At 39.8% G+C, this 140,000-nt stretch overlaps 5 protein-coding genes and 1 long non-coding RNA gene across 6 annotated transcripts in view; 3 read left to right on the top strand and 3 right to left on the bottom strand.

The window, feature by feature from the left end:
- The window catches only part of rargb (retinoic acid receptor, gamma b), a 99,709-nt gene extending 45,601 nt beyond the window's left edge, over window positions 1-54,108 (bottom strand). The window contains exon 1 of the mRNA XM_079596688.1: window positions 53,961-54,108. The gene's annotated coding sequence lies outside the window, so the exon portion shown is untranslated. The remainder of the gene's footprint in view (window positions 1-53,960) is intronic.
- Window positions 16,735-38,180, top strand: LOC306990718 (uncharacterized protein). The gene is made up of 14 exons (XM_079597922.1): window positions 16,735-16,877; window positions 17,838-17,948; window positions 18,418-18,559; window positions 22,358-22,556; window positions 22,793-22,864; window positions 30,916-30,975; window positions 31,199-31,270; window positions 31,743-31,845; window positions 32,051-32,100; window positions 32,258-34,340; window positions 34,578-34,658; window positions 34,786-34,836; window positions 36,430-36,471; window positions 36,564-38,180. Exons 2-14 carry the CDS (start codon window positions 17,843-17,845, stop codon window positions 36,785-36,787), a joined length of 3,285 nt encoding a protein of 1,094 aa, XP_079454048.1. The 5' UTR covers window positions 16,735-16,877; window positions 17,838-17,842; the 3' UTR covers window positions 36,788-38,180.
- An 8,624-nt stretch (window positions 54,109-62,732) lies between the features above and the next one.
- LOC306990798 lies at window positions 62,733-65,423 on the bottom strand. Its single transcript, XR_013795939.1, has 3 exons — window positions 64,251-65,423; window positions 63,971-64,059; window positions 62,733-62,810 (listed from the first exon to the last, which is right to left on the bottom strand). It is a non-coding gene; the product is annotated as an uncharacterized lncRNA (long non-coding RNA).
- Window positions 65,424-79,640: 14,217 nt separating this feature from the next.
- On the top strand, window positions 79,641-92,704 carry nr1d4b (nuclear receptor subfamily 1, group D, member 4b). The gene is made up of 8 exons (XM_079597508.1): window positions 79,641-80,469; window positions 85,139-85,468; window positions 85,557-85,645; window positions 85,808-85,952; window positions 88,206-88,762; window positions 88,859-89,044; window positions 90,045-90,255; window positions 91,595-92,704. The coding sequence occupies exons 1-8, from the start codon at window positions 80,454-80,456 to the stop codon at window positions 91,789-91,791; spliced, it is 1,731 nt and encodes a 576-aa protein (XP_079453634.1). The 5' UTR covers window positions 79,641-80,453; the 3' UTR covers window positions 91,792-92,704.
- A 4,222-nt stretch (window positions 92,705-96,926) lies between these two features.
- Window positions 96,927-115,795, top strand: faim2b (Fas apoptotic inhibitory molecule 2b). Its single transcript, XM_079597628.1, has 12 exons — window positions 96,927-97,085; window positions 98,100-98,163; window positions 98,243-98,319; window positions 98,410-98,474; window positions 101,547-101,600; window positions 101,713-101,763; window positions 101,850-101,889; window positions 109,566-109,603; window positions 109,698-109,785; window positions 109,954-110,049; window positions 113,167-113,220; window positions 113,322-115,795. The coding sequence occupies exons 1-12, from the start codon at window positions 97,071-97,073 to the stop codon at window positions 113,469-113,471; spliced, it is 792 nt and encodes a 263-aa protein (XP_079453754.1). The 5' UTR covers window positions 96,927-97,070; the 3' UTR covers window positions 113,472-115,795.
- Window positions 115,796-120,978: 5,183 nt separating this feature from the next.
- rbms2a (RNA binding motif, single stranded interacting protein 2a) overlaps window positions 120,979-140,000 on the bottom strand; it is a 59,935-nt gene continuing 40,913 nt past the window's right edge. Inside the window, exons 5-14 of the mRNA XM_079597627.1 lie at window positions 130,305-130,462; window positions 128,431-128,510; window positions 128,230-128,339; window positions 128,076-128,119; window positions 127,832-127,925; window positions 124,651-124,701; window positions 124,467-124,577; window positions 122,701-122,778; window positions 122,521-122,608; window positions 120,979-121,595 (exon numbers count right to left, since the gene is read on the bottom strand). Coding sequence (XP_079453753.1) covers window positions 122,528-122,608; window positions 122,701-122,778; window positions 124,467-124,577; window positions 124,651-124,701; window positions 127,832-127,925; window positions 128,076-128,119; window positions 128,230-128,339; window positions 128,431-128,510; window positions 130,305-130,462 — 807 coding nt within the window. The 3' untranslated portion in view covers window positions 120,979-121,595; window positions 122,521-122,527. The remainder of the gene's footprint in view (window positions 121,596-122,520; window positions 122,609-122,700; window positions 122,779-124,466; window positions 124,578-124,650; window positions 124,702-127,831; window positions 127,926-128,075; window positions 128,120-128,229; window positions 128,340-128,430; window positions 128,511-130,304; window positions 130,463-140,000) is intronic.

Genomic DNA, 140,000 nt, shown 5'->3' with positions numbered 1-140,000 from the left:
GAATAATTTGTATCATTTAGATGATAAAAGAGTAGAGCAACGAAATGAAACTAGTTCTGCTGAGATTGTGAAGTGTGCGACTGATGGACACTTTATCCCATGAGGCCACGGGAGAGGATTTGTGAATGACTGTGTTTCCATCCACACGTTTTTATCCAAATTAAGTGATATCGAATGAAAAATGCCTTATGGGAATTTCATGAATATCGACTCAAATGAAATGCGTTCGGTCTCATCGGATTTTATCTTGACCGATATACGGCTTATATGCGATAAAAACTGATGGAAACGTTATTTGCCGAATAAATAATGAATCCATTTTGTCTAGCAAAACTTTGTCCGCAAATGTTGGCTTGAATATTGTGCGATTCAGTGCGAAAATGAATGGAAACACCTTAGAATGTCTCAAATCAATTCGATACCAATTTGATTGCAGAACAGCATGTGACGTCATTACACACAGGTTTTTATTCGCTTTAAAGCCGTTGGATGGAAACACACTTTCACCAGCTTTATTCGCATGAGTTTTTTTTTACTGAACTTCAGAAAATTCGATTGACAAGTGGATGGAAACTTAGCTACCCACTAAACATTGGATGTCGGATAGACGTGCAGCTCATGTCTATATTGGGTCCGTTGGTCTATGACCAATTCTGGACATCTATTCAACGTACAAACTAGGTCCACAATTTGGACGTCCAACCATGACCTAACTTGGACGTCAACATTTGACCTTTGACATTTTTTGGACGTCATTTTGACGTCTATGACAGGTGCAGGAAATTTACATGATTAATATGTAATATTTTTTATTTACAAATATCAACATTGTTGTTATCAACATGATTAATACATATGAATACAGATTATTAATAATTATTTAAGATCGTTTTCCAAAAACTCCATTTGATTGTCTCAGCATCAGGTGATAACTGGAGACACAGTTTACAGTTTTTTTCAATCGCTAACAAGCGCTTACCCATACTTCAGATATTTTTTCTAAACTCTTAACACAGACTCACACCTACAAAACACAATTGGCCAAATGGTTAATTTTCTTCTCAAAAACACATTTTGTTAAATATATACTAACTCTTCATTTCAAAATAGAACACATCTTTCTCTGCACACACTAACTTTACCAAAACACTGGAAATCTGACTCAAAATGAAATTATTCTGTCAAAGAATAACACTTGATTTCTTTTCACAAGGTACATGCAGTCAATCAAAGTACACCAGGTTTCAGAATACTGGCTATTCTTGACATTACAAAAACTGCATAGACTTTTATGTTTCAGTTTTACAGGTATTTGCATGCAAACCATGCAATCCACCGTTTTTACACTAAATGTCTTGGTTGGGAACTGTATGTCCACATGTACAGTAATGTTCTCATTCAAAAGCATTCCAGTAAAAAGCAAATCAGTTTTTTTCCTTTTACTCTTTACTACAGGAGGTACAGTAGAAACACGGTATGATAGAACAGAAAAAGTTTTACAGTATTGCTTACAGTGAACAAAATATCCATGAAACACATAAGAGCATTCTGAACAAAAAAACAACAACAGCAAAAAGCACAAAATTACTGTATCTAATCTCTGCGATCTTCAGGGTTAGGCCACATGTTTTCATCAACATCACATCTGATATTATCCAAGGCGATGCACCTGGGATAAAACCACTTGGTATGTTGGATCCACCCTTGGCAATCATGAACTGTGATGTCCCTGCACCAGCATCCATGGCTTCAAGGAGGGACATCTGGTCATGCGGTTGATGGTCATAAACCGTCCACCTCCATGCAGAAAATAACTCCTCTCTGGGGTTGAGGAAAGGTGAATAGGGTGGAAGGAAGAGACTTACCAGTCTTGGGTGGACTTCAAACCATGTTGTTATTGCTTGCGAATGATGGAAAGCCACATTGTCCCAGGTAATTACAAAGGTCCTCATGTTTTCACCCTCCTGATCCTGCTCTGGACCCAGGCGCTGGTGGAGATCATTGAGAAAGGCAAGGATGCGCTCGGTATTATAGGGTCCACTGGCTCACTGCTCCTGCACCTCTCACTGCATCTCTCACTGCATCTCTCACTGCATCTCTCACTGCATCTCTCACTGCATCTCTCACTGCATCTCTCACTGCATCTCTCACTGCATCTCTCACTGCATCTCTCACTGCACCTCTCACTGCATCTCTCACTGCATCTCTCACTGCATCTCTCACTTCATCTCTCACTGCATCTCTCACTGCATCTCTCACTGCATCTCTCACTGCATCTCTCACTGCATCTCTCACTGCATCTCTCACTTCATCTCTCACTGCATCTCTCACTGCATCTCTCACTTCATCTCTCACTGCATCTCTCACTTCATCTCTCACTTCATCTCTCACTGCATCTCTCACTGCATCTCTCACTTCATCTCTCACTGCATCTCTCACTGCATCTCTCACTGCATCTCTCACTGCATCTCTCACTGCATCTCTCACTGCATCTCTCACTGCACCTCTCACTGCATCTCTCACTGCATCTCTCACTTCATCTCTCACTGCATCTCTCACTGCATCTCTCACTGCATCTCTCACTGCATCTCTCACTGCATCTCTCACTGCATCTCTCACTGCATCTCTCACTGCATCTCTCACTGCATCTCTCACTGGGCCTGCTCTTCTCACTGGGCCCCTTGCTCTTACTCTTCCTCTTCCAGACATTACAGTGTTTGTCTTTTTCTGTTTCTGTTTCCAAACACATCACTCCTCACAGTCCTTCTTTTACTGTATAAGTGTCAATGTAATAGAAAAAAATAACCCCTGCCACTCTAAGCCAGTCTAAGCCAGACTGGAATCAGCTGTGGTTGGCCCAATTTACCCAACATAAATAAGCTCTGTGTCAATTATTCAATTGTTTGTTTGTTATCAGCTGAGATATATTGTTTTTGAACTGATCATTGCAGAAGCAGAGGTTTTTATACTGTATCTAAGGTTTGGAATATTGTTTTTGCTATTGTGGGATGTTGTGTGTTAACATTCGTAAATACTACAAAAACAATCCATAGTTTTGTTGGGAGGTATAGCTTGTCTGTTAAGAAAATGTAAGCATTATGGAAATGTGTTCACTGACTGCATATTGTTTGAAAACGACATGAAATGTGTGAATGGTATGGCCACAAAAGACCGATGCTGTGCTAATTGTGTTTAGAGTTTTGAAAATGTGACAACTGGCTGGACAAACGCTTGTTAGCGACTGAAAAAAACTGTAATATAGTTTTCCTGTAGCTCAAACAGTAGAGCATTGGTGCTTGCAACGCAAGATCACAGGTTCGATTCCCAGCGAAAGCAAGAACTGATAGGAATATAAATGTGTAATGCAATGTAAGTCACTTTGGATAAAAAGCATCTGCCTAATGCATAAATGTAAAATCAATGGTACAGAATACATGTCCTCCCCCCTTTTGAAACATGGGACTACAGTTAAAGAAGTTGTATAAAAACAACGTAAAATTTGTCTAAATTTGATGTTGAAAAGACGTCCACAAACGACCACATTTGGACTATAAATAACCCTTACACGGACGTCCCACGGATGTCAACATTAGACGTGCGGTAGATGTCGAAAAAATACGTTGTCTGGCGTCACAGTCTGCACCCTCCTGATACCGACATAGGACGGACAAGCACACCGTTGAAACTACGTCATCTGGAGGTAACTTTGCGCAGGGGGTAGTGACACGACGCAACTGACACAGTAAGTCACATGACAGAGACAACATGGTGAATGTAGTGCGTCCGAATCAATGTCATTCATACTACACACATTTATACTTAATAAAACATACTTTTTGAATGCTTCTGAAGTTAGTTTCAAACCTAATGAAGAACCTGCTATACTGTATGTGATTTCAGACGCAGTGACTCATTTGAAGAACTGCTAAACCAGTTACGACACATCACTTCTGAAACATGTTAATAAGGGTAAGAAACCACTGGTTTTTTTACTTGAAGGGATAGTTCACCCAAAAATGAAAATGATCCCATTAATTACTCCCTCAAGCCATCCTAGGTGTATATGACTTTCTTCTTTGAGCCAAACACAATCAGAGAGTTATATTAAATAATATCCTGGCTCTTCCAGGCTTTATAATGGGAGTGAATGGTACCTGAGATTTTTGAAGCCCAAAAAAGTGCATCCATCCATCATAACAGTAATCCATACGATAAATGCATTGTATGCCAAACAGCTGGACCTTTGACCGTAAACGTGATTCTTTAAAAATGCAATGCATTAGAGTCACGTACATATGTGGGTTTATGAACATTTGTGTTTGTGATCTGAAGTTCTGCCAGGACCACTAGCGTCAAATACGATTGACAATTAGCACACAGCTAGGATTGGCGGTATGGTTCTGTTCTGGGCGAGAACTCCCTGCGCATCCGTGCAGCCTAGCATAGATACGAGCAGCAATCAGTCCCTCCCGAAAAACGCGATTATGCGATCGCATGATTCAATGCAAAATCAGCCAAAGTCCGCATATTTATGCGGGGGGCGCATTTTTTCAAATACGCCGCACTTTCGCTGCATAAATTGCAGATTTTCGCTCGCAAAATATGCGGGCTTGCATGATTTCATAATCGCCGCATTTTCGTTGCAAAAAGTCACATATATCTTAGCAGAAAGTTGAAAAATGTTGCGTTTACTTCACACAAGCGCAGCCATTTGCCCTGTTGCCATGGGAACGTTATGAAGTGACGTAATTGCGCGACATCATTGAAAAGCTGCAAACCCCGTAATGCTGATGAAACCATGATGAAGCTGCCAAATCATTCTCATTTGCCGACAAACATAAGTGCAAAAGACCGCGCAAAGCAGTTTCCCAGTGTGTTACATGTAAGTGGGGCAAATTATTTTGCACTCCGTGCAACTGTGTGTTTGACCACAGGCGGAAGTCGACGCTGGACAACCACTTTGCCACTTTGTCATTTTTACAGAAGTTGTAGCATATTCATTTTGTAAAGCTACAGAACTTGTTCGACTCATCAATGTTTTGTAAGTTTGAGACATGTGTTTATTAAGGTCTGAAATAAAACAAGATGAGAACTTAAATATTCCCAGCACTTTATGTGAGGTATGCTTGCTTATCATAGGAAGTAATAAGAAATGACTCTTTACATTAAAGTAGTAGCCTAGGGAATAGGGTGTTGGGGAAAAACATTTTTCTCTCTTTTTCATCAAACCGCAGTTTTTGCAAGTTCCCGCAATTTGGCGGTACTGGTAATGGCAATTACGCACCATTAGGGTAGATAGAACAGAACCAACATGAATGTATGCAAATATAATTCAAGATTTTAATGTACAACATAGTTAGTGAATTTTAGTCTGATTCAGAGGTGATCAGAATGCCGAATCCTGACTGGCGAGAGGTGGAGCTGGGGAGGGAGGAGGGTAATCGCTCCTGAGAAACGCGATCGCTGCTGATAATACTGAAGAGCTTATATATGTATACAGTGATAGTGTCACTAGGTAGACGTGGATCAGCTGAGAGTCACTGATGCGAGTTGACTAACGTGACCTGCCAGAACAGACGCTACGTTTGAGATATGGAAAGTCGACCTCAACATTTATGGTTTGTGCTCAGGCTGAACGAGGACGCCTCTCGTGGTTCAAACATATAGAGCTGGGCAACAAACTCAAGCTCCTCAACATTTCTCTTTAAAAATTATGATTTAGACTTTAATTCGAGACCGGTGTTTTGTTTTGTTATGGTTTACGCATCACTCGTTCACTCATCATGCGTCGGGTCACTCGTCATGCGTCGGGTCACTCGTCATCAGAGGTCACTCGTCATGCGTTGGGTCAGAGGTCACTCGTCATGCGTCGGGTCAGAGGTCACTCGTCATGCGTCGGGTCAGAGGTCACTCGTCATGCGTCGAGTCAGAGGTCACTCGTCATGCGTTGAGTCAGAGGTCACTCGTCATGCGTTGAGTCAGAGGTCACTCGTCATGCGTTGAGTCAGAGGTCACTCGTCATGTGTCGAGTCAGAGGTCACTCGTCATGCGTCGGGTCAGAGGTCACTCGTCATGCGTTGAGTCAGAGGTCACTCGTCATGCGTTGAGTCAGAGGTCACTCGTCATGCGTTGAGTCAGAGGTCACTCGTCATGTGTTGAGTCAGCGGTCACTCGTCATGCGTCGTGTCAGAGGTCACTCGTCATGCGTTGAGTCAGAGAGGTCACTCGTCATGCGCCGGGTCAGAGGTCACTCGTCATGCGTCGGGTCAGAGGTCACTCGTCATGTGTCGGGTCAGAGGTCACTCGTCATGCGTTGAGTCAGAGAGGTCACTCGTCATGCGCCGGGTCAGAGGTCACTCGTCATGCGTCGGGTCAGAGGTCACTCGTCATGTGTCGGGTCAGAGGTCACTCGTCATGCGTTGAGTCAGAGAGGTCACTCGTCATGCGTCGGGTCAGAGGTCACTCGTCATGCGTCGGGTCAGAGGTCACTCGTCATGCGTTGAGTCAGAGAGGTCACTCGTCATGCGCCGGGTCAGAGGTCACTCGTCATGCGTCGGGTCAGAGGTCACTCGTCATGCGTTGAGTCAGAGGTCACTCGTCATGCGTCGTGTCAGAGGTCACTCGTCATGCGCCGGGTCAGAGGTCACTCGTCATGCGTCGGGTCAGAGGTCACTCGTCATGCGTCGGGTCAGAGGTCACTCGTCATGCGTCGGGTCAGAGGTCACTCGTCATGCGTCGGGTCAGAGGTCACTCGTCATGCGTCGGGTCAGAGGTCACTCGTCATGCGTCGGGTCAGAGGTCACTCGTCATGCGTCGGGTCAGAGGTCACTCGTCATGCGTTGAGTCAGAGGTCACTCGTCATGCGTTGAGTCAGAGGTCACTCGTCATGTGTCGGGTCAGAGGTCACTCGTCGTGCGTCGTGTCAGAGGTCACTCGTCATGCGTCCGGTCAGAGGTCACTCGTCATGCGTTGAGTCAGAGGTCACTCGTCATGCGTTGAGTCAGAGGTCACTCGTCATGCGTCGGGTCAGAGGTCACTCGTCATGCGTCGGGTCAGAGGTCACTCGTCATGCGTCGGGTCAGAGGTCACTCGTCATGCGTCGGGTCAGAGGTCACTCGTCATGCGTTGTGTAGGAAGGCCAACCAGTTGGAGTGGAAAAGGGAAATGACGTGCTGTACAAAAAGGTCGATGCAAAATCCAAAAATGGTGGTTTATTGTAAGGTGCTAAAATATTTACAGTGCATGAGAAGACAAAAATAAATAAAAACTGTACAAAAAAGAAAAGAAAACCGCAACAATGTGCTAATTTTGGCTAAACCAATTGGCCCAAGATCGCAACACTGCACAGTATGAGCTTCCTCTGAGTCCACAATCAGAACTGGTATTCTTTCAGACAGCAAGCCTATTTATAGGCTGAAGCCCCACCTATAGGGCATACCAACTACAGGTACAAACTAAAACATTTGTAACAATCAAATTAAATAATCTAAACACCCAACACAACACTTAAACCTTCCAAACAGCTAAAACAACAACCATTAACAGAGAAAGAGTTTAACAACAAATTAATTGGCAAAAACAACGGTTTCTAAATTCCCCCCTCTGACATCACACCAAAATGGCATCTTCCACAGGAAGTGATGTGGCGGTTGCTTTAAAAGACAGTTTAACCTGGATTATGGGTTTGGTTGTACAGAGTGTGAACCGGGAAGTTTAACTGCAATAAGGTTTGTGGGAAATATGTGGAAAAATAAAGGTAATTATCATATGAATTATTGTGTTTTCTGGCATTCTGTTATTATAGACAAATAATGACAACCTTTAAGAAAAACTATAAAGAGTTGAACTATAACAAAACACAGCAGTAACAAACCTTAGACTGAACAAAACAAAAACTCCATAACACCTTCCTGATGTGTACACAGATGTTGATATTGCCGGCAATGCACAGTATCAGTGAAATGGATGTATGTAAGTCCAAGTTTATAAAGTCACCAGGTTAACCTGTGACATTTCTCCCCCCTTCTTCAGACACCTGAGGTGTCCTAGAGAGGTAATCTGCTGTACAATTTTGGGACCCAGCTTTGTACAAGATCTCAAAGTCAAATGGTTGGATGGCTAAAAACCATCTGGTGATCCGGGCATTTGTATCTCTCATACGGCCCAACCAGGCCAATGCTCTGTGATCAGTCTCAAGTGTGAATTTGCGTCCCACCAGATAGTATCTTAAAGCGTCTAACGCCCATTTAATTGCCAGACACTCCTTCTCAACTGTAGAATACTTGGATTCACGGGGAAGGAGCTTTCTGCTGATGTAGGCAATCGGTTGAAGCTGCCCTTGACCTTCCTGAAGCAGTACAGCCCCAATGCCATGTTCAGAAGCATCGGTCTGTACAGTGAAGGTCTTTTCAAAGTCGGGACTCTGTAAAACAGGCTCTGTGCATAAGGAGTCCTTTAGGTCCTGGAAAGCCCTCTCACAGTCCTGAGTCCAGTTAACTTTATTTGGCCTGTCTTTTTTAGTTAAATCAGTTAGGGTAAAGGCTCGTTCAGAGAAGTTGGGGATAAAACGCCTGTACCACCCTATAAGTCCAAGGAAAGAACGGACCTGTTTCTTGGTTACTGGCCGTTCTGCATTCTTGATGGCCTCCACTTTCCCCACCTGTGGACGTATTACTCCATGACCCAGCACATACCCTAGGTATTGCGTCTCAGTCCTGGCTAGGGTGCATTTGTCTGGGCGGATGGTTAGACCAGCATTCTTAATTCTCAGTAGCACGTCCTTCAGATGAACCATATGCTCCTGCCAAGTTTGACTATAGATGATTATGTCATCTAAGTATGCAGCAGCAAACTTCTCAGTCCCCCGAAGGATGTGGTCCATCATCCTTTGGAAAGTAGCTGGAGCTCCATGAAGTCCAAAGGGAAGCACACGAAACTGAAAATGTCCAAAGGGTGTTTTAAATGCAGTGACCTCCTTGCTCTCTAAACTTAGTGGAACCTGCCAATATCCCTTGCAGAGGTCAAGTGTGGTGAGATATTTTGCTCTTCCAAGACTCTCCACTACCTCATCCACTCTTGGCATGGGATATGGGTCAAATTTACTCACATTATTGAGCTTGCGGAAATCCAGACAGAATCTGAGACTGCCATCCTTCTTAGGCACTAGGACAATGGGATTGCTCCATTCGCTGGTTGAAGGTTCTATCACACCAAGGCTCTGCATGGTCTCCAACTCCTCCTTCATAACTGGCAGAAGTCTTTCTGGGACCCGGTATACTGGCTGACGAATGGGTTTGGTATCTTTGAGAGTGATGTGATGGTGGATAACACTTGTTCTGCCAGGTATCTCCATAAAGAGTTGGGCTGGGATGCATTGTAGAAGTTCTTGCCTTTGACTATCTTCTAAGTGCTCAAAATTCAGCTGACTGTTCCCCTGACGACCAGGCAGGTATTGTTCCTCTATTTCCTCCTCTCCCTCCACGGATCTCACGAACAAAGCAGCTGCAGTTCCCGTTTCTGCCTCAGACACAGGTTCTGGTTGTGTGGAACGAGCATACCACTTCTTTAACATGTTAACATGGAAGATTTGCAAGGGCTGGGTCCTGGATGGGATCTCTATTTCATATGTCACAGGACCCACTTTCCGCTTTATTTGGTAAGGGCCCTGCCACTTAGCCAGCAGTTTATGCTCACTCGTCGGTAACAACAACAAAACCTTTTCACCTGGCTCCAATGTACGGGATCTGGCTGTTCGGTCGTACCACTCTTTTTGTCGTTTTTGAGACTGCAGCAGATTTTCTCGTGCAAGGGTTGTTGTCTTCTGCAGATGCTCTCTCATCTTTAGCACATAGGAGAGAATATTTTTCTTGTCTGGCTTATCAGTGGCCTCCCAACTCTCCCTCAGTACATCCAGAGGCCCTCTGACATGGTGAGCATACAGTAGTTCAAATGGCGAGAACCCAGTGGATGCATGAGGCACCTCCCTATATGCAAACAGAAGGAATGGAAGCCACTTGTCCCAGTCCTTGCCTGTGTCAGAAACATACTTCCTCAGCATAGTTTTCAGGGTCTGGTTGAAACGTTCAACAAGACCATCAGTCTGAGGATGGTAAGGGGTGGTTCGTACTCTCTTTATGCCCAGCAATTGATATACTTTTTGTAAGGTGTGGCTCATGAAGTTTGGACCCTGATCTGTGAGCACTTCCTGAGGTATTCCAACCTGCGAGAAAAATCGTAGGAGTACCGTGGCTATTTGCTTAGCTGTGACCTCTCGTAACGGGTATGCCTCAGGGTACCTGGTAGCGTAATCGCAAATAACCAACATAAATCGGTTCCCCCTCTGACTCTTTTCCACAGGCCCAACTACGTCAATTCCTATTCGCTTAAACGGAGTGTCAATTACAGGAAGTGGTATAAGGGGTGCGTAGGCAGGCGTACGGCCAGTAGTGAGCTGACATTCTGGACAAGATTTACAGAACTCCTTAACCTCACTGTACATCTTTGGCCAATAAAATCTTTTTGCAATTCGCATTAATGTCTTCATAAAAGCCAAGTGACCTGCCCAGGGAATAGAATGCCCAAGTTCTAACACCTCCTTCCTGTATGCCTTAGGTACTACCAGCTGCAGTCCTTCTTCCTTACTTTGTCGGTACAAAAGACTATTTTGTACAACAAAAGTCTCACCAAGCAAAGATACAACACCCTCATTTTCCTCAGCCTGTTTAAAACATTCAGTCAAGGTTGAGTCCTCACGCTGAAGTTGGGCTAAATTACCAGGGACAAGTAAGTCTGCTTCAGTGAGTTCGGGTTCTTCTTCCCCTTCCTCAGCTTCCTCTGAAGTTTCCAACAACCCCTCAACCCACTCCCTGCGTTTCTGCAGCCTTTCCTGCTCTGTAGGCCGTGACTCACCTAAACTAGTCTCAGAGCTGAAGGGCATTTCTTGCAGTGTGTCTGGTGTTATTTCTTGGGGCTGTGGGACCTGAGTAAGCTGCTTTGCTTGGGCTCTCGTGACCACGCCACACCATACAGTCTCTTGCACCAATTCAGCTAGTATAGGGAAGTCAGTACCTAACAGTACAGGATAGGGCAGCTTGGTAGCAACACCCACATTCATCAGATATGACTGATTACAGACCTCAATATAAACCTCAGCAGTAGGCAACTCTGTGCTATCCCCATGCACACAACAAACTGTTACTGCATCTCCTTCACTCCAGGAATCTCTAGGTATATACTGGGCCTGTACCAGCGTATGGGCACAACCTGTGTCCACCAACGCTGAAAGTGGTTTACCATTTAACAGTACAGTGATGACTGGCTCTCGATCAGGCTGTGTTCTCAACTGTTCTGGCCGGGGCATATAACAAAGACCAGTTGTCTTGGGCTTTTTGAGTGGACAAAGGGGCCTAGTATGACCTGGCTCACCACAGTTATAACATATAATGATCTCTCCCTTAACTGTTGTCTGGGGAATTGTGGCCGATGTTGGTTTAGAATGAATGGGCCTAAAGATTTTAGGGCCACTTTGAGAGTTTGAACCGACCCCCAACCCATCAGACTTACCCTTCGCAGAGTGGAGGATGCCAGCATATCGAGTAGTTCCAGGTCCCTTCCGTGCAGCAATGTAGGCCTCAACCAATGTTGCAGCCTCTGCGGCGGTGTCAGGATCTCTTTCCTTTACCCAAGTCCTCACCTCAGGATACAACACTCGCAGGTACTGCTCCAACACAAGGGCCTCCATAATGTCCCTCTTATTACTTTGCTCATAGTGTACCCATTTAGAGAACAAGTCCTTCAGTCGGATGTAGAGTTCCGTAGGGCTCTCATCGGCAGGGGTATTAAAGGACCGGAATCTCAACCGGTATGTCTCTGCACCGATTTCGTATTTTGTTAGAATTGCAGCTTTTACTTGGTCGTAGTCTCGGGTTTGGGAGGGGTTCATGGCCACAAAAGCACCTCGGGCCTTGCCAGTTAGCAAGGGAATAAGACGAACAGCCCAGTCACCCCTTGGCCACTGATACACCTCTGCCAGTCTTTCAAAAGTTGTAAGGTAGTGTTCAATATCATCACTGTCCTCCAGCTTGGCTATCCGAGGTTCATGGTCTATCACCCGCTTTGCAGCTCCTTCCGAACCTCCATGTCTTGTCCGCTCCATGTCTAGCTGCATTTGGGTGACCTGGTGGCTGAGGACCTTGTAATTCTGTTCGCGACGAGAAGCCTCCCTCTCCTGCCTTTCATCCCGATCCTTTTGATACTGCATGAAGGACTGGAACATTTGTGCCAGCGCTGTGACAGCAACATCTCCCCCAGTGGCTGGGATTTCCGCAGGCAGCAATCTCTCCTCGGCAGCACCTCCCACAGCACCTTGGTCCATTACTGCATCTGAGCCCTCTACAGGCTGACCCCTCGTTTTGGGTGCCATGTCAGCCGGGCATTACCTTATGCAGGCACGTCACTCACTGGTGGAAGGATCCCACTTCTGACACCATATGTAGGAAGGCCAACCAGTTGGAGTGGAAAAGGGAAATGACGTGCTGTACAAAAAGGTCGATGCAAAATCCAAAAATGGTGGTTTATTGTAAGGTGCTAAAATATTTACAGTGCATGAGAAGACAAAAATAAATAAAAACTGTACAAAAAAGAAAAGAAAACCGCAACAATGTGCTAATTTTGGCTAAACCAATTGGCCCAAGATCGCAACACTGCACAGTATGAGCTTCCTCTGAGTCCACAATCAGAACTGGTATTCTTTCAGACAGCAAGCCTATTTATAGGCTGAAGCCCCACCTATAGGGCATACCAACTACAGGTACAAACTAAAACATTTGTAACAATCAAATTAAATAATCTAAACACCCAACACAACACTTAAACCTTCCAAACAGCTAAAACAACAACCATTAACAGAGAAAGAGTTTAACAACAAATTAATTGGCAAAAACAACGGTTTCTAAATTCCCCCCTCTGACATCACACCAAAATGGCATCTTCCACAGGAAGTGATGTGGCGGTTGCTTTAAAAGACAGTTTAACCTGGATTATGGGTTTGGTTGTACAGAGTGTGAACCGGGAAGTTTAACTGCAATAAGGTTTGTGGGAAATATGTGGAAAAATAAAGGTAATTATCATATGAATTATTGTGTTTTCTGGCATTCTGTTATTATAGACAAATAATGACAACCTTTAAGAAAAACTATAAAGAGTTGAACTATAACAAAACACAGCAGTAACAAACCTTAGACTGAACAAAACAAAAACTCCATAACACCTTCCTGATGTGTACACAGATGTTGATATTGCCGGCAATGCACAGTATCAGTGAAATGGATGTATGTAAGTCCAAGTTTATAAAGTCACCAGGTTAACCTGTGACACGTTGAGTCAGAGGTCACTCGTCATGCGTTGAGTCAGAGGTCACTCGTCATGTGTCGGGTCAGAGGTCACTCGTCATGCGTTGAGTCAGAGGTCACTCGTCATGTGTCGGGTCAGAGGTCACTCGTCATGCGATGAGTCAAAGGTCACTCGTCATGCGTTGAGTCAGAGGTCACTCGTCATGTGTCGGGTCAGAGGTCACTCGTCATGCGTTGAGTCAGAGGTCACTCGTCATGCGTTGAGTCAGAGGTCACTCGTCATGTGTCGGGTCAGAGGTCACTCGTCATGCGTCGTGTCAGAGGTCACTCGTCATGCGTCGGGTCAGAGGTCACTCGTCATGCGTTGAGTCAGAGGTCACTCGTCATGCGTCGGGTCAGAGGTCACTCGTCATGCGTTGAGTCAGAGGTCACTCGTCATGCGTTGAGTCAGAGGTCACTCGTCATGCGTCGGGTCAGAGGTCACTCGTCATGTGTTGGGTCAGAGGTCACTCGTCATGCGTCGGGTCAGAGGTCACTCGTCATGTGTCGAGTCAGCGGTCACTCGTCATGCGTCGGGTCAGAGGTCACTCGTCATGCGTCGGGTCAGAGGTCACTCGTCATGCGTCGGGTCAGAGGTCACTGGACGCCAGAACTAGACTCGCGTACAGCCGTTACCGGAAGCCAGTGTTTATAGCTCATATAGATTATAGATTATAGCATCACTTCGCTTCAGAAGGCCTTCATTAGCCCCTGGAGTCGTATGGATTACTGTTATGATGGATCGATAAGCTTTTTTGGACTTCAAAATCTCAGGCACCATTCACTCCCATTATAAAGCTGGAAGAGCCAGGTTTTTTTTATTTATTTAACTCTGATTGTGTTTGGCTGAAAGAAGAAACTTAAATACACCTCGTATGACTTGAGGGTGAGTAAATACATTTTTGGCTGAACTATTTCTTTAAGTTTTGGATTTTGAACGACCGATAATAAATTTGACCTTGAAGAGATATAAAGACGAAACAGCATAATCAAACAGACATGACGCCATTTGGTTTTAGTGAGAAACACTGTGAAAGAAATCGAAAGCCAACAAACAGATGAAATGAGGAGGAGAAACAGAGCGAGTCTCTTTGGGGCATTCATCTGAACGGCCTCCAAGCCATGAAGTGATTCCAGGCGATGCCATATGATTTAAATCAGAGACACAGCTCAATAAAGCTGCCTCTGTTCGACTGCCACATGCCCAGGGTGGAGGGCACAAACCCCTCCTCCTGCCTCCATCTCCACTGATGGAAACTTACAGAGAGCCGAGCTGGCTTTCCACATCCCAAACACAAATGTTCATAAACCCACACGCATGACTGTGATGCACTGCAAGTTTCAAGATGCACGTTTACCGTCAGCATTCAATGCTTTCAGTTTGGAGTTTCCATATTGTTTTTTACTTTAAAGGTACATTACCTGGTTGCATTTTTTCGATCTAAACTAAGACACAAGTTCAATCTACTTATGAGTCGACTGTTCTCTCTCAGTCTTTCTCCCTCTCTTTGTGTCTCTCTTTTAATTGCCGTCTGTTACTTTCTGTTCATTTTGGAGCAGAGCTTCAGTAAACTGTTCCACATGTGAGGCCTGAGCAGAAGGAGCATGTTTCAGTCCTGCTCTGATCACACACACACACACACACACACACACACACACACACACACACACACACACACACACACACACACACACACACACACACACACACACACACACACACGCACTTGTACATCTATCTTTATGAGGACATTCATTGACAATGCAATCTCTATCAGTTTACCCTAACCTTACCCATCACAACTAAGTGCCTAACCCGAACCCTTACCCTAAACCTACGCTTAACCTAATTATAACCTTATCCCTAAAACCAAGTCTTGACCCTCAAACAGGGGTCTCAGAAACTTAGGACCGGCCAAAATGTCCTCACTTTACTCTTTTTGTCCTCACTCCAATGGTCTAAAACTCAAACTGGTCCACACAAAGATAGTTGTACAAGTACACACACACGTACACACTCACACTCGCACGTACACACGCACACACACACACACACACACACACACACACACACACACACACACACACACACACACACACACACGCACACACTCTCTCTCTCTCTCTCTCACACACACACCTCACCGTCTCATGTGCTCTACTGAGTGGCATATACGACCTGTTTATTATCTATTAAAGGCACAAATTCCCCCAAACTGAATTCCTTATATCTTCCCCATCACTCCCTCTTTGACTCGCTGTCCTCTGAAAATCCCCCAGCTTGACATGTTTTCGTCTTCAGCGGTTTCTTCATCTCATTCAAGATGACAGTCTTCAAGATGTTTTCAACAAAGCCATGAGAAGAACAATCATAAAAAAACAGAAGAGGATGAAAGAAAGAAACCAATGAAGATGTGTTTTCAGAAAGAGTGAAAATAAATCAAGGTTGGAGAAAGAAAGAAAGAAAGAAAGAAAGAAAGAAAGAAAGAAAGAAAGAAAGAAAGAAAGAAAGAAAGAAAGAAAGAAAGAAAGAAAGAAAGAAAGAAAGAAAGAAAGAAATAAAGAAAGAAAGAAAGAAGTTAGTTAGCATTGTGTGGAAAACTATAAAATCAAACAAATTCACAACTAAGGGCAAAAAAGTGATTAAAATGAGAATGAAAGAGTAAACGAAAGTGGAAAAAGCAAAGGCAGGAATGAAACATTCCTCTCTTGTGCAGTAGTGGCTCATTAATTAGATACACATTGGGCATAAGGAGAAGAGAAGTCTAGTGTGTGTGTGTGTGTGTGTGTGTGTGTGTGTGTGTGTGTGTGTGTGTGTGTGTGTGTGTGTGTGTGTGTGTGTGTGTGTGTGTGTGTGTGTGTGTGTGCGTTGGTGCGACCGGATTACGAGGACAAAAACCATGGATACATACCGACTCTATGAGGACATACCGTAACTACGAGGACAGCACTAATGTCCTCATAAGTCGAGCAGTGTAGAAAGGCTTATCAGGCTGCGCCTAACCACCTCCCGCTTTTTCTCAATATGTCCTTATAAATCCGTTGTACCCGTTTTTCAGTGTGTGCCAGTGTATGCTCAGAGTGTATAATCTCCCTCTATGTGAAAGTCGACGCTACTGCAGTATCATACACATTTCATACACCCAGACCACGCCCAAGCGCGATTCATTGGTGGAACGCTGGAATCCTCGTCAGTGATTGTCTATGTGAAATTCGACGCTAATACACCCAGACCACGCCCAAGCGCGATTCATTGGTGGAACGCTGGAATCCTCGTCAGTGATTGGCTGCTGGAATCCTCGTCAGTGATTGGCTGCATTTCACATCCGTCAAAGTCAGCGCGCCTGCGCCTCTGCAGACGTGTGGTGTGACGGTGTGATTAATCAGAAGATTAATCATCTTCAGGAAAGATTAATTAGCAGAATTCGAGCGAAGTTGACGAGCTATAACGTTAGTGGCGTGGGAGATTTTCACTTTATCACGAGGAAGGTAAGTGCGTTTATTTATATATTCTACCTTTATGGAGTTAACGTTAAGTGTCATGAGTCAGACCGTTTTGAATAACGTTAGTTAACGTTACATTACTTTAAACGTGGCCATTAATCGGGCTAATATAAGTCCATAAGCAGTTAAAATGGCGTCTCCAAACAACTTGAACATGCTATTCACGTTTTTTGTTTTGTTTGGTACTTAAACGAAATTCTCTTGTTGTTCATAGACACATACAAGTATTAGTATTAGTTGATGAAAGATACTTCTCCATGGATGCTTGAGAGAATTAATTTACATTTTGAAATAAATCAAATCTATGTTGTTATGTCATCATGATGACTGGTAAAGTTGAGTGGATGAATTTACAGTTTAATACAGTAAGATACAGAAATCTATTAAATAAAGAGAAACGAAACTAATGTAAAAGTATACTTGCATTAATGTAATGTTACTGTCATTAGAATGACTTGAAAAAATATTTAGTTATTTTTAGGGCTGGATATTAGCAGACATTTTATGATTCCATTCAATTTTAATTCACATGCTTTCGATTCTATTTCCAATTCGATTTTACATTTATTATTTTAATGTAAATCAGGTGTAACATGTAACATTTTCTAAAACTTTCTCTCTATAGTTAATTTTTCTAAGTAACGAGTTTAGCTTCGTTTGATCTGAGGCGCCACATTAAAGAGTGATAAAATGGTATTAAAATGGACTGAATTTGAAATCGGAGATTTTGTGAGAAAAGTAACAAGTCTCAAAACCTCACTTATCAACTATTTATGTGTAAAATGTTGTATTTATTGATATAGACTACAGTCTGACAATAATGTACTGTATATAAAGCATATATATATATATATATATATATATATATATATATATATATATATATATATATATATATTTATATTTATAAATACATACTATTTATGTTGTCTGGAATGTTTTCAGTCAACATGTTAAGAAAGAAGAGAATAAAACCTGAGCAGGATGCAAAAGAACACATATTGTCGGGCAAAGACAAAGCCTTCCTTGAGGGACGACAAATCAACACATTCAAAGGTAAATTGTGCACCACAAGGCAATCTGACTATGTTCAGACTGCAGGCAAATCAAATCATAAAGTAGGCATGCACTTGTAAGAATGAAAAGTAGGCCTATTGCTGGCAGTCTGGACATGATCTTTCACATTCACACATTTTACCCTTGGGTAAGCCGCTCATTTTCATAAAGGTTAAGAGATGGAAAAAAAACTTTAAACTAATTTTTTTTATTTTTTTTTATAAATACTTAAAACTATGTATACAGAGAATAGTGTAACCAAATTCAACTAGTAGGCTATATCACAGTGAAAACCAATGCTTTATTTTTTTATTTATTTTTTTATTTCCTGCACCTCATATTACATTACACAGGATTTTTTTTACAGGATTTAACTCTTTAAAAGGATAGGTTGGTTAGCTGTGTAACATATAGGTGCACTTGGATTCATGTTTTATTTGTATTATTATATATTATTTTGCTCTTTTAGGGAGAGGTGTGTTTGCACTTGAGCACATTGAACCATCCACCTTTGTTGTTGAATACCGTGGGATTCTCTCTCAAAGTAAACATGTTAAAGATGTTCAAGGCAACTACTTGTTTGACTTCACATGGAATGGAACACGTTATTGGTAAGCTGGCTGTTTCTTTTTTGGTTTATTTATTTATTTTTGGTTCATATTCAGAGCAAACTAGTTGCATGTCATTCTAATAAAAACAGTTATGATTATGATGATTATTATTATTACAATATAGGGCTGCACGATTTGGGGAAAATGTCATATTGCGATTGAGGTCAATATTGCAATTGGAATATGCGATTGAGATATAATAAACAAATGGTTTCATGAGTCAACTTGCTTGGATCTAAAGCAAAATGCACACACAGATTAGTGATAATTCTGAAATGTGTATTTCTCAACTCAAACTAGCAACAACTAAATGATTGATAACATCTAAGTAGGGATGCAAATTATCGATTAATTCATTAATCATTAATTGATTGACCTTATCGATTGATTAACGATTAACTGATAAGCGGCTATTTTCCTGAGAATGTACATTTCTCACGGTATCAACAGTGTCTTTAACATAAAAAGCTAAATATTGGTTATATACTGAACAAAAATGCATGTAATATTGCTCAAATTATGTTTTTTTGTAACAGTTGTATAGAATGGCATTTATGTAGTTTAACAAAATAAATGATGCACAGAAAATTTAAATACATAAAAAATAATTGTGCACTGGCTCACCTGTTGCAAACATTAAGCAACATAAAATAGCCCAAATGTTAAATAAAAATCTATATGGGTAGGCTTAGCCTAAAATATTAGCCCAAGTCTACATATAATAATCTATCTGGTAAACTACTTGAAAAACTTGAAACATAGGAGCAGCACTTATTGATGCTTGGTCTGAGAAAGTTAACAGTAAGATTACTAGACCTGGAAACTTCAAATATAGAACTGAAGGGATGTCAATTTTCACAAATTCCCATGATCGATCGTAATTTAAATTAACGATCAATTATGCGTCTGCTGCAGTGCATATGGCCAACAGCATGACAGGGTTTGTTAAAAACGCTATGTTACTCACCAACTGAATGAGAATGGCTTTTAATCCAAATAAAGGGCTAGTAGGATTGTTAAATGTTTCGATGTGAATGATAATTAAATTAAATTAATTATTTAATAAGCAAATATAACGACTAATAATTAGGGCTGAACGATACATCGAATTTTCATCGTCATCGCGATATGAACTCCCGCGATGAACACATCGCAACAGACAGCCTGACACGATGAATAATGCCTGGTTCAGATTAGCACTAATTTACACGTTTTTGACTCCTAAAATCTTGTCGTGGACAAGAAACATGTCAGACAACACGTTGCTTTCCGACCAGTCATCGCGTGCCGTCACACACACACATTCACTCGCAAACATTCACTCACTCGCACGCACAGACACACAAACACACACACTCACTGTCCCTCGCTCACTCACTCGCTCACTCACTCACGCACGCATGCACACACGCACATACACACACACACATACGCTCACACGCTCACTGGCGCGCGCACACACACACTCACTGTTGCACTCACTCACGTCTCGCCTCGCTCACAAATTCAACCCGTCGTGGAGGACCGTTAAAGAATTAAACATGCTAGTCTTTCTGTCGTGAAGCATCGCAGACGCGACATAGGTTGTCGCCCACTATGAAACGATCAAATCTTGCATCCTGACGCCCGTTGTCGTTATTACGATTCTCCACGACACCCATACGTCAAACGGATCGTGCCAAAATCGCGCTAAAATCGTGTATTCTGAACCAGGCAGGTAATAAACGTTTGACCTATCACGCAAAGAACCTATTAAAGCACTAAGACATGGGAACAGTATAGTTAACAATCACATTTATCGCAAGTCATATCGTCATCGCAATATTAAACAATGTTATCGCACATCGCAGCTTTTCCTCATATCGTGCAGCCCTACTAATAATACAACGTGTCACCAACGCCGCCTCAGATGCGTGCTTGCAGTGTGTTACGTTAGACGTGCACTGAAACGCACTGAAAACGGCAACTAAACCCAATGAATTCACAACGATTTAATAAAATAGTGTTCTGATGTTATGTAATATGACAGTCCCAAATTAATCATCGTTATTATTAGTCGTGTATTAATGCTGCTTGAGCGGCGCGCGCTGAATGAATAACCGTTGAGCACTTTGCTAGCGCGTTATTTAACTCAAAGAAGCGCAACCTATAGATTAGTCAGATATATACAAAATAAACATATTACAAATTATATCTGCACAAAATGACGTGAATGCACAAGTGAACTTGAGTTACGTGCCATTCAGAGTGACTCATGTTGTGGACGCGCTCTTCCTGGAACAACGCGACACGGTAACTAAACCCAAATACTTCACAATGTTTTATTACACTATTGTTCTCTTTATAATGTTATGTAATATGACAGTCCCAATAGACATTATTAGGCGTGCAGTGCCGTTTGAGCTGCGCGCGCTAAAGATCACGCTTCAACAATTCTTAACCAAATGCATCCAATATGAGATAAATCAGATATAGATAGGCGTACACATAATAAACTATTACAACTTACATTTGCACAAAACAAAAGGCTGCGAATGCACACGAATACTTATAGTCATGATGGTGTAAAATAGTCCCAAACATAACTCCGGCGCGATCGCTTGTGTTTCGCGGTTGAGCAGCGCACGCGCATGCGCATGAACCTGCTTAATCGATGATCGATAAGTTTGATCGATTAATGTATTATCGACAATTAATCGATCGTCGATTAATCGTTTGCATCCCTACATCTAAGCCATTGATGTCTGGATATAAATGAATCCACCCCCATTTAAAACATTAATTATAGCCATCCAACATTACAGTGATTCTATCATTACAATTGAAAGCTATAATAAAATAAAAAAACATTAATTAGACTTCAAAAAATATAACAGCTTTTAATTTAAGTGAACTTCAAATAATCCTCACATAAACCCATAATAAATGTCATATTTACCTGTGCCCTTCCTGTCTAACAGGTATACAGACATTTAATAAAGTTATCAAACATAATAAATAGACTAATCCTTATTAAAGCTACATAAGTTCTTTAGTCAAGAGCAGTGAGTCATTTTCTCTGTCCCCTTTGTTCTTTGATTAACTTTACTGACAGAAAGCTTTGGCTGCTGGCCCTTTAAGAGCAGCCGCTGCTGACAGAGACGCGGATCTCACATGCGCCTCATCCTCTTACAACTCTATACGTCCATCATAAGACTGCTCTTATGTTATGAAGATATTCGACAAACGACATTTTGGCATAATTGTGTGTGTTATTGTTCGTTCAAGCGCGAAAGAGAACTATTCTGGCGCGTGTCTTTCTGTGAGTCCCAGTCGGACATTCAGCGCGCTCTCTTTTGACTTGTCTCGCATGAATGGTTTTAAGCAATCGCATGAGAGCATTATCATGTAACACTAGCCAAAGGATGACAAAAAATAACAGATGCTGCGTTAATTGCGTACCAGCCCATTGTTTATTTTACATAAAATCGCAGCATTTTGCGTCATATAATCGCACAGGCTTGACATCGCGATTACGATTGCGATAAGATTAATCGTGCAGCACTATTACAATAGCAGATTTGCTAGGGTTCTCATAACATAAGGAACTTATTAGTTAGTGATAATCAATAACATGGTTATTTTTCAACTGGGGTATTATTTTTTTACCTTAAGTGGATCATCTGACCTATTAAATTCTTAGGAAGTCAAATAGGAAGTTAAATAGGCCAAGGTTAGCCTAACCCAAATGTTCAGTTAGAACCGTATGTTTCAGTGTGTGTCTGTTTTAAGTTTCTTACTGCACTATTTTTATCACAGCATCGATGCAACAAAAGAGGACGGTGGACATTCACTTGGACGACTGGTGAATGATGATGACAAAAATCCAAATTGCAAAGTCAAGACAATCATTGTTGACGGAAGGCCACACCTGTGTCTGTTTAGTATAAGAAATATCTTTCCAGATGAGGAGGTCACATACAACTATGGGGATTCCTCTTGGCCTTGGCGTTTAAGGGTGAGTCTCTTAAAGACTTTATCACTGAAAGTCAACCATGTTCTGTATTTCATGAATGTTAGTTTTTTATATGATGCAGATTATTTAAAAAAATTCTGCATGTCTGCTTTGTGCACGACGGAGCCATGAAAGGGACACTAGATATTTAGACTTTGGTTGATACTAGAATTAGTTGCGGTGACCAATTGGCAAACATCCTTGCCTCAGTGTTGTACCTGTCTTTCTCATAATTACAGGAATTGTGTGACGAGACATCAGTGGCTGTGACTGAATGCATTGTGAATCCTTCCTCATCAGTGAAACAGAAAGTAAGTGAGCGTATGTTCCTTCATTGTTTTCTTCTCTTTGACACAGGCAATGTTAAGTGTAGGATGGTTGGGCATCATACTAGACTGGTTGACGTGGACTGTCGTCTTAAAGACGCTGTTGTGACGTCTCAAATTCGAGTAAAATGTACCTTGCTCGGTTCATTCATTTTCATAACTCGTGCGTTGGGGGATGGGCATGACACTGACCTGAAATGTAAGGACAGTTCTCCACTACGAGGACAGTCATGTCAGGGATAGGGTTTGAGGAAAAGATGTTGCTTTGGGTATGTGTCGGCTGCTTCTTTTTTGTGGATAAGCTGTAGACTACGGGTGGGCGATATGGCAAAAATATCATATCACGATTTTTTTCAGGAAAATCACGATTCACGATTTTATCACGATTCCTTTTCATGTTGGTTTTACTATTTTGCAAGTGACTGAGCATCACAGCCAAACTAATGTCCCTATTTTAAAAACAAAGCCTTAGGTAACAAAATATAAAATAAAAAAGAATGGCAGACATTTAGGCCAAAGTGGCGAAGATAAAAAATCTTTGTCATTTTCTTTGTTATTAAAAATTAAGAACAAAGATGCACACAACTTAATATACAAATTAAATAAACAGTGCTTTATTGTTTCAGCTGCAGGTGTATTTAACAGCATTGAAGAAAGTAATTAAATGAACAAATATGAAAATAAAACACAACATCGACTTCACTATATAAATTGTACATTGATTCTTATTAAAGCTACTATTAAAGTTCTCAGTCAAGAGTGAGTGAGATGTTCTTTGTATTTTGTTGTTTTATTAACAGGGATAGTTCTCCCAAAAATGTAAATTCTCTCAAGCCGTTTTAAACCCGACTAAGTCTCCCTCTTCTGTTGAAAATAAAAGTTATTTGGAGGAATGTGGGTAACCAAACAGTTGATGTACCCCAGAGACTTCCATAATAGTTTTTTCTTACTATGGTAGTCAATGGGGACCAGCAACCGCCCGGTTAGCCACACTCCTCAAAATATCTTCTTTTGTGTTCAGCACAAGAAAGAAATTAATACAGGTTTGGAACAACATTAGAGTGAGTGAGTAAATAATGACATCATTTTTATTTTTGGGTAACTGTCTCTTTAAGGACAAGCGGCAGCATGTTTACTATTAGTCTACTGTCACTTTAAGATCTGCGCGAAACGAGTCTACACGCATTTGACGAGCAGATTTTTTCTTAATTTTTTTCTATTGTTCTTTCACTTTAGACATAACCAACTTTGTTTATGTAAACATTGTGTGTATTTGACAGTATAGCGCAATAAGACTCGAAAGATAACTTAGCCCAGTAATCAGACGCTGTTAGACAGGCTTTTAGTGCATGTGCTTGCGCTCAGAAAAGCGCCCGTTAGAACAGCGCATCAGCAGCGAATGACATGTTTAACCGGCAAGGCTTTAAAGCTCATGCAAATAATTAATTTTTATGAACTACAGTGTCCCGTTCCTCTGCATTTCACATGGATATACGTCGCGCTGTACAGTATGTTGAGACGGAGGCGCCAGAAATGCAAACTGATAAAATGCACGATACTACGATATTTCTTCAAAAGCAGATCGTGGAGACATTTTAATCGTCCACGATCAAAAATCGTAATATCGCACACCCCTACTGTAGACCTAATATGCACACTTTTCAATCTGGATATGCTTTGTGACTTTCAGTCACAGAGACGTAAACAGTTAAGGCCCATTCACACTAACCATAACTGTGATAGGGTCCAACCAGCAGACGGTAACGTTCTGTTTATTATGATCGCATCTTTGACTGCCGCTTATATACTGAAGCATGTTATAGCAGAATTGATTCCGATTGGCTGTCAATTAAGCAATGTATCGCAATACAAAAATGCAACAATATATAGAGCCATATTTTAACGATCTGAAATGCAAGTGTCAAAGCGCAAAGCGCAAGTAACTTTGTGGACGGATCCCGGCGCTGTTGCTATTTTCCCGGCGGGATAAACGACTCTTGCGCCCGACGCAAATCTAAAAGGGGTTGGTCTGAAGTAGCTTCATTATTCATAGGTGTGGTTTGGGCGTAACGTGAAATAAACCAATCAGAGCGTCCTCTCACATTCCCTTTAAGAGCCGGCGCGCTTGTTCCATGGCGGATTGCTATTATAATGGCGGATTTGCCGGCGCACGCCAGGAGCATTTCACAGCCAGGAGACCGACGTTCTCGTCAGGGCCGTAAAACACAGAGAAGTGACATTGGGGATGATGGGAGAAACGCACCCAAATTAGCTTCGGTTAAACAGGCATATAATTTGGGTAAATGTGTAGCCTAATCTAGATTTTTTTATTTTATTTTATTTTTTAATTTTTTTTAAATCTAGATAGATCTTTTTCACATCTTCACGGATACAACAATGATTGCAGTGGCGCAATTGCTTTCTAAAACTGGAAAATAACACCAGGGAACTTTTGCGCCGGAACACGCCTCCTCTTTTCGTTGAACCCCCCCCGCGAGCGCAAGTTCATTCCCTAATTTACCGACGTGCGTCTGTGGAGGGAAAAGTCCGCTGTGCGCGGGTGCAAAATAGGAATGATACATGCGTCAGTGTTCAAAGTCAATTGCGCTGGGTGCAAGATAGGGCCCATATTGTGTATAGTACACCCAAAATAAAAAATTACTGTGTGAGGGGGAACAATCAAGTTTACAGAGTTTTAGTGTCAATACCACATTAAACTACTATATATATAAAATGCAGTGGGGGAATATTTGTGGGTCCTGATAATGCCAAATGTATTTTTGTTACCAGTGAAAAGTGGCCTACATTAATTTAAATATATCTAGTTGGTGACAGAGTGCAAGCATATTTGTCTAAAACAAATCTTTAAGCCCAGGGAACTACACTAACCTTTTCCACTGGTGGCACTTGCGCTACTAACTTTTTCAGTTACTGGCGCAAAACATGATTTGGTCGCACAAATTATTTATAGTAATCCGCTCTGGATAATAATGAACAATAATGAAACTGTATTGCATAAAGATGTGCTTTTTATTTTACTTGCCATATTTTAAACCACATGCCTTCTTGTTTTCTTTAACATTGGTTGGGATAGATTTACTGCAATAGAAAATACAGTACACAATGTGCAAAATGAATTTCTTTTGGATTTCAACGTGCTATGATTGGCACAGATGGACAGACTCCTGAACTCCTGGGTTAGTTAGAATTTTTTGAAGCATCGAAAATACTTTTTGGTCCAAAAATAACACAAAATAAGACTTTATTCAGCATTGTATTCTCTCCCGGGTCTGTTGTGAATCTGCGTTCAGGACTCCGCAGTGACGCTGCTGACGTAAGACGCTGATGACGTGTTATCTGGTGCGCCCGAGCTTCGTTTACAGTCTGAGGGAGACGCACGCTATATTCAAGCTATTCTACATTGTTTGCGTGGATATCATTTTTTTAATGGTGCGTAAATGTGCATGTCGCGGATGAGACACTTTTACAGCGTGCGTTTCCCTCAGTCTATAAATGAAGCTCGGGCGCACCAGATAACACGTCATCAGCGTCTTACGCCAGCAGCGTCACTGTGAAGGATTGACAACAGACCCGGGAGAGAATACAATGCTGAATAAAGTCTTATTTTGTGTTATTTTTGGACCAAAAAGTATTTTCGATGCTTCAAAAACTTCTAACTAACCCACTGATGTCACATGGACTACTTTGATGATGTTTTTATTACCTTTCTGGACATGGACAGTATACCGTATATACAGCTTCAATGGAGGGACACAATGCTCTCGGACTAAATCTACAATATCTTAAACTGTGTTCCGAAGATGAACGGAGGTCTTACGGGCTTAGAACGACATGAGGGGGAGTCATTAATGACATTATTTTCATTTTTGGGTGAACTAACCCTTTAAGGAAAAATAAAATAAATATAATCCATAAAATAATATAATAGATTTTCAGCAGCACAGGTCTTTTGTTTGAGAGTGTCTGAGATTACTCCAATAAATTCAGCACATGATTTGTGGTTAGCGTATGTTGGATTAACGGCCACCCCGCTCTTCTTCAAAAGAATAATTTGCGATTTAAATTTGGTGAAAGGCATTTCCTCTTTGGCTATATTATAAGCTACATTGAACTTAACTATCAATTCAGATTCCTCACTTGCTCGGTTTGCTAAATCTTGACGCCGAAATGCAGTGGGGAGTGCTGCTGCGTCACGGGTTATGTATCTCTACACTTCGCGTGCTTCATACTGTCATTGTGAAGCTTCAATGATTCGTGTTTGAATTGTTTTGACGCAGTTACAAATTTGGACAGTCCTGCAATTGAAGGCCCACAGAATTTACAGTATACACAGTGCATTGCTCCGTCTTGGTACCTTAACCACTGGTATTCTTCGAGCCACTGATGTCCAAATTCATATGTCCGTATTGTTTTTCCCGCGTGTGCTTTTCCTGACGAATCCTTCGCAGCATCATCATTCTCACTCGCTCGACTTACTCGCTCCGTTTCGACATCAAGTGATGGTTCTGTTACACTTGAACTTCCCTTCTTAAAAAAGGAGTCAATTGTACGCTTCATTTCAACACGTGAAGATTGTAGGATATGTTGAGATATGCTATTGCTGTATGTGTCTTAACGAGAGGTGTTTGTTTTTAAATCAACGTTAGCCTACGCCTGCGCCTACACCATTCCGGGGGGGGGGGGGGGGGGGTGGCGAGGCTGAATCCAACTTGATGTGTTGAATGCTCAGAGCACGTTATAAAACGTATTCTTAAAATACACATTTAAGTTTTAATAAATGCCCGTAGTAAATCATAGCATATTGCCTCAAACATAAGGTAGGTAGAAAAATGTTCTAACGGATTGAGAAACATGGATCTAAATCAAGTGCTGGCCTTTTTTGAAGCCATATGGAGGATGATGGATTTTCTGGAGAAGAGAGCTTTTTGACTGATGAGGAACTAGATTACCAGGATGGTCTAGACCCTGCTGAAGAGTAAGTTCCATTTATTTATTTATTTATTTATTTATTTACTGTAAAAGTATAAAAATAAAAAAACTAATATGATAAAATATAAATTTTCTAAATATGTAAAAATAAGTTCTGTAAAAGTAGTATTTCATTTTTCTATGTTTGTTACAGAGTAGTAAGAGTTGTGGATTACACTTTGTCTCTCAGCCATTTTTGTCTGAGTTTACCTAGAGATACAAACAAAGGATAGTGGGGGGTTGGTCACACCTTTTAGCTGTGGAGAGAATGTCTCAAGGATGTTGTAGTGGGGGGTTGGTCACACCTTTTGGCTGGGGAGAGAGTGCTCATATTATAGCTGTGGTGGATTGGGGGTACAGTAGCAATCTCAGCCATTGTTATCTTATGTGAGAAATCAAATACAAAAACACTAATTTATCTGATATGTATGATCTAATATTTTGCTTTATTTGTTTTACAGTCATGATAATGAAGACACCAGCCCACCGACCCGAGCCAGACAGGAAAGCTCCCATTCTTCCGCTGAGGAGGGCCCTTCCACTTCTGCTGCAGCATCCCAGCAGCTGCCAGGAATAGGTCATGGACGGGAGGGAGAGCGCGGTCAAGATCCAGATCCAGATCCAGATCCAGATCCGGCAGCTTGAGGGGTCGACAGAGTCCTGAATCCACAAGGTCGAGATCTAGATCCCCACAGCCAGCAGCCCCAACTCAATCATGGAACAGTGAGAGTCAGCCAGACATCCCTCCAGTGCCCAAAAGGTTCGTCCCAACAAGAAAGCCAGGACATCAGCTCAGCCCCACATCCATATACACACCATTGGACCTTTTCAAACTTTTTGTCAGTGACAGTGCAGCAACCACTTTGTGTAATAAAACAAAAACAAACGCTGCAAAAAACATTGCCAATGGCAAAAAATATTCCTGGAAAAACTTCACTGTTGAAGAATTTTTCAAATATTTAGGACTGACTTTCTTTTTTGCACTGGTGAGACTGACAAATATCCGGGACTATTGGAGGACAAACACCATTTTCAGCCAACAGTTTCCCCACTCAGTGATGGCACGGCAGAACCTTTCAGTGGACGAGAGGATGGTGCCAACAAAGGCTCACACTGGCATGACCCAGTATATGAAGGCGAAGCCAACTAAGTGGGGCTTTAAACTGTTTGTGCTGGCAGACAGCAGCATTGGGTGCACTTTAGACTTTGCTGTGTACAAGGGGAAGTCTGTGTTTGCTTCTGGTGTAGGACTGGCATACGACTCGGTTATGTCCCTCATGAACAAATCATTCCTAGGGAGTGGCTACAATGTGTATGTAGACAACTTCTACACAAGTCCAAAGCTATTCATGGATCTCTACAGCATGAACTTTGGAGCATGTGGCACCTACAGGGACAACAGACGAGGATGCCCCCGCACAACCACAAATGCCATGAACAAAAAGGATCCTAGGGGCACCATCAGGTGGATCCGTGACGTCCCTCTGGTTTTTGTAAAGTGAATGGACACTCGGGAAGTCTCTGTCTGCTCCACAATTCACCTGGCCTTCTCTGGCAACACAGTTCAGGCAACAAAGTAACCATGTACCTGTGCCAACATCAGATCAAACTGAAGCAAGCAAGAAGGCCTCCTATGGTAGAAGGCAATGTGTGAACTGCAAGCAGACAAAGCAGGTCAAACAGGCCACCCCCTGGAAATGCAAAGCCTGTGATGTGGCCCTCTGTGTGATTCCTGATAGGAACTGTTTTGAGGCTTGGCATCAGTGAATTTCAGTTCTTTTGGAAAAATGTAAATAGTTTTGGTTCTGTTCAAGTTATAATGTTTATTCCTGTGCTCCAGGACTCCAAAGACATGAACAAACTGTTTTCCAGAGGAAATTTGCTTGGCTTTTATTTATTTGTGTGTGATTTCAATAAATGTTTGAGTGATTCAATTTCCGTTTTATTTTTTCATTTGTCTTTGTGGTCCCATAACTTAGAGAGCTGGCAACCCGGATGCCGCAACACTACTGACTCCGTGATTGGTAGATAGGTGGAGGGTATTTGTCCCGCCATAGTCTGATCTGTGAGTAGCCGAATGTAAACGAACTGCTGCGCGTGTGACAGGGTGCATGTTTAACTGAAGAATGAGCAGAGAGAGAGAGAGAGAGAGAGAGAGAGAGCGCGCGCCCCGGTCTCTCTCTCTCTCTCTCTCTGTCTCTGTGTGTCTGTCTGCGGAGCCAGGCGAAAAACAAGGCTTTACCGTCTCCTAAGCGCTGTCTTGCTCTTTCCCTGGCACATATTAATCAAAATAAATCGACACGATGGTAAAAGGTCGGAAGACCATAGTTTCTTGTGGAGCATTCAGATATTTTTTTTACCGCTCGGTGTGAATTGTGCTAAAACACCTTCTATGAAAAGCGTTCCGCACATTCAGCTGACATAAACCACACTTTAAATAGGCGAAAAAAACTATCCAGTGATTAAATGTTTTCTGTTTTGAGACAAATCTTGGGGGATGTCCTAGCTGCCAGGATAATCAGATTGTTCAGAGCTACAAAAATAACATGACGTGGTCAACTTCTGAACAGAGCGCCCAATCTATGAAAACTTACTCCGTGTATTTTCCTTGTGCTGGCTGAACATGCCGGTACTATGCAAGCAAGTGCACAACATTTCGAAACAAAAACGAGGAGTAATTCAATAATTAGTTCGCAAAGTAACTTCACTAGAAATTGTGTGAAATGATTTCCAGGCGGTAGCGTAAAGTGCAGCTCAACTCTAGTGTACATTGATGGGCGGAGTAGTGGGAGTGGCCTGCTGAGCATTGCAATGCCCTATGGGGATTGTTGTCTACAATCCAAAAGCACTAAAACTAAAAAGTCATTTTCTGCCTTTTATCGGCCAAGAAGGACCCAAATTAGAAATGTATGCTACTATTCTACTACATATATGACCCACTTTCAATACACATTCATGTTTCAACCGGTGGAGTGTCCCTTTAAATGTTATGCATCAGAATGAAACCATTTTATGACGACAGCATACAATGCTCTGTCTGATTTCAGATGACCACATCAAAGATGGTTGCAAAGAGAGGAGATTCAGCTTTGACTGGAAAGGAAATGGTATGTTTATTATGTAATGTGTATTTGATTTATTTGACCTTATAGACAAGATCCACATGTATCAGCTTCCTCCTTACATGTTTTATATGTCTGCTTTGTGCACGACGGAGCCATGAAAGGGACACTAGATATTTAGACTTTGGTTGATACTAGAATTAGTTGCGGTGACCAATTGGCAAACATCCTTGCCTCAGTGTTGTACCTGTCTTTCTCATAATTACAGGAATTGTGTGACGAGACATCAGTGGCTGTGACTGAATGCATTGTGAATCCTTCCTCATCAGTGAAACAGAAAGTAAGTGAGCGTATGTTCCTTCATTGTTTTCTTCTCTTTGACACAGGCAATGTTAAGTGTAGGATGGTTGGGCATCATACTAGACTGGTTGACGTGGACTGTCGTCTTAAAGACGCTGTTGTGACGTCTCAAATTCGAGTAAAATGTACCTTGCTCGGTTCATTCATTTTCATAACTCGTGCGTTGGGGGATGGGCATGACACTGACCTGAAATGTAAGGACAGTTCTCCACTACGAGGACAGTCATGTCAGGGATAGGGTTTGAGGAAAAGATGTTGCTTTGGGTATGTGTCGGCTGCTTCTTTTTTGTGGATAAGCTGTAGACCTAATATGCACACTTTTCAATCTGGATATGCTTTGTGACTTTCAGTCACAGAGACGTAAACAGTTAAGGCCCATTCACACCACACTCTGGAATGAAAGTTGTGCTATGTTCAATATATGTTGATTTAATAAATAATTGTTTTTATAGTGCCACCATGAAGTTCACAGTGCTGTTATCTCCAGTTTGGATTCTTGTGAAGATTGCAGTGGACCTGTGTCAAGTCGAAAATGGCTTGGCCTTACATGCAAATGTCAGTATCTGCATCACTCATATATGTTTGTATGTGTTTTCATTTTTGTATTGAAAACAAAATGGGCTTTTATTAAATGTTTTTTGTGCAGTTTTATTCAAATCATTATTATTTCAAAGGCATATCTATTGTTTTCGGCATTTTAAAATGAGCAGTAATCTGGTAAAAAACTAAAAGAAACATGCTTATTTTTATATTCTTTCAGTATGTTCAAGATCATGGCACAAAACCTGCTTCCTGAATAATATGACACTGGTATGTTAATTTCTTTTACATCACCTTCTTTTACATAAACATTTTCAAGTTTGTTACATCAAAACTGTGCTGGACTATAAGCAGGGTACACTATTTTTTTATTATTATTTTTATTATTGTTCTATATATATATATATATTTTTTTTTTTTTTTTTAGCAAGATGTTGAATTTTCCAGCTTTGAAGAATCTGGCTCTGATGAAGAGTATTCTCCTCACGCTGATAAACACACTGAAGAATCTTCCTCTGATGACTTTATCCCGGACTCTAGACAAAATAGCGATAGTGATGATAGTGTATCTATCAATATATGCAATCCACCATATAAGTCCTCACCAGCTTTTTCAGAGTCTTCTATGAGAGCAAAGAGTGTGCCACCACAACCCATTCCCTGTTCTTCCACTGAGCAAGAAATGGTCCGATCCAGTTATGCTCAAGACCTCACTTGTGATGATCATGATACTACTACACACAATACTGAGATGCTTCAGAGTTTTAAGAAAACACCAGCAGTGTCTTCTTGTGAACGGTCAGAGACTGACAATGTGCCAAACCCCAAAAACACTATTTCCACCCACAAAAACTACTGTTATGTCTGCAAGAAACCACAGTCTAAAATAGCCCGCCACTTTAAAAAGCATCAAGACAGTGAGACAGAAATTGCTGCTGCATTCTTGCTCCCTAAACACTCCCAGGACAGAAAAAGGTTACTTGAGAAATTACGAAACAGAGGCAACTATGAACATAATCAAGAAGTTATGGAAAGTAAAAGTGGACCACTGAAAGTTAGAAGGCGGCCAGGACGATCAGACATTGAACTGAGTGCCAAAACATATGTGCACTGTGTATACTGTAAAGGCATGTTTGTTCGCAAGGAGCTGTGGCGTCATACACGGAGATGCCCTTCAAAGATGTTTTCAGAGTCTGAAGCAACTGGTAAGGCCAAAGTCTTAGTTTTGGCTGATATTGCAGAGTCAACATTCTCCCAGGCAATATCTCCAGAGGTGTGGAAGATTTTGGGAAACATGAAGATTGATGACATTTCATCTGTGGTTCGAAATGACTTCCTCATATTGCAGTTGAGTCAGTGTCTTTACAACAAGCATGGAAGCGATCCAACAAAATCCGAATACATCAGACAGAAGGTTCGGGAAATGGGCAGACTCTTGCTAACCTTGAGAAAAAAATACTTCATATTTAGTTTTGAAGATGCTGTGAAGCCATACAATTTTTACAAAGTCATTGAGGCTGTGAAAGATGTTGCTGGCTACGATGAAAAGAGCCACTCATATAAGACACCAAGCCTTGCGCTGAAGTTAGGACACTCGCTCAACAAGATCGGTGACATCATTCTCTGCAGGGCTATCGCAGCAGAGGATGATGGTATGACAAAAGCAGCAGAGCGATTTAAACGACTGTGCTCAAGTGAATGGGCAGAACATGTCTCCCATGCTGCTCTTGCTACTTTGAACAAATCAAAGTTCAACAAACCATCAACTATACCATTCACACATGATGTGCAGCTTCTCCACCAGCACCTAGAGAAAAAATCAGCTGATGCTTTTGAAAGCCTAAAATATCATGAGTCTTCACAAACATATGCAGAACTCGCCAAAGTGACACTTGCGCAAGTTATAATCTTTAATAGACGTCGTGCAGGAGAGGTTTCAAAAATGACGCTTGAGTGTTTCAGGAAAAGAGACCAGACTGAGCTCCATGATGATATCGCCGTCAGTCTCTCTCCATTTGAGCAAAAAATGGCCAAGCATTTCAGCAGAGTGGAAATAATGGGCAAGAAAGGGAGAAAAGTTGCAATTTTGTTAAACCCTGAACTTGCCAGTGCAATAAAACTTCTTGTGGACAAGAGAGATGCATGTGAAGTAGACCGGGACAACCCCTTCCTATTTGGAAGACCGAAGTGCTCGCCCAACAGCTTCTTCAGAGGACAGGACTGCATCAGGCTTTTTGCAAGTCAGTGTGGTGCACAGCACCCAGAATATCTCCGGTCTACACAGCTCCGTAAGCAGGTGGCAACAATGTCCCAGGTTCTTAATCTTAAGGATAATGAGCTTGATCAACTAGCCAACTTTTTGGGCCACGACATTCGGGTCCATAGAGACTATTATCGGTTGCCAGATGCAACTATAGAAATTGCAAAAATTTCAAAGCTGCTCTTGGCAATGGAGAAAGGAACTCTTGTCAATTTCCAAGGAAAGTCTCTTGATGAAATTGAGATCGAAGGTATGTGCCTTATTTTATATGATAATAATAATAGTTACGGTACAGTAACAGGACAATTCTAAATTACATGTAGAGAAAAACTTTGAAGCTAATTAGGTTACTCAGAAAAGATGTTTTTGAGGTGAATGAGTTTTTTTTAGAGTACCTCTCATTTCTTTAGATAAAGGAAGTTTAGGAATTGTATATGTGCACTAATGCAGGTGTGTGGGGATGTTTGTCAAATATGTTTTTCTATAGATGAAATTGATCTGGATTTAGATGAGGAAGAAGTAAGCGATGACGACAATGAAGAGTCTGAGCCTGTCTCTGGAGTAAGCGGTATGTAATGAATTTAATTCCAGTGAGCATCAGTGGTGTAGTGTATTCACTACATCAGGTTTCTGATTATCAGAAACAAAGTATTTGGGTTGTCAAGTTTAAGTATGGTTTCATTTTCTAAATGTAGGAAGCAAAGAAGGGATGAAGTTGACCCAGGACGAGACAGAAAGTTCCAACGGTATGTTTTAATGTATATTTATATATTTACCAGGGCTTTAAAAATAAATGAAAATCCAACCTTACATTTCTGTTCATGCGTTCCTTGTGAAACATTATTGTTCAGAGAACGGCTTGATTAGAAACCATACTGGTTAATAACTAATACCAGAAACTCGAGTGCATCCTCAAACTGACGACAAAACCTCATACAGTTACGCGCACGCTTTGGAGACTGTCTTGTTTTCAATTCAAGGGTAGTAAGGAACTGGGGTCCGTTCTTCGTACGCCACTCAGTTAGTGGGATTTGATTGTGGATGATTTGGCATGATCTTGGATTGTGTGGTTCTTCAGTGCTCATCCTGGACTTGCTGTCATAGTGTTGCTATAGTGGTCCGTAACTTAAACCTGCTCTGAAGCTTATTTCATGTAAACCGGATTAGATTGCATCTTTTTAAGTGGGGTTGATACTTAAAATATGTCCCAACCACTGCTACTTTATTACAAGAGTTCCTTACTGAAACTGGGACAATAGTAATTTAAAATAATAATAATGATATAAAAATTAATTTGAAAATAATGTGTTGAACGCCTGTGTACGAGTCAAAAGAAGTATACTTTGCAAGGCTGTGGTAAAAAAAAAAAAGAGGTATACTTCTGGCTTTAGTCTGCATTGGCTATGACTAGACAACCAACACCAGACTGTGCATCGCACTTTAATAACACAAGATTTTGGCCAAATGTTTTAAACAAAAAACAAACTAAGCACCCAAAACACAAATCTAACATTCGCTGGTCCTAAACATCGTAAATCTATTTGAGCTTGATTGACACATGAAGTGTCTGGCCATACATCATTTTATTTATAATTTAACTAATTTCTTCAATGGCAGCAGTTAACCTGCAATTTTAGCTGGTTTCAAAACACCTGGATATTACCTGCCATGGTGACATTTCCTCAGATAAACTTCTCCAAAAACTTCCTCAGAGATCCAAAAGCTAATGCCAGCATATTGACATGGCGACTACCTTATCTTGACTTGACCGCTGAGCATTTGCATTTCACTCACTATGTGTCAGCGTCAGCATAGGCCATACTATTTAAATTCATGATTGGTTGAGGTTGACTGACAAATTAAAACATTAAACAGAAAAAAGAAGAAAAAAAAACTTGTCATTTCAAGTAATCGTTTCTGGTTTTTCCCCAGTTTTTGTTTTCATTCTTTGAACTGGTTCAGAGCCCTCATATTTACATAATAATAATAATTATATATATATATATATATATTATATACCTGTTTGCCGTGTAGAGAAGAGGAATAGTGTGTTGCTTTTTTTCCCCAAAAAATGGGCCTGGGTGAGGCTGACAGCTCCACAGGTATGTGTGCGCATATATTTTAGATATTTATTTGAGAAAAAGGATACATGTTGATTTTGGGTTCATGTTTTATTTTTTGCTTCCACAGTAATTCAGTGTAAATGTGGTCCTTTTCGTGTTACACAGGACCAGAGACTAGTTTTCCCTGTGTGCTTATCTGCTGATATTTCACATGGTCCGAAACTGTTTGGATTGTAGGGCTGGAATACATTTTAATTGTTGCTTTTTACCCCTCAGGAAAAAGCCAAATGAATCGGGATGAAACTGAGAACTCCAGAGGTATTTAAACATTTGGGTATATTAAAGTTATTCCATGTATATACATATAGGTGTATAGGTATACATGTGTATGTATATTGTTTGTTTTACAGAGACCAAATTGAGGAGAATTGTGAAAAGGCCATGGAGCCCAAATGAAGTGAATGCTGTCATGAAACATTTCAGAGTCCATATTTCAAAGGGACACCTTGCAACAAAGGCAGAGTGTGAGCAGTGCAAGACTGCAGAGGACCCTGTTCTGAGAGAAAGAACGGCCCAAAATATAAGGGATTTCGTGAGGAACCGAGGTTTGATGTTAAAAAAGAAATCTTCTTAGATTTCTTCGAGAGATCAGTGTTGCCTTCCATTAAAGGTTGTATCAGCGATTTCAGGCCCAAATATAAATGATCACATTCATCTAATTTTTCCTAACGATCCGCTAGCTGCCCGCCCCATAAGTATGCCGTCCAAAAAACGCGTCTCTGTAGGCAGCCTAGGCTCTGAGATCTGCACACAAAAGGTGGGGGTGTTGTGGTTTGAGATTTTGCGGTGATTGGTTGGAACTGTCTGTGATTGGTTTGAACACTGTTTATTTTGGTTTTGGTGGTTGGTGAAACCCATTGTTTTTGTGTGCAGATCTCAGAGCCTAGGCTGCCTACAGAGATGCGGTTTTTGGACGGCATACTTATGGGGCGGCCAGCTAGCGGATTGTTAGGAAAAATTAGATGAATGTGATCATTTATGTTTGGGCCTGAAATCGCTGATACAACCTTTAATGTCTGTGGGTTTTGTTCTCTAAAGTGTTTTTGGGCCAGAAGAGTGTTCAAGACATCCTTTTATTTACTTTTATTAAAACACTGTTTTGAAAGAAATGTACAAATACATGCATTTACTGGAAGGCAATTTAATTTGGTTTTATTTCCAGTGTGTTGCTGAGGTCATTTTGAGGCACACTCCCTCATGCACTTTAGTCCCATAATGGTTAGAGATGCACCGATTACAGTTTTCTAGGCCGATTCCGATTTTTCCGAGGTTGACCTGCCGATACCGATTTTAGCCGATTCCGATTTCATTTTTAACCACTTTACAGCACACACATTTATTATTTTATTTTTTTATAAAACACCATATACTTCTACCCAAACTGAATAATAAAAACAAGTTTAAATGGGTGAATTTTCTATAAATATTGTTGAGTGTTCTTCATTTTCTTTTCTGACATAGCCTATTCCAGTTCTTGTTAAAACACACTAGACATGCAAATTCAGTGCATTTTTGGCACTTTTTGTGTGAAATCATATTTATTTTGCCCATCAAAAAAAGTGTGGTTTCACTTTAATTGAGTGTGAGCAGCGCAGCAAAAATAGACTCTGCGCTTCACTGCTGCTCACGCGACGCTCCTGCTTGACGCTCACGCTCTGCTTCTGCTCCCGGTGTGATGCACTCATTGATTAACATGCACGCCGAAAAAAATACGCGCCTCTCACGCTTGCGGTGTGAAACTGACGTAATTCATGAGGTTTTCTACATGTGCGTTCCGTGTGCTGATTTTGCGCAATGTTTGACCGGTATAAAATCGCATATGTCAGACTGACCGGCCGATCACGTGAAAATCGGCCAATTCCGGTCCCAAGCCGATCAATCGGTGCATCTCTAATAATGGCCTTATTAGATCTGTTGTTGAGCCTTTTTTTTACCATTTGCAAAATAAAAATTGCCCTTTCAGTTTAATTTTGTTAGTTTTTATTGGCTGTCTATTTGCATTTCTTCATCTAATTGTCCTTTAACTAGTCTTCTATGAAGTGTAAAACTTGCTGATCTTTGATCACTGAATTTTCTCCAACCAGGTTCATTTTGCACCACGTGTATATGTTGGTTGATATAGCAACAGCACATTGTAGCACTATTTCCTTAGGTGTGCGTATTACTTTTACAGGTTTAGTGGCAACAAAAAGGGGCACAATCAATTGTGAATTCACTCTTTAATGTAGAATAGTTGATTCTGCTATGTGTGGAGTTAATTGTGATGTCCATTTAAACCCAGTTTGTCCTCATAATCAAGGGTTAGTCAGGTGTTTGTGTGTGTTTGAGAGTGTGTGAGTGAGGTCCAGTTAAACCCAAAATGTCCTCATAATCTAGGGTTAGTTAGGTGTTTGTGTGTTTGAGAGTGTGTGTGAGTGAGGTCCAGTTAAACCCAAAATGTCCTCATAATCAAGGGTTAGTCAGGTGTTTGTGTGTGAGTGAGGTCCAGTTAAACCCAAAATGTCCTCATAATCAAGGGTTAGTCAGGTGTTTGTGTGTTTAAGAGTGTGTGTGAGTGAGGTCCTGTTAAACCCAAAATGTCCTCATAATCAAGGGTTAGTCAGGGTTGTGTGTGTTTGAGAGTGTTTGAGTGAGAGGTCCAGTTAAACCCAGAATGTCCTCATAATCAAGGGTTAGTCAGGTGTTTGAGAGTGTGTGTGTGAGAGGTCCAGTTAAACCCAAAATGTCCTCATAATCAAGGGTTAGTCAGGTGTTTGTGTGTTTAAGAGTGTGTGTGAGTGAGGTCCTGTTAAACCCAAAATGTCCTCATAATCAAGGGTTAGTCAGGGTTGTGTGTGTTTGAGAGTGTTTGAGTGAGAGGTCCAGTTAAACCCAGAATGTCCTCATAATCAAGGGTTAGTCAGGTGTTTGAGAGTGTGTGTGTGAGAGGTCCAGTTAAACCCAAAATGTCCTCATAATCAAGGGTTAGTCAGGTGTTTGAGAGTGTGTGTGTGAGAGGTCCAGTTAAACCCAAAATGTCCTCATAATCAAGGGTTAGTCAGGGTTGTGTGTGTTTGAGAGTGTGTGTGTGAGAGGTCCAGTTAAACCCAAAATGTCCTCATAATCAAGGGTTAGTCAGGGTTGTGTGTGTTTGAGAGTGTGTGTGTGTGAGAGGTCCAGTTAAACCCAAAATGTCCTCATAATCAAGGGTTAGTTAGGGTTGTGTGTATGCATGATTCATATGGTTACTGATGCCCAGTTAAACCCAAATGGTCAGCAATGTTCATTAAGATACTAATACCAAGTCTTGAACAATCTTCTCTTTTCACATTAACAAAACCCAAACCCAATCAATTGGAAATATTTAGCTTTATTCAAAACTATCTTTAGACAAAACTTCTTAAAATCTAATGAATAAATTAAGACTGACATTCAAGGTTGAATTATGAAAAATACTTGTGGGTGAATGCATTTGTCAGTGATGGTTAAATAGTAAACTCTCCTTTTGGTTTTTTATTTTCTTAATTTTTAAAGCTACAATATTTCCGTATTTCACTTTCCCTCTTCTCTCTTTGCTCTTCACTCACTTCACACCTGCTAAATCTCACATTACAAACTCAGGTTAGTTTTCTGAAATCTCTCTTAAAGTTTAAGCCAGGGTGAACAATTGCTGATAATTTCTTGTTTTGTTTTTCTATATGCTGGTATTGAAACAAACTTAAGTGATGTGGCACTCTCATGGGTAAAGTTAGTCCAGGTTATACCAGGTTAGTCCTCATAATTAATGGTCAGATGTGTATGTGAGTGATGTCCAGATAAACCAGGGTAGTCCTCATAAATCATAATTGAATCAGGAAACGCCCACTCCTGCCCTGTCCTTACAGTGCTTTAGTTTGTCAGGTCTTCATATTACCAGACTGTTTCATTAGAATTAAATTCTGAGCAGTCAGATTTTTACCCCATGCCATAAGGAGCAGTTTAATATTTCTTATTAATCTCTATGACAAAGGGAAAGGTGGGTCCCCATAAACCAGGATGGATCTTTTTAGGGGAAAAAGTCCTTATAAAGCACCCGTACCAGTATGTGTGTGTGTGTGTGTGTGTGTGACTGTGTGCGTGCGTGTGTGTGTGTGTGTGTGACTCTGCGCGCGCGCGTGTGTGTGTGTGTGTGTGTGTGTGTGTGTGTGACTCTGCGCGCGCGTGTGTGTGTGTGGGGTGAATGAGCCTCTGCAGCATATAAAATGCAAAGGTTTCATTTCCAGCAGTAAAATGTAAAAATAACGAGCAGCGATGCAGGAGAACTGCCTATACGGGTTAATGACTCGTCAGCAGAATGAACCCAGTATTAGCACACAGTCTACCATACATCACTTCTGTTACCGTAACCCAACACAACCCCTACAACTAACCCTTATAAAAACCTGGGTAGCATTTTTTTAATAAGGCATTATTTCATCTATTATGCAATTATATGTATACACATGTTTGTTTTTATATTACGGAAGGACTTTTGTTAATCCTAACCCTATCCGGACAGCCGAATCCCTGACAATACTCAAGAAACAGCTGAAAATGCTGAAAGCTCACTTCTGCATCCTGCGACAATAATCACAAAATGGCTGCTAGGTGTATTCCACATTTGAAAGTCGCTTTGGAGAAAAGCGTCTGCAAAATGGATACATATAAATGTATATTGTTAGCCAATCCTAAACCCATATCAATCATGACAACTCTCTGAATAGTTTTAGCATGTTATTGAATATGCCAATGTTCATGTATTTGGTCTTGGTGGACTAGATCTGCTATACGCTGCTGCCGCATAAATACATATAGAAATCATAGCAGGACTAGGCAGGTGGAGCTGGGGGAGGGGGAGGTGGAGGGGTTCAGATTAACTCTCTCATAGCAGGACTAGGCAGGTGGAGCTGGGGGAGGTGGAGGGGTTCAGATTAACTCTCTCATAGCAGGACTAGGCAGGTGGAGCTGGGGGAGGTGGAGGGGTTCAGATTAACTCTCTCATAGCAGGACTAGGCAGGTGGAGCTGGGGGAGGTGGAGGGGTTCAGATTAACTCTCTCATAGCAGGACTAGGCAGGTGGAGCTGGGGGAGGTGGAGGAGTTCAGATTAACTCTCTCATAGCAGGACTAGCTTAAAGCAAAGCATTACCCAGACTATTTAAATGTTGAGCAAGCAATCATATTGGCTGCAGGATCAGCAGAGGCCAATCAGCTTGTGCCCTGCGCTAATGATGTGATTACATGAAAGGCCTATCAGTCTGCGCAATCTAGTTTCATGACTGGATATATATTTTACAAAACATTTTTTTTAGCCCCTTTATGAACTCTGAACCCGCCATCGATGGAAATTTCCATAATTTATGAGACAATGTTTGACGGAAATCTGTCTTCTGAGTCTTCTGTACAGAATCTCCTGATCAAAACACAGGCGAAGAAGAAGCAGAAACAAGCAATAGCATAAGCAGATCGATATGTAAAATAACACAATCATCAACATTAAACATAAATATAAAGGACTCGATCTACTTCATCGCGCAAATAGTTTTTTTCATTAAACTTACCCACATTCAAGTTGGCAGTTGCATAATAGACATACATAACATTAAGCATAAGATACATAAACTCAATTAGGCAGTTTATATAAAAAAGACTGCATGAAGTTAGAATAAAGCAAGTTTTTTTGTTTAAAACCGGAGGCTCTGTTCTTTCTTTTGATATAATGCATGTTCAGATATCCATACAACAAAATACCCGGGGGTCATGACATTTTTGTGAAAATTATCAAAAATGCTGGCGGTGGCAGGACACTAAAAAAATGCTGGCTAAGACATTTTCCACACACATACACTTATTCTACATCAGCTTCTAGTTTCTGTGCTCTTTTCATCTACGCCTCCAGACGGACTGTAGGGTCTGTGTCTGCTGTGGCCCTCGGTAGGGTGCACACCTTTACACTGTCAACAGAAGAGCCTGTGTGTGTCCCGGCTCAGTGTGCCTTCATGGACAGTGTGTGCTCTCGTTTACCAGCGTCAACAGAGGCTAACTTTCTGTGATGGAAATATTTATCTTGTGTGGGTCACACATCTACGGAAGCCCTGAAGCTCAACGTAAAAAAACTCAATTATATGAACTTTATTTTTTGAAATATTTCGACTTTATTCTCGAAATATTTAAACTTTATTCTCGAAATATTACTTTACTTCATTCTCGAAATATTTCTACTTTATTCTCGAAATATTACTTTACTTCATCCTCAAAAAATTTCTACTTTATTCTCGAAATTATTTCTACTTTATTCTCGAAATGATACTTTACATTATTCTCAAAATATTGAAACTTTATTCTCGAAATATTGAAACTTTATTCTCGAAATGATACTTTACTTTATTCTCAAAATATTGAAACTTTATTCTCAAATAAATTACTTTCCTTTATTCTTGAAATATTTAAACTTTATTCTCAAAATATTACTTTCCTTTATTCTCGAAATATTTAAACTTTATTCTCGAAATATTTAAACTTTATTCTCGAAATATTTAAACTTTATTCTCGAAATATTTAAACTTTATTCTCATTTCGACTTTATTCTCGAAATATTTTTATTTTATTCTCGAATTAGACTTTATTGTTGAATAATCTACTTTATTCTCTTTTTTTTTTTTGACGCCACATTTCCTGCAATTCATCAATTAATGTTACTTACTTATTCATGTTAGGAAAATCTGCCTCGGTTTTAAAAAATAAAGGTACTTCAAATTCCCTTTGCGCCACTGCATGACCAGGACAAAAACAGTCTAAAGACAGTGGCGCGTTGCGCGTTAGTGATATGGTATTTTAAGGGCGAGTGCTTGGCCATAATGTAGCGTGTTAACGCGCATCCACTTTGATTCTCTAATATAAAAAGATGCAGCAGTTTTCATTTTTGCAAATCATACATTATTACAAGGAAAAATATTAACACACGAGGGAAATCATTGTTGTGTCCGTGAAGATGTGAAAAAGATCTATCTAGAATTAAAAAAAAAATCTAGATTAGGCTACACATTTACCCAAATTATATATAATTAAAAATGTTAACCCAACGGTTGGGTTCGTCCATATTTGACCCAAATTTGGGTTAAACCAACCCAACATTTTTGTACAGAGTGTACTCTTCTTTATACCTTGTGTACAACTATTCCTGAAACTCGGCACTGCCGTATGCAAATATTGTTGGCATGAGAATTACTGTAAACCACTTTGAATAAAAGTGTCTGCTCAATGACCAATTGTAAGTGTTTGTGTTTGACTGCGTGCGTGCGTGTGTGTGTGTGTGTGTGTGTGTGTGTGTGTGTGTGTGTGTGTGTGTGTGTGTGCGTATGCGTATGCGTGTGTGTGTGTGTGTGTGTGTGTGTGTGTGTCTAAGAAGATAAACCCTCCTTACCTAAAATCTGAATTGTGCTTTGGATTTACAGTATACAGTACCACACTCCATGAAACATAATTTTTTGAATATTCCAAACTTTTTAGTAACATTTTTAAAATGTTATATCAAAATATCTGGGGAAATTAAGTGTCTGGTAGTTAACACGTTGTCTTTGGTCAACAGCATGGGTGCATTTCGCAGCAGCTCGAGTTCTTACCAGAACCAGGAAGTATGACCATAATAGCCCGGTTCTGTCAACACTGCATTGGCTCCCTATTAAACATCGTATACATTTTAAAATATTGCTGATTACTTACAAAGCGCTAAATGGTTTAGCTCCCCAATACTTGAGCGAGCTCTTAACGCATTATAGTCCTTCACGTCTACTGCGATCTCAAAATCCCGGCCAGTTAATAATACCTAGAATATCAAAATCGACTGCTGGCGGTAGATCCTTTTCCTATTTAGCACCAAAACTTTGGAACAGTCTTCCTCCCATTGTCCGGGAAGCAGACACACTCTGTCAGTTCAAAGCTAGATTAAAGACACATCTCTTCGGCCTAGCATTCACATAATGCATTATAGACTTCTATAACTCAATGTTAGGCTGCATAGATTAGGTCAGCCGGAACTGGGAACACTTCCCTTAAATCCTGATGTACTCGTTACATCATAAGAAGAATGGCATCTACGCTAATTTTAGTGTCTTTGTTTATCCAAGGTTTTCCCGCAGCCTGCCGTATCCAGGCCGTATCCAGATCTGACGAAGAAGGACCTTCGCCTGGACCCGATGACAACGCAGTGCTGAAGTGCCAACTAGTCTCTCCCTATGGAGGATCCCTTTACCACTCGGTTTCGCGTATCTACCCCGAAGTGATACAATTTGAAGGCCAGACAAGTAGTTTGTTAAGGCTTGGTTCGTAGGGAATTACAAACCTGCGCACATATATTCAATTGCGCATAACTAGAGGAATAATTCTTGATGCGCATGTGAGCGCCATCAGCGTTTCTCACAGGTTCGCGTTTAAAGTGTGTGTAGAGAGAACGGTGTCTTTTAGCAGTCTCTAATTTAATAACTAATGATCGTTGCGACGGAAGTGAATCAATCAAAACTAACTTTAGCTGGAAAATATCTTTATTCAAGAACCGCTATATAAAGCCAAAACAAGCTGTTACCTTAAGTTATCCGTTTACTACTGTGAAGCAGCTTTGAAACAATCTACATTGTTAAAAGCGCTATATAAATGAAGATTACTTGACTTGACTTGCATTTGTAGGCTGCCATCCTGAAAACTGTAAAGATATTACGGTTATATCAAAATTGGTCTGTTTTTTCAGCATCCTGACCAGCCCAATACAGCAAAACTGGCTCATGCGTGAATTCTAGGAGCTTCTGTTTGTCCGACCAATTGAAGACATTGGCAGTGCCGGAAACTTGCGTGAAAAGTCATTCTTTTTGCATTTTGTGATGCACAGAAATCACACACGCCAAGGTCTACTAAACAATGTCTTGAGCCGAATGAGGTTTAAATGTGTGTTGTTGTTTTTTAACATAGATGCACTCTTTAAATGCAAACCAAAAGCCACACAACACACAGCCAATTTTACAGACTGTTAATTGCTCTGAAGTCCGCCTTAATTTATGACTTTGTGTAGGAACGTCCAATTAGCTGTAAAAATGGTGCTTTGGATTCGGCCAGCCACGTCTAGTGCATAATAAAAGAGTGAGGAGAACATTTTAATAGCTTTACTCGCCAACAAAATACGCAATTGCCTTAGACACATAAACTGCATGTGTTAATTTAACTTCTGTGGAATATTTTCAAAGAAATGACATCATAACACACTCTATGTAATACCCTGGCACAGAACGGGTGAATTCATCCGAGCAACCTTCTCAGTAAATGAACTCATGAAGAAATGTACTGTGTTTATGAAATGCTCTCTTTGGGTTTGAGCAGTGCTTCTTGCGTACAACACTTCGAGATGAAATGATTCGTTCACATTAAACAAGGTCTTCATGTCACTTTGAACGTGGGTTTTACAAAGGTCCACCTCAGCTGGCCGTGGCCATGTGTGACACACGCTGACATTGCTCCAGGTTGGAGACGGCGTGTGTTTGATGTGTGCTAATGAATGGCGTTTGGCACCTCGACCAGAGCCCTGCAGTTCCCCGAAGAAACCATGAACAGCCACTAAGGCAAAACATGTCTGGAAAAACATGGACTAAGAGGGAATAATTACGTTGCTGAAATATGAGCCATAAATCAAGGTGCCTTGAGGGAGGTTGTGAACTTCAAACCAAAGGATGTGGTGCATTAAAACACAGACATATTAACACACATATGCAAGGCTGGGATTTTCACATGGGCTCACCAAATACAGATGGCCATTATTGTACACAAGTGTGCATGTGTCAAAACTGAGACTCTGAGTCACATATTTCACAAAAGCGGAATTTTTAAATGCCAATGCATGCAGGTGTGAGACGGCTCATGAATGTTTTTATACTCTATTCACAGCATGTGTACTCTTTGAGGCTTTAAATTTTACACTCACCGCTTCAAACGTAAAGCAGAAACGTACATGTGCAGGTAATGGCTTAGATTTCCATCCTTTAATAAATTGGAACGCAAGACTTTCCTCCCTCTAAAATATTTTTATGCGTGTGGTCACTGTTGGTGCACAATAACTTCAATTTATGAACGTCATTATGTCGTTGGCTGCGTTGTAAAAAAAAAAAAGTGGTCAGAATATGCATAAATATTCTTAATGGCCTCAATATTGTATAGAGTTAGTAGACACTAGTACAGAGCTCTTATTATATGTCCTGGTACAGCGAACAGGGTAAACCACAACATAGTTCACCCAAAAATTATGAGCACAAAATTCTGTCATCATTTACTATTTTTTCAAGTTAATGAGTTCCAAATGAATGGGGGTGTTTTGGACCCCATTAACTTTCATTGTATTTTCAAAAGCTTAAACAATCTTCAATCTGATCAACTACTATCCATCAAAGTTTTTTATATTTTCTTTTTATTTTAATGTACATTTATATCACTATACTTTACGTTATATTTCCTTGGCATTAAATGACATAAAAATGGTTAATGCTGCTGTGGGGGTTTCTAATACAGCGGCCGAGGGATTGACGGCAAATTTTACATTGTTCTCTCTTCTGACCAATGTAATCAGTCTCTCTATTTCCCCTCTTTTGTAAAGTCATCGAAACTTTTTTCTTTTGCTATTGGAGCAAATGGGAATGTATTTTCCATTCACTAGAAGTTTACCAAACTATGACGACTTCCACTTCTGAGAACCACAGAAATGTAAAAAAGGGTCCAATGCGAAGCAACAGTTTGAAGAGGAACTAGTTAAGTGAGTAAAAACATAAACATGTTAATATAGTTGGATATTTAATAACAGAGTCATTTGTAAATAACTATATTGTCCCCTTTGAGTTCTTGGATGCATGATTTATCGGCCACCATATCGGTATCGACCGATATATGTTCATTTTTAATGTTATCGTTATCGGCCCAATGAGAAAATCTGGCCGATATATTAAAGCTTTATTATTTATTATTTCCTTCAGCTGAGACACTTCAGATGCGAGTTGTTTGCCGTGATGGTTTTGAATTGCTTGAAATATGATTGGAATCACTTCAAAAAAGAAAAATACAGTCAAATGCAACATGCACAAACAAGTCTGTCATATAGGCTACAAGTATAATGAGAATATCATAATTGTGTGCTTGGTCCAGTGATTTTAAGGGTGAGACTTGTTTTTGTAATCACACTCGTAATCAAAATTTGGATTTATAGGCCAATATATCGGTTGTCGGCTTTCAAATATAACGAATTATCGGTTATCGTATCGGCCAAGATCTTGATATCAATGCATCCTTAGTACTTACTTCACATCTGCATTTGAGTTCTTACATAAAAAGTATGTCTGACATCGACTGCCCAGCCAACAGTGAATGTTCGCAGAAATGAAGCTCTAGCGGAAGTTCTGCCGGGAAGACTCAATTGTTACGTAACTTATTACCTTCTCATCTTTCCAATCATATCCTAATACTTGTGCTATAAAAGGTCGGTACTTACACACGTCTGAGTTCGCAGATGCTGTCGCTCCATTCACCTCCACCCTCCCCAACACCACCAAGATTAGACCTTCCCTTCATCCCCCCCAACACCACCAAGACGGGTCCTTCCCTCCAACCTCCACATAACACCAACATGTCTTTCTCCTCCATCCACCCCTCCACCACCAGATGGCCCCTTCCCTTACTTCGCAGGGGGTCGGCTGCGCTATATAGTCCGGACCCTCGGATTGCAAGCTTGCTGAGCTCTTAATAAATGTTAATTGTCTCATTTATTCTCCCGAGTCTTTCTGGTAGAACTATAGCTAACGTTCTCTCAAGGTTCTCTCAAAATTTTTCCAGTAAGGTTAATAGAACGTTCATTCCGAGTTATCTGGTCTTTAATAATGTTCTAAAAACATCAGCACAAAAATGGAATTCTTACATCATTTATGGAACTTTTTCTTAAATGTTTTAGTTGAACATTTGTCTAATTGTTTAAAATGTTACTTCTTGTTTCAGAACTTTCAGAGAACATTCAAAAGTAACAATGCCATAACTTTTGATGAATAATATGTTTCCTATGTACCGGTAATACATTTGCAATGGCATTTTTGAATGGTGAGAGAACATTGTTCATGCTCTTGGACTAGCTGGGATTAATTAATTAATTAAAACTCCCAAGAGCTTTAGTTCATGCTCTTGGACGTTAGCTGGGTATTCTTATAATCAAATTTCTCACTTTAGATCAGAATTTTCTAGAGGCTTAATTTCAATTTTGGAAATGATTAAACCCAAAACCAGGGCTTTGAATGATCACTTTGCATTCATAAAGAGTTAAATTGTTGGTATTATATAAGTGCCGACACACATGACAACTGCTTTGAATATGAACCAGACAATGGTGCCGTTATATTGAGCAGATTCTGTTGGTTGACCCGAGAAGTGGAAAGGTCACGGCTGTAGTCACCTTTTAGTGCCTGAGGCAACGAGTGTGGGTCAGAGGTCACGTCTAATTGAGATTGTGGCCAGGTACTCACACACACTCAACACACAGCGGGCTAAATTACATCTTTGTTTACTACTGTGTGGATTGTGTTTGAGTTAGACGTATTAAGCGCATGCTCTTTTCTTTAAAATGTTTAACTGCTTTATAGAACAAAACAGAACTGCTCAGATTTTCACTCCTGAGAATTGTTTTGAATAATCATACATGTTAAAATTTTAACTTATAAATATGTCATATAAACTAGTGCTGTCGAATCGATTAATCGTGATTAATCACAACTAAAAGTTTGTATACGTATACACACACATACAGTACATATCCTGTATACACACACACACACACACACACATATATACATACATACATACATACATACATTTATATACTTACAAACATTTGTTATATGTGATTAATCGCGATTAATCGATTTGACAGCACTAATATAACCATACAATATATTTTTTTATAGAAATACTTAATTCTGCTTGAAGTAAACGAGATTGTCTGGACAGTTTTTAACTCATAAGCATGTCATCTGTTATGTCTTAACCCAACATATTTCTCTAATAAGCCGGATGTAAACAGTTTTTAAAACTCCAAATGGTCCGGGTCACTTTCTTTGTTCTTTCTGGCATCTCCACCAACTGTTGTGCGTTTCCTTTTCTCTATTTCTCACCATCTTTCTCACAAATAATCAATCCAAATGCACTGCGGATGTGGCAGCCGTAATATATTAACACCGGCCCGTACAGCCTGCCAGCGCATATGGAGAACACTTCTACACAACCTCTGCATGAATTATGAATGTCCTCTCCATGAATTATGCCAGCTACAGTGAGCTTCACTATTGTATTACCGGCTCAGTCTCCTATATCAGGTGATCATGTTTGATGTGCTGTGTGGGGAAATGGCTCCAGAAGTTAGACAAAAATCTTCATAATTTACTTCATGGATAAAAATGTTTTTGTTTTATTAATCCAAAAATGATGAAATGCTTTCTTCTTCGGATACACTCTTAAAAAGGGTGTTTTTTCCCACACTGACGCCGTAGAAGTAGTTTTTTTCTTATTCCCCAAAGAACCTTCCAGTGAACAGTTTGTATTTATTTCTCAGTGTGAAGAACATTTTAATAAACTTTTGTGCATTGAAAAGTTTCCATGCACGTTGAAGGTTCTTCATGGAAGCATAAATGCCAATTAAGAAGCTTTATTTGTCAGAGTGTTGGGTTAGGTTTGTGCTTATGGTAAGGTTAGGGTAATTATATGTGTGTTCTCAGTATATGTTGACGGACAAGCAGAGACAGTGAGAAGTCGAGAGACAGACAGCGTTCTCTGCCTGAAGGAACTATCATTCACAAAAAGCTGAGAACAATGAGAAACGGAGGGAGGTGCGGTTAAAGTATTTAAATACAGAGTGCTCTCTCTCTCTCTCTCTCTCTCTCTGTCAATCACACACAAACACTGCAATGTGTTTAAATGAGCTAGAGACCAACTACGCTAGCCTGACAGGTGAGACGAGCAGAGCTCAAGACATTGCGCCGACAGATTGACTGATGATCTATGAAACACACACACTTACGTGCTAATTATTGTGCTCATGTTCCTCACGTACACAATTTAAAAGAAACATTCAGTTTACAAGCTAGGTGTGTTTATATAAATCACTTACAGCGAACTGTGGAACATGATGCATTACTGGTGGTGTTTATTTATGAACATGTCTACATATAAAGTCAGCTCAACTTTAATGATGAGGGGTTCAGGGAATCAATCACAACGTCAAAAATATTGTTTAGGAAATGTAGTCGTATAACCTTTGAGATAATGACGTGTGTAAGCCTGGATGAATTGTCTAATTGACCATGCATGTAAACTATAATACCATTTTTTTGTAACTATAGCATTTTGTGGACAATATGGTAAATTCTTGATGGTGTATTTCACTATTTTACTTGGATCTTTTCAGTGTGCGAGCAACACATGGCATGCACATGCCTGATTTTATATGTAAATACAACTGTGGTGACCAAAGTTTTGTTAAAGGATAATTCCGGTATTTAACACCTTGAGTCTATATTGTAGTTTGTTTTGGATGAACAAGAGTGGTGGACAACATTTTTTTGACAATGGTTCCTCTCTCGAGTTTTTGACTATAAAAGAACTGGCCATGGACCCATTTAACATTGGAGTCAATGGGCATGTCCGAAAATGTCATTAAAACAACCTTTAACATTAGTTTTCAAAACTGTGCAACTCACCGAGTGATTAGTGATGTTAGTTGATGTTCCAGAAACAAAAAGTGTTGCGAAATACAGTTTCTGTCGTGTTTTATTCGTCATTTTGTAAAATCCCATTGAATTCTGTTGAAGGACTGAGTGCTCGTTAATATAAATGCGCTACCGGGAACGGAAAGGGGGCTGTTTACATTTGGTCGATGTAGTCTTTTTGCTCGCTTCCGTTTCTCATAAGGCTAGCGAGCAGAGCAACTGTGCTCCGGGAGAGTAAGCGAAATAAACAAACAAAACCTTGAAAATATTGAAAGACGTGACCACTGACCAGTGCAATATGAAGTTGAACTCGACTGTGACCGTGAGTGTCCCGCGAGACATAAACATCGGTTATCGCCATCAAGTGGTCGGGAGTGTGCTAACGCTTCAGATTCAAATATTGAGCGGAAGTTACACGGTTGTGAAGTGTCTAAAAAAATAGTTCCACTATAGCAAAATAAACGGATTGGAATCATATATTGCGACGATATATTGTTTATAATCATCAACGAACACCACTAATCACTCGGTGAGTTTAACAGTTTTGTAAACGAACATTATTGGCTGTTTTAATGACATTTTCGGACATGCCCATTGACTCCAATGTTAAATGGGTCCATGGCCAATTTTATTATAGTCAAAAACTCGAGAGAGGAACCATTGTCAAAAAAATGTTGTCCACCACCCTTGTTCATCCAAAACAAACTACAATATAGACTCAAGGTGTTAAATACCGGAATTATCCTTTAAGTAAAAGTTGGTTTTAAGCAGGTCTAAATATACGCATATCTGGAGAGTCCCTGCACAACTTCTGAAAGTGTGTGTTAGCCAAATAAATGCTGACAAAAACCCATGAAACCAGCATAGTTGAATTTACATCACACATCGCAGCAGGCCGTGACAAGAACGAGTCTGCGAGCGAAGACCTACTTCATGCTTTTGGAGATCATTCAATATGTGGCTGGTACACATGATGACACATTGTGTAGTGCACACTCTTAAAAACAAAATGTATCCTAAAAGCACCTTTTCTTCAGGTTAGTGTTTTTTTCTGGGAAATTTAGAGCACTAGTACATGGATGATTTTCTAAAGAACTAAAGAATAAAAAGTGGAATGTACGAGGATCTCCGACGAGGCTTGAAAACCTGACTGCCATTGGATAATTGCAATCTTCATTCCTGCTTAGATGTGAAAACTTGGGAGACTTACTGGAGATCGCAATTATGTATCATTATTGTCTCCTTAAACTCCTTAGAAGAAATAAAAATAGATGCAAACAAGACAATTTGTGACATACAGTATCGACTAGAGAACAAAAATATGTTCTGAGAACGTTCCCATTATGTTACAAGAATACATTGTTTCTGAATGTTCTCTGAACGTTAACAAAATCTAAAAGTTTTAAAAATGTTTTTTTGGTTTTATGAACGTTACAAGGAACATTATATTTCAGCATTTTGCAAACTTAATGAGATTGTTACTTTTAAATGTTCTCTGAATGTTCTGAAACAATTAAAAAAATGATAAGTAAATCGATCTGAGCGTTCACGTTCCATGAACGATGCATGTGATAAATGATTACTAAAGACCAGAACTTTGAACAAATGTTTTATTAATGTTACTTGAATAATGTTTGTTTAACCTTCTGAGAACGTTCACTGTTATGTATGTTAATAGCAGAGTTGAAAAAAATGGTCTTGGAAGAATTTGATAAGAAATATTTGAGTTAATATTGGAGTTATTTTAGCAAATCTGAGAACAGTTTGAGTCGGTTTTGTAGGTCTCTTCTCAAAATGATAAACATCTGACACAAAATTATCTTCGACCTCCATTTATCTCTTTGTTGTCTAGGACAAAACTGAGATTTAATAGTGATACTATAGAGTATCTCTTTCCTGACCTCGTACAAACACATGACATATTTCCAGTAAGAAACTACAGCAATCCCAACACAAACATTTTTGCACTTGTGATATTCAAAACAGCTGATTTGAATATTTCCATTGCATTTGGATAATTACCCTTTTTAAGGTGTTTACGTATAGTTTACGTACGTTATTGACAAAGTCAATAACTGTAATATCATCAATGCATCTATCTATCAAAAAAGAACAACCCTTATACTGCGATTGACTTGTTTAAAAGGCCATCAAGCAAAGAAAGAAAGAAATGTTTCTTCTTATAACAGCCACTCAGAATAATCACACGAATCTGTCTGTGCATGTGAGACTATGATTAGGAATATTGCGTCATACAGTCAAATCGAAACACAGTGTTCATCAGAAGCCTATTGTTGTGTAGTGGATATAGTAAGTGTGTGTAAAGGTTAAACAACCATTTGACTAAATTAAAAGAGAAACAGGGCTTGCCTTGATGAGGATATACCAACACAATCGTTCATAACAAATCTTCAGATTTCTTTTCTGTGATACACCAAGTCACCTCAAACACACAAGTTAATCTCTGTGGCATAAACACACTTTGTGATATTCCTGTCCTAAAATAATGCTTTCATCAGATCGTCTGGATGGTTGAAGGCACAGACACACATTTAGCAACATGTTTGGTGTAGTGGTGAGATTCGGAGAACTTCAGTAGTCTGTCATTTCCTAGCATCAGGTTGAAGCCGTTTCTGTCTGAACTCGATGATCTTGATAAGAAGACGCCGCCAGCTCGCCTCATTGAGATGTCACATCCAGTTGAGTGACGAAAAATTACAGACTCACAACCAAAGGCAAATCCATGAAACCGGTCATTGAAAAGGACATTTTCTGCCTTGTCTCCCAATCTTGTCTTAAGTTCAAACTCGCCAGAAATATCCCAAACTATCACACACTCAAACTGTACGCAGGAATTGCACACATTTATTCCTGCTCTAACATGTCTTTCTCCTTCACTTCGCTTTAATGAGCTGTACGCTGGGGGTTACTGGTTCGAGACTGCGGTGTGTGTTGTGCTGAAGCGTGCTGGAGATCAGGCTTACCTGATGTGGTGATCCTGACGGAGGTCTGGAGTGAAGGCTTGAACTGAGCGAACGAGACTTGTGGAAGTCAGATGTGTCTCTCTCTCTGTGTGAATAAAGGAGCCTGTTGCTTTCTGCCTTTTCTCTTTCGCTCCCCCCTTTCTCTCTCTCTCTCTCTCACTCTCTCACTCACTCTACCTCCTCATTCGCTCTCTGGCATTCTTGCCCTCCCTCTTTCAATCAAACTTTCTCTGCCATGCATGTCTTCTTTACAACAGTTGTTGTCTTGCATACGGTATCTGTCTCTATTTTTCTCCCGCTCTCGGTCTTTCCCTCAGAAAATCACGATACACTTTGATTCATAAATACAGCGTTACTGGTCACGTGACGCGATACTTCAAATATACAGGGCTTTTTTTAGAAACCACAGAATGTCTTTAGGGATGGAAAATCGTGGCCAGAAAGCTTAAGTTTCCCTCTCTCTGCTCCCCCCCGGCTCTGCTGTATCCGTCTATACGTCTCCCCCTATAGCATCTTTCTCTCCACCCCTTTCTTCTGGGTGTCAGTTTCTACATCCCATTATCCTTCCATCTCCTCCTGCCTTTCCTCCACAAACTGCTTGCTCTGCTTTTCTCTTCCCCCTAATTATATCCCCCCGTCGACTCTCGTGCCATCATGGTCTCTCAAGATCCTCTTTTAGATCATATTCATACATTTCATGTTCACAACAGCTTTTCTATATACAGAAAAATCTCTTATCTCATTATTTTCACTTAAAGAATTACACTTTTAAAACTAAAGGTTTCAAAAAAACAAAAACAAAATCACAGTGATGCCACACTGTAAACCCTAACACTCAAAATAATTAAATGGTTTGAGTAGAGCCAATTAAAGGATTAGTTCACTTTTAAAAAAACTTTTGCTGATAATTTACTCACCCCGATGTCCTCCAAGATGTCCATGTCTTTCTTTCTTCAGAAGAAATGAAGGTTTTTGATGAAAACATTTCTCCATATAATGGACGTCAATGGGCCCCAAACGGTTCAAGGTCCAGATGACAGTGTCAGCGCCGCTTCAACGGGCTTTAAACGACACCAGACGATGAATACGGCTCTTATCTAGCGAAACGCTTGGTCATTTAAAAAATAAATTAAAAAGTTTAAGTTTTATAAGCACAAATGCTCGCCTTGCTCTGTTCTTGATGCACGTTCGTGACGTCACGTAATACGCAATTTTTAGATATTTGGACTGGAAACTACACTAAAATACTAAGTAAGAAAAGCATTTTTTGCAGTGCAACCCTAAAATGTACATAAGCCCCGCCCCCGGGAACACACAGTCCATGTTGAGAAGAGAAGAGTTGTTGTAGTCGAGCACATTTGTGAGTCAGCTCAAACTTTAGCATCCGTCTTTTCACATGCAATAGAAAGTCACTCTGTGTGCATCTCACAACAGTTCCTATACGAGCGATTTATAGATTAGCATGACAGAATATGCTAATTGAAGATAGTTAACTCCACATCAGCAACATAAATTCATCAACTAACCATTCAGAGACGTCCTGTTGCTTCTACATGTTGTCACTTCTTCTTGAGTCTCTCCATCTTTGTCTGACTCCGTTATAATATTAAAGGCAGAACAGTTTCTGTCATGTGTCTGCTTGAGGTAATCGCAGCTGCTAACACACACATGAGCTCTTGAAGCTCCGCCCTCTGCAGCAGCTCATTTGCATTTAAAGGGCCAGGGACAAAATGGTGCGTTTTTGCAAACCCTCAAAAAGTGACTTTAACATGCTATTTTGTGGGGTATTTTGTTCTAAAACTTCACACACACACTCTGCAGACATCAGGTGTCCGAGACCGGCTGCCTTATTATAAGAGTAAATACATTGAATGTGCTTCATTTAAATATATCCTGCTAACTTTAAGAATTAATAGTCTAGAAAATCCGAAAAAAAATTGTTGGCGAATGCTGAGCACATTTATAATTTATTATTATTTGATTGTAGCATATATAGAGGTCTATGTTTGGATGAATATTTGGCCCATATAGATGAGCCGGGGGACTGATGTATTGAATTAGCTAGTTAAAGCTAGCCAAGTTTTCACTAATAAAAATATTTAAATTGAGATAACATGACAATTTTAAGTTAAATGCATTAATTAGCTTACTCAAATTTTTTCAAGTTAAGAGCAATTAAAATGTATGAGTTCAAAATAAAAATTCTGCTTAGGCTACTAAGACTTTTCAATTTCTTAAGTTTTGCCAACTTTTTCGAAAACCAATTTTGGTTCCCAAAAGAACCTTTAGGAGAACCATTTTTTGTTTATCATTAGTGTGAAGAACCCTTTTTAAATCTAAAGAACCTTTTTTCACTATAAAAAAAAACAAACATTTTGTTAAATGAAAGTTCCAGGCATCGATGCCAATAAATAATCTTTATCTTTAAAGGAACACTCCGACTTTTTGGGACTTTCGCCTATTCACCTTATCCCCCAGTGTTAGATAAGTCCATACATACCTTTTTCATCTCCGTCCGTGCGTGCCGCTCATCAGTAATCACGCCACTGCCCTCGTGTCGTTCTCCCGCGGCCATCAGTCTCGTCCTGCGCGCCGTTCTCCCGTGGCCGCCAGTCTCGTCCTGCTCGCCGTTCTCCCGCGGCTGTCAGTCTCGTCACGCTCGCCGTTCTCCCGCGGCCGTCAGTCTCGTCCTGCTCGCCGTTCTCCCGCGTCTGTCAGTCTCGTCCTGCTCGCCGTTCTCCCGCGGCCGTCAGTCTCGTCCTGCTCGCCGTTCTCCCACGTCTGTCAGTCTCGTCACGCTCGCCGTTCTCCCGTGGCCATCAGTCTCGTCACGCTCGCCGTTCTCCCGCGGCCGTCAGTCTCGTCACGCTCGCCGTTCTCCCGTGGCCATCAGTCTCGTCACGCTCGCCGTTCTCCCGCGGCCGCCAGTCTCGTCACGCTCGCCGTTCTCCCGCGGCCGTCAGTCTCGTCACGCTCGCCGTTCTCCCGCGGCCGTCAGTCTCGTCCTGCTCGCCGTTCTCCCGCGGCCGTCAGTTTCGTCCTGCTCGCCGTTCTCCCGCGGCCGTCAGTCTCGTCCTGCTCGCCGTTCTCCCGCGTCTGTCAGTCTCGTCACGCTCGCCGTTCTCCCGTGGCCATCAGTCTCGTCACGCTCGCCGTTCTCCCGCGGCCGTCAGTCTCGTCACGCTCGCCGTTCTCCCGCGGCCGTCAGTCTCGTCACGCTCGCCGTTCTCCCGCGGCCGTCAGTCTCGTCACGCTCGCCGTTCTCCCGCGGCCGTCAGTCTCGTCCTGCTCGCCGTTCTCCCGCGGCCGTCAGTCTCGTCCCGCTCGCCGTTCTCCCGCGTCTGTCAGTCTCGTCCTGCTCGCCGTTCTCCCGCGGCCGTCAGTTTCGTCCTGCTCGCCGTTCTCCCGCAGCCGTCAGTCTCGTCACGCTCGCCGTTCTCCCGCGGCCGTCAGTCTCGTCCTGCTCGCCGTTCTCCCGCGGCCGTCAGTCTCGTCCTGCTCGCCGTTCTCCCGCGGCCGTCAGTTTCGTCCTGCTCGCCGTTCTCCCGCGGCCGTCAGTCTCGTCCCGCTCGCCGTTCTCCCGCGTCTGTCAGTCTCGTCCTCCTCGCCGTTCTCCCGCGGCCGTCAGTCTCGTCCTGCTCGCCGTTCTCCCGCGGCCGTCAGTCTCGTCCTGCTCGCCGTTCTCCCGCGGCCGTCAGTCTCGTCCTGCTCGCCGTTCTCCCGCGGCCGTCAGTCTCGTCCTGCTCGCCGTTCTCCCGCGGCCGTCAGTCTCGTCCTGCTCGGACGAGACTGACGGCCTGCTCACAGTGAACATGATGAATGGCGACTGTAGACGCAAAAGCCGAATCCTGGACATTTTTGGGCAATCTCGAAATCCCAGGCAGACTCGTCACGGAGACTCACTAGTAGCCTAGCCTTGTTGTTTAACTGCGCTCTTACCAGTAGGCGTGGCTTGGGAGTGTCCTCGTATTGCAGCGAAGCAAGTGCATTCTGGGAGTTGTTGTCTTTCATCCACATGAGCCACAAATACATTTTCTGGCTTTTCTCAGTCTAGAAGGCTCCAAATTCAAAAATAATTTCACATTTCTGCTACATAAATGACCCATTTTAAATACACATTTATCTTTCCAGAGGTGAAGTATCCCTTTAAGTTTCATTCTATACCTTACACAAAGCTTGTATGTCTTCAGAGGACTTGTAATATGGCACAGTTGTAGCCTAAGGACCATTTTTATGTTACTTTTATAGAGTTCTGCATCCTTTTTTAATCTTGAAAGTCAAACATCCATGCAAGAAACCGCAGAACAATTCTTCAGATTTTCGCCACAGAGGACATAAAGTCATGTGCTTTTGGAATGACATGAAGGAGAATAAAAGATTTTGCTGTGAACTGTTTTTTTATTCCTCGCTGTTGGATGTTTTATAAAAATCTGGTGTCCTAAACCAGCAGTGAAAGGTCATAAACATGCAATCACACACACAAACATGCATAAAAATTACCTTTATGTCATCATCACTCATACAAACACTTGCCTCCACAGATGTTTGTATATATATATATATCAGAAGACAAGCCTTGACTTGTGCTATCTGGAGAACTAGCTCTTGATTTCTGGTCTTCAGAAGGCCGCTTTGGTTGAATGTTACTGTCATTCAGCAGCATGTAGTAATGCACTGGATTTAAGGTTCTCAAATCTGATCCTAATCAGGTTTAACACAGGTTTTTCATAAGCTTACCTACTTATAACACACACATGTGGTACCGCAATTTATTCTTAATTAACACAATTACTTGTTTGCATACACATGTATGAAGTCTTTTATATTATTTAAGCATCTGGAACCTTTTCCGTTTGACAGAAGTTTCACCGAGCATTGATGACTTTCAGATTCTTGATCATGAGTTGGTGTTGTCTCCTCTTTCCTCTTCAGGCTTTAGATTGTGTGGCTGTTTAGATGATTGATTCCAGCATAGCGTTTTAAGATAGTACATTTTCTATAGAATTTTATATTTGTACTTGCTAGCATTGGTTATTAATCATCAGCTCATTAGAGGTGTCAGATAAGACATACGTTCACACTGTCAGTCCAAACATTTGTGTATCCGATTTTAATCTGATCTAAATGATTGCCTGTCCACACTGAGTCCGATTTCCGATTTCCATATTCCATTTTTCTTGTTCATAATTTTCATGATTTCTATGGCAATGACACTGTATTGCAGACCGTAGGAGGCTGAGCGGGTTTATTACCGTCTCACTGGTCTCAAGATTCACAGAGACGTGTTCGCCAAGCCGACCGGCAGTGAGTATATTGTAATTTTCCGCTCGAACTGCAACATGTTTTCTACCGCAACGTTTACATGGCATGGGAAAAGCTAAGCAAAATCCGATTAGAGCGGTTACACTAAAGAGGATTTCCAGAAATCTGATTTGAAGAATGTAGTTTGAAATAGATTTGTAAATATTGAATTTCACGTGATATTTTTGCTGTTCCCACTTGCTAAATATGGATTCTAATTGCACAAAAATCTAATTTGGACTGACTAGTCTGAACACGGCGACTGTGACCACTAACATGACCAACTACATCATGCATATAATCATAATAACATAAACCTGGGATAATGAGGAGATGCGTATACAGTAGCTTTAGATAAAACTGAAAAGTGCTGGTAAGTCTAAAAGTGTGTTGCTTGAATGAGGTGTAAGCATGAAAAAAATAAATAGGGAGAGAAAGAATAGAGTAAAATAAAAGAGTAGTGATGAAGAAACAGCGTTTGATCTTTTCCCTCAACTTTGCATATTCTGTCAGTCTAAAACATCTATTAACGTAGTTATGGTTTGCATGTGCAGATCGCTTATGTTCGATTAGAGCAGAACAAAAGGTATAGATCAAAGGAAATAGATGAAAATGAAATCATTTGTAACTGTGTATGCGTGTGTTCAGTGTTTGAGAGGTTGAGAGGTCAGAGGTCAGAGGTCAGACCTGTTAGTGTTGTGTCAAAGAAGTGTGCAGAGAAACAGAGCAGTGAGCGTAAATGTGGACGATCTTAGGTTTGTTTTTTTGCCAATGAAAGAGGAAAATATGCTGGAGTAAACTATTAGTGATTGTTCCATTATACTGTTGGGCTGTAAACAAATAATGTGTCAGTGAACCATTTTTAATCAGCATGATTTTAGATTAAAATGTACATATGATAATGTCTATACAAGGGAACATAGGCTATGTATTTGATATGCTGTGACTGAATTTCTTTCAATTTCTTAAATGTCAAATTCCATGTTGTCATTCAAACAATATATGATCTTCAAAGCTACATATATAATACTATATGTTTTAGTACATGTCAAACTCCCATTTTGTGTCAATAAATCAAATATTTCTTATTTATTTGTCATTATAACATTTTATTTGTGTTGCCTTTGAATCTTTTCTGTTTATTTCTAGGTTTAGTTTATTTTTTCAAGTGGTCTCAGAGTTTGCACCCTCTGCACAGTTCCTGCTCGTTTGCAGTGGATGAACGGAGCATGACAGAAGCTCTCCTGGACACATCAGCAGAAGTAACAAGCTTTCTTGCGGCATAACTATGAAATTAAAGAATATATATAGCTTATCAGATCTATACAGATCAGTAAAATAAATACATAAGGGCATGAGAGCAACGAAGTTAAGAAAATAACATAAAAAAGAAAGTACGGTTGAGTGAGTTTTTAGAGAACATAAAATGGGGCCCGGTTGGAAGCAAGCGGAGGAGAAACCGCAGAATGGAGAGAGCCTCAGGCTGAAGGAGTGTGTGTGTGTGTGTGTGTGTGTGTGTGTGTGTGTGTGTGTGTGTGTGTGTGTGTGTGTGTGTGTGTGTGTGTGTGTGTGTGTGTGTGTGTGTGTGTGTGTGTGTGTGTGTGTGTGTGTGACACAGTAGGCTTTAATCAACAGCAAGTTGTCTGTAATGAGATCACTGCACAGTACACACAGATTGATGTCATGTGAAGTTATGTGTGTGTACCCTTGTGAAAAAAAAGTGCACTTTAGTGTACTTTTATAAAGTGTACTTATTACACAAATAATATACTTTAAAAGTATACACTTAAGTGTGAATTAAATGCAATCTTTTGGGCGCACTTAATGCACATTAAGTATAATTAATTTCAAATTTATTACATATTAAGTTGAAATAAAATGCAATAAGTTGCCATTAAGAGTGATTTTTTGGAACAACTTAAGTGGGACTTTAATACAACTTTATATCTACTTTCATAATTGCTTCTAGTGTCTTTAAAATATACTTAAAGTGCACTACACAATATACTGACACGCAATTAATGTGAACTAAAATATACTTTAATGTCAGTTAAAAATACACTTAAGTGTGAATTAAATGTATTGTTTTGGGCGCACTCAATGCACATTAAGCGTAATTAATTTCAAATGTATCACATATTAAGTTGAAATAAAATGCAATAAGTTGCCATTAAGAGTGATTTTTTGAAACAACTTAAGTGGGACTTTAATACAACTTTATATCTACTTTCATTACTGCTTCTAATGTCTTTAAAATATACTTTAAGTGCACTACACAATATACTGACACGCAATTAATGTGAACTAAAATATACTTTAATGTCAGTTAAAAATACACTTAAGTGTGAATTAAATGTATTGTTTTGGGCGCACTCAATGCACATTAAGTGTAATTAATTTCAAATGTATCACATATTAAGTTGAAATAAAATGCAATAAGTTGCCATTAAGAGTGATTTTTTGGAACAACTTAAGTGGGACTTTAATACAACTTTATATCTACTTTCATTACTGCTTCTAATGTCTTTAAAATATACTTTAAGTGCACTACACAATATAGGCTACTGACAAGCAATTAATGTGAACTAAAATATACTTTAATGTAATATACATGTACATCGTTCGTTATATAATTAAATACATTTATAATGAAAAAAAATTATAATAAAGTTGTAATTTAGTACATTTCAAATTTTAATAATAAAAAAAATCTCTTAATAACCTAGTTACAATCAAAAGAAACACTATACATAAACACAAACAGTTACAACACTTTAACTCCTTTAGAAAGAGTCTGGAGGACAATGAAGCTTATATGCACAATCATTTTCTTCCTCAAATACCAAGGTACCTAAACATCACAGAAAACATTATGCATTTTTACATTTTCAGAAAACATTCTGTATGATATATAAAATTGTTTTTGTTTCCATGTAATTTACTGGTACTACTACTTTTGGGGGAATTTGGAATTTGGTCCCCATAAAAAAAAACACATGCACATACACATACACATACACAAACACACACACACACACACACACACACACACACACACACACACACACACACACACACACACACACACACACACACACACACACACACACACACACACACACACACACACACACACACACACACACGCACGCACGCACGCACGCACACACACCTAATATTAACAAAGATGAATAAATACAGTAAATAAATTGTTCATTGTTAGTTCATTTTGGCTAATGTATAAACTAATGTTAGCAAATGAGACTTAATATTAAAGTAAAAATATTAAAGCTCTTAAACCTTTACTAGCACCAACAGGACCAAATGGTTTCTTCTAAAATCTTACTCAATTACAGTGAATGTAAGTTTGTCTAAAAACAAAACAAAATCTGAAGAACTCCAACGGCATAAAAACAAGAAAACCAAAATCGTTTGTCACCAAATGTTTTGAAGTTGTTGGAAAGTGCTGAAATGTCTATGTCCCAGAAGCTCTCCAGAGTATATGTGAATGGAAATGTTCCAGAGAAGCAGGAAAGTCAGAAAAAATACCTTGAAGAAAGAAAACAAAAACAGAAGGAAAACAATTGTTTATAAAAACAGATCCAGTCCATTATTATATTTGGCTCAATTGAATGAAAGTGATAGATATACAGTTGCGCTTTAAAGTTATAAACCTTGCAGTATCTGCAAAATGTTAATAATTATAGTAATAAGAGGGATAACAAAAAATTGTGTTCTCTTTTTATTTAGTACTGCCCTGATGAAGCAGTTTATTCATTCCCCAATCAAATGTCAATAAATTCTCGTCATAGTTGTCGTCATTTAAAACTGGTTTTTATTTAGTTATCGTCTCGTTTTCGTCTGTGAAAAAATGTCGGTGACGAAAATAATGATACAAATTATTCGTCATTAGTAACATTGCAAGATGGCTGTGGATGAACACCAGTTGTTTGAAACAGCTTTGGCCGCTACAATGAACGAGTTAGACTTTTATCTAAAAGAGGAACAGAAGACGGTGCTCGAAACGTTCCTTTGTAAGAAGGATGTTTTTACTGTTTTGCCGGCAAGAGTCTAATCTACCAGTTAGCTCCGCTGGTAGCTAGGCGTATGGGGCTTAGTTGTGATTGGTCGTACTAGTATTATCCAATTGCGTGCATTGAGATTTTCAAATACATGCTTGGTGCCGCCCCTCGAGTTGGGTGATTTATATTACTCAATGCCAGACCCCTAATTTTTCGGATTTGGGTCTGGATTTCCAGGCTAGCAGTTCCTGGATGTTAAAGTTGAATTTACTGTCCAATTCGAACCACTGAATTTGCGAAGCGGAAATTTTTTTTTGACCGAAAATCACCGTTTAAATATTATAGGTTGTATTTTTAAACCATTTGAATATTTTTGAAGCAAAATATTAAAGGTGAATATGGATTATTGGATTTTTAATAATGAAAATGGGTTTGAAATGTTTTTAATGGAAATATTCACAGCTTAAATTTCAACCCAATGCAATCCAATTTCATTTTCCCCAATCCAATTTCAACCTAACAATACAATGCATTAAAATGCAAGCATAGTTAATGCAATGCATTTTTTTTTTCAAGTAGTGCAATTCAACAGGCTTTTTTGTTTCAAAAACATTTGCCATTATTTTACTTCCATACCCAAGACCCATGCAAACGTTTCCTCATCTTGGCTTGTAAGTTTCAGCTTACCGCGCAAATCTTCATGAAGGATGTTCCTGTATTTACTGGTACCACGGTTGACACAGCAATTCTGCGGCCCTCTTCCTTTGGTTTGATACCTGTAAAATATATGATGATTATAGGGGCATCTGTAAATGCACAGGTGGGAATTTATTACTTGCAAATGGAGAAGATTTAAAGTATTTAAAAGCTATAGGGATAGTAAGTGACTTGATAGCAGTGTTTCAGCTTGATCAGGGTGTGCTGTCTGTGCAACAATTCATGACAAATTATGTAACGTTAACATCACCTCATCAATAAAGGCCTGTGATTCCACACCGCTTGCACTGTATCTCCAATCACAAATGAACTGATCCTGCAAAATGAACGTGTAACTCCAGTTAAGCACAAAAAAATAACATATTCCAAAACAAATAGTAACTGAACAACTCACTCTTCAAATGCAAAAATAAAAAAATAATGCTACATTACAAGCATTATTTCTAGAGTGATATATTAAATATTTATGGTGGTTATAACATTGATTATATGTATTAAATGTATATAAATGTCTTCGAGTGTTACAATATTGGATCTGTATTTAGCAAATTTGTCATTTAGTAATGTTTAAATGATTTAAAAAGTCGGTTTAATTAAATTATATATTTTTTCAGCAGCCAAATTCGTCGAACACACCCACACGCGAACATAATATGATGTAAGAAATTATTAGAATGCAATCATAGATAAATTATTGAAAACCTGATTAATTCACCTCCCGAGTCTATTGCGTCTGTCTGCGATGAAAATAATGTAATGTGTTAACGTTACACTCTTAATCGCAATAACAACTGCCATGTTACGGTAAAAATTTTAAAATAAAGAAAGCATCAAGATATACTTACTTGACTCATTATTGCAGTATAACGTCTCATCTGTAATCAAACGTGGCGTGGCGTTCTCTTCCTGATTGCGCAGCTTCAGTTTCCTTTCCTCACGAATCGCGATTACAGAAACATAACAGTGCATTTTTCAAACTCTAGTGAAGTAGTGCGTCATCGTGACGTAGTATTTCTGGCGCATGCGCATTAAATAAAGTTAATATATTTCATGCATGGTTATATTTCAGCTTTTTAATTTCTGTTCAAACTCATTGTGTTGTTAGACTCTGTAAGTTCACAAAACTTGATTCATTCACCTAACTAAAAGTCAATCATTTTTATAGTGTAGTGTAGTCTAATTTAAATTAAATGTATTTTAACTGAATTTAAATGCAATTTAATTTTGTTTAGATTTGTTTAACTTTGCTCACAACTAAATGTGTTTAATTTACTTAGATCAACATAATGATATTAAAAGTATTCTCTACACAGATGTAAAGTACAATATATTAATATTACATTAAGAACTCCTCTCATAAATTACATTTTATTGTCAAATATTATGTAGAAAACTGACACTTGTGTGTTTAGAAATATTGTGATGAAAGTGTACTTACTTTAAGTTAAACTTAATTAGACATTTTAACAAAGTGCATTTGTAAAAAGTGCACTTAAGTGTGTTTAGAAATATTGTGATGAAAGTGTACTTACTTTAAGTTAAACTTAATTAGACATTATAACAAAGTGCATTTGTAAAAAGTGCACTTAAGTGTGTTTATAAATATTGTGATGAAAGTGTACTTACTTTAAGTTAAACTTAATTAGACATTATTACAAAGTGCATTTGTAAAAAGTGCACTTTAGTGTGTTAAGAAATATTGTGATGAAAGTGTACTTACTTTAAGTTACACTTAATTAGACATTATTACAAAGTGCATTTGTAAAAAGTGCACTTAAGTGTGTTTAGAAATATTGTGATGAAAGTGTACTTACTTTAAGTTAAACTTAATTAGACATTATTACAAAGTGCATTTGTAAAAAGTGCACTTAAGTGTGTTAAGAAATATTGTGATGAAAGTGTACTTACTTTAAGTTAAACTTAATTAGACATTATTGCAAAGTGCATTTGTAAAAAGTGCACTAAAGTGTGTTAAGAAATATTGTGATTAAAGTGTACTTACTTTAAGTTAAGCTTAATTAGACATTATTACAAAGTGCATTTGTAAAAAGTGCACTTAAGTGTGTTAAGAAATATTTTGATAAAAGTGTACTTACTTTAAGTTAAACTTAATTAGACATTATTACAAAGTGCATTTGTAAAAAGTGCACTTAAGTGTGTTAAGAAATATTGTCATTAAAGTGCATTCCCTTTAAGTACACTTAAGTGGTATTTAATTTGAACTATATTATATTATCTGCAAGTGCACTTTTCAAAAAGTATACTTTTATGATATTAAGCACAAAAAAAGTACGCTTTCAATACAATTAAGCACACTTCTTTTTCACAAGGGTATGTCTGTCTGTCTGAGTGTGTATGTGTGTGTGTGTGTGTGTGTGTGTGTGTGTGTGTGTGTGTGTGTGTGTGTGTGGGTGTGCACAACAACAACAACACACAAGCAGACAGACAAAGACTTTAAGCAGAATGTAAACGTGTGTCGAACTCAAAAGTCCAAAAGCACAGTCGGGGAAAACACACAAAGAGCACACTGTGCTGCGTTTAAATGGACCTGGCAAGAACAAGAGGAGAGAACGAGAGAGAGAGAGAGAGAGAGAGAGAGAGAGAGAGAGAGAGAGAGAGAGAGAGAGAGAGAGAGTTTTCAGTTATGGGTTATAAAGTTAAGCTCACATCTTAACCAATGAAAGAGTACATTCATTGTGCAGACGCCCAAATGTGAAGTCATTTATACATTTCCAGTGCCATGGAAACACACACAAATGTTAATTACTTCATGCATGCATGTTGACACAAGGCCATGTGCTCACCCACAGTCCCGTACACTAATGTAAGCGCAGGGGTGAACGGTGCACGGACTCTCTCTCGGCTTGTGTAGTCTTAGCTTAAGCCTACATCTTACGGTTGGATCCTTATCTGTAAATGTTAGAAAGTCACATGAGTATTTTACTTTTGGCATAAAGGCTCATTCTGACAGCAAGTGAGTCTCCGTTCAGGCCGGGACGACAGGGAATGTCGGGCCGTTTTTGCGACCAGTGTGTTCCGCACATTGACGGTAAAAAAACATGGACATAGTGTCCGTCACCCGCCGGTTTCTGAAGAGTGTTTTTGAAGCCCAAAGTGGGCGGAGCCGGCCGTGGCCATCTTGGCCGCGCGTCACTCCCGGATAACCAAGAAGGGGCAGCGAGGCGGATTAGCTGAGGTGACGTGACGCTAACCCCATTTTTCCACCAACTGCGGAACGGCTGCGTGTCGGCTCCGTGCTCCGCTGTCCTTCAATACCCACCCGGTCCGGATTTGTTGCGGAACGGCTGTGGCCGAGGACCCACGAGATCTCGCTAATTCACGTGTGATTGTGCGATATGTAGTTTCGATAAGCAGAACCACCAAACCAGGAACAGTTTTCCATCCATCCAGGTGTAGTGTAGGGAAATATGATCCGCCATGATCACCGCCATGAATTTTATTTTGAAAATTAAACAGATCTTTTATTTTGTTTTGGTTTGTTCTGTTTTTTGCTCGACTTCCTGTCCTGCGCGCTCTGCCCTGTAGTGCTGCGGAGCTCTCCGGCATCCGGCAAAAAACGCAAAAAAGTGAAACCACCCTCCAGAGAGGAAATCTTAAAAACGCTCCACCATCGCGTTCCCGTCTAAAGGGTAAAAACGGTAAAAACGCAAAAGTCTGCTAGACAGTGAAGGCGTCGCGTACGTGTTTACGTCACAGCCATGCGCCAGTACAGGAAAATAACAAAACATTATCAAACTAATATAGCATTAAATTCATTGACAAAATACAAAAAAAAGTTATGTCATTTTTGAGCGACACGCGAAGAGCACCGAGGGTTAAAGCAGCAGCTTTACCGTATTAAAAATTAAAAAACTTTGTTAGTGTCTCTTTCACTTTCAGTGCTCCACATCGCCACCTAGCCGCCTGGAGTGCACACTACATCCAATTTCACACACTTTTGCGTCACCATATATGCACGCAGATTTCCCCCATAACGCTCGTCTAAACGCAGAATAAAAAGTGATAACGCAACGCCACTTTTGCGTTTTCTCTTCAGATCGTTTCAGTGTAAACAGTGTCTCGTCCGGGTTTCTGCTAAGCCTGACATACCTCAACCAGCTTCACCAGAAATACCATGATGGTTGACCATCAGTTTTATCAGCAAGGTCCACCAGCTAGATTCGAAATGCATGCTTTTGTCTTTTGAGCAGAGAGCCACCTGGCAACACTCTAGCAACGTTCAAATAAATCACTCTGTCCAAGTAACCACAAATACACACAGCAACATTGGCGTCATATGGTTGAGTTTTTATGTGGGCAAACACCACTCACATTTTCTTGGACATATTTTTCAAGTCATCTCAATGGTAAAAAAAACGTTCCCAATCACCCTGAATTCCCCCTTTACAGTTCAGCATGGGTATTACATGTACATGTTTAACTACATGTGTTTGGTGAGACAAAAAACCTTTCTCAATTTAGCCAGTGATCTCATCACGAACCTGCCATGAACTCTCGTCTGTCAACTACCATTACTGTCAGATTCACGTCTGCTTAAGTTTGCAGTCATTCTTTTTCTTCTTCTTTCTTGCCATTTTCCCTCACCTAAGCCTCCACTTTCCACTCCTCTGTAATGGAACATCTATTTTTGCTCGAGTCGCCTCACAGTCGAGAGAAAGATGGTTACCGCAGTCTCTCTCTCTCTCTCTCTCTCTCTCTCTCTCTCTCTCTCTCTCTCTCTCTCTCTAACTTTGACTTTTTCTTTTTCTTTTTCTCTGTCTCTCTCACATTGATTGAATTTCCATAAGTTTGTAGCCATGCCAAAATGTGCCAGGTTGTTCTGATTAAGACAGACATCATAAAAGTTTTAAAAACTCTAAATTATTAGAAAAGAGAGAGAGAGAGAGAGAGAGAGAGAGAGGGAGAGAGAGAAAGATTCAGAGAACAAAAAAGGAGAAGGAGGAGTTTGAATAATGGAAAAGCAGTTTGATGCACATATGGAAACAATTGTACAATTTCTGCCGTTTCTGCCAGGAGCTTGAGTTCAAAATCACCACCAGAGAGACTCTGTCCTCTAATCCATTAGTCCATTAACCACTGCCTCGGGCCTTCTGACCAGAAACTCCTTTATTTGACAAACACTGCCGTTTTTATTATTATTGTTGTTTTTATTGATCAACATAATTTAAATGATCATTCGAATTATATAGAGATTAAGAAGAAAACTGAGTCGTGTTCTGTGCTTAAAAGTGTTTTGTTCATATTCCTGCTTTGTAAATATTCTGTTTCTGGAATATGTTTGCTTCAAATGAGCATGTTTGTGATGATGACTTCTGCAGACTACAGTGAAACATGTATTTGAGGTCAGCTGGTCAGGAAACCATCCAAAATACAGTATAGGGTCATATTGTGAAATAATGTTATTAAACTGCTTTATTCAGATCCATCCCAATAACAAAATAAAGTTCAGAAATATTCAATCTCTGAAGCAATCGTGGTAAGCAAATTCAGCATAATTTTGCTGTCAGTTGATCCTTTTTGAGCCTTGAAAATCTTTTGATTAAAATTATCAAAATAAAATTTGTCACAAAGGCCGTTTTGTCATGACCACTCTCAGTGTTTGTCATGGTAATGGATATGACACTGTCATATCCATTACCTATGACACACTCGAGACTAGATTACTGTAATGCTCTATTAGCTGGTTGTCCTGCTTCCTCGGTAAACAAGCTACAGTTAGTCCAAAATGCAGCCGCTAGAGTTCTTACTAGGTCAAGAAAATATGATCATATAACACCAATTTTATCATCTCTACACTGGTTACCTATTAAGTTCCGTATCAATTACAAAGTATTGTTACTGACTTATAAAGCCCTAAATGGTTTAGCTCCTGTGTATTTAAGAGATCTTCTATCGCCATATAATCCATCGCGCTCTTTAAGATCGCTAAATTCGAGGCTTCTGGTCGTACCGAGGATATCTAAGTCCACTAAAGGAGGGAGGGCGTTTTCACATCTAGCTCCTAAACTCTGGAATAGCCTTCCTGATATTGTCCGAGGCTCAGACTCGCTCTCCCAGTTTAAAACTAGATTAAAGACGCATCTCTTTAGCCAAGCATTCACATAATGCATCTCATACCTTTTATACTACAGTTAAATCAGATCAAATGCATTCATATTATGAACAGCAGCTACGCTAATTATTTCCCATCTGCCTTTTTTTTTTGTTATCTCGGGATTTAGATAACTCAAATAGAGTTCGTCAGCTCCAGTTATGTATCCAGCCTCTCATGGAGACTTCAGATGCCCCAACGCCTGTGAAGAGACGACCCAACGCCGGCGATATGTTATGTCCTAAATTTATGATTAACTAACTGTATTTTTGTATGTTCATTTTTGAAATGCATTTTCTGTAAAGCTGCTTTGAAACAATATGTATTGTGAAAAGCGCTATACAAATAAATTTGAATTGAACTGTTGATATTTTTGGTCTTAGATCTGCTGCGCTGCTGTTATTGCTTCTGGAGAGCAGGTTCAGGATTTGCTACTGCTAATACACACACGACACACTGCTGTGAGCGAGAAAGACATGCTGATGCTGTACAAAGCCTAAGTAGCAGATCTGCAGGTGGAGCTGGGGAAGAGGGAGGGTTTCTGAAAGCACACTGTAAACTGCTGCAGAAAATGTTGAGCAGCGAGCTCATTGGCTGCTGATACAGCAGGAACCAATCAGCTGTGCCCTATAGATAATGATGTGATTGCAAGCAGATTGGGTTAAAGGGTTAGTTCACCCAATGTAAACTCTGTCAGTAATTACTCACGCTCATGTTGTTCCAACCCCGTAAGACTTTCGTTCATCTTCGGAACATAAATTAAAGTTCCCGTTTTTCGTGTGTTTTTGAAGCTTTGGCTGTGTTTACAGTGTGCAATATAACATGTGTTCATGTTTCGCGTGTAAAAAAAAAACTGTATTTTTCACAAAATGTACTTATCTGTATACCCTTCAGGACCTATCAGCCTGCGCCATCTAGAGTTTCATGACAGAACTTTAAATGAATTTGCCGATCATGTCTAGCCTGAGGATTGTGGGCCTTTCCTTAAGATAACGCTCTCGGTTCACAGATGCTACTGAAGGCAAATACACCAGAGCAACAGTCTGACCGTAACCACAGACTCCAGCCTTATGTTCATGATGTTTCCGGATCAAAACATAATAATAAAATAAAAGCAGATGTAGCCTATTACATGCACACTTTAAAAAATGCAATCTTTCCTTTCATTGCATACAAGCTCGTATTCATCAACATTCAGGCAGTTCAAACCTGCTTGCATATAGGCTACATTGACTAAACATGATTTACCAATAATGCTGATTTCGTGTGTGTGTGTGTGTGTGTGTGTGTGTGTGTGTGTGTGTGTGTGTGTGTGTGTGTGTGTGTGTGTGTGTGTGTGTGTGTGTGTGTGTGTGTGTGTGTGTGTGTGTGTGTGTGAGTGCACATATGCTTGTGTTTATAAGAGTGTCGGTATGAATTAGGGCGTTGAACGCTCCAGGCTCCAGGTATTTTGCAAGTGTGTGTTGGCAGAGCTGTACGCTGAGTTTCCAAACACCACGCTCGCTCTGTAATTACCAACATGCCCATCACAACATGTCCTGACAAAAAACCTCTTTCTTCTCTGGATCCCTCTTTGTTTAATTCTCTCTTCCTTTCTGTATACAGTTTCACCTCAACACATGCAGACATATCGTAACGCATGTAGCTATTTACATTTTTGTTGCATACTGCACATCACTAGCATCATTATCCAAACAAACTAATCTTCAGGTGAATGGGGTGATCCAGAAAGCAGTTTAACTGTAGACTATGAAGAAGGACGGGAGATTCTTCTCTCTAGCGGTTTAGTGTAAAACTGCAAGTTACTCGCAGAGAATTCGGACATTTCCCGCGTAATCCGACCCGACAGCTCAAAATCATAATCATTATTATTAGCTTTACTTACTCATCTTTTCATCCGAGCAGTGAAAGGATATTTTGCAAACAGTGTTCACCTCAGTTTAAGGTTTCAAAAATCACTATATTGGTAACCATAGAAACTGACAATGAAACTAACCAGCTTCTGTATTCCAGAGTTACTTCAGGTAAATGCCTCATTTCAGGAAGATCGAGTAAGAAACAGACTCTATGCAAGATTATAATTGTTATATCACAGTGTTATACATTAGCAATACACAGAATGCTCATTAAAATGGGTTGATCGGTGTTTAATAAAAATCTCTGATAGTGCTTTAGATGAGAAATTACAATTATATTTTTAGGATTTCAATGTTATTGACTCTAGGTCTATCTATCTATCTATCTATCTATCTATCTATCTATCTATCTATCTATCTATCTATCTATCTATCTATCTATCTATCTATCTATCTATCTATCTATCTATCTATCTATTTTTCTATCTAGGCTATCTATCTATCTATCTATCTATCTATCTATCTATCTATCTATCTATCTATCTATCTATCTATCTATCTATCTATCTATCTATCTATCTATCTATCTATCTATCTATCTATCTATCATCTCTCTATCTATATATTGTATGTGTGTGTGTGTGTGTAGCTATATATATATACATACAATTTATATTTATAACTGCAAGAAATGTTTTTAATTTGAAAATGAAAGATTGTCAAGACCAACTTCAAATATTGGCTTGGCAATACCTTGTTTTTTGTTGTTGTTTAAAAAAAGTAGTTTAGGCTTTTATAGACCTTACAACAGACAGACAGATTGAATTTAATTTATGTTTCATTAGCCTATATTAAAAAATAAATAAATAAATAATAATCATATTTCTGTCATTCTAATTCAAATTCCCGTCAGGCATTTCGATTTAAATTCCAACTCATTCATTGAAATAGAGGCAATTCTGTCCTTTATTGATGTAAGAGCGCCATCTTGCGGTTCATATGAGCACAACTGCAAGTTCTAAAAAGTCAAATTAAAACAGTAACTCTGAATACAAACATCTCCAAATCCCCAATAATTACTGTATTTATATAACAGAGTAAAAACATTCTTTAAATTCAGTTTATTATTGAAATGCCATATGCAAAAAACAGCCAAAAAATATACATGTAAAATGACCCAGAACAGTAGAAGTAAAAAGCCAGAGTAGATGAGAGACAGAAAGAAGACCCGGCAGACATGATATTATGACATTACTGTATTCAAAGGCCATTGAGAAATAATAGTTGTCAGAAGTACAAAAAGCAGATTAAGCAAAATGTGGCTATTACTATAATTCTCCCCAACCATCATCATCATTATCAGATTACATTTTGATTATTGTGGTCTATAATTATATTGTAATATTTGTGTTAGTTTTACTTAATAGTTTTAATTATAATTATATATTTGAAATGACTAAGAATACATCAAAAATATGGATCGCTGTCTCAAATGCAAGTCTGTTGGTGATTCATATGATTATAGCATCAATTAATGTTTTAAGACAAACAGCAAAATAAATGGTAACACTTTACAACAAGGTCTCATTAGTTAACGTCTGGTAATAAAAACATTGACTAACAACGATACATGCATGTTTTACAGTATTTATTAATCCTTGCTAACATTATAAATAAAACAAATACGCTTTAAGAATATTAATTCAATAGCAAAAATAAATAAATACAATAAAGGGATAGTTAACCCAAAAAATACAACTTTCTTTGGCTGAACATAAGATATTTTGAAGAACGTCGACAGACAGTTGGACCCCATTGACTTCCATAGCCTAGTATTTTCCATCAACTGTCTGACTACCAACATACTTCAAAATATCTTCTTATGAAAGAAACTCAGAGGTTTGGAACAACATGAGGATGAGTAAATGACGGATATAACGGTGATAAATATAACATGACTCAGTAACACAATCTGCTGTGTTTGTGTGTGTGTGTGTGTGTGTGTGTGTGTGTGTGTGTGTGTGTGTGTGTGTGTGTGTGTGTGTGTGTGCACACCTCATGACCATCATAAATCACACATTTCAGTTATGAGATGCACAACAATGGTGAGGCCTTGACAATACAAACATCTAAACTAGAAAGAGTTCATCAAATTATTGGGCACTTCCTGTTGATGTGAATCCTCCGGCTCTTCGTTTAGGGGTCATGTGCTCCTTCGAGGTCAAAAGTGACCCAAGCCTTGAAATGTAACTTTTTTTCAGGAAAACCAATGTAATATATAATATTTTTTAATTATTATTAAGAATTTTATTTATTTAAAATTTTTGATACTATGCAATATTTATAAGCTATTTTTCCCCATTGAAAAAATAAAAAATAAAATCTAGTATATTTTTACATTCTTTTTCAATTTAAGCAATATTCCATTACAGACAAATCCAAATCCAATTTAAAATCCAAATTTTGAAGGTAAATTAGTGCCATCTAGTGGGGGTAAAAGAAGAAGAGAAAAGCCTCAATGCAATGCCATGGTGTGACCACTAGATGCCTGTAGATATCATAAAGTGGCTTATTATAAATTCTGTTATAAAAGAGAGCAGTTTTGATGTGACCTGCTCTCACTGAAACACTAACTCATTGTATCAAGTAACATTCTGTTCACCATGACCTCATGTTTTTAGCAAAATAACACAAATATATTGTAGGAAACAGTGTAATGTGGAAAATGCTTATGCAAGGCCGAACATTAGGGTGTATGTTACAGTTAAACTTGTACAACACTGATCAATGGTTTGGGTCACTGATCAATTGATAAACAATTTTATCAATATATATATTTATGTAAAAAAAAAAAAAATCACAACACTGATCAATGGTTTGGGATCAGTAAGATGTTTAATATATATATATATATAAAACATCTTACTGATCCCAAACCATTGATCAGTGTTGTGATTTTTTTTTTTTTTTTTTTTTTGACATAAACAACATTTACAATTATAACAAGACATCCAAAAATATAACAATCAAGGATAATGGGTTTACAATACATGGAGAAAAACATTAAAAAACAATTTTATAATAATAATAATTAAGGGCTATCTATTATGTACCTACAGTAATGGTTGAAGAGGGGAAAAAAATAACAAAAAATAATTGGTACTATGAAATATTATTGTTGGGAATTCTCATGGGATCACGTGAGCTGTCATGGGAGGAGCTACAGGTCACAGATGCAGGTTTTGGTTGGTGTGTGCATAGACATGTATAGAAAGGCTAGATGGCTCAAGGCGGAGTCAGCTGCATAGACAGTATATAAGAGGGGGGTCAGCTGTGTCGTCACTTGGCGGCCATCTTAGGTCAGGAGACTGCGCTGCTGCTCCCTGCTGCTGTGGACGGAAGGTGAGTGACATACGCCAACTAAAATGCTCGTAACTTGCTGAATTCTTGACGGATTTACAAACGGTTTGGTTTATTACAAACCTTATTAACGTGGCTATGATTTGTGCTGATGCCGATGTTTAAATTGTAGCTTCACGTTTTGAGAAACGCTTAACATTGCAGCGTAGCTGTGTGTTTCATGGCATCCCTGATGTTTATGACACACCAAGCCGTTTGAAAATCGGTTGAAAATTGAGCAAAATATAGTTATTTCAGCACTACATGCACAATAGACTTTAATGTTATAACTGGACGAGCGGTCCTGTCCTAAGATGGCCGCCGTGTGACGTCGTCGGGTCCCATTGGCTCTCAGCGCCGCTAAGCCATCTAGTCTTTCTATACATGTCTATGGGTGTGTGTGTGTGTGTGCTTGACTGTAAGTTCACACCTCTGTATTTTGTGTTTAGTATAATGGTTAGGTTTAACCTGCAGGTGATTCGTAATTCGTATGATGCATCAGTGTTCTTGATTGTTAAACTATTGAATCAATTGAATTATAAGATCTGTAATACATTGTTGAATTTCCATGGTTTTAATTGTTATATTTGTTTTTAAGGTTTTAATGGGTTAACGCCCCGTCTAGGGTGAGGCCGCAACACAAACTGGAATTGGCAAATCAAAGATCCTTTTTACACTTTTATTTACAGAAGAGAAAACACTGTAACTTCAGGGATGAGAAAAGGCCAAAAAGAAAAGGCACTCACAGCTTCCAAGTGTGGAAAATATATTTACTATACTTTACAAAATATACAAAAAGGAAATGAGATTTGACAGCCACTTATCAACTCAAAACCTAAAATTCACACAAGCTAGTCACACAATAGCTCATGTGCGATTAAACAACAGGGCCATGTGGCCGGTTTAGGTGATAGCCCGATATGTTTTAGTTTAGTTTGTGCCAACCCTGGGTTTTTTAGGCACCATGAAAGTGGTTTGGCTTTTAGCGTGTTCATCGCCATAGTAACTCACGCCCCACGGCTAACCTGGTCCGGGTCAGGTGATGTTCCAGGTTAGAGAGCTCAACCCGAATTTGGACCAATCAGCTGTGAGCAAAGTGTCACATGTGATGCGATAAAAACCACAAGTTTCTACTCCAAACTAAAGGTCACACATAGCAAATGATTTTTAAAGACAAAATCGTCTGTTTTTTTGTAACGCTTATTTAGAATAATAATTTAGTAGCCTATGATTTAGATACTATTTGTGTAAATATTGTACCCTTAATCGATCACACATTTACAATTTTAGTCTATCAATTATTATTACGTACAGTGAATAGGCCTACAAATATAAAGGTAATATACACTTTAGAATCAATAGATAAAGCTATAAAATGACTACATGTTGACCTTAAATGTTCAATTCTCTCAATAACTTTATCAAATGTATGAACCAATTTCACAATTTTTACTTGCACTGATATAGCAAGACTTTTCATTTTAGTTGTCCTCTTTCATAGACAGCTATTTTCTTCTTGCTGTGTACATTTGTTTCAATTCTTAATATTTTAATACTTTAATTTAACTAGTGAATCTCACTGCTTCTCTCGTGAGAAATGAGTCTGTGTCACTCTTTCTCAGCCTGTGATTGGCTGTTCGCTGCTGATGTCACACCTAAACTCCTAAACTCAGTATAAAGCCTGAGTTGACAGAGAGAGTTGATGATGAGCATCATGATTCATGGCACCAACAAAGAGTTGGATTGGTTTTGTCAACTCGAATCTAACCCCGTGGATTCGTGGTCATTTACCAGCATTAAAGCCGTTATTGATGTTTGCAGCGCTAAATTTGACTGAAAGGGCAAACTGGCGATTATTTTCATCACATACCCACTAAACATTGGACGTCGGATAGACGTGCAGATCATGTCTATATTGGGTCCGTCGGTCCATGACCAATTCTGGACATCTATTCGACGTCCAAACTAAGTCCACTATTTGGACGACCCAACTTGGACGTCATATTGATGTTCAACATTTGACCTTTGAACTGGGTAATTTCTTTTGGACGTCTATGACTGCAGGAAATTTACATGATTAATATGTAATCTTTTTTTTTTTTTTACAAGTATCAAAATTGTTTTATTTTTTAAATTGTCTTATTTTTAAAAATTGTTTTATGTAGATTATTTATAATTATTTAAGATGATTCTCCAAAAACTCCATCTGATTGTCTCAGCAGCAGGTGATAACTGGAGACTCAAACAAAGGTGTAATGCTGTGGCTCAAACTGTAGAGCGCTGGCGCTTGCAACGCAAGATCATGGGTTCGATTCCCAGGGAAAGCAAGAACTGATTGGAATGTAAATGTGTAAGTCACTTGGATAAGACTGTCTGCCAAATGTAAATACATAGTACAGAAAACATGTCCTCCCCCCTTTTGAAACATGGGACTAATAGTTATAGAAGTCTAATATTAGTCTAAATTTGATGTTGAAAAGACGTCCACATAACCCCACAGAAGTCCAGACGTCAACATTAGACGTGCGAAAGACGTCGCCTGGCGTTACAAAACAACCCCTTCCGTGGACCGAAATTGGACGTCCAAAAATTACATAGTAAAGACGTCACTCCGACGTCACATTGCTCAGTGGGTAGATAAAGTAGAGAGTTGTGTGTGTGTGTGTGTGTGTGTGCGTGTGTGTGTGTGTGTGTGTGTGTGTGTGTGTGTGTGTGTGTGTGTGTGTGTGTGTGTGTGTGTGTGTGTGTGTGTGTGTGTGTGTGTGTGTGTGTGTGTGTGTATATATATACGTGTGTGTATACGTGTGTGTGTGTGTGTGTGTGTGTGTTTCAATGAAAGCAGCGCATTAAATAATTAAACTGGCCTGATGGAACTATTTATTTTTTAAACCTTCCAGCCAATCAGAATGAAGTATTCAGACAGTCCATGGTATAATTTAAAATAACTTCTCTGTGAATATATTTAAAAATGTCATTTATTCGTGTGTGTGATCAAAGCTGAATTCAGCATTACTCCAGTCACATGATCCTTCAGAAAACAGTTGATTTTGCTGCTCAAAAAACATTTCTTGTTATTATCAGTTGAAAACAGTTGTGCTGCTTAATATTTTTGTGGAAACCATGAAATATCCTCCTGGGACAGACTTGTGTCCTCTGTAGTGGACATTATATTTGAGAGATCGTCTCTGACAGCACACGTCTCAGTCTGGATGTGAAGAGCAGATTCAGTCTTCCAGAGACAGCACATGTTGTTTCACCGTCACAACTACTTCTCTATGATCTTTAAAAATGACTGACAGTACTTTAGTGACCAAATTTAGCACTCTTATGAAATATGATACTATTCAGTAATTATCATTTAAATCTGACTCATTGTCTAATTGTTTGGCTTAAATCAACATGTCAGGAAAATGTTATAGGGTTTCTAATCAAAATATTACTTTCTGTTACAAAACAAGGCATTGATTGTAGAGACATCAGGGCATGTCATTCTGGGAGACACAAATTAAATTATTATAATATATTATAGAAAGGAATAGGATAATGTTGCCAATTATTACTCCCATTATTACACTTTTTTTTTCATGTTGGCCCAAGAACACATTAATATGCAAATTAGATATAGTGTATATATAGATACATTGTATTGCACATGGCCACTTTACCCACATATTGCATAAAGTAAAATGGTATATCAATTCATTCCATTATATCTTTCATAAAATAGTTGGGAATCGTCTTTATACAGATTTTGATCCTGAAACCTAAAAATTTATTGGTGAATGAAAAAAAAAATCCCATTGTTTTTGCCTAAACATGTAATTTCATGTATTTTTATTTTTTTAAATAACCGAGTCCTGGTGTCCTCTACATCGACATAGCAAAGCATATAAATATATGTTTTCAAAAATAAAATATATATATATTTTTCCATTTGATTCTTATGCTCTAGTAATGACATGAAAATGTTGTTTCGGGGTCTCAGGAAGATATGCAAGTATAAAAGTATTCACTGTCACTTTTGATCAATTTAATGCATCCTTTCTGGAAAAGAAGAATACATTTCTTTAAAAAAAACAAAAACCTTACCTTATTTTTTTGACGTGTAGCCTATATATGCACATTTCTTCAGTAACAGTCTTATATAGACATGCTTTTCATAGCTATAAGTATTAATACCCCGATCAATGTTTAGTTCGAGTTCTCCAAACATCATTTCATCAAATTATGTGTAGCTGTAGCTAATTTAGGCACATGACCTACATCCGAGCCAGTGCGTGATGCAGGCTAAAAACGTGAGACCCACATGACGCCTCTCCGCGCTGAGTTCAGGCCGGTTGATGCGATGTTCATTCGGGCAAACCCTCGATGGCTCGAAGCCTATCAGCAGCGCGTGTGTGGAGAGGAGGAACTCGAGCAATATAAAGCTGTGAGGGAACAAACAGCAGTCACGGTGCGCTCCTCCTCTTCTGCATGTGCTCCCCCTCGGGTCTCCTCCTCTCGGAACATTAGCATAAAATCTGTGTCAGTAGGACAGCGCTCACATGCAGCGCGCGCATGAGGCATTCCAATGTCAACCGAGTGCACGCGCATTCAGTCAGAGAGAGAGGAGGAGGAGAAGAACATCAGCTAATACAGGGAAGGACAGAGGGCGTGTGAAACGGACTCGCAGTCCTTGGCACACAATACCACAAACAATTTAAAGGGCACAGAAAGGAGGGGGGATCTAGTGGGGGGAAGCTCAGTCACATTTCTAAAGCACCTGAAAACGTGTTTGGTGTGATGCTTGTGCTCGTCTCAAACTAGTTGCACATCTCTGCCTTGATGCCAGGTCACTAGCTCGGAGTGTTCTTACTGTAATGTACACAGTGTTTCTCTCTGACACTGAGGACGGCACATTGCCCTGCTAACCCGAAGGACATCTGACTTTTGAGAATCAACTTGTTCTTTTTCCGAGACATTTACATAAAAGACTTCTTGAAGTTCTCTTCTCACCTGTGTGGACGGAATTTGAAACACGCTGAATATTATAATCGAGCATCTTCAGATTCCCGCTTTTCCTTCACCAACCACAGGAACAGACACTATGGACGGCAGTCCAGGTGAGTTAAAGCAATATATTGACTTTATTAGCTTCTAGATTTTTCTACATTAATGTAGACATTATTTTTTTTATCACCTGATTAGAGTTATATGCACTGTTTCATCTTAGCCAATGTTGATATAACATGTTGAACTTTGTAAAATAGAGACATTATAGTTTAGTAGTGCACTGCCAGATAAATTAATACACGCTCACGTTTGATATTGCCAAGGAAGGACTTGTAATTGTTTTACATCTTTTTCATTTTACAATGTCATGATGGTGTTATTTTTAGCATCTGCACGCTGCATTTTTTAAGTGAACATTTTGTACTGTTACTGTTACTGACTACCGATGTTTTGACAAATGTTTCCGGTCTCGCGTGGCGCGTAAACAAACTCACGTGCACCTGCTCGCGCGCTCTTCCAACAGACTGTGTACATCATGACACTTCATCCACACAAATCAGTCGTGAGTTGTTTTTCAGCATGACCTCAGCAACCAACGACTTGTTGCGATAACAATCGTAAAACTTCAAAGCGATCTGTGCATTCGCCGCGATTCTGTAGCGTTTTTGTTTACATGTAGCGTGATCTCCAGAGGAGAGGAGGGTGAAATCCGAATCTGGGTTATCTACTGTCAAGGTGTTTCCCTCTCGAACAGGGAACGTGTTCACACTGTGATTCATTAACCGAGTCACGCTCGTGCGCCAGTGACTGATGGCCATTATCCTCCTTTACATTCTCTCAAACACGTGCTGATCGTGCATGTCAATAACTGCCCAGGAACATGTGAGGAAATGCAGACAATAAACACTGAACATCAGGCAATACACCAGAGTTGAGTTTACTGGCATCACATGACCTTTCTTATAAGCCAATGATGTTTTTAAATGGCTAATCTGAAGTCATTTATTATAGTCATAAATAAAGTAATGTATTAGTAAGTCAGAACGGTAACGCTTTAGGTTCATTAGTTAACTACCTTAGTTAACATGAACTAAGATTGAACAATACTTATGCAGAATTGATTAATATTATTTTCAACATTTACTAATGCATTATTCAAATCAAAGGTTATATTTGTTAACATTAATGAATGTACTGTGAACTAAACAGAACAAACAATTAACAGCTGTATTTTTATTATTTTTATTAACTAACATTAACAAAGATGAACTAATATAGTAACAAATGTATTGCTCATTGTTAGGTCATATCAGTTATTAACTAATGTTCACTAATGAACCTTATTGTAGAGTGTTACGGCCAGAACGAGTGTATCCCAGTGTGATTGTGATGCTAGTTTTGGCAGTAAGTAAAATAATGATACATGGGAACTTTAAAACAGAATAGGCTCTAAATTGGAAAACTGTCAATTTATTGTACATATTATTATTAATACAGACTATGATCAGTGTGCTACTTTAGGATTGGTTGGAAATAACACTTCTAACTGACACATAAACACATATTGTCAATGTCATACCCAGTATGTTCTTCTGATTCTGGTGCGTGTGATTTCTTTGAAAGCGCTCTGTTTGCCAGCTGCACGTTTTGCATGTCATCAGACAGACTTTCACTTTCACTGTCACGAGGATCAACTCGGAACTCCACGTGCCACGCGTGATTTGATTTCCCAGGAACACACGCACACACACACACACACACACAGCCCCTCCTCGCCTGTGTTTTTGTTCCGGCAGCAGATCTCATCCGGCCTCTGAAGGGAGGGAGGCTGGTCACTGGGTCAAAGTCAAACAGGCACAGCTTTCAGCTCGGCTCGTTCTTCTCTGCCTGCGTGATCTCTGTCAGACGACACACACAGGCTTATAACAAGCACAGCCTTATGTGAGAGAAGATGCGTGGTGCATTTAAGCCTTCGACACAGACTAAGAGATTGACTCGTCTCGAAAAACAGAAAGCTCAGATATGTAGCCTAACTCGCATGTGCTTTGCCCCAGTACAACACCCGGCAGTGTTCCTTACGTCAAAAATAAAAGATATTACAAAGCGAATGATTCGTTTGTAGCACACTGAGTCTTCATTTACATAGGTTATGCTGTTTTCTCCGAAAAGATACCGTAATATTGACCTAGTTACCAGCAGCAGGCAGCGCACGTCTCTCTGAACAAACCTTTAAAGCCTCACAGCTGACCGTCTTAACGTATGCTCACCTGCCATTTACTTTATATTCATTTGACTGGTTTCAAATTTAGATCAGTCCTTTAGCGTTTATCGCTTTTCTGTTAATCATTCAACACTGCCTTTAGAAAACATTAACATGAAGAATATATAAATAATGCATAATAAATTACACATATAGGGGAAGCATTCTCTTTCATTTGTCAGCATCACACTCCAGGTGATGCAAAATATCAGTTATTATTATAGTACATTACAACAAGGTATGCAATACAGCAGTTTAATGTAATTTAAGTTGAAATGACAAACATCCAAGTTGATTGTACCTAATTTAAGGCAGCAGTTTTTTTACAGTGTACTATACAATAGTATCATATGAAGTGTAGCCTACATTTATATCCTACTAATGTTATTGAAATCTATTAAAGTCGCTAGGTGATTAAACATAAAATCTGCCTTGCATTTATTAAACAAACACAGCACTCCTCAGCATTCAGAATGTCATTCATGTGTTTTCCTGAACAGCAGGTTTCACAAATCCAATAACCCATTCATTTCTTTATTCTACCTCTCATTCTCATTCACCCTTGTGCATATGAGATACAATTCACAGGAAAGGTGATTCATGGTTGGGGAAATTATGTGTCATACAAAATGTCACTATGGACGTGGAAACAATGTTTAACTCGGATGAAATGAAATTGGGAAGGGCAGTTAATATAGTAGTCTAATATCTATTTCATCTATGCACATCATATAAACATGTGAGAAGAGGTGAAATGAGTTGCTTATTAAAAAAAAACAAGAAGGCGAAAACAAAAACAAGCTCGTATGTCGAGCAAACGTGACCGTGCACGTTCAAGCATGCACTCCAGTTTCCGGTGACTCAAGTATTACAAACACGGGCGCATAAACCTGGCCCTGGTTACTGTTTTTAAGCCCTCTTCAAACGTGAGCAGCAGGCTGGCAGTGTGTTTCTCTCTCTCTCTCTCTCTCGTACTGCGGCTGTTTTAGACACGGGACTGCGGAAAGAGGCTTGTGTTTTCGGGGCGTTCACTGTGTCAGGAGTGCATGTGAGTCGACGGTCAGGTGGCTGGCAGCTCTGGAGCGCGCAGCGCGTGAGGCGGGGGTGTGAGAGTTCTTCGAGTTTATGAATATGAATCACAAACAAATTGTTCTTTTGAGTCGGTTCTTTAAAATGATTCGGTTTAACAGACTCGGTTAGTAGAGAGGACTTTGCAACGATGGAGACAACACGACTTTTGACGCAAGAGAAACACGCTTGAGGAAAACACTTGGCAACATTAAACTGGAAGATGCAAATTGCACTTGAAAAAAAATAATATTTTTTTTTAATTTAAAAATGGTTTAAAAATATAAAAAAAAAATATATATAAAACGCAATCATATTAACAAACAGGTGTATTAATTTAACCAACACTGAACTCGTGAAAACCGGCATGCAATTCTTGGAACGCTGTGGAGAGACGAACGGATCGAATTACTGAAGTGAACCGACTCTCTCAAATAAATCCGATTCCCCAGCATTACACTTATACACGTGAGTCAGTCTGGCTCATCCTGGCAGTCTGGCACACTTCTCACATGTTTGAGCCCTCTCCTGGCGCGGTTTGAAACATGTGATTCATGATGACGGATGAGCTAGCCAGACTGAGAGTAGGCTAGTGAAGGGTTCAAACATGTGAGACATTTCCAAGTTTACATAGAAGTCAGTGGCTTGGCAGATTTTGAACTTTCTACTGTGCTGGACAAAAAATACATACATTTCCGAACAGACCACATCCACACCCACTCAGTTTACAATACCATTCAGTACATTGCTGACATTTAACTGATTCAGAGAGTAACAATGTGGCTGGTAACTAATATGTTGCACGTTTATCTTTGTTTAAGATTTGCATAAAAGCCTCCGCTAAATGACAGATTTGCTGAATCCTGCAGAATGGATTTTAACATGCAAAATGTGTAAAACTAACATGAGAAATTAGTCACATTTAATAAACTGTGTAGAGTGCAGTGGATATGTAAGCTAAAAATGAAAGCCTTCCCTTTCTGCTCATTTAGATATTTATATCATTTCAATACTCGAGTCGGGATAGTCTGGTATGTTAATGGATATGACAATGTTAATGTATATGGTCTTGGCAGACTGTTATTGGTGCTGCTGTAGAGCAAGTACGGAGAATTGCTATTGTAAATACATTCATGAGCATGTAGCCATGATATACCACACATGAAATTACCCGTAGCAGATTTAGGCAGGTGGAGCTGGGGAAGGTCAAACAAACACCACACCAGACTACTTAAATGTTGAGCATGCAAGCTCATTGGCTGCTGATGACCCAGAGACCAATCAGCTTGTAGAGCCATGTAGTGAACAATGTGATGGCTAGCACATTGCATTAAGGATCTGCTCCATCTGTTTCATGACTGAACTAGATATTTATAATAACAAGACAAACGTATCCTCATGAAATTTTTTTTTTCCCCTCTCTTTCTCTCTTCTCCTTCACACACACGCAGGTGAAGGAGTGATCCACTATGCAGGCTCAACTGGAAGTGCCAGCCCCAGTCCAGGAAGCCCATCCAGTGGGTACCAGACCCAGTCTCCATCCTCCCAACCCTCATCCCCCGAGGAGGTCTCCTTCCCTGATCTTGGTGCCCCTAAAAAATACTCAGCTGGAACCAGTGTCAATTCTGCAAGGGGCAACAAACTGGTTTTCCAATTTCCAGAAGTAAGCAGTGCTTCCTCTGTCAACACCGTTACACAGACCGTATCGTCATCAGGGCAAAACTCCTACTCTCACCCAATGGTTGGCAGGCGACCCATTGGATTCACGGGTACCTTTACTAGTGAGTATTATTGGAGTCATTTTTGATCATTTTGTCTTAAATTCTGTGACATTGACCACTGCTAACTCATTTCAAATTTGTGTTATAGAAACCGGAGGAATGGTGTTGCTCTGCAAAGTATGTGGGGATATTGCATCAGGATTTCACTATGGTGTCCATGCATGTGAAGGCTGCAAGGTAAGGACACGCAAATGCTCACTTCTCACTCTTAAAATACTCTCAAAATGCATAAGTGATATGCTTAGTGTTGGCCTCTAAACTGAGCAGAATCACTAGTCGGTTCATGTGCCTGTTGCTTTACTCACACACGCATTCGATCTGATCTTGTGTTATCCTCAGGGCTTCTTCCGCCGCAGTATCCAGCAGAACATCAATTATAAGATGTGTGTGAAGAATGAAAACTGTCTGATCATGAGGATGAATCGCAATCGCTGTCAGCACTGTCGCTTTAAGAAGTGCCTCTCAGTCGGCATGTCCAGAGATGGTAAGAGCTTAAAACATACAGTTATTAATAATAAACATTATTATTCTTGGTATGACTATATTATTTAAAGTGTTTGCTGAGGGAAACATCAGTATTACCAAACAGTGTTAGGATAGGAATCCTGTTGGTTGAGTAAACCACCACTAGCAACCCACCAGTAGACTAGTAATTGCACTTTTCTAATTTAACACTGATCTGAAGACCAGAATATAGACTGGTCGGTCTTAGTCCAGTATGAACCCACCTAACAACCACACACAACACACTAGCAGTTTGTCCATTTGCAACTGCATAGCAAGTCTAAATATCACATTTGTAATCCAGTGGTTTTAAGTACAATCTGCGTGATCTGAGGTTTCGAGTGAATGCAAAACATTTCCCCATGTAGGTTACATTTTGTTACGCAAACAGAAAGTTGCTTGGTTTGAAAGTGACCTCTGTGTGAGTGGTGTTTCACTATTGACAATGGACAATTGACTATTTTGTCAAAAATGTCACTATTGTGATCGCACCTTTCCAGCACATTTAAAACATTCTTTCAATTCTCCTCTTTTATTTCCTGAACCCAGCATCCACCATCTGTTCTGTACTGTTTGCACCCATAGCTGACAGGTTCCTTTCACCGCTGATTTATTAGTGCGGGCACGCCGAAATCCCACAAGTCATCGCTCACTGTAAAAACTGCTGCAAATCAGGTTAATTTGGGGAATTGGGGACACCGAGCTCCTAGTACACTGCAGTTTAATGTGTTTCCAGGTCTTCGTTTGCTGTATTGCAGGATTAATTAAGATCTAAACGCTCGCTGGGATTTCATAAAGTGCTTTGTCGATGTAACCCAGAAGCTAAGAGCATTTATTTCAGTTGAATGTGATGCATAAATATACTAAAATATCTTTTCGATTTGTCCTCTAGCACACTTTGCCCATACAGGACACTGCTGTCTCTGGGGAGCTTTGTAAACTGGGCTGATAATAAATCATATTTTCTGGGGCTAGTGTACATATTTAGGTGACCTAAAAAGCGGGAAAGTAAAGTGATACCGTATGCACCATCATATTTCAACGTCACATGACCTTGTTTTCCTCCCTTGTTGCAACTCACGCTGTAATTACACAAGATTTCCAATTAATTTGAAAGTTTATGAATATATAAAGAACCTTTATGGATTTAACTTTGCCCTTAAATGCACAAAAAAAAACGTAGCTAATACTGTATGTCGCTTGCTTTACAGTAGATGGTTAATCTTCCTCCATTTATTATGTCATTGAGCTTGTCACCGGAAACCTTGACTTCGCCTTTAACACTGGTCAACGCCTTCACGTGAGGCTGCTATATGACACCTCGAGACTCACAAAACCTTGTTATATTACAGGCCTAAAGATCTGGTTTTGCTTTAGTGCTTGTGTTAGCAGTTTCAACCGAACCTTGCTTGCTGAAGGCACTTCACATTGCTCAACACTCGGTGCTCCTTATCAGTCCGGTTCATCATCATATCATGTTCCTCTGCCCTACAACACTGCACCACTTATCTATTCCAACGCCTTCTTCTCTCTGCCCTATTCACCTGTAACCTGCTGACCCTTGACCTCACCTGCTGTCACTCACTCCATCACATCATCAGTGCTTCGGATGACTCACTGACCCACTTCCCAATGAGAGAGAGAGAGAGAGAGAGAGAGAGAGAGAGAGAGAGAGAGAGAGATGAACAGAAGGATGGGGGAGGTGTATTACGGTCGAGTAGGGAGACATCGGATGAGAAAGAGGAGGGGGAAGTAGAACAGAACGAAGCTTTGTAGACCAGTTATAATGTGATATGAACGATTAGTGGTCCCTGTGATGTAATCTTGTTTCATGTCTTTTATAAAATGGATCCTGAATGCTGATTTGTCAATATTAGTAAACCCGTCTGCCATATGCATGAGCTAGTAAACTGAAAGAGGAACCTATTTCTACTGTACATCAGACTGCTAACCTGAAGCCGATCGAACACTTGTCTTGCAGAATGTCTACTTGACGTCATTTTCCCCGTGTACATCCCAATTGTGCACATACACAGAAAATAGCTTACTTCAATAGTGCAAAATAAGGATAAATCAATAAAGCTCGTCCAGTGCATGTTCGGCCTAACAAATTCCCCTTTAGCCGTGACTATATTCGCAATACAGCACAGCCTCTCGTTCCTCATTGCGTTATTGTACAGTTGTAAATTCAGTGGATTATACATAGTGACATTTATTCCCTCGTTTCTCCTAGCTGTGCGATTTGGACGCATCCCGAAGCGCGAGAAACAACGTCTACTGGACGAAATGCAGAGTTACATGAACAGCCTTAATGAGTCGGCGTCCATGGACATCAGCTGTTCTTCACCCACCGAGACCCCCACCAGTCCTGGAGACGGCCAATCAGAAGAGGCCATCGGTGCGATCTCGCAAGCTTACCGAAACATCTTTGTGAACGGGGAGAAGGTGTTAGTGAAGATTGACGACGACAATAACAACGGTCCTTCTCCCTTCCGTCATAATCCGATACAAGAGTCCGGTTACACCCAGTCTCGTCCTCAGCCAAGCGTCTCGCCGCAAGAACATCCTGTACATTCCACAACAAACTGCCTCTCCCAATCCAGATGCCCGTTCGCCAGCCACGACAACAAACCAACAATCCAGGTCATGGACAACAGTCACTATAACTTCCCACAATCCTCAAGTCCCAGTCAGGGAAGTACACCGTCTCAAAGCTATCCATCGAAGCACAACAGTTATTCCACTCAGACGTCTTGTCCTTGGAGACTGAGTCCTGGTGCTAAAGTTCTGGTACGTTTTTATGATTTGTTGCACATGATCGCAAAACAACATATTTATTTTTTCGAATTCATGAGATTAATTGTGTCTCTTTCTGTGTTTCTCTAGGCATGTCCTCTCAATGCATGTCCCGTCTCCCCAGCCAGTCACTCCAGTCAACAGGTCTGGGAGAGTTTCTCCCAGTGCTTCACTCCAGCTGTTAAAGAAGTGGTTGAATTTGCCAAGAGCATTCCCGGGTTTCAGGCACTGAGTCAACACGACCAGGTCATGCTGCTGAAGGCAGGAACCTTTCAGGTGAGAAACGCCAACGACTGTCCTAGGGCTGTAAACGATTAATCGCGATTAATCGAATCCAAAATAAGTTTGTGTTTACATAATATATATGTGTGTATTGTGTATCATTATTTTGTATATATATATATATATAAATACACACACATCCATGTATATATTTGAGAAATATTTGCATTTATATACTGCATATATTTTTTTATATGATTTATATTATATATAAATAGAACTATTTTATATATAAATAACACATTTTTCTTAAATATATGCATGCATGTGTGTATTTATATATACAAAATAATTATACACAATACACATTACACACACATATATTATACAAACTTTTATTTTGGAGTCGATTAATCGCGATTAATCGTTTACAGTCCCCAGATCAGTTCCAATCACACTGTCTTTGCCTTTTTCTATGACTAGAATATGACTATGTTTTATTATTGTGGGTGAACTAAGAGTCTCAGTTGTCATTTAGCTCATACAACAGTTCTTTAGGACCAAAATATTGTTGACTCAAGGTCACGACCCAAGGATTGATTCGGTTCAGATTGATTTCGTGGTTCAATTGATTAATTGAAAAGATTTGACTCAACTGAACAATTCGATATCCCTTGCAGTTTCGGTCATATGGTGATAGCCTACTGACAACTATTTCCAGACTGTGGCTCTAGGATAATATCTTTACAGATTTGTTTTCAATTCTCAATAACTAAGGAGTGTTGCTATTGTAAAATGGATGGTACAGCAGTCCTTCTGTGCTGCATCATATAGTAAAACCGTCTGCCATATGCATAAATATAAGCTGATCCAGGAACCTCTTTCTTACCGATTGGCTGTTAGCTTAAAGCCAATCGAACACCTTTGAGATTCTGAAAGCGAAATGCATCCAGTACTTATATTTCAGTGAATAAAGTCTTTGACAGCTATTGTGATGCACTTCACACGACCCAATGTTGAACAGTTTATTTAACGTGATTGTTCTCCATTGCAGGTTCTAATGGTGAGGTTCTGCTCGCTGTTTGACGCCAAGGAACGGACTGTAACATTCCTGAATGGCCAGACCTACCCGTTGGCATCGCTGCGAGTGCTTGGCATGGGCAGTCTTCTGGACGCCATGTTTGAGTTCAGTGAGAAGCTGGGGAACATGGGTCTGGAGGCCGATGAGATGGGTCTCTTCATGGCTGTGGTGCTGGTTTCTGCAGGTACCTTGAATTCCCAATAATTATCACACGCAAGCAATGTTTCAAGTGTGTCAGTCCAACCAAGCAACATTTTTAGGCATCACAGCTGTGCTTTTCACATGGCTGTTCCGAACTGTTCGTTTTTGGGCCAATTCCAATTTTGTGGATAATGCGATACTAAAATCCAAAATGGTGGCTGTAGTCAAAGAAAATGCAGAAACATTCTATTTTGATAAACATATTATGAAGAAAATTATAGAAGCTTGTTTCCATCATGACATTTTTTTTTTTATTGCAACCTCTTTCTGGTTAGATTTTTTTGTTTTGAATTGTGGGTTATAAACTTGGAATTGTGAGATAAAAAGACACAATTATCTAATACTTTTTTATTTTTTTATTCTGTGGCGGAAACAAACTTTCATAGAAAACTGTTCTATTTGCACATTAATTATTTATTTTTTAATCGCACCATATTTTTGTGCTTAGATTAGTATACATTTCAATTGATAGCTCTATTCGTGCAGTGAAGTTGCTACCCATGAGTGTTTTAAAGAAACACTCCACCGTTTTTTGAAATAGGGCTTATTCACCGTCTTTCCTACATTTAGATAGGTGGGCAAATGCATTTTTGTCTCAGTGCATGCATTGTATATATCTGTGATATCTTGCGTGATGTCTCTGGGCCCAAGTAGCAGTGCTTCGCCTGTGCTTCACCCTAATATAGTCCCAAGTCAATATCTGCCTAGGAAATCGCCTAGTCTTAATCTGCATCGCTATTTGTACTCGTTGTGAATACGCAGGCCACAAGAAGTAATTAGGTTTTTTTGGATCACTTTTACTCAGGACATGCTAGCTGGCAACAAAGGATTCAATTCATTATGCTAAGCTAAGCTAGCGGCGACCCTGCCAAACTAAAACAATGCATGCACTGAGACAAAAATGCATTTGCCCACCTATCTAAATGTAGGAAAGACGGTGAATAAGCCCTATTTCAAAAAACGGTGGAGTGTTCCTTTAAATCCGTCAACTTCACACAGAACGCATTTTTCCATTCCACTGCGCTATTTTTGCATTGTTTTTCAAAGTAAACACGCTAGATGGACGTCTTTAACCGTTGCGCTTGCATCTTTTGCAGCGTCTCACACACGACACGCTGGTCTAAAAACGTGGCGCTCAAGCTAAAAGAAGTTCAACTTTTTAAAAAATGCGTCTCTTATTTTTGTTCCGTTAACCTGCGTTTCAAACAGCAAAACCGCGTTGTGTTTGGACCGGCCTTTAGAAGGACAGCAAGGCATATAGAGTTTGGAATAGAGTAGTAATGTCTATGTACTCCAGGTGCTCATGATTATCCCTCTCTCAGATCGCTCAGGTATAGCAGACGTGGGTGCCGTCGAGCAGCTCCAGGAGGATTTGATCGGCGCTCTTCGAGCTCTCATCACTCGCAGGAGGCCAGAAGACAGCGCTCTCTTCCCCAAACTCCTGCTGCGTCTGCCAGACCTCAGGACACTCAACAACCAGCACTCCGAGAAACTCCTGGCCTTCCACATCGACCCCTGAGACGCATGCCAGGCCCAACACACAGATTCAGGGTGCTCTTCTGTACAAACAAGCCATGCATAATTCAGGATGAACATCTGACTCGCACTTGCACAGACTCGACGCTTCACCACGGCAAACTTTTCCAATGCAACGTAAGGACTCTTTGAAAGAATGGAGCAGATGCTGGACATTTGGACTTCTCAGGAGAGTTTTCAAGAAATCCAAGAAGAGGGAATGGATGTTTCTTCCTACAATGGACATTTGACGAGATTATGAGGTGATGGATGGTTTTATAAGCAGAAAAATAATCTGGACTCGCATTGAAAGATCGGCGTCAGTATGACGTTTTGGGACATTATAAATATTCTCCTCACTCCAGATGCTATGCATTCATTATCACATTGTTCAACACATTGTACAACCTTTCAGATGCTAGCTCATAATTCAATAATTTCCTCTAACACATTCTTATATCTCGTTGTGGACCTTTATAAATATTGTTTACAGTCAAAACATTGAGTGTAAAAAACATGTATTATAATTGAAATGTATGATAGTTTCTCATAACTGTATAAGACTGTAGTATGAGTTGGCGTGTGGAAATGTCATGATAATAATGCCAGGTTGTGTCATGAAGAAAGGACTGCTCATCTCATCTTGTATTTAAACTGTTAAGCCAATGTCATTTACAACAGCTCTGCATGGATATGGTTTATTTTCTACCCTTTGCAGTTCAGAATTTTCTGAAAGTGTCTTTTGTATTGGCGAAGATGAGATAGCAGCAAAGCGGACATTAGCATTTCTACACAAACTCAATTCATTTGTTTCACGTGCATCTAAATGTATATTTCGTAAATGTATTATGTTTATCTTTTACTATAGAGATGGCAAGATTATGTGATATATTAAAAAATGACATTTAAATTTTTGCAAATCTGAGTATTTTGTATACATGCGCATAATGTATAATATCCCGAGCACTGCACGTCTCTTTGCACATGGAATGCTGATGGTGCACAATGGTATCCTAGCAACAGGCGATGGAACCAGCATGATGTATGTGATCTATGCCAAGATTTTCACCTTCATTTAAATAATGGCTCCAGGGTTCCAAATGGAATCTTTGTTTCATTTCATACATCACACGCTGCCTTCAATTACAGAATGTAGCTCAGAATAATGAGTCTAGAATATTTAATGTTGGCCATACCGAATGAAACATACCTGTGAACAACAAAAAGACAGAAATATAATATATATACATACAGTACATAAATGTATTATTTATATATATATATAAATAATACATTTATGTACTGTATGTATATCAAATATGTAAAATATACACTCTAAAAAATGCTGGGTTGTTCTAACCCAATTTTGGGTCAAATATGGACAAACCCAGCCATTGGGTTACATTTTTAAATTGCATTTTTGATCCAACGTTTCGGTTTGTCCATATTTAACCCAAAATTGGGTTAAAACAACCCAGCATTTTTTAGAGTGTATAGGTTATCAAATATAGCCTATATCAAATGTATATGAATAACTGATTCCAGATATGAACAACATTTAACATTTACATTTAATCATTTATCCAAAGCGACTTACAAATGAGGAGAGCAGTTAAACTAAAAACAGGACAACAATATTGAAGTGCTGCCTGTGACCCTTCCCAGTTTAGTGTAACGCAGTAGCCTATGTAATTTTTTATAAATAGATATAGAGTAGAGAGAAGAGAAAAGAAAGTATTAGTATTAATGGATCACATACAAATAAATACACAAATAAATAAATAAATGTTATACATGTTTGATATGGCATTTAAATGCAGTAAGTGCGCCCTCTTGAGGTTACTGTGCCATACTACATTTAAATTAACAGTGGGCTAACATTAACGACATTAGTTTGAATAAAGTCTTTATGATTTCTAAAAATATATTTTACTGTTTATTATAGGTTGCAAGCTAAGCAAGTAATAAAACAGAGACTGAACTCATCATACAAACAAATCATCAATTGCATTTGAAACTATTTTATGTTTGGCTAAAACTGAAAATCTGAATAAAGTGAAAACATAGTTAAAAATGTTAAATCTTAAAGGGAGCAAACAATTAAATATTGTTGTTATTATTATATATAATATCACAATTATAAGTATTGCACAAATTCGCATGTTACAGTCATTCTTTTTTTTAGGATTTTTTTAGGATAACTTAATTTAATGTTCTAGCTCCAGCATGTCCTACCCCAACTTCCTGTTTCAACCGGAAATGTGTGAATACATGGAGGGGAAAAACCTATGGGAAAAACCATAGACATGTATAGAAAGGCTAGAGGCTCAAGGCGGAGTCAGCTGTGTCGTCACTTGGCGGCCATCTTAGGTCAGGAGACTGCGCTGCTGCTCCCTGCTGCTGTGGGCGGAAGGTGAGTGACATCCGCCAACTAAAATGCTTGTAACCTGCTGAATTCTTGACGGATTTACAAACGGTTTGGTTTATTACAAACCTTATTAACGTGGCTATGATTTGTGCTGATGCCGATGTTTAAATTGTAGCTTCACGTTTTGAGAAACGCTTAACATTGCAGCATAGCTGTGTGTTTCATGGCATCCCTGACGTTTATGACACACCAAGCCGTTTGAAAATCGGTTGAAAATTGAGCAAAATATAGTTATTTCAGCACTACATGCACAATAGACTTTAATGTTATAACTGGACGAGCGGTCCTGTCCTAAGATGGCCGCCGTGTGACGTCGTCGGGTCCCATTGGCTCTCAGCGCCGGTAAGCTATGGAAAAACCCTCTTATATACTGTCTATGGGAAAAACCATAGACAGTATATAAGATGGACACAGCGACCAACGGAGAAAAGTGAAGCCCATTTGAAGCACTCACTTCCTGATCGCCAGGCGTACTGCGCAGGCTCAAACTGAGCTTGGTGACGTCAGCAACGTGCCTGACAGCTGTCAGTCTTCTAGTAGCTGTGCCGATGGAAATCTGAATCCTTCCCTTCCGAATCTCGCAGAGACGGAGAGCGTGAGCATTAGCTGTCCATGAGCTAGCAGCGGGAGCAACTTTATCACTCTCTATGGGCTTCTCCCTTCACTTTATCGGACTTTATGCCTCCACGTCCCCCCGATTGCTTGCGAGCTTCTCCGCCGATATATACGGTAATTTCTCTACAGTGCGACAGAGAGTCGCGTGGGTTATGACGCAATCGTTAGCCTATTTTTACAAAAACTGTTTCTACGGGGCCATAACGTAAGGTAATGGAGCCTTTTATACATTGTCGTGTTTCTTTAGAAATAAATAATGGACAAATGGAGTCTTTGGACGCCTCTGATGTAAAGTTATTTGCTGTCAAAGTGACGCCAAAATGAATGGGAGTCAATGGAATGCTAACAGCAGGTGAAGTTCTGCTACAATTTCTGTTGCTCAAACAACGGCATGGTCATGGGCTTGAATCCCAGGAAATGTATGAACTGATCAAATGTAATGTAATGTGATGTAGACCTAAGTCGCTGTGGATAAAAGCATCTGCCAAATTAAATGTAAATGAAATGTATAAAACAACTGCGATCTTTCTTTCCCTCCAGCACATATAAATAAACAGCTGTCGTACTATAGTTTGGCCAACTTACAAGCAGGCTTCTAGAAATAAACCCTTAAACCTTTAACATTCTTAGCACATGGCAGTCGTTACAGAAGCAGCTTACTAAACTAAAGCATGAAGTCACCGTTTCAAAAGACGAGTCTCATGACCTGACAGAGACCAAACGCTTAATAATAATAGTATTGTATAATAACATAACACACTGTTGCTGTGCTTCACATGTGGTCATATTGATATTGCCTATAATTGCTTTTAAGCAGTAGGCCTATATCAATATGAATCACAAAACATTTAATGAATCTGCTAAATCGAATGATCTAATTAATTATCTAAAAAATCTAATTATTGTTAGTTTACAATGACTTTATGAATGTAAATTACACGTCTATTCGTATTTGCTTTTATTTTAATGTGACAACTTGCCCCATATATTGTGCACATCCCTCATGACAAGCTGCCCGGCATGGAAATAAATGACTGCCTCTTGATAAAGCACTATATTTATCATATTTAAAATATAAAAAAATCATGGCCTTTTGTGTTCCTTGAGAATATTTGTGAACAATGAAATGAACAGGGAATTATTGACACCAGCTGTGTGCATTATTAACTTATTAATATTTCTAACTTAAAGTTATTAGCAAATATTAACATTTTGAATGAAAAAAGTTAGCATTATTATTTTAATATTTTCTTATATTTAATATTGTTAGGGTATTTTATTATCTTGAAGTTGTCTCCCCAAGTTATGTATCAATAGTATTACAATCATAACTCTATTTTACGAGAATATGTATGAAATACATATAAAAAAAGTATTTTTTTAACAAATAAACACATTTATTATGCAATAACCCATATAACACTAGAGCTATGTCTGTCAAACACTGCAAAAATGATTTTCCTCCTCAGTAAATCTGTCTGGTTTTCCAGAACGAATATATCTAGACATCCTTAAATCAATTAAGATACATTTACTTGATAAGCAAAATGACTTCAGATATTAGCCTAAGTCTTGTTTACTGATAAATGAATCAAAATGAAGTGAGTTCATGCTTAAAACAAGGACTAATATCTGCCAATGGAGTCAGAGTAAGAAACTTGTTTTCGCAGATATTTGATCTTTTTCTAAGAATTAACTTACTTCATTATGATCTTTCTTTTCTCTTCTTTTCTTTTCCTTTCTTTTCTCTTCTTTTCTTTTCAGAAAACCATAATATCAACCCATTTTGCTTCTCAAGTGGCCTAAATGTATTTTTAGATATTTCTAATACAAAACAAGACCAGACAAACCCACAGCTTTCCAGCATTTTCTACTCAAACAACATGTCATCTTCACATGTACTTATGTATCATCATCTTTCTCTTTTCAGGTTTGTCCTACATACATAACATGCTATATAACTCTAAATATAGCACAAGTGTTGCATCACATGTCCAAGGAAAGCCCAGGATCTGTTATGAAGCTTGTGTTTTCCCGCTCGATCCCATCATGCATCCTGAGACGTTGCTGGAACGAACTAAAGCCCTGCTGGAGGGATTAGCCTGGATAGATACTATAAATCTCCACTGTAGAGACACACACACACACACACACACACACTCACACTGACCGACTGAAACTCTCCGCTTTCCTCTGAGAACTACAGCGTATCCTCACATCGGTGGAAAACATCACCGACAATGACACAGAAAAAGGTAAGGTATACTTTTATCAGTTACTATAGTTACTATAGAATAGACCAGAACAAAACAGAAAGAATAGAATATAACAGAACAATAGAATAGAATAGACTAGACCAAAACAAAACGAATAGAATATAACAGAACAATAGAATAGAATAGAATGGACTAGACTAGACCAGAACAAAACAGAAAGAATAGAATATAACAGAACAATAGAATAGAATAGAATAGACCAAAACAAAACGAATAGAATATAACAGAATAATATAATAGAATAGAATAGACCAAAACAAAACGAATAGAATATAACAGAACAATAGAATAGAATAGAATAGACCAGAACAAAACAAAACAAAACGAATAGAATATAACAGAACAATAGCATAGAATATAATAGAATAGAACAACATAAGATAAGGTAACATAACAAATCATAACATAACAATAGAATACAAATCAGAAGTCTTTATGAACCCTGTAAACTGTGAAAGTAAAGTGAAGCTGAATTAATCTGCAAGTAATGATATCATAATTAAATAATAATATTATAATAATATAATATAATAAAGTTGGTTTGAAATGTAATTGACTGAATGTCATTAGAACTGATCCACAGAAGTGTGTGTAGTGCTTTACTGGCATATTTCCATAAGAAGATTATTAGCACTATTTATAGATCAAGCTTCTGTCATAGACATAACCACATTAACAGTTTTATTCGACTAAAGAATTGAAAAATGAAACCGACTGAATTACATCTTGCATTCATACACACAATCTAACTGATCTTTTTTTCACAAGACAATATGTCCTGTGTTTCATGGTTTCATTTGCACAGTCAGTTAATCTCTAAACTGTATTGGATCATATCCATAAGCTTATAAACAATAATCTAATCAAAGATTAAAGTTTACTCAGAGTGTTTTATAACCATTCTCAAAGTGAGTTAAATAATTATGATCAATGGTTATTATTTGGCAGCATGTTATTGCCTGGCATATTTTCCAAATCTGTTTGTTTGCACAGATTTCCCCGACGGTCCAGACTGTGGAAGGAAACATGCCGCCAAACTACGACGAGGCCAACGCAGGTATTATTATAGCATTCTGATAAATATTGTCAAATATATAATCCTGCTCTGATTTATTAAAGTATTCTTCCTTTTGCAGGATGTCCTGGTTACTACTGCGGTGAAGGAACGTTTTCCTGGGACGACAAGTTTATTAGACGAATCTTTATACGAAAGGTGACATTTTAAATATTAAACTTAAATATGTATTGATGATTATGGAATCAAAATGCTTGTAATAAACATGTGTCTTGTCATTTGTGTCAGGTTTACTCCATCCTGATGCTGCAGCTCTTCTCTACAGTCGCAGTCATCGCTCTCTTCACGTTCCAGTGAGTCCGAACACCGCACACTGTTCAAAGATGGAGTATTAATACTTCTACTCAGCATTAAACTGATCAAAAGATTCAACAAAAGATTTCCATCAGTTTCCACAAAAATATGAAGCAGCAAACTCTTGTCAACATTGATAATCCTTACAAACAATAAGTACTTCAAGTTCATTTTATTAAGTATACTTTTAAGTATACCTTATGTAGTAATTATCATAGATATACATAATAAAGGCTAGATGTCTTACGGCAGAGTCCCTAACGTCATCACCCGGCGGCCATCTTGTCACAGGCAAGCGTTCTGGCGAGCTCTGTGTTCCTGATGTACGGTGAGTGATCTGCACGAACACACATACTCTCATCTCGCTGAAATCTTGATGGATTTACAAACGGTTTGGTTTCTTACCAGAGATGTATAAAGTACTAGAGACCCATACTTGAGTAAAAGTACAAGTGCTCTATCAAAAAAGTGACTTCAGTAGAAGTTGAAGTGCTCTTTAAGCACCACACTTAAGTAGAAGTACTAAAGTATTCATAATTTGTTGTACTTAAGTATTGCAAGTAGTTTATTTTAAAATGTACTACTCAAGTACTGAAAGTAAAAGTACAAGTATTGTGTTATGTAGTTATTAAAGAAAGCAGTCAAAAGTTTGAACATCATATTGTTTATATGATTTCAAATGTTTAGGACACTTAATTAATTTGGCTGAAGCAGCAGTAGCTGCTGCGTTTACATGGACCCTTATAATCGGATTGAAGGCTCAATCGGATTGAAAAACCTTCATGTAAACACCTTAATTGATCCGATTGAGCTCGATCCGATTGAAATTTCGATCGGATTGAAAGGGGTGGTTTATTCCTTTTGTAATCCTATCAAGAGAACATGTAAACACTTAATCGGACTGAAAACCAAATCTGAAAGGAATGCGCATGTGCCATGTACCCCTCTACCATTGAACATAGGGTCATAAATGACTGTCGTGTCATCCTAAAATTTTCCTTCCACTCCACGTCCGTGAAGTGGTGCAAGACAACGTTGTCCCACCAGTCCTTGCTTCGGACTCTTATCCACAAACGCCTTGTTCTGGGCTCTGGCAGAGGCATTTTAATTGCTTGATAAATACAAGCAGCACGGCACAGAACATCACGCGCTCGTCGTCTCCTAATTAGCAGCTGAAGTATGTAAATGTTAAATCTGATTTTTAAAACAAACAAAAAAAGTAATGGTAAGAGGGTGGCTGTTATGCGCATCGTGGAACGGCGGCGGGAATCGTCTAGTGCACTGATTGTGCGTAACTGCGCATGTCTAAAACGATCAACTCAGATGTAATGCTTGTGACATGTAGCCTAAACGCGCACATCAACCCGATTACTTTATTTGTCGTCCATGTAAACACCTTGTTCGGATTCTTTAATCGGATTGATTTCATTCAGATTGAGCCATGTAAACGCAGCTACTTGACAGGAATGTCCAAGAGCACCTTAAAACACTGAGCTTAACTCTTTGTAAACAAAAACAGATCAAGTATGTCTATGAAATCTATCAATATTTGTCAAAATCTGTACATTTTTTAGCTAAAAGCCGTGAGGGACGTTGTTTGGTCAAGCGTTCAAATGACGACAGCACAGGAGATTTTTTTAATGGAAGCAGCTGGCGCTCATAATTCATATTAAAGGTATCGACTCATTTTTTTTATTACATAACTCCTGACACAAATTAAGACATAACTGTCACTATAAGTTTCTCAGAATAAAATAGTGGGCAAATACTGAAACTTGAGTCTTATATCTTTTTAATGATGTATAGTTTGTCAAGGTAATAACATTACATCTAATAGTAACTTTAAACTATTTAAACAAAGAACGATTCAGTGCGTCGGCGGCGTCCTCATGAAGGCTAACAGTTACACACTTCATTCTATAGGCTATGAATTGTCTTTCTCTCCGACAAATTAAAACGTGGACTCTGAGTTGGGCCAGGAGTGGTCTCCTTCCTCACCCTCACTGCCACGATCACTCGAAGTTAAAGGTGGTGGTTCTGGTTCTTCCATCTCGAAACAAAATAACAAAGCTCAAGTGCTCTCAATGGAGGCAGGCAGCAGAACGGGAGCACGCGCGGTCTTCTCGATCGCTTCATTCGCGCACTGATGAGCCAGCTTCGTGAAACCTGGTGGTTACAGAGCCATCTACCGCTCTGGCAGTGATAATGCGGGTTTGAAATGATTCGTAACATTTTTGATGCAGCACATAAAAAATGTATCGGAGTAAAAGTATTAAACTCACAGAAAATATGTAGGCTACTGAAGTAAAAGTGGAAGTATGAGAAAAAAATTATACTTTAGTAGAGTAGCTACAGATACAGCCTTTTAGTACTTAAGTACAGTAGTGAAGTAGTTCTACTTCGTTACTATACATCTCTGTTTCTTACAAACGTTATTAACGTGGCTATAATTCTGGATTCTTGAACATGTTGAAATATATAATATTATAATTATTCATAAGTATGCAGTGTCATAACTACATCTCTGACGTTTATAACAAGCCAACTCGTTTGAACAGCGGTTGAAAATTTAGCAAGTTATGGGTATTTAAAAAGTAAATGCACCATTAAAACACAATGTTACGAGTGAGCGAGCTGACTGTGACAAGATGGCCGCCAGGTGCGGACGTCGACCTCCATTGGCCAGTAGCGCGGACGAGACATCTAGCCTGTATTATGTATGTCTATGGTAATTATAATATAAATTTACTAGTAGTATACTTAAAAATGTACTATTCCAATACTATACTATATTGGCCCACTTTTAAGAAGAAATCAGCTTTGATCACAGGAATAAATTACATTTGAACTCATATTCACAGAGAGCACAGTTATTTTAAACTGCAATAATATTTCACAATATTACTGTGTTTGCTGTTTTGACTTGGTGAGAAAACAAAACTTTGAAAAACAAAGACAAAACCGACCCCAAACTTTTGAACAGTGTGTTATATGAGTTCTGTGCAAGCGTATATATTATATGAAGTATTGATTTGTAACACTCCTAAGCTCTCTTCCTCTGCTTTTCTCAGTGCTCCAACGAGGATGTACATTCAAACACATCCCATGTTATACTCCATGTCCAAGTACGTAAGATCACTCAGATATGGCCATAAATGCTTTCAAATGTTTCAATGTCAAAGGTTTTCATTTCCTGTGATCTTTAACTTAAGCAATATGTGTGTGTGTGTTTTGCAGTCTTCTGTTTCTCTTCACATATATATCATTGGTTTGCTGCGGTGATTTGAGGTCAGTCATTGAAACACTTACGATACACTTATTCTATATGAGAATATACATCATCGTAATATAATCTTATCATTTCTGTATTATAGGAGGCAGTTTCCATGGAATTTTATTCTGCTTACAATCTTTGTGAGTATCTGTTTAAAGACACGTTAAAAATGTCATCAACTTTGACTTTATTATAATTAAATACTTACATGCTAAAATAAAACAGTCCCTCACCTCAAGTACACTCTTCAAAATAAAAGTTCTTTATTGGCATCGATGGAGAACCTTTAACATCCCCTTTAACACCCATGGAGAACCTTTAACATCCCCTTTAACACCCATGGAGAACCTTTAACATCCCCTGTAACATCCATGGAGAACCTTTAACATCCCCTGTAACATCCACGGAGAACCTTTAACATCCCCTTTAACACCCATGGAGAACCTTTAACATCCCCTGTAACATCCACGGAGAACCTTTAACATCCCCTGTAACATCCACGGAGAACCTTTAACATCCCCTTTAACATCCACGGAGAACCTTTAACATCCCCTTTAACACCCATGGAGAACCTTTAACATCCCCTTTAACACCCATGGAGAACCTTTAACATCCCCTTTAACACCCATGGAGAACCTTTAACATCCCCTGTAACATCCACGGAGAACCTTTAACATCCCCTGTAACATCCACGGAGAACCTTTAACATCCCCTTTAACATCCACGGAGAACCTTTAACATCCCCTTTAACACCCATGGAGAACCTTTAACATCCCCTGTAACATCCACGGAGAACCTTTAACATCCCCTTTAACACCCATGGAGAACCTTTAACATCCCCTGTAACATCCACGGAGAACCTTTAACATCCCCTTTAACACCCATGGAGAAACTTTAACATCCCCTGTAACATCCACGGAGAACCTTTAACATCCCCTGTAACATCCACGGAGAACCTTTAACATCCCCTTTAACATCCACGGAGAACCTTTAACATCCCCTTTAACACCCACGGAGAACCTTTAACATCCCCTTTAACATCCATGGAGAACCTTTAACATCCCCTTTAACATCCACGGAGAACCTTTAACATCCCCTGTAACATCCATGGAGAACCTTTAACATCCCCTTTAACACCCATGGAGAACCTTTAACATCCCCTGTAACATCCACGGAGAACCTTTAACATCCCCTGTAACATCCACGGAGAACCTTTAACATCCCCTTTAACATCCACGGAGAACCTTTAACATCCCCTGTAACATCCATGGAGAACCTTTAACATCCCCTGTAACATCCACGGAGAACCTTTAACATCCCCTTTAACACCCATGGAGAACCTTTAACATCCCCTTTAACATCCACGGAGAACCTTTAACATCCCCTGTAACATCCACGGAGAACCTTTAACATCCCCTTTAACACCCATGGAGAACCTTTAACATCCCCTGTAACATCCACGGAGAACCTTTAACATCCCCTGTAACATCCACGGAGAACCTTTAACATCCCCTTTAACATCCACGGAGAACCTTTAACATCCCCTGTAACATCCACGGAGAACCTTTAACATCCCCTGTAACATCCATGGAGAACCTTTAACATCCCCTGTAACATCCACGGAGAACCTTTAACATCCCCTTTAACACCCATGGAGAACCTTTAACATCCCCTTTAACATCCACGGAGAACCTTTAACATCCCCTGTAACATCCACGGAGAACCTTTAACATCCCCTTTAACACCCATGGAGAACCTTTAACATCCCCTGTAACATCCACGGAGAACCTTTAACATCCCCTGTAACATCCACGGAGAACCTTTAACATCCCCTTTAACATCCACGGAGAACCTTTAACATCCCCTGTAACATCCACGGAGAACCTTTAACATCCCCTGTAACATCCACGGAGAACCTTTAACATCCCCTGTAACATCCACGGAGAACCTTTAACATCCCCTTTAACACCCATGGAGAACCTTTAACATCCCCTGTAACATCCACGGAGAACCTTTAACATCCCCTGTAACATCCACGGAGAACCTTTAACATCCCCTTTAACATCCACGGAGAACCTTTAACATCCCCTGTAACATCCACGGAGAACCTTTAACATCCCCTTTAACATCCACGGAGAACCTTTAACATCCCCTGTAACATCCACGGAGAACCTTTAACATCCCCTTTAACATCCACGGAGAACCTTTAACATCCCCTGTAACATCCACGGAGAACCTTTAACATCCCCTTTAACACCCATGGAGAACCTTTAACATCCCCTTTAACACCCATGGAGAACGTCTCGGGTTACGACTGTAACCCTTGTTCCCTGAGGAGGGAACGAGACACTGCGTCGTTGAAAACGACTCTTTGGGGACGCTCCCTAAGCGTGCGCCTCTGAAGTATGAATGAAACTAATCCAATCCTGATTGGTGTTGCGTCGTGACGTAACATGTGACGGCATAACCGGATGCATAAAAGTGTCGCCGGCGCACACACACATTAGCCTCGCGATGAAGCAAGCCGCTCCCAGGCGTTAAGGGGCGTGGCAAGACGACGCAGTGTCTCGTTCCCTCCTCAGGGAACAAGGGTTACAGTCGTAACCCGAGACGTTCCCTTTCGTAGGGAACTCGCACTGCGTCGTTGAAAACGACTCTTTGGGGAACGAATACCCACTAGGCCACGCACCGAAAAAGCCTGTCCTAGAGTGAAGTTGATCTCAGGCACTTAAGCTAGGACGAGAGCACTCGTGCGCCAGACGCACTAAGGAGGTGAAGACAATAAAACCTGATGAAAGTGTGCAGGGTAGCCCAACCGGCTGCCTCACAGATCTCCTGGAGGGGCACTCCCGAACGGAGGGCCCTAGAGGACGCCATGCCTCTGTTAAAATGAGCCCTTACGGCCAAAGGTGAAGGCAAATTGCGCACCTTGTAGGCCTACTTATGGTTTGTTTGGATGCCGGGAGCCCCTTATTAGGTGACCCAAAACACACTAACAGTAGGTCCGACCTCCTCGAAGAAGAGGACCCCTCAAGGTAAATACTCGGAACCCTGACTGGCAGAGCAAAGGAACCTCTCTTCTTCTGCCGACACATGAGGTGGAGGATGAAATGCTCGCAGGACCATGGACCTAGCCATGTTAGAATGCACTTAAGGCACATAGCCGGGTCTCGGGTGCAAGATGGCCTTAACTCTGCCGGGGGCAAAACCCCAAGCAAGCTGGCGTTAGTGCCAGGGCTTGGAGATCTCCCACTCTCTTAATAATTTTAAGAAACAGCTAAGAGAAAGGCTATCTTGAACGTGAGGTCCTAGGCGAAGCTGACTGGAGGGATTCGAAGGGAGCCAGGGATAGCCCTTCGAGAACCACCACCAGGTCCCAGGAAGGACCTGACCTCCATGTACCATGGAGAAATAGTATGACCCGTTGGTGCCTCCCCAAAGGCCCATCACTCAGTGGTGCATGGACCGCCGAACTGGCAGCCACGTACACCTTAAGTGTGGACGGGGAGAGACCCGCAGAGAAACGATCTTGAAGAAACTCCAGAACTGAAGCCACTGGGCAGTTAACTGGATCTAACTCATGTTCTCTACTCCAAGTGGAAAAACCTACCACTTGAGGCCATATAATCTCATAGTAGACGGAGCCCTAGAGCAAAGTATGGTTTTGACCATCCCAGCTGATAGACCGGCATCTAGGTACTGGACCCCCTCAGGGGCCAGACCCACAATTTCTACAGCTCCGGGCGAGGGTGGAATATTGTGCCCTCCGCCTGAGACAACAGATCCCTCCTCAGAGGAATCTGCCACGGCGGAGCTATCAGAAGTGAAAATATGTCTGAAAACCATACTTGGGCCGGCCACAACGGGGCTATCAGAAGAAGACTGATGCCCTCCTGACGGACCCTCTCCAGGACTCCCGGGAGCAGAGCGATCGGGGGAAAAGCATACAGGCGAAGCCTCAGCCAAGCCTGTACCATGGCATCCAACCCCAGTGGGGCTGGATGAGTGAGGGAAAACCAAAGTGGACAGTGGGACGTCTCTCGAGACGCAAACAGATCCACTTCCATTGGTCCAACCTCTGCCATATCAACTTCACCACCTCTGGGTGAAGTCTCCATTCCCCGGGCCTCAGCCCCTGCCTCGACAGGATGTCTGCTCCCTGATTCTGAACCCTCGGGACATATATTGCTCTAATAGATAATAATTTCCCCTGGGACCATAGATTAATCTGATGCGCCAGTCTGGATAGAGGGCGCGATCTGAGTCCCCCTTGTCGGTTCAGATAAATTGATGTCTGGGAGGGAGCTCCTCGGAGCCCTGAACACAGCCAACATCTCTAGGCAAAATATATGCCAAACATGTTGATGGTTCTGCCACAGACCCCTGGCAAAGCGGCCATCCATGACCGCGCCCACGCCAGTGAAGGAGGCGCCTGTCGAAACGGTTTTCCGGCGACATGACGCTGCTAACACTGGCCCTTGGGACAGGAACCAAGGTTTCTTCCATATTAATTAGGGAAACGAAGGCATCGGCGCGTAACCCTGATTGTTCGGAACGGATTCCCCCTTGGGGAAATCCCCTTGGCTATCAGCCACCACTGAAGGAGCCTCATGTGTAGAAGGTCCAAAAGGTATTATGTTGGACACAGCTGCCATGAGGCCCAGCAGTCTTAGAAATTGCTTTACAGTGATGGCCTGGCCTAGCTTTATCCCGGATGCCATGGCCCCGATGGACTCGATACACGCGGAAGACATATGTGCCCAGAAACGTAGTTTTCTGAGCTGGTACCAACACGCTTTTCTTCGTGTTGAGTCTCACCCCCAAGCTCGGGAATACGGCCAAGGACGACATCTCAATGCCGAACTGCCATTGCTCGAGACTGAGCCAGAATGGGCCAGTCGTCGATTCAATTAAGTGTGAGGATGTCCTGAAGTCTCAGTAGGACCAGAGCTGCATCCATACACTTGGAGCTTTTGTGAGGGGAGAGTGCTAGGCCAAACGGAAGAACCCGAATTTGGTACGCTTCGCCCCCGAAAGCGAACCTCAGGAACCTCCTGTATATTGGAAGGATGGAGCACGGAAGTATGCGTCTTTTAGACCTATCGTGATAAACCAGTCCTCGGACCTGATTTGATTCACGATGAGCATCTTGAACCTGAAGCTCCTCAGAGAACGATTTAAGTGACTCAGATCTAAAATCGGCAGGAACCCTCCATCCTTCTTTGGAACTATAAAGTACCGGCTGAGAAATCCGGACTCCCTGTCTGGAGGAGGAACCCATCATATGGCCTCTCTGACCAGTAAAGAGTATACTTTTTGTTCCATCACCCAATCCTGCTTATACGCAGGACCCATGCAGATATGTTGGGTAAGCGTTTGACACGCTTCAACAAAATCTATTACGGGAACCAGCCCCTTGAGGCTGGTTTCGGGTATTCTTTGAGCATTGTTCTCGACCCCCTGAAGCAGATGACCGGCAGGGATTAGTCGAGACCGATTTTGTAACCATAGTCAATGCCCTTTTTCAAGCTTTTTGGAGCGAACACAACAGTATGCGTTCGCTGGAAACTGATGTGGCCCGAAGCGTCTTGGACGGCGGGCAACCACATAGTTTTCCTGAGGGCTCCGCTGTGAGAACAACCTCAGTTGCTCTACAACGGGGGGGAGGGAAAGGGTCTAATTTTTATTTCAGGTAGAACCTCTTTCCTGAAGCCCTCTTGCCTGAAGGATGGCCCTCAGGTCATCCTTCTGATCAAAAGAGCGAGATAAATTTATCTGTTGCCAAACTCCAGAGGGAGGGGCTCTAGAGGAAGGAGTGGGGTTTATCCCATGACTTAGATAACTCATTATACAAGTCAGGAAAAATAAATAAATCAATAAAAATGGTAAGCTCCGGCGCTGATGTTGTGATTGTTGCAGCAGGAAGTGTTCACTTATTTCCTTTCTTAGTTATTTATTAAGCGCTTCCTGTCTAACATGTGGCCAGTTAATTTTCATCTGGCCACAGCACGGATCACAACACGCTATTAAGCCTCGATGTTGAAGATTTTTTATTTTAACATCGGGTGCTTGTCATGGGCAGAAGAAGCCGCATCGCGGGCTTAGAACCATTCGAATGAGAAAGTGCCGCAGCAGTCTCACTCTCATCAGCAAAATTCATATTTTATTATTTATTTTATTTACGAACCCCACGATCTGAGTCGCGGACCTGAACAACGGAGAACGTGAGCTGGCGAGTCTAATTCACGTTCATCCGCCTCGATGCTGAACACACCCACTCCCTCAGAAGCAGATAGTTCAAACATCAGGTTCTCATCACGGGCAGAAGAAGCCGCAGCGCGGGCTTCTGCACCATGAACGGGAGCCCCAGAACCTTTAAATAGGGAATGAGAAAGTGCCGCAGCAGTCTCATTCTCATCTGCAAGATCCTATCGCGAACCCCGCGATCTGATTCGCCGCGCGCGAGCTGTGTGAATTTAACTCACGCTCACCCGCCTTAATGCTGAACACATCCACTCCCTCAGAAGTGTATAGTTCAAACATCATGTTCTCATCACGGGCAGAAGAAGCCGCAGCGCGGGCTTCTGCACCATGAAAGGGAGCCACAGAACCTTCAAATAGGGAATGAGAATGTGCCGCAGCAGTCTCATTCTCATCTGCAAGATCCCCGTGAACCCCGCGATCTGAGTCGACGCGCCGCCTCAACGGACGCGGGACCCGAACCGCGGGGAACGCGAGCTGGTGAATTTAACTCACGCTCCTCCGGCCGCCTCGATGCTGAACACATCCACTCCCTCGGAAGCAGATAGTTCAAACATCGAGGTCTCGTCACGGGCAGAAGAAGCCGCAGCGCGGGCTTCTGCACCATGAACGAGAGCCTTAGAACCTTCAGATGAAGAATGAGAAAGTGCCGCAGCAGTCTCATCCTCATCTGCAAGATCCCTTTGCGAACCCCGCGATCTGAGTCACCGCGCCGCCTCAACGGACGCGGGACCTGAACCACGGGGAACGCGAGCGCAGTACTGATAGGGAGTGTTTCACAGAGATCACAGACAGCCCCCTCGAGAGCTGCCCGTGAGTGTGTTACACTCCAAAACAATTCACACACAACTGATGCGTGTCCCCACTCGTAATATACTTTGGGCAGGGGTGCACACATCTAATGAATTGCTCACTCGCCATAATACAGTGACTGGATCAGACAGACAACACCAAATAAGACAGACAAAAACAGAGAGCGCTTGCTGAAGAGCGAAAGCTAATGTGTGTGTGCGCCGGCGACACTTTTATGCATCCGGTTATGCCGTCACATGTTACGTCACGACGCAACACCAATCAGGATTGGATTAGTTTCATTCATACTTCAGAGGCGCACGCTTAGGGAGCGTCCCCAAAGAGTCGTTTTCAACGACGCAGTGCGAGTTCCCTACGAAAGGGAACCTTTAACATCCCCTTTAACACCCATGGAGAACCTTTAACATCCCCTTTAACACCCATGGAGAACCTTTAACATCCCCTTTAACACCCATGGAGAACCTTTCAAATGCACCATCGTTCTTTAGATTATTCAAATGTTCTTCACACTAAGAAAAAGAAAAACTTCCTCTTGGAACCTTTATTTTTAAGAGTGTAAAGTACATGTTTGCCTTTTGTCTTAACAAGGAATATCTACAGTAGCCCAAAAATAATTTTAGAGCCATACTTGAAATGTTTGCATTACACTGCATTCATATAATTAAATGTTCTTTGATTATTTTCTTCCTCTTTTCCACGCTGTCATTTATTTTGCATGCTTTTGTGAACGCTGCAAACTAAGACTCTGAGCATGGCTTCCATGTTGGGTTTTATCTCCAGGTAATGGCATTTCTGTTCGTGTAGTTCCTGTACGTGTTTGCAAACTTGTTTTTCTAAATTCCACAGGATATTAATATCTACATTTCTCCTACAGTTTCTACAACACCACGTCTGTGATGCTGTGCATTGGCATCACTGCCACCGTTCTTCTGTGCGTCACCATCTTCAGCTTTCAGAGCAAGGTGAGCAACTGATGACTTATCCTGATCATTAATATTAATACATTTACATTTTTAGTGCACATTGGTGTCTTTTATCATATTGCTTTTATAAAGCAAAGTTGCTTTAAAGTACAATAATTACAATTGTTTATACATGGAAAATACAATAATGTTGATTTGTCTCTATAGATTGACATCACCTCATACCAAGGTCTTCTCTTCATTCTGTGTATGGTCATGTTTTTCTGTGCTATTGTCATGGGATTCGTGGTTCCCTTTGGTTATGTAAGTATCAGAAAGTAAAAGTAAACTATAGTAAAACCTCACTGAGCTTGAGGACCAGTGTTGGGGAAAGTTACATTTAAATGCAATGCGTTATAATATTGCATTACTCCCTAAAAAAGTATTTAATTAGGTAACTTAGTTACTCTTCATGTAAAATAATGCATGTTACTTGTGCATTACTTTAACCTCAGCAACACAGCCTATGTAATCTACACCTTCATTTCCTGACCATACTAAGATCTCTTAACATTATGGTTGATATTACCTACTGTACCCCTGAAGGTCTTGTTTTGGGCAAATATACACACCAAGGTCCCTATTTTGTGCTAGTTTCAGCTCGACGCAATTTTCATTTTCACGTCCTGCGCTACATTGTTTAAATAGCAAATGCATTTGCGCCCATCTGTCGCCCATGGGCTGCTGGTCTGAGAACGAGTGTGTTCAGGAGCATTATTGCGTTGCTATTTTGAGGCAACAGAAATAAACGACGCAATATTTTTTTGTTATTTAAAGAGCGCATTAGTAATATGCGCCTATAGGCACCTTATGCGGGTCCACAACACGCGTACACATTATCCCATAGATGGTCTGCATGGTAGAGAAGCGTTCAGTTTCTCTACTTGCAAAATCTCCATGGCGCGAGCGCAACTGGCTTTTAAAGGGAATGGGAGAAGAGACTCTGATTGGTTTATTTCACGTTACGCCCAACACACACCCATTACTCATTAACAGAATAGAGAAAACCCTTTTAGACCATGTGCTGAGCGCGTCTTGCGCCGAGCGCTTGTGCTTAGATCATTAAAATAGGGCCCCAAACGTGAAATGAATAATCCTCAGGCAGAAGGAAATGCAAATTCACGCCTGTACAGTAGAGGGCGCCACTCAGACAAACCTTTCATGTCATGAAGGTGATGTCATTCTGTATTGCAGAAGAGTAGAACACAGAAGAAAGTTCAACACTCTTCAGCAATAGAAAAACAAAGAAAAATGAAACACAAATATGATGTTTAACTTAGTCTTTTTCTCCCCTAATTGGTTCATCAATGTTCAGCAGCAAAGACATTGGTCAATAAAGTGAGATTAAATACATACAGTATATTTGTGTAATTTAACATATTTAATTATAGGAGGTTCACATAATATTTTGAGTTTGCATTTCTCTGTTTTTATTCATTTTGAGGAATAGTGATTCTGTTTTTGTTCCAGTGAGATGAGGAAATGCTCACATTTAGTCTAGAGGTACAATAACCATCATGTTCACACACAACGCTGTTACTCACGATTATTTACTCACGATTATTTACTCACTATTATTTACTCACAATTATTTAATCACGATTATTTACTTACAATTATTTACTCACGATTATTTACTCACGATTATTTACTTACGATTATTTACTCACTATTATTTACTTACGATTATTTACTCACTATTATTTACTCACTATTATTTACTCACGATTATTTACTCACTATTATTTACACACTATTATTTACTTACGATTATTTACTCACTATTATTTACTCACTATTATTTACTCACAATTATTTACTCACTATTATTTACTTACGATTATTTACTCACTATTATTTACTCACTATTATTTACTCACGATTATTTACTCACGGTTATTTACACACTATTATTTACTTACGATTATTTACTCACTATTATTTACTCACTATTATTTACTCACAATTATTTAATCACGATTATTTACTCACGATTATTTACTCACATTTTTACTCGCGATTATTTACTCACGTTTATTTACTCACGATTATTTACTCACTATTTTTTTACTCACGATTATTTACTCACGATTATTTACTCACTATTATTTACTCACGATTATTTACTCACAATTATTTACTTACGCTTATTTACTCACGATTATTTACTCACTATGATTTACTCACGATTATTTACTCACTATTATTTACTCACGGTTATTTACTCGCGATTATTTACTCACGTTTATTTACTTAAGATAATTTACTCACGGTTATTTACTCACTATTATTTACTCACTATTATTTACTCACGATTATTTACTCACTATTATTTACTCACGGTTATTTACTCGCGATTATTTACTCACGTTTATTTACTTACGATTATTTACTCACGGTTATTTACTCACGATTATTTACTCACTATTATTTACTCACGGTTATTTACTCACGATTATTTACTCACTATTATTTACTCACGGTTATTTACTCACGATTATTTACTCACGTTTATTTACTTAAGATAATTTACTCACGATTATTTACTCACGGTTATTTACTCACTATTATTTACTCACGGTTATTTACTCACGATTATTTACTCACGTTTATTTACTTAAGATAATTTACTCACGATTATTTACTCACGGTTATTTACTCACTATTATTTTCTCACTATTATTTACTCACGGTTATTTACTCACGATTATTTACTCACGGTTATTTACTCACGATTATTTACTCACTATTATTTACTCACGGTTATTTACTCACGATTATTTACTCACGTTTATTTACTTAAGATAATTTACTCACGATTATTTACTCACTATTATTTACTCACGGTTATTTACTCACTATTATTTACTCACAATTCCACTCAACAAAACTCAGACAGGAGAGCTGTCAGTCAATACAATTAAAGGGGAAACAAAGTAACTGTGTTACTTATTTTAAAAAGTAACTAAAATTGAAAAAAAAGTGTTGCCAATTTAAAAGTAATGCATTACTTTACTGGTTAACTCATGTAATGTGTTACGCTCAACACTGGTTCCCACACGACTGCACGTCTAAGTGACTATATTACTGAGACCAGAGAGAATTTTAATTCAGTAAATTAAAAAACGTTTAAGCAAATTAATTCAACTGAAAAGTAACTTAAATATGAATGTGCTACATTTATTAAGTAATGTTTTACCTCACTCACTACATCCAAAGAAATGTGTACATAATGCATGTTGATTGTAATGTGTTACAATAATGTTCAGGACTGTAGATTCTTTTAGATTCTGGCTAATAATACCAGTCCAGATCTGTACAAAACCATGATCTGTCCTAGATTAGATGCTAGTCGCCTTCTAATCGTTTCTCTTGTCAAAGGTCCCCTGGTTACATGCGGTCTACGCCAGCATAGGAGCGGTGGTGTTTACCATGGTGAGGAGCAGATTAGTCAAGAAAGGATTATGGTTTTAAATAATGAGGATTTCAAGGTGATATAATGTGGACTGACCCGAGTCTCTTCTGTTCTGTCTCAGTTTCTAGCCTTTGATTTGCAGCTGTTGATGGGGAACAAGCAATACGCCATGAGTCCTGAAGAATATATCTTTGCCAGTCTGAGCCTCTACCTGGACGTCGTGTACTTGTTCACGTTCCTGCTGCAGTTGTTTGGTAATGGTCGAGAATGAGCCACGGTTGTGTAGCAAACCCAATGTATGTGGCCTTTTATGTCTCGTTAGGTTTAAGGAAAATCAACACTGTAAAAGTGTTTTCTCAGGTAATGTGAATGTGTGCTTTGTGTGTTAACTTATTCAAAGGTCAAAATCTAAAACATTTAACAGACTGTTTAATTTGAATTAAATTTAAATTAATAATACAAATTAAAAATGTACATCAAATGTGGGTTTGTATGTTGGCCACAAAAATGAAGAAAAAAGCTTTTTGCTTATGACAGATGATGTTAGTCTGTGTGTTAATAACAGTTTTCACTTAAGCTGGTTCAGAAAGTTCAAATGCAGAGTTTATATTAAGCTCTATTATTTAATACTGTTTAATCAGTTTTTTGTTTAAACGTTGCGTGTCAACAAACAGTGAAAAACAAACAATGACTGAACATAATTTGAAAATGTCATACAATTTTGAATTATCACAATTTGTCATTGTGTATTGCATGTAATTTTTCATAATGCATTGCATTTCTGTAACTTTCTCATATATGTTGTTCTGTATTTGACAGTTCATCATTTATGGATACCCATAATGTACTGCAGCACTTCTGCTTGCATATGACCAATCTGTCTTCAATAAGCACTTTATATTTTTGTCTATGAATGTAATTGATGAGTAGATATTAAACTGTGGCATCAGGGAGGCATGATAAACAATGATTTATTTTTGAGCTATACTAACATAAGTTTCTGATTAGAGCTTTTTAAGTCAGTAAATTGGCAAGTTGTCTTATGTTGCTGACGGGTATGAGAGAACTAGAAAGAACAGAGAAAAGAAGAAGAATGAACAGTCAGGCACTGATGTAGGACGAGAAGGCTCGAGTCTCCGCTCTAATTCATCCCAAAGGTGTCCTGTCGTGTTGAGGTCAGGACTCTGTGCCGGCCAGTCAAGTTCTTCCACACCAAACTCCTCATCCATGTGTTGATGGACCTGCTTTGTGCACTGGTGCGCAGTCATGCTGGAACACGAGCCGCCACTGGTATGTCACGTGACCTGTCAGTAGTGTTGGGGAAAGTTACTTGTAAAAGTAATGCATTACAATATTGCGTTACTCCCTTAAAAAGTAACTAATTGCATTACTTTGTTACTTTTTTAGAAAAGTAATGCGTTACGTTACTTTTGCGTTACTTTTTTCCCACCTGGGCTGGGATAATTTTTTTATAACACAAAAGTTCTGTTTCTGGGCAAATGTAAAGACCCTCTCACAGCAAAAGTGAAATAATAATCCTCAGGCTGAAGGACATGTGTACAGTAGAGGAAAGCACACAAGCAAACCTTCCTATCAATCTATCTATAGCCATTTCTGCTTATTTAACTGAATCATCGAAGGTGAGAAGCAAGTACATTGGTCAATAAAGTGAGATTAAATGCATACATTTTTTATTTTTTTGCATAGGTTTGCATAGTATTCTGATTCTGCATTTCACTGATTTTATTCATTTTGAGGAATATTTAATTTTTTTTTGTGCAAGTGAGATGAGTAAATGCTCACATTTAGTCTAGAACTAGCCTACAATTAACATCATGTTCACACACACACACACACACGTCTCAACATGAGGACAGGAGAGCTGTCAGTCAATAAATGGGAAAACAAAGCAACTTGCGTTACTTATTTGAAAAAGTAACTCAGATATTTTGTTGTAAATTTTAAAAGTAATGCGTTTCTTTACTAGTTACTTGAAAAAGTAATCTGATTACGTAACTCAAGTTACTTGTAATGCATTTCCCCAACACTGCCTGTCAGTGGCTGGCTAGTTGTCTGGCAGTCTGCCTTTGGCAACTTTCAGAAACCATTTATTTTTGGCAGTGTTTGTGTTCCTCTCTCTAGAGCATTTATTATGCATCTGTTAATATGATTGTGTTCTTTTGCATGATTGGCGTTTAGAGAATTGTATCCCAATGAAAGCAGTCAAATGGCCGTGATTAGACTGGCAGCTTACTGACGATTTGCTGGACGCTCAATCCAGTCACCCGCGGCTGAACTACGAGTATAACGCGTTGCCTGACACTCTCGCTGTAAGGAAATGAATAGTTTTCTTATTATGAATATAAACCAGTCAAATGGCCGTGATCACCACTGGCAGCTGCCAGCCAGCCACTGACAGGTCACGTGCCAGCCAGCTGAAGATTGAACGCCCACTCTCAAACTGGTCCCACAAAGTTGGGAGCATGAAATTGTCCAAAATAACAACTGAAGCTGATGTTTTGGTGTTATTACTGTAGGTGAAAATGCTGTGAATTAATAAAAAAAAATGAACAAAATACAAACAAGATTTTTATTAAAAAAAGAAATTCAGGAGATCAGTTTAAAAAAAAAGTAAAAACAAACAGAAGATGCTTTTTTTTCTCATCAAAAAAAACAAAACAAAACAGTAACAGAATATCAGAAACTGTGGCACAGGAAGACAATTTACCAAGTAGAAACTCTGGTTTACATGCAGACAAACCATCAAACGGTTTCTTCAGCTATCTGTACAAAATGTGTGACTGTATAAATAAAGAATAAAAAAAGCTGTTCAAGAGACGAGCCATTTGATCAATGATCACATGACAACCATACCGTATCTACGACCCAATACAGCCAAACCCAAACTCGGCCCTTACGGCTCTCTGCTGAACAGCTTCAACACCCCATGTTAGCAGCAATACTTTTTGAAACTATGAAATGAGCAGTTCAAAACATTAGCAGCTATTCGTTGGAATTCGAGGAGATGAAATCGAGCCGATTCAGTATCATCCCAGTTGCTGAGAAACATAAGAATTTAGATATGCAATGAATCTGAATTGTTATCATTTCAAAGTTTCAAAACTGTGTTTCATGTTTTGTATTTGTAATGGATGATATGATTTAGCAAGCGTAATAAATCCTGTGTTCCTTCATGAGGTGCATGGTATCATTTGAGAAATATCTTTAGACATAGCGTTGTCAAAACTTAAAACATCAACAATAAAATCACATTGACAAAGTGAGCAAAGGGTGAGAAGTCAGAAATGAAAAAAAAAAAAAAAAGGTAGAAAAGGTACACTGTAGAAAATAATCCTGTTAAAAAACGGTAAACTACTGGCGGCTGTGGTTGCCAGCATCATACCGTAAAGGCGTGTTACTGTTTTAGAAATGAACAGCTAAATAGCGGTTTGTCAGCTACAGTATAAAACTGTAATTGAACAGTGTATAGCTGTTTAAGCATAAACACAGGGTTCCCACACCTCGGTTAACCTCAAATTCAAGGACCTTTCAAGGACTTTCCAGGTCCAATAGCCTAAAATTCAAGGACATAACCCTCTGGTCATCTTCATTTAGGGGTCACGTCACACACTTGGCTCTGTCGCAGTCAAAAGTGACCGAAGCCTTGAGATGCAACTTCTTTTTTTCCCCAGAAAAACCAATGTAATATATTTTTGTTCAATAATATTTTTTGATTATTTAGAATTTTGAAGGGATTTTATGATACTACGCAATATTTATAAAAAAATTATGAGCTTTTTGAACTAATATATATATATGAAAAAATATATATTTTATTATCACATTTCACATTAAAAGTGGAAGCCTTTAAAAAAAAATTTGAAGTGAGAAAAGTGCCATTTGGAGGCGTTAAAAAAATAAACACTTGTAATGTCCTGTAACCAACTGTATAGCTCCCTATATAAAGGCTAGGATGGCTTGATCATGAGCTGACTTTCATTTTCAAGTGAACTTCTCTTTTAACGAAGAGTGTAAATGCGCGTAACTAACGTAAATCAAGCAAGCTAGTACGTATAGGCCACAAAGTGTTGCCGAAGTAACACATTAGCGGACAGGAGGGAATAATACGGATTTCTTTCCAGAAAACTTCTTGCACAAAATAAATTCAAGCACTTTCAAGGACTTGTATCTATTATAACCATTTTCAAAAACTTTCCAGGGCCTTGAAATCTTTTTTTCCGATTCACAAACTTTCAAGGATTTCAAGGACCCGTGGGAACCCCAAACAGTAACACGCCGTATTTTTACGGTATGATGCTGTTAACCACAGCCGCCAGTAGTTTACCGTTTTTTGAAAGGATTGTTTTGTACAGTGTAACCAACTAACTCATGCTATTTCAAATCTCATCATCTCCATGGTCATTCATATGGATTTAGGGCTTTTACGATATTTGTCAGTAAGAAACGACGTTTTTAAACTGTAAAGGCATGTTGATTCCCGTGGCATTGATATCTTTGGTTGCAGGAATGAATCAATTCTTTGGGTGAAGATTTCAGTCACTGCCAATCTGTGAATCTCAGTAAACTGTAAAAGAGGTATAGATCCATTTCAGTAACACAACGTTCTTTGAATATAATTTCAAACTATCCTAGTACTGTAGCTACAAGATATTTTTATGTAAAAGAGTCTCTTTATGAAAACCATCGAACAGTTTTCAGATCAAGGTCATGGCTTTACATTCATGAAATGTAGAAGCACCAAGAAGAAGAAGAAGAAGAAGAAGTAACAGCTGCATCATGAGCCCTTTAGTGTGATAGAAGCCCTCGTGTTTATATCCTATAGAAGAGCCACACAACAAAGGTACAAGGTACAAAAACAACTCATGTGGAACCATGAGTAAATATACACTCTTTTTAGATTATCAATGACATCAAAGCTTTCATTCGGATATTCAAACTCTTTGAGAAGTGCATCATGATGGACCAGGACAGAACATTTCAAGTACAACAACAAACTGCACAGAGAAAGACACGGAGAAGCGACTCAAGAACATGTTTTTCATTTGCACACGGACAAATTCCCCCAAAAATCCTATGAATCCGGGATTTAGAAAGGAACAGCAACCAACACACACACACACACACAAGCGGAGGAATCCTCATCATCTAAAGACTGATCTCAGGCGGACGATAAACACAGCAGCATGAAGGTCTTCTGTCCTTCTTCATCCTCATCCTAGATGTTCCTGCTGTTCATGTCTCATCCCAGCACCACAGCGAAGGCGTTCTACACTCGAAAAAATGCTGGGTTGTTTTAACCCAATTTTGGGTCAAATATGGACAAACCCAGCCATTGGGTTAAATTTTTTAATTGCATTTTTGATCCAACGTTTGTCCATATTTGACCCAAAATTGGGTTAAAACAACCCAGCATTTTTTAGAGTGTACACACCAGCAAAGCCATGATAACACTCGACCCGATGAAGCCTCGCTGTATCCATAACCACACAACACACGCTTGTGGACTTGCTTTACAATGAAGATATCTAAAAACTGAGGCACAAATGTGTACAAGAGTGATCGTGCTTTCAGAGAATATATCTGGAAACCAGTCGTGTTATAACCAGGGCTTGACATGAATATCCGCCAACTCTCCGGATGCGTGTGTGTTTCAGCAGTGGCGTCACTACTAGCCACATTGACGTTGAATTTTATACTAATTATATACATTTTTTTAGCTGTAGTCTATTAAAAAGGCATCGGAAATAACAAACTAAGTGCAATGTAGTGTCACTGAAACACTTCCGATAGATACACGATACCAGCTTCTCTCTCTCTCTCTCTCTCTCTCTCTCTCTCTCTCTCTCTCTCTCTCTCTCTCATTACACACAAACCCGCCTCTCCTCACTCCGCCTCTCCTCCTCACTCAGCTCTAAACTGAGATCTCTTCCACTGCTTTCTGCACGTAAACAGTCAAACACACACAATAATGTCAAAATGCCGGTCTTGGCGAGTATTTCCGTGTAAACAGTCAGTAATGTTTTAAGTGAACGTAAGCAATTAAGAAATAAACGCATGTGTAACAGTATAATGGATCCGTTTCACGTCTTAAAGTGACAGCAGCCTAATATACCTTCTGCCAAATTATGAGAAAATATAAAAAATATCTATATGGCAGTTTTTCCCCATGGTAATCGATACCATGGGGAAAAACTGCCATATAGATATTTTTTATATTTTCTCATAACAAGTCAAGATTGTGGCCAGTGAAAATGTTGAATGGCTCGTAACTTTGGAAAACCACGAGCCACAGGAGCTGGTGAGCAAAAAAGTTAATGTCAAGCCCTGGTTATAATATATATATATTTGGCATAGTAAAAATAAACGTCAAAAAAGGACGACTAAAGAAATTAATATTACTTTTGGGAAAAAAATTACGCTGTTTTTCTTATACAGTACGTAGGTTGACAATTTAAGATCACATGACTAGTGATGGGAGAAACAAAGCTTTTCTAAACGTCACAAAACGATTCACTGGTTTGAATCGCTCGAATCGTTTTTTTTATAAACCAATTGCAAATGTTTTCTATTGAAAGTGTAATCTATTAAATGCAATTAACAAAATATCGAACACCATTAAATATGAAGTGCCTTTATAATATGTGCTATTTTATTCAATTTGTTTAAGAACTTGTTTAAGTGACTATTAACTACAATTCTTATTTTTAAATGTCGAAGTCGAACCATAGAAATTTAGAAACATTTCTAGACAGTTGTGATGTAACTTGTTTACTTAAAAATCACATGACTTGATCCGCGTTCTGAATCACTGCTCCGAAACTAATGAATCACAGAGGTTTTGAATCTTCACGAAGCTGTGTTTCACCCATCACTACACAAGTCCAAGATGTCTGCCATATCGCCAGCGCAGCATCTATAAATCAGGACTGAGCCTGGACTCGAAAACCAGACGAAAATACTGAAAAAAACTGCAGAACAATGAACCTTACAGGCCAGATAAAGACAAAAGCCTTGGTTTTCCTCCTGTCATTGTTATTTTGCCCGTACTGCATGTGTTTAATAGATTCATACCAGTAAAATAAAATAACGACGAATCTTTCCTTCAAGTCCACCAAGATGACGGGTGAGTTTCATTACATATCTGCTTTATGCTCTATTACAGAAAAGCTGATTTATGGCAGTCCTGTACTGAGAAGCTTCATCAAGTCAATATGTTATCATCACTTTTATGAAATATTTTTGATACTAACAAACCACTTAATGTCACTTCCTCTAGACCTTTGTACTGTAAGCCAATAAAAGTAATATTTATGAAACACTATGTACATTACAATGCATATTTCCAACGCTTTTGGAAACCTGAAATATTTGGTGGCAATACATACACCAAAAAATTGCATTTTAGCTAAAGTATGAAGGGAGGAGTTTAACTCTAAAATTATTACTTTTTTACATTTTCATATTTTAAATAAAAATGAATTTTTCCTGAACACTGCAACGTTAGGCACAAACTGTTTCACAGGTAATCATTCGATTTAAAATGCCCCTCATAAAACACGTTTAAAAAGCTGAACGCATCAAAAATAACCGGATAATCTCACAATAGCAGATATTCTATCTATTATCTATTTCTGCATCTAATAGTTCATATGAACGTCAAAGACAAATCTGTATTGCCCTGGTATGTACCAAAAAAGATAATTTTTTTAATAAATAATAATTTAATGATTGTCTGATGCTTTCGGAGAAGTAATGATCGAATTAGAGTGATTTTATCACTATTTCTTTATAGATTCTTAAAATAGTACGACATGAAGAAGTGGCTTTAAATGGTTTCTTCAGCAGAACATCACATAACAAACTCAAGAATAGGACCAAAAATGCACTGTTCGCATCGTAATCTGTACAAAAATATCTTACGGCTGCTGACGGAAGAAAAAAAGGAACAAGTCTAAAAAATAAAAGGTTGCATATTTTACAAAAAAAAAAAAAAGACACGTTTTTACTTTCTCTTTTCTCATCCTCCCATATTAAAGAATTAGTTCTTAAAAAATAAGAATTTGCCATTACGTGCATAAAAGAACACATTGTGTTTTCCTTTGCCTTTTCTAAATTATCTTTGTTTTTTATGCTTTTTCTCTTTTGTTATCAAAATAGATGAATGGATAGCTCTTTTGCACAGTCTCCCGCTGTTGGCCGAGTGACACCTGAAGAGAGAGGAGTTGAACAAAAGATGAGTGACGTCCTTCTCCGTCTCTGTTCTACAAAAGATACAAGCTCCTTTTGTCATCCGTATCCCCTCTGCTACTCATCGCCTGTGGAAACCTGCAAATCTCAGAGAGAGATTTCCATTGTCCACAGAACTGCAGAGCACCTGAGAGAGAGAGAGAGAGAGAGAGAGAGAGAGAGAGAGAGAGAGAGAGAGAGAGAGAGAGAGAGAGAGAGAGAGAGAATTTTCTATTAACTCATTGCTAACATGTTTCTAACATGTTTTACCAAGTTGCTAGCATGTTCCAACACATTACAAGTATGTTGCTAACATTTAACACATTGCTAGTAGGCCTATGTTGCTAGCATGATTTAACATGTTGTTACTAGGATGAATTAGCACATTGCACATTGCTAACATGATTTATCAAAATGTTATAATTTTTTAATCATGAATAAGCACATTGCGAGCATGTTTTAGCACATTGCTAGCATAAATTAACAAGTTAACATGTTTAAAAGGGTTTTGCTATCATGTTTTAACATTGTTAACATGATTTAGCACATAGCTAGTATAACTTAGCACATTGTTAGCATGCTGCAAGTATGATTTATCACGGTGTTGGAATGTTTCTAACATGAATTAGCACGTTGCTAGAATGTTTTAACATGCTGCCGACATGATTCAGCACATTGATAGCATGTTTCTAGCAATGTGTTAAATAATGCTAGAAACATGCTATCAATGTGCTGAATCATGTCGGCAGCATGTTTGAACGTGTTGCTAGCATGATTTAACACACTGCTAACACATTGCTAGCATGTTTTAACATGTTGCCAACATGATTTGACACATTGTAAAAGTGTTTCTAGCATGCATTAACAGATTGCTAGCATGATTTACCATGGTGTTGGCATGTCCTAGGCTAGTTGCTAAGCTTTGCTAGTGATAAAAGATGGTTAAATACCCTATAAGAGTTCATGTTTGAAAGTTTTATCAAGCCAACAAAAAAAATATAAGCCACAGTGCCAAACCGGCCATTTGATAGCCGGCACACTGAATGTTTGCCATCTTTTGTGTGTTGCATTACCGTAGCTTCATTTGCTGTGCTGATAGGAATAATTAGTGTGTTCCGAAGGCGTCTCCATGGAAACCTGCTGCTGTTGTCCACTGTTGTCCTACATCACACAGAATGAGAATGAATCAAATGTAAGTAATGAACCAGTTCATCATGTGTAAAGCCGTGTGTGACGATGAACGGTTGTCGTACCTCTAATGTAACACTAGAGGGAGGCACTGGGGTGTACTGAGGGATGTACGTTCCTTGCATAGCTGTGTTAGGAATATACTGTAAACAACATAAATCAATGGTTAAAAACTCTCCATTGGATTTTAAAGTGCCCCTATTATGCTATTTTACAGGTTCCTAATCTAGTTTTGGAGTCTAATACAACAGGTTTACACGCATCCAAGCTCAAAAAACACTTTAATTTCCTCATAATCTCCACTGCAGGGTCAGCTCTATTCTCAGTGTCTGAAACGCTTCATCAAGGATTCAGTCTCTCTAAACCCCGCCTCTCTGAGAGCTGCTCTGCTCTGATTGGTCAGATGGCCCAGTCTGTTGTGATTGGTCGATCGTGTCAGAAACCAAATGCTCATTATCATATCTGATCCTCAGCTCCGGATCTTCCTCAGCTCTTGATACTCAGTGATACGAACAGTAACGATGGCGTCGGTTTTACCGTATCAATCTCATCAAAGTGGATTTGCTTTGTCAGCAGAAAACAGCGTCTTCTCCACATGAACAACACGAACCAAACTCTTCCAGTCTCAGATAAACTACAGTGTTTGAGGGTCAAAGTAGACGTTGTTCACGGCAGCCAATGAAGAACATAGACTGGCATTATGCAAATCTGTTACAAACCTACGCAGATTCAGCAGGAAGTGAGACTGGAGTTACTGACGACTCGATTCAGTTCAGAATCACTTCTGTCTTTCAGGAGACAACAACTCTGTGAAACTTTGCAGATCTTTCACAGTCATAAACATCTCTATTACACACCACATGAAAGGGAATATCCCAAAAAGCATAATAAGGGCGCTTTGATAGTAATTAGATTCTAAAACTAAAGGGGCTTTCGCACCGGGTAGTTCTAGGAACTCTCCACCAGGGTTTCCCGGAGAACTAAAGGTTCCCGAACATTTTCCTGGTTGCATTCGACGCACTTTTTGTGACTTTTATTTTGACGGTGCTGAGAACGCAAGAACCTGAGCCCACAGTGCTCGCATTCTCCATGTTTATAAGTTTATAATCTGTTTAATAGTCCTGTCTAATACATTATTAGATAGAACTGTTATACAGGAAGACAGCATATGAAAAGCTATTAGCGTATGTCGTGTCCAGTGTCGCTAGCTGAGCAGAAATACATAATCATGTTTCTCTTGGTCCCCTCAAAGTTACGTTGGATTTTCTCCTCAGCGTAAATAATAAGAGGCCCGTCTATCACTGTTTTTATAGAGTTCGTTTCTGAACTGCTATAAAAATATAGGCTGCTATAATCTGTGTAATTATAGAGACTCTTCTTTATGTGTACAGATGTGATATAATGACGCAAAGACACGCTCGAATTCCCTGCGGAAATCCACCAGTACCACTGGAATTAAAAACATTATTACAAGCTTTGATAATGTTCTTTAATTAACTCTTTAATGATGTTTTGAATCGAGCTAAGGCAACCAGATAGTTTTGAACACTGGCTGGTTATGTACTTGCTCAAAAAATGGACTGCAGTTTTAGAAATGCTGGTGTTTGGTGTGCGTTCGGCCAATCAGCGAACACTAACGTCTAGTTCCTGTAGTGCTGGTTTCGAATTAATTTAGTTCCTCCAAAAGGAGTTCCTAGAACTAAAATCTTTCCTAGTTCCTGCGGTGTGAACAAACGCGCCAACATCCGGGAACTATGAAAAGGTTCCTCCGGTGCGAAAGCCCTTAAAGACAAACTCCTTTTGAGGATCTATTAAAGGTGAGAGAGCGAACCGTGCCGGCGCTGCCGAGAGACAGGTGACCCAGCTGCTGGGTCAGGGGTCCCATCATAGACGTGGGCTGCATGGACATCGGGTGATCCATAGCTTGAGTCAGAACGGTCCCCTACGCACAGAGAGAGATGTTAGAAACAGAGAAGATGCATGTAAAGCTACAGTAGAGCATGAGTGACACTCACTGCCGGCTGCATGAGGTACGACTGATGGTGCATCCAGGACGGGCTGTGCATCTGTGGATCCAGACACAAACAACATGGATATATCATTTCTCCAACTGAACCTGTCCCATCATGCAAGCTGCCCTATATCTCTCAGACTCACAGACTCACACTGCAGGCACTGGAAATATTGGGCCTGAATTCAAATGCACCATACCAGCCAATATTAATTATCTATCCCACAGTGCATGCGGATCCATATGCTGCTCATTTGATGCCAGATGGTGCCGTTCGTGACTGGAATGGGACAGGGGTTTGCATCTAAAAATAGCCTTTATGAGCCGTTGTGCACATACAGTACATAGGCTACAAAAGTTTGAAAATAATTAAGAATTTTAATATTTTTGAAAGAAGTCTCTTCTGCTCACCAATTTATTTGATCAAAAATACAGTAAAAATAGTTTTATTTATTATTACTAATTTATTCATGTGATCAAAGCTGACTTTTCAGCATCATTACTCCAGTCTTCAGTGTCACATGATCCTTCAGAAATCAGTATAATATGATGATTTACTGCTCAGTTATCATCAATCATTATTGGTGCTCAATTATAATGAATGGTTCTTATTATTATTATTATTCATTTTTAAAGTTTTGCTGCTTAAATTTCTTTATCAACTTTTTTTCAGGATTCTTTGATGAATATGAAGTTCATTAAACAGCATTTATTTGAAAAATAAATATTTTGTAACATAATGAATGTCTTCACTGTCTCTTTTTTATTTTTTTTTATTTTTTTTATTTAATAGGGACACGTGTGAACAATAAACATGTACCACACTACAACATTTGTAGCCAAGGCAAATTTGCAATGTCCGTCCCTAGAAGGGCTTTTCACATACATACAGAAAATACATTTACATTTACAGTAAGTGTGTTTTGACAGTAAACACACGTTTTAATGGTAGTGTTTCACGGTTTCCATAAAAAATATTAAGCAGCAAAAATGACACAAATATTTCTTAAGCAGCAAATCATCATATTGGAGTGATTTCTGAAGGATCATGTGACACTGAAGACTGGAGTAATGATGCTGAAAACTCAGCTTTGATCACAGGAATAAATTAGTTTACTATATATTCACAAACAGAACAGCTGTTTTAAATTGTAATGATATTTCACAATATTTCAAAATGATTTTGTACTTTATTTTTGATAAAATAAATGCAGCTTTGGTGAGCAGAAGCGACTTTTGAAAACATTTGAAAAAAAAAAAAAAAAAACGTACAGACACCAAACTTTTATAAATGTGATCCAAAAAAAGGATGCAATGAATGAAGATGATTTAAGTTTTTGGGTCTGCTATTCCTTTAATATTTAGTTGGAGACTTGTGCCTCCGTTGATAAAAAAAAAAAAAAAATTAGCCAATCACCATCGAGTATTTCACTTTATATGGCAAAGCTCCCTTGGTATATCGACCAATCATCGGCGAGACGTAAATTATGTGATATTAGTTTGAACTGCTACCACAGATGTAACTATGGAGAGTAGTGATGGATTTTTGCTTCAAGTAGGCTAGGACTAGGTGAGTTCAATTATTTTTTTATTGTCTTGCTGTATATGTGTCGTTTTCTGTACATTTTCTGTCTAAAAGTGACCAAAAAAGCTATTTTAAAGCAGTCAAAAACAAATCCTTGGGAGGGGATTCGACCGCTCAAATTGTGTATGCCTCTTTATTTGAAAACCCACCAGCCGCCCTTACATGCTAGCAGACTGAGCTGTGGCATCATTCCTCTAATGGGCCGTTCAGTGCGCTTTAAACACACGCGTCAGACCTACAGGACCTCAGCGGAGAGCATTAGCTTTTGCCTGTTCATCCATCAGGACTCAATAAGGTGTCAGCATTCCCACAAGCCCCTGCGGTCTGATATTCTCCCTCAACGCTTGCTGAGTCACTGTGAGTTTCCATCTGGCTGCTGTCGGCTTTGGCACACGCTCAGACTGAGCTCAGTATCTCAACTAAATGAAAAAATCTAATCTGGATTGACATTCAGAAATGTGTGATCACAAATGAAGGTCTGCTCAGACATGGAAGAGTAAGTTAACAGAAGATGTTGATGTAGAAAAAGCATTAACAGTAAACCATTGTTGCTATGACCTTATAAGTGTGTTAATGTGTTTTGATTAATACTGCAAAAAAAAACTGTTTTTCTTTATAATATTAGTCTTGGTGTTGTTTTTAGGCTCTACTAGAACAGGTTTTCCTGCTTGAATGTTGATTATTTTCCTCATATTCTCCATTGTTGCGGCTCCTCTCTTCCCAGTCTGTCAGTAACGCTCTTCTAACATTTACTTCCTGTCTCCATTTACTAAGATTTACTAAGCCCCTCCTTCTGAAAAACACACTGTGCTCTGATTGGTCGGCTGGAGCAGTGTGTTGTGATTGGTTGAGCGCTTCGAGTGTGTTTGGGAAATGTCCCGCCCCTTACCATAACCACCAGTTTAACACACTACTAACTTAATCAACCAGGCCCTGTCCCTTTATTCTGCGTATTAATTATTATAATGAGGAATATTGTGACGTGTTCGTTTCCAGATGAAACTCAAGACTACAATGGAGGCGTTTCTGAGTTCAGAAACACTGACATTGATATAGAGAAGAACTGGAGCTGGAGGGACTTAAAGTCCCCCTGTGGTGAAAATCCAGCTTTTAATGTTGTTTATGTGTCTATGTGGTGTTTTTAATCTGCTTGAAGACAAACCATGTGTAAGTTCATAAGTGGACAGCATTGCTGAGTATTTTCTGCTTAAAACTGCAGTGAACCAAAGACAGTCTCAAAAACACGGTTTGAAATCGCTGGTGTTTCTGACGTCACAAACTACCTTGTAACCAATCAGATCATCATGTGATCGTCAACCAATGGATCTCTGAGCGAGTGAGTGAGTGGAGGCGGGGCTCATTTGCATATTCACAGAACCGCGCATACTAAATGAGGCAAGGGTGTCGAGTTACATTCAAGCTATTTTAAAGCTTGAAGAATTTCAAGGAAAAAAATTAAAATATGTAATTTTGGTGATCAAAGATGAGTTTTAAGGGTTCAATTATGGACTACAGGGGGACTTAACAGAGCTTTTATATGCTCAAACAGCAACATTACACTCTAAAGAAAGATGAACATCAACTCTTTAATGATGCTCACCTGGTAGGACGGTAATTGTGATTGCATGTAAGGAGACAGAGATGTCTGAGCGATCATTCTGTTTGGAGCGATGCTGTACGGAGAAGAATAAAACCTGAAAATAATTTAGCAAAAACAATCAAGCTTAAACATCAGCACTTAAGTTAGATGTTAAGTTAAAAAGCAGTTAATATTGTGGTGATGATATATAGGCAAAGCATTTGTAATATACACATTAAAGGGTAGATGTGAGATCTGTTCTCACCCGTTCTGTAAGGCTGTTGGGTCGTATGTGAGCGTCATTCCTCCCTGAACGTGGAAATTAATATGATTAACTTTACATCAAATGCACAGGGTCTGTGTGAATACTCGCATCTGTAAATATAAATACTAATACATATATAAATACTCGCTCGTACCGTATCACCGTCTCTATGCCAGGGTCGACCGTTCTGTAGGTACTTTGTCTGGTTCTGTCGCTTCTTTTGTCCTCCGTCAGCAAACTTGCATAACAACGGTTCTGAAGGTACTACAGTCGAAGCGACCAGGAACCAAAATATTAGTCTTACATTTTCTTTAATTGGAATTTATATAAAATAAATCAAATATATATTGTCTACCTGGCACTCCTGGTGGGGTTTTGATATATTTTCCATTAAAATGCTGAATGATGGCTTCACACTTCTCTGTAGATTCCATCCTGTTATACAAAGACATGGATAAACTAATGAATGGTGGGAAAAGTTGTGAAATTAATTTATCAGCTTTATTTTTGTTTGAACATATGTATTTCACACATAAAAGATGGTAAAGGCATGAATATCCCTGAATGAAATATTATAGATGGATTGGATGGATGATTGATGGATGATTTATGGATGGATGGATGGATGGATGGATGAGATGGATTGGAAGGATGGATGGATGAATGGATGGATGAGATGGATTGGAAGGATGGATGGATGAGATGGATTGGAAGGATGGATCGATGGCTGGGATGGATGGATGGATGGATGGATGGATGGATGGATGGATGATTGATGGATGGATGGATGGCTGGGATGGATGGATGATTTATGGATGGATGATGGATGCATTGGATGGATTGGCTGGATGATGGATGGCTGGATGGATGGATGGGATGGGATGGGATGGGATGGGATGGGATGGGATGGGATGGGATGGGATGGATTGGATGGATGGATGGGATGGATTGGATGGATTGGATGGATGGATGATGGATGATTGGATGGATGATGGATGGATTGGATGGATGGATGGATGGGTGGATGGATTGGATGGATGGATGATGGATGGATGGATGATTGATTGATGGATGGATGGGAGGATGGATGGATGGGATGGATGAATTGGATGGATGGGATGAATTGGCTGGATGATGGATGGGATGGGATGGGATGGGATGGATTGGATGGATGGATGGATGGGATGGGATGGGATGGGATGGATTGGATGGATGGATGGATGGATGGATGGATGGATGGATGGATGGATGGATGGATGGATGGATGGATGGGATGGGATGGGATGGGATGGATTGGATGGATGGATGGGATGGGATGGATTGGATGGATGGATGATGGATGATTGGATGGATGATGGATGGATTGTATGGATGGATGGATGGATGGATGGGTGGATGGATTGGATGGATGGATGATGGATGGATGGATGATTGATTGATGGATGGATGGGAGGATGGATGGATGGGATGGATGAATTGGATGGATGGGATGAATTGGCTGGATGATGGATTGGATGGATGATGGATGGGATGGGATGGGATGGATTGGATGGATGGATGGATGGATGGATGGATTGGATGGGATGGGATGGATTGGAAGGATGGACGGATGGATGGGATGGATGGATGGATGATGGATGGATTGGATTGATTGGATGGATGGATTGGATGGATGGATGGATGGGTGGATGGATTGGATGGATGGATGGATGATTGATGGATGGATGGATGGATGGGAGGATGGATGGATGGATGGATTGATGGATGGATGGATTGATGGATGGGAGGATGGATGGATGGATGGATGGATGGATGGATGGATGGATGGAAGGGATGGATGGATGGATTGATGGATGGATGGGAGGATGGATGGATGGATGGATTGGATGGATGATGGATGGATTGGATGGATGATGGATGGATTGGATGGATGAGATGGATGGGATTGGATGGATGGATGGATGGACATTTGGGTGGATGAATGGATTGGTGGATGGATGGATAAACAGATAGACGTTACGATGGATGGATGGATGGATTGAATGGATGAGATGGATTGAATGGATGAGATGGATGGATGATGGATGAATGGATAGATAGATGGATGGATGATGGATGGGTGGATGGATGGATGGATGATGGATGGATAGATAGATGGATGGATGATGGATGGGTGGATGGATGGATGGATGGATGGATGGATGGATGATGGATTGGTGGATAAAGTACCTAGCGAAGCCGACTCCTCTGCTGGTTCCGTTAGCGTCCCGTAAGATGCGAGTGGAAATGACCTGACCGAAGGATTTGAGCATGGCCTCCAGCTCCTGCTCGTCCATGGACACGGGCAGGTTAGAGATGTACAGGTTAGTGGGATCCTGTTCCTGTTGCTGGAAATTAATGCAGATATTACATCTCACTGTACTATCAGTCGTACAATTCATAGTTTTCACATGACATCACACCCTTATAGGAATTAAAGTGCAGATCGGGCGCATTTTTCTATCCGAACCCGACTCGAGCCCGACAGCCATTAGGATATTTATGTCCGAGCCTGACCCGAACCCTACACCGATGTTTGTTTGTGTGGAAAGCCCGCTTTTATTAAAGGTCCCATGACATGAAATTTTCACTTTTTGAGGTTTTTTAACATTAATATGTAGAGGTCGACCGATTCATCGGTTTTGCCGATTAATCGGCACCGATTGTTGACTGGTGGAACTATCGTTATCGGCAAAAATATATACCGATAGTTTTTCCTGGTTGCGTCCATTGCTGGAGCAGCTGAGAAGCGCGCGCTGTCATTCATTACACAGTGTAAGAGCTGAGAAGGCTCTGCTGGCATGATGCAGTACAAGAGCGGCCTCTAGAGGTGTAATAAAAACTCGTGCCTCGTGTTGTTTATTTCGACACGTGATTCTGCGTGCTGCACTGAGAGCACATGCTGCGTGGAGAGCGCTGACATCAGACGCGCGTTTAAAGCACCGACAGCTCAAATGTATGTATACAGTACATTGTCATATCATTATAAAGTGATAAATTTGTTGACTAAATGCTGCATTAGTAGAGAAAGAACAGCACAACAGTATGTTTGTTTGCCTTCGAGGCTGAGAGGACGCTAACATTAGTAGTACCTCAAGCGGTTAAAACACTGACAAACATAAACGTAAGTCCGACCCGAATGTTTAATGTCACAATTGTTACCTCTATTTGCATTAGTTCATATCCAGCTGGTCACTTTTATGCATTAAATATGCAGAGAAGTTGCATATTTAAAGCTAGAGACGTAAGCAAACTGATATGTTCATACAGCCGACAGAAACATAAACGAATCAGAAAAGCATTCGATTTCGGTTATTTTTTTCTCTCTTCATCTTCACTTTAATACAAATTTTGTTACTTTTTTATGAATTAAGTTGGCTTGAAAAGAACAGTTAAATAGTTAAATTTTGAATGTAACTGGTTTCATTTGTTATTTAGAGTATTACTTTTTGTTTCAGTTTGAATGAATGTCTTTTATTGACTTAAATATTTATTCACATTTATATATTTATTTCATTTAGCATGTTTTCATGGTTCAATACAGTTTTTTTTATTTTTATAATAAAGTTCAGCACTGTTTTACTTGGAGTGTTATGTTTGTTTTTATCCAGTATCAATTTTAAAAACTATCGGTTCATTAATCGGTTATCGGCAAGTATGGCCCAACCTAGCTATCGTTATCGGTAAAATCCACTATCGGTCGACCTCTATTAATATGAGTTCCCCTAGCCTGTATATGGTCCCCAAATTTCTAGAAATTTCAATCAGTGTAAATCGAGCTTTTGCTATCTTTCTCTGCCTTTGAAAAAGTGGAAGCTCAATCGGGCTGATCTTGAATCTCCTCCGTATGACGTCATACGGAGGAAATGTTACCTCCCCTTTCTCTGCTTTGCCCGCCCAGAGAATATTTCCAGTCCATGAGAAAATGAGCTAGGAAGTAGGAACGCGTGCGCGCGATTTTAGTTTGTCCACGGGAGGTATCATGGCTTTTGAGCGAGCGAAGCATAATAATTGGATGTACAAATGAACACCGAAGCCTTTTTTTTAGTTCCTTCATCCAAGCCCCAGTGGATTAATTTCATTTTCTCTGGAAATGCGCCGACACAACTCCCCAAAGTTTTGCATGTCTGCGGCAAACATTTCACCGACGACTGTTTCCTCAGCTTGGGTCAATACAGAGCTGGCCTCGACGAACGTCTGAAAATACATCGATCGAGCTACCAAGCAACACTTTCTGATGTGTAATTGTTCAAGTTCAGACAGGTAATTTCTCTCAGATCGTTCAATACTGCTGTTTATGCATCAGTAAGTCAAGCCAGTGACTAAAATATCAACTTCACATCGTTTCTTTTAGTAGGACGAAAATAATCGTATTTAAATTGTGAATAAATTATATACAGAAAGCGATCAAAGAACAATCTTTGTAGGAATCGCGCGCGCGCGCTCCTATACTTCCTAGCTCATTTTCTCATGGACACAGTGCGATCGAGTTTATCTGGACACTTGCCAAACTCGTTATGAAATCAATGACGCACGTTACACTGCACATGAAGCTCTTACTGTATTTACATCATCGTGTTTGCATCAGGGGAAAGCAGAGAGAGTGCAGAAACTGCGTTGCAATAATAAGATCTTCATTCTCGCGATCAACAACAGACTCATCTGCTTGCGCAATGCTCATCACGGCAACATTTTATGTGATGGGAATAGATCTAAATACTTTAAAAACTTCTGACGATTTGTTAATCTCGATAGCTGTAATAGTAAAAACGTATAATAACTGTAGTAAAAGTATTCGAGAGAGTTTCACATGTAATAAGTAGCTATTTCATATGCAAGCATGTCAGCCAATCACAGCAGTGGCCGGTTACACTGAAGTCTCACACAGACACGCCCCTTCAAACAGAGCGTTCAAATCAGAGGCTAAAACTGGGCTAGGAAAAATGCCTTTTGTTTCTAAATTATGACTATTTTTTATCTAAAAAACATACTAACATTATAAGGGCAACCCAGGAAACATTATAAAATAATATAATAACCCCATGTCATGGGACCTTTAAGCAACTGTAGGAAGGCATTTGGAAATGAACGACAGATGAGCGCATCAGCGCACACGGGGCAACAAGCGCACGTCACCACAGCCGCGCACATTATGCACATGTTTCGTTGTGACGGCTACATAAACAAATTTCCGCACACAGGAAGACGGATGTTAGGGTAATATTTTAACAAGATGTAAAATAAGTCTTTGATGTCCCCAGAGTGTGTGTGTGAAGTTTTAGAGTGTGAGCAAAAACACACCGTTTTTGTGTCTGTCCCTTTAAATGCAAATGAGCTGCTGCTCCCGGCACAGGGGGCGGAGCTTCAAGAGCTTGTGTCCTTTTACCCATAGACAGTATATAAACTGGACACAGCGACCCCATAGGTTTCAACAGAGAGAAGTGAAGTCAATTAGAAGCACTCACTTCCTGATCGCAAGGCGAACTGCGCAGGCTCAAACTGAGCTTGACCACGTAGATGTGACGTGAGCAACCTGTAGGTCTTCTAGTCGCTGTGCCGAGAGAAATCTGAATCGGAGAGCGGAGAGCGTGAGCTTTAGCTGTCCATGAGCTAGCAACGGGAGCAACTTTATCACTCTCTATGGGCTTCTCCCTTGACTTTATGCCTCCACGTCCTCCCGATTGTTTGCGAGCTTCTCTGCCTGTCCATACGGTAATTTTTCGACTTGTGCGACAGAGTCGCGCGGGTATGACGCAATCGTTAGCTTATTTTTACAAAAACTGCTTCTACGGGGCCATAACGTAAGATACAAGGTAATGGAGCCTTTTATACATTTTCGTGTTTCTTTAGAAATAAACAATGGACAAACGGTGTCTTTAAACGCCTCAGATGTAAAGTTATTCGCTGTCAAAGTGACGACAAAATGAATGGGAGTCAATGGAATGCTAACAGCAGGTGGGGGTCCGCTAGCCAATGGCGGCGCCCAGGGATGCTTCAGTGTCTTCCGAAACACTGCCCCCCTGCTTTTACCTCACACACACATGCACTGAACATTTCAAACACTTTTAGTCTTTTATGTTCAAACCGGAGTCAGACAATGATGCGTCAGGTCGGAGGTCACTCGTCATGCGTCGGGTCAGAGGTCACTCGTCACGCGTTAGTCGTCATGTGTCGGGTCAGAGGTCACTCGTCATGCCAGGGGTCACTCGTCATGCGTCGGGTCAGAGGTCAATCGTCATGCGTCATGTGTCGGGTCAGAGGTCACTCGTCATGCCAGGGGTCACTCGTCAGGGTGTCGGGTCAGAGGTTACTCGTCATGCCAGGGGTCACTCGTCATGCGTCGGGTCAGAGGTCACTCGTCATGCGTCGGGTTAGAGGTCACTCGTCATGCGTCGGGTCAGAGGTCAATCGTCATGCGTCGGGTTAGAGGTCACTCGTCATGCGTCGGGTTAGAGGTCACTCGTCATGCGTCGGGTCAGAGGTCAATCGTCACGCGTTAGTCGTCATGTGTCGGGTCAGAGGTCACTCGTCATGCCAGGGGTCACTCGTCATGCGTCGGGTCAGAGGTCAATCGTCATGCGTCATGTGTCGGGTCAGAGGTCACTCGTCATGCCAGGGGTCACTCGTCATGCGTCGGGTCAGAGGTCACTCGTCATGCGTCGGGTTAGAGGTCACTCGTCATGCGTCGGGTCAGAGGTCAATCGTCACGCGTTAGTCGTCATGTGTCGGGTCAGAGGTCACTCGTCATGCCAGGGGTCACTCGTCATGCGTCGGGTCAGAGGTCAATCGTCACGCGTTAGTCGTCATGTGTCGGGTCAGAGGTCACTCGTCATGCCAGGGGTCACTCGTCATGCGTCGGGTCAGAGGTCAATCGTCATGCGTCATGTGTCGGGTCAGAGGTCACTCGTCATGCCAGGGGTCACTCGTCATGTGTCGGGTCAGAGGTTACTCGTCATGCCAGGGGTCACTCGTCATGCGTCGGGTCAGAGGTCACTCGTCATGCGTCGGGTCAGAGGTCAATCGTCATGTGTCACTCGTCATGTGTCGGGTCAGAGGTCACTCGTCATGCCAGGGGTCACTCGTCATGCATCGGGCCAGTGGTCACTCGTCATGCGTCGGGTCAGAGGTCAATCGTCATGTGTCACTCGTCATGTGTCGGGTCAGAGGTCACTCGTCATGCCAGGGGTCACTCGTCATGTGTCGGGTCAGAGGTCACTCGTCATGTGTCGGGTTAGAGGTTACTCGTCATGCCAGGGGTCACTCGTCATGCGTCGGGTCAGAGGTCACTCGTCATGCGTCGGATCAGAGGTTACTCGTCATGCCAGGGGTCACTCGTCATGCCAGGGGTCACTTGTCATGTGTCGGGTCAGAGGTTACTCGTCATGCCAGGGGTCACTCGTCATGTGTCGGGTCAGAGGTCAATCGTCATGTGTCGGGTCAGAGGTCAATCGTCATGTGTCGGGTCAGAGGTCACTCTTCCGCCGGAACTAGACTCGTATAAGGCCGTTACTGGAAGCCAGTGATTATAGTTTATAAAGTTTTAAATATGGATATTTTTCTTTCAAAAACGCATCACTTCGCTTCAGAAGGCCTTCATTAGCCCCTGGAGTCGCATGGATTACTGTTATGATGGATCGATGCGCTTTTTTGGGCTTCAAAATCTCAGGCACCATTCACTCCCATTATAAAGCTGGAAAGAGCCAGGATATTTTTTTAACATAACTCTGGTTGTGTTCGGCTGAAAGAAGAAACTTAAATGCACCTCGTATGACTTTAGGGAGAGTAAATTATGGGATCATTTTATTTTTTGGTTGAACTAACCCTTCAAGTGCGACTGAAATTATAATGATTTGACATGGTTTAAACCCTTATTATCATCAGCTGACGTGTCAAATCGTAGTCCATCTAGGCACTTTAGTTAAATTATATTCATTTTAAAGCTTCGTTTTTTTCGTTCAGTCAGAGAATAATTTCATAACTAGAATCTGCCCCTGCCCTCCCAGCCAAGACAATGTTTATATGTTAGCTATCAGCTACAGTGTTATCATCTGTGTTATCTTGAGTGTTAATGCATCCTCTCAAGACCTTTAAAAATACGTTTGAAATTTCCTCACACTTTTTTTGTCTTTTTGAACTTAATAAATGCCCAAAGTATACATCACTTTTTATAAGTACCCTAAGATTGTTCTAACTGTGTACAAATATGCACATGCATTCAATTATTGTTTTTGCCACTAATTTGTTCGTCCACAAGGTGGCAACAGTGCGTCTGGGCCGTTGATTCACAACTAGTCAAAGAAAAACTGAATAAACATCAGAGAGAAACACAACAATGGATGGCTACATGGATGAGAGATTTGCAAGGAGATTCAAAAGTACCCGCATTTGTCTAGCCTACAAGCTTAAAGATTATAAAAGTGTGTAGTTATGAGACAAAACATTGTACAGGTTGTCGTAATATCCACCTGTGTGCGCCTAGACGTCTCTCTCTCTCACACACACACACCCAACACACACACACGATGAAGTGGTCTGAAAATGCTACAGTAAAAGAGTGAAAAGCCTGACACCATCTTTGCTCTGCCGGTCTCATCTTTCCCTGGAGAGAAAGATCTCCTTCCTGTTTCCATGACACACTTCCCAGACTCTCTCTGAGTCTAAACACACCAGAAGCTTTCATGAAGACTGAAAATAAACCGAGATTTCCAACATTGACGACCATTTTTCATTTGAGCAACATTAAGCATGTTCACTGGCTATGCTAACACACTACTCGTCTTATTTCTGCATTATTCAGTCTGTGAACGGCGACTGTGCGCATACCGAGACACCGCCGCTACTGCTGCCAAAAGATGCAGTGAACACACAGCGCATAATACTACATCCCACAATGCAATGCCCTCAACTTGACCTTCTACTTCCAGTGTGATAAATGAACCAGAAGTGATTATGTGCAAAGATCTTTTCTTGATGCATTATTTAATCAGACTGTCGAGGTTAACCCTGTGCAGCCTGACATATACATACAAATAATAGACAGAAGCATATTTTTTTTATGGAACCGTTAAGTGAACCTTCAGGCAAATTTTCTAAAAAGGCATGCATATGTGTTTCTTGCTGACTATCATATTTGATGGCTTTTATGGGTATGATATTGATATAGTGAGAATATGAAGCTCAAACACCTCAGTTTTATTCACAGGCACGAATTGAGCAACACTGCAAAAAATGCTTTTCTTACTTAGTATTTTAGTGTAGTTTCCAGTCCAAATATAAAAAAAGTCTTAAATCAATTCATAAAAATTAAATGAGTTTTTGTTTAAAAAAAAAAGCTAAATGATCTGCCAATGGGGTCAGAAAAATTATCTTTATTCAAACAGAAACAAGATAATTTTTCTTACCCCAGTGGCAGATCATTTTGCTTGTTTTACACAACAACTCACTTAATTTTTATTTATTTTCCCAGAAAACAAGAGTTAATATCTTATGTAATTTTACTCATCTAGTAAATGCATATTGATTTAAGAAATGTTTGATATTTGGACTGGAAACAAGACAAAAATACGAACTAAGAAAATCATTTTTTGCAGTGAAATACAAGCAATTTGGTGCAGATGCTGATAAAATATGAAATTCTGATTGTAATGTAAATCAATGAAATCTACATAACAGTATAACAGATTACTTATATAAAATGCATATTATAAACACTCCCAATAGATATTTAAAGGGGTCATGACATGAGAAACCAAATTTGCCTTGATCTTTTGGTATATAAGAGGTCTTTGTACCATTAAAACATCCTGCAAGTTTCATAGCTTAAGACGTCCTTCCGATTATAAACGAATCATTTATTTAATCAAGCTCTAAATACAGCTCGTTCTGGATCCATGGTAAGAAGTGACGTCACGGTACGAAGTGACGTACCAGCGTTTGCATACGACCGCCTCCGGCACAAGACAACTACGCTTTAAGCGCAAGGCAACTACGCTCATTTCGTATCATTGGAGCGCCCGCGCGCCGCGCACCTCACAAGTGTTCAGTCGCCGGACAGCGAGTGGGTCTGTGTACAGGGAAGTTACGATGCCGCAGATGTGCTGTTCCTGGCTGTGGACAAACAACATCTTTGAATACGCTGCGAAAGATCCAGTCGGCAGGGAAAATGGATGCACTTTATTTGTTTGCCGACGTCCCAGTCCATTTGAAGGATGACTGTATTGAGAACAAATCCCAATATGATGCTGGCTTTGCCAGAAAACTGTTGCTCAAAGATAAGTCCGTGCCGACTATTCTGGATCACTACATTTTAAAAGTTTTTTGTAAAAAAAACTATAGTAATACTATAATTGCACCTAAGGGAACATAATAATAAAATAAAAAAACCCATGTCATGACCCCTTTAAATAAATGCTTAGTTTTACTATCAAAGTTTTAAAACATATAATGCAATGCAATGATTGAGAGATGAACAAATAAACCTTCCTCAAAAGCCTGATGATCATATTTGATACTCGCATTTGAACATGATTTTTCTAATGATACATGGATAATCAGGTAAACTTAAGCTGCTTCAGTCTAGTAAGTGTTCATCTTGAAATATTACTAACTACATAGAATTATTCTTTTACTTTATAAAATCAATCTGTAAAAATTTCACAGCAAAAAGACACGTGAACCCCGAGCTGAAAGTGGACGATTTTACAATTATACCAGACTAGAGATAGACAGCTCTTCTCTTCTCTGATCATGTGGGCGGGGCAACCTGTCACTCACATGAGATCCACCAATGGCAAACCACAACCAGCCAATCAATTCCCCACAGACAAAATTACGCCCACATTAATTCTTGTTTGAGAAGCAGTTTCACTCAGATATATACGGCACAATAGGGAAGAAAAGACGATAGCAAATTGTTTAATGCCGACTTTAATGACACTGTGAACACGTCAGCATTCACTTATGTTTTATAGTTGTTTTATAGACTTTTATAGTTAAAACAAAACAATAAAAAATTTTTTTTTTTTAAATGTCAAGATTGTAGGTTCACCATTGATGTATAGCTATAGCATTTATCAGTGTGCATGTATTTAAAGTGTGTGTTTCCGTATGACCCGCACACACTCCCTGTGTGTAGTGCAAAACGAGTCTGGGAGACACAGAGGGATCAACTTCAGAAGATTACAACAGAGACATTCCACACACACACACACACACACACACACACACACACACACACACACACACACACACACACACACACACACACACACACACACACACACACACACACACACACACACACACACACACACACACACACACAGCAAATAAATGCCACAGAACTTGCCAGAGAAAAGACTCAGAGAGCCAAGAGACATAAACATATCTTTATGTAGTCAAATGTGTGTCAATTAATCCTATCACTGTGAGTAAAGATAGTTCACATCAGTGTGTGTGTGTGTGTGTGTGTGTGTGTGTGTGTGTGTGTGTGTGTGTGTGTGTGTGTGTGTGTGTGTGTGTGTGTGTTAAACCAGTCGAGCATTACCTAGCCAACGTCAACAAACCTGCAGCTTGACTGGTGTCCAGGAAGCCGCGCAGTTTATGATGCTGGTATGTAAATGTGTACGTACTTACAGGGCACTTTAGTTTACAGCCCTGTTCTGCATCTACACAACAGGTCAAATGTTTGGAGTGGGTCATATGTTTAAATGTTTCTGAAAGAAGGCTGTATTTATTTGATCAAAAATACTGCAAAAAAATTATATTGTGAAATATTATTCCAATGTAAACATCTGTTTTCTATGTGAATATACAGTAAAGTGTAATTTATTCCTGTGATCAAATCTGAATTTTCAGCATCATTACTCCAGTCTTCAGTGTCACATG

The sequence above is a fragment of the Phoxinus phoxinus genome (genome assembly GCF_949152265.1).
Source record: "Phoxinus phoxinus genome assembly, chromosome: 22".
NCBI lineage: Eukaryota > Metazoa > Chordata > Actinopteri > Cypriniformes > Leuciscidae > Phoxinus > Phoxinus phoxinus.
Note: the sequence above shows the minus strand (reverse complement) of the source record. Positions and strands in the feature narration are given on the sequence as shown.

Bases quoted from the DNA above. Each gene is read 5' to 3' on its own strand.
- LOC306990718 (XM_079597922.1), top strand. From the start codon at position 17,843: ATGTTAAGAAAGAAGAGAATAAAACCTGAGCAGGATGCAAAAGAACAC. The intron at 30,976-31,198 runs GTATGTTTATTA...TCATAATTACAG, and splicing joins CTTTGACTGGAAAGGAAATG to GAATTGTGTGACGAGACATC. The intron at 32,101-32,257 runs GTATGTTAATTT...TTTTTTTTTTAG, and splicing joins TCCTGAATAATATGACACTG to CAAGATGTTGAATTTTCCAG.
- nr1d4b (XM_079597508.1), top strand. The intron at 85,953-88,205 runs GTAAGAGCTTAA...CGTTTCTCCTAG, and splicing joins AGTCGGCATGTCCAGAGATG to CTGTGCGATTTGGACGCATC. The intron at 88,763-88,858 runs GTACGTTTTTAT...GTGTTTCTCTAG, and splicing joins GTCCTGGTGCTAAAGTTCTG to GCATGTCCTCTCAATGCATG.
- faim2b (XM_079597628.1), top strand. The intron at 101,601-101,712 runs GTACGTAAGATC...TGTGTTTTGCAG, and splicing joins ATGTTATACTCCATGTCCAA to TCTTCTGTTTCTCTTCACAT. The intron at 109,786-109,953 runs GTGAGCAACTGA...TTGTCTCTATAG, and splicing joins TCTTCAGCTTTCAGAGCAAG to ATTGACATCACCTCATACCA.